At 36.1% G+C, this 144179-nt stretch overlaps 9 protein-coding genes across 13 annotated transcripts; 4 read left to right on the plus strand and 5 right to left on the minus strand.

The window, feature by feature from the left end:
- Window positions 1-12789: 12789 nt before the first annotated feature.
- Window positions 12790-16060, minus strand: LOC137729989 (uncharacterized). Its single transcript, XM_068469054.1, has 2 exons — window positions 15953-16060; window positions 12790-14032 (listed from the first exon to the last, which is right to left on the minus strand). The coding sequence occupies exon 2, from the start codon at window positions 13846-13848 to the stop codon at window positions 13033-13035; it is 816 nt and encodes a 271-aa protein (XP_068325155.1). The 5' UTR covers window positions 13849-14032; window positions 15953-16060; the 3' UTR covers window positions 12790-13032.
- Window positions 16061-19964: 3904 nt separating this feature from the next.
- On the minus strand, window positions 19965-21857 carry LOC137747244 (large ribosomal subunit protein eL30-like). The gene is made up of 4 exons (XM_068487319.1): window positions 21631-21857; window positions 21403-21504; window positions 20317-20385; window positions 19965-20223 (listed from the first exon to the last, which is right to left on the minus strand). The coding sequence occupies exons 1-4, from the start codon at window positions 21755-21757 to the stop codon at window positions 20183-20185; spliced, it is 339 nt and encodes a 112-aa protein (XP_068343420.1). The 5' UTR covers window positions 21758-21857; the 3' UTR covers window positions 19965-20182.
- Window positions 21858-31627: 9770 nt separating this feature from the next.
- On the plus strand, window positions 31628-36646 carry LOC137747253 (aspartic proteinase-like protein 1). Its single transcript, XM_068487330.1, has 10 exons — window positions 31628-32033; window positions 32168-32306; window positions 33167-33408; window positions 33565-33792; window positions 33912-34050; window positions 34141-34211; window positions 34303-34402; window positions 35260-35320; window positions 35408-35479; window positions 36210-36646. The coding sequence occupies exons 1-10, from the start codon at window positions 31732-31734 to the stop codon at window positions 36443-36445; spliced, it is 1590 nt and encodes a 529-aa protein (XP_068343431.1). The 5' UTR covers window positions 31628-31731; the 3' UTR covers window positions 36446-36646.
- Window positions 36647-47494: 10848 nt separating this feature from the next.
- Window positions 47495-48976, plus strand: LOC137716577 (heavy metal-associated isoprenylated plant protein 24-like). Its single transcript, XM_068456031.1, has 2 exons — window positions 47495-48106; window positions 48417-48976. The coding sequence occupies exons 1-2, from the start codon at window positions 47950-47952 to the stop codon at window positions 48713-48715; spliced, it is 456 nt and encodes a 151-aa protein (XP_068312132.1). The 5' UTR covers window positions 47495-47949; the 3' UTR covers window positions 48716-48976.
- Window positions 48977-64907: 15931 nt separating this feature from the next.
- LOC137716588 (agamous-like MADS-box protein AGL104) lies at window positions 64908-70779 on the plus strand. The gene is made up of 12 exons (XM_068456039.1): window positions 64908-65148; window positions 65965-66018; window positions 66436-66468; window positions 66642-66684; window positions 66787-66848; window positions 67053-67080; window positions 67228-67289; window positions 68905-69004; window positions 69095-69145; window positions 69275-69384; window positions 69765-69960; window positions 70609-70779. Exons 1-12 carry the CDS (start codon window positions 64964-64966, stop codon window positions 70750-70752), a joined length of 1068 nt encoding a protein of 355 aa, XP_068312140.1. The 5' UTR covers window positions 64908-64963; the 3' UTR covers window positions 70753-70779.
- Window positions 70780-73655: 2876 nt separating this feature from the next.
- On the minus strand, window positions 73656-74606 carry LOC137726576 (uncharacterized). The gene is made up of 2 exons (XM_068465514.1): window positions 74226-74606; window positions 73656-74177 (listed from the first exon to the last, which is right to left on the minus strand). Exons 1-2 carry the CDS (start codon window positions 74604-74606, stop codon window positions 73656-73658), a joined length of 903 nt encoding a protein of 300 aa, XP_068321615.1.
- An 8625-nt stretch (window positions 74607-83231) lies between these two features.
- On the minus strand, window positions 83232-87669 carry LOC137741255 (uncharacterized). Of its 4 annotated transcripts, none has more exons than XM_068481006.1 (3): window positions 87507-87664; window positions 86973-87108; window positions 83232-83573 (listed from the first exon to the last, which is right to left on the minus strand). In XM_068481006.1, exons 1-2 carry the CDS (start codon window positions 87585-87587, stop codon window positions 86974-86976), a joined length of 216 nt encoding a protein of 71 aa, XP_068337107.1. In that variant the 5' UTR covers window positions 87588-87664; the 3' UTR covers window positions 83232-83573; window position 86973. The 4 variants fall into 4 exon arrangements, with proteins under 4 accessions (XP_068337107.1, XP_068337109.1, XP_068337108.1 ...); XM_068481008.1 differs by lacking the exon at window positions 83232-83573 and adding an exon at window positions 84429-84667 and having other exon boundaries at window positions 87507-87669; XM_068481007.1 differs by lacking the exon at window positions 83232-83573 and adding an exon at window positions 85451-85770 and having other exon boundaries at window positions 87507-87668.
- Window positions 87670-103495: 15826 nt separating this feature from the next.
- LOC137742563 (4-hydroxybenzoate polyprenyltransferase, mitochondrial-like) lies at window positions 103496-107174 on the minus strand. Of its 2 annotated transcripts, none has more exons than XM_068482480.1 (9): window positions 106933-107174; window positions 106014-106555; window positions 105607-105742; window positions 105389-105510; window positions 105191-105260; window positions 104934-105083; window positions 104656-104791; window positions 104427-104523; window positions 103496-104159 (listed from the first exon to the last, which is right to left on the minus strand). In XM_068482480.1, the coding sequence occupies exons 2-9, from the start codon at window positions 106412-106414 to the stop codon at window positions 104090-104092; spliced, it is 1182 nt and encodes a 393-aa protein (XP_068338581.1). In that variant the 5' UTR covers window positions 106415-106555; window positions 106933-107174; the 3' UTR covers window positions 103496-104089. The 2 variants fall into 2 exon arrangements, with proteins under 2 accessions (XP_068338581.1, XP_068338573.1); XM_068482472.1 differs by having other exon boundaries at window positions 106014-106560.
- Window positions 107175-138209: 31035 nt separating this feature from the next.
- LOC137710465 (sulfate transporter 1.2-like) lies at window positions 138210-142056 on the plus strand. Its single transcript, XM_068449493.1, has 13 exons — window positions 138210-138680; window positions 138769-138817; window positions 138918-139125; window positions 139240-139414; window positions 139509-139574; window positions 139663-139776; window positions 139865-139981; window positions 140070-140196; window positions 140531-140817; window positions 140904-141094; window positions 141451-141536; window positions 141638-141714; window positions 141835-142056. The coding sequence occupies exons 1-13, from the start codon at window positions 138339-138341 to the stop codon at window positions 141976-141978; spliced, it is 1983 nt and encodes a 660-aa protein (XP_068305594.1). The 5' UTR covers window positions 138210-138338; the 3' UTR covers window positions 141979-142056.
- The last annotated feature ends 2123 nt before the right edge of the window (window positions 142057-144179 follow it).

Genomic DNA, 144179 nt, shown 5'->3' on the forward strand with positions numbered 1-144179 from the left:
CGATCAAAATGGTATTTATTCAAAACTGTCTCATCACTCCTCATCAAATCCTCACCCAAAAGGTAACTCCCAATTATTCTATTTAAATTGGGATTGATTACCAAGTTAATTGCAAGATATTATTTCACATGATATCTTGCAATTAATCTCATAAAACCACCATAAGAGGCCGGTCCCTATTCTCCAAATAGGGTCGGCCACACCCCTATAAATAGTCTCATTTTTCTCCAAAAAGCTAAGTTCATTCTCTCCGAAAAATTCCCAAACGCATTCTCTCTCAAATTCTAACTTTGGCATCGGAGATTCTTCGGCCAAACCCCCCCCCCCCCCAAATTCATCGTGGGCATGTGAGGCTCTTGGCCTTGATCTTAGGTGTTATTATTTTGCAAGTGCATTTTCGTCAAATGAGAAGACGGTGGAAATCTACATCCATAGTAATATTTGCATTTTTCTTTAGGAGAGTGGGTTTATATCTCCACTTTCAAATAGCTTATCTTGACCGTAGAAATTTCATAATCAGAATCCTTCAATTTTGAATCTTCATTTAAAGGTCATCCTACAAAAATCATGTGAAAAGGAGATCGTTTAGTCATCCAATGGCATCAAATAAATGGATGGTTCATCATTAATATGTTGGTACCTACCTACACTGTTAATTTATTTGATACATTTGAATGACTAAATAATATCCAATTAGATTTCCAATCAGATTTTTGTTTTTGTTTTTGTTTTTTTTTTTTTTTTTTTTTTTTTTTTTTTTTTTTTTTTTTTTTTTTTTGTAGAAATGATCTCAAATGAAGATTAAAAAATTGAGTGGTTTCGATTATGAAAATTCTACAGTACAATATGTTATTTATAAATTGGTGAATGAGCTATTTCCCCATGGAAGGAATGCAAGTATTGTCATTTCAGAGGACCACATTTTCATATTGGCGTATTGGTGAGTGACACTAGCTATGTGGTTCACTTATATGGAGTAGGATTCTCTCCCACCTATTTCCATCCCCTTCCCTCCCAACATATTCCTATCCTCTTCCCTCCCCTCCTCTTACATATTGTTTCTTGTCTTTTTTCATTTTTTTTTTTTTTTTGAACAAACAATATTATTCACACTAAAGGGAAGCGGGGTGGGCTTACTTTCACAATGGGCTAACAATAATGTGGTTCAAATTTTCCCTTGGTGAGAATCGAACCTAAGACCTCTCACTTACAAGTGAAGAGGGGTACCACTAGACCGTCGTACTAAGTGGCATTGCTTTTTGTCTTATTGTTTCTATAGGCTTAACCGTAACCGTTCAAATAGGAGGGGAGGGAAGGGGAGAGAGATTAGGAGGGGAGATAATCCTCTTCCCACTTATATATGTGTGGTAAAAAAATGTACAGTAAAAGCTCTATAAAGTCATAAAGTTCGGACTAAACCAATTTGATAATTTTAAAGAGGTTATTACTTAATAGAGGTGTAGTTGAAAAAAATTATTTGTTGACTTATTTATTCATAATGAATGTTGTGTTTCCTAATTAGGATTCATGAGGACAGTATGGAAATACCAAAAGTTTCATGCCAACAAGTTGGAAACATGCCTTAGAAGTTAGAAACATTATGGCTTCAACAAGAAACTGACCATGTTGACTATATATTAAGTACCGGCAAACTCAAAGACGTGACATCAACTTTAAAAACTAAAGGCTTGTTCCAAACAACTTTAGAGGAATATTTTAGTTCATCTTAAACGTTTAAATGTAATATTGCATACTCTCATGACAATTATTACCATATGGAAGTGTGTTTCCTTAAGATGGGAGCAAGAAAAATTATAACTTATTATAATGTGAAGTTTATTCTATATATAACTGGTCTCAGATTGGAATCGAAATTTTTTTAGGACTTTAAAGAGATTATTCCTTTATTCAGTATCATTTTAAAGAAGTTTTAACGTGCTATATTAAAATTACTGAACAGGGAGCTTATATTTGCAGTTTAAAATAGTCATCTGCCTCCTTTATCAAAAAAATAATAATAATAAATTAGAGAAAGCTAGACAACATTTAATCCATTTTTTTTAATTACCTGATAATTGCATGTGATTGGATATCCTAGTGGATACAGAGTTGGGTTTCTACTCATGCGTTCAGGGTTCGACACTCTCTTCTCCCCCAAATTAATGTAATAACTTTAAACTCTCCCCCTCTTCCCATGATGATAAAAAAAAAAATTAAAAAATTAAAAATTAAAAAAATTAAACAACAAGGGTTAATAACACTAACACCCCTCACATCTTAATTCACTCTCACATAATCCCTTCAGTCAAAATTCTGCTAATAAATTAAAAACTTTACCCTTAAAACTAATTAATTAAATAATAAAGAAAAAGTAAATATTAAAAGTAAATAAATTAAACATTAAAAAAATAAATTTAAAACTTCTAAACAAGGTTGCTGCGTCTTCCAACCGGGCAAGCCTTTTGCCCTAGATCGCAGCCATGTCTTCCAAGCGAGGTGGAATAGCAAAGCCCTTGGAGGCACCCGAGGCCAAGATGGAGTACGATGAGTCCGATTTGACCAACCTTCAGAAGGAAAATGATGACGAAAAGGCACTGAAGGAGCTGAAGAGGGTTTAGGGATGAAGGTGGTGATGTTGGGACGACGGGAGGAAGAACTGTGGGGTGTGGAACTGGGGAGGGTTTAGGGTTCTCTTCTTTCTGACATATCAATCTTTCTCCTGCAAAAAAAGTTTAAATTAAAAAAAAAAAAAAAAAAAAAATTCTCAAGGAAGAGCAATACGTTTTTTGCTTTCTTGGTTTTGTTTTTGTAGTGTTCCCGACCATGATTTCCCCCCTTTTGTTAAGATACTTCAAATTAGTTAAGACAAACAACAGGCTGATACAAAAGAATGAACCCCCTAAATCTGACCCACAAACAAAATAAGCAGAAAGGAACCCCCTAAAAAACCCGATTTCATCTTTTTCTGAATATATATATATAATTAGTACAAGTAAAGAGAAAAAAATGTCTTGAACAAATCAAAATGAAAGGGGAAAATCATGTATGGTTTTCTTGCCAGGTTCCTACAAAAGGCAAAATATTAGGAATGGCGGAGAGATGAACCATTTGTGTGGCACTCTATTAATTTTAGGGTTTGCAAGGGAGAATTTGAGCTCTTCCTTCATTCGACGACCTGCTGAATGATTATCGATCTACAATTTCTTTCTTCCTTTCACATCTGAGTACTTGAGTAAAATAGGTCAAAATGAAATGGGGATCTATTTTAAATTTCAATAGTTGCTGCCACCGAACTGCATGTGTCTCATATACATGACTTACACAAGAGAATGCACGTGTACCAATGAATTTCGTATATAATCCTTACCATTTATGGTATTTTGGTCATTAGATTGAAAATCCTTATTAAATTTCAAAATACTGATCATTCACATGATCGGTCTGTCTTCACTAATGTTTTTAAATATCGTTCAAATTTAAAAAACCAATAAATACAAATTTCGTTCAAACTACATCCAATTGGCCAGAGTGCCACTTCACCAATTGCCAAATATGACGATGAAGCACACCATAGTTGAAAGTTTGGCCACAAGTAAAAAGTAAAATGAGGATAATATGGAAAAGCAAAGAAAATTTTCACTCTGAGTTGGAAACGCGTTGCCAAGATTGAGTCTCACTCTATGGCAATGGTTTGCACGAATTTTTCACCACTCGGTCAACCTAAAGAATTGTTAAAAGTTACGAGTGCGTGGAATCATATTGCATGACCATCAGTCAAGGTTCAAAGGCTGGCTAAGTAAGTATAAGAGACATGTGCGTGGAATCATATGGCAGAGAATGTGTATTCTCTTGCAAGAAAGTACGCGAGACATGTGCTCAAGTTGGGACTATGAGGCGCTTAAGACCACTTTCACCGGTCCAAGAAAGGCAAAGTCAAGGGAAATTCTATTGCCCAAAATCCACTAAAGTGGCTTCAGCGGCCCAAATCTTGGAGGGCAGTTGCTGGGCTCCATCAAGTCCGTTGGAATGCCTGGCCTTTCTTTGCCAGGCATTTGAGCCAGCAAGCATAAGGCGACGTCATCATTATGTCAGCCATTTGATAGAGGGTTCCGCAAGTAAAAAGCAACTCAGAGCCGTGGAATTCGCCTAAATCAGTGGATTTCTAAAGATCTGATGCTTTAGACCATTGGACTTTTTGAGGTAAAAAAAAATATGAAAAGTAGACCGTTGTGCCACCTAACATAACATGATGCGAAAATTTTAAATGAGTGAGGAAACCAACGGCTAGGATTAATTCAACGATATATATTATAAAAAATAAAAAATAAGAAAAGAAATTTTTTATTCTATAAATACCGAACCATCTTCTTCAATTCTCATATTACAAATTAATATTTATTTTTACTACAATCTCCTATATTTGTTTTTAACTTTTCTAATCATTTGGTTAAAAAAAAAAAAAAAACCAAAAATGAGTGAGAAGGTAAATTGGTATGCCGGGTAAGACATTGCTTGTTTGAGGCTTGGGTGCGTGCTACTCATGACCTAGTCACGGGAAATGAGATGAAGGTGCAATAAATGTGGATGAGAATTTATGCACAAATTTGTCAAGAAGATTCAGGACACGTTCTGGACCGAGCAAATCTCTGTCAAGTTGGTACGAACATCTACGTAAAGATTTGAATGCTTGGCAAGAAGCCTTCACAAAAGCAGAAGAAATTTATGAAGTGGTGATAATCCAATGAGTGAGGTAATAATATTTTATTATTAATAAATTTAAAATGTAATTAACATGTTATTGTTTAGACCTTTAGGCAATTAAAGGTAATCATTTCATTATATTGTTCCACACTTTTTTTCAGCAATTACAAGCATAAATATGGTTCAATCTTGAAAACAAAAAAGCATTCATAAGGCACAAATGTTGGAATATTGTGAATCATACTCCGAAATGCAAAGTTCTACTTAGTGGTCCACAAGTTGTGTTGAAAAAGATTCTCCTACACGAATCAACTACTGAAGAGTTGTCATTGGAGACCCAACTGAATTAGTCGCATCGACCCAAGAAACCATGAGGCCTATTGGGAAGAAGGCTGCTAAAAAAAATAGTTTCAAAAAGGAATTGTTTGAATCATGCGTCACCCATTGGACCCAAAGTCGGTTAAAAATTAACCCCGTACCCAATGCAAATAAAAAATAAAATCAAAACGAAAAACTAAATTCACTTATGAAAATGATCTATAAAACCTTACAAGGTGTACAATAATAAATCAAATTCTTAAATCCCCCATCTAACACAACCTCAACTCTTCTAGCCTTTGTCTTGCCAAATAACTCATATGTAAAATACAAAGTGAAGGCTGAGCAATAGCCACCGTCGTGCAGTGAGTAAAATATACAATATGCCAGTCAATCAATATTGTTTTACTTGCACTGTAACATAGTATAATTATATCTCAATCTTTATGCCATATCTTGCCATATCATATCATCCCTTCACATGTTGGTTATCCTTCATAATATGTAACTCAGATGTGACCCCTTAATTGACCATTATGCCCTAATGTACCCGTGTGCGATACATTTATCCTTGGATAACCCAACACTAAAAGTTTTCATGCTTGATAAACACTCTTGAGTAACTCAACATAGAATGTGTATAAACTCATCGAAACATTTCCCGAAAACTATGATGCTTGACTTGAAATTAGATTGAAATTTGTAAACAGAGAAAATCTACAATAGCTCGTGATTTTCACATTTATCAAAAGACAAGAAGTTTTCCAACAAATTATATAAACTATCTCCACACCTCGAACGATAACCCCTAAACTCTCTTTTTTTCTTTCTCTTTACCCTCTGCCTTTTTAACTACATATAATCCTCGATGCATGCTGCCTTTTTTTTAATGCTCCAAAAACAATGGAGCAAAGCTCCTATTTATAGCTCACTAGGGCGGCTAAAAGCCTTGTTGCTTAAGTAAAACAATAATAAAATATAAAATAAGTTGTTGGGGCCCAAAATGTCACACACCAACCCAGCCAAGTCTCAAGGCACAATGGTCTTGGAAAGCCTACATTCAAGCCCAAACACATGCCAAGGCATAAGATCGATGAGGAATATATTTACAAACATGTCATGCTGATAAGAGCATATTTATGCACTTAGTTAGCTTGTTTTCTTGCATTTACATAGCTAATTTCTACTTGTTAGAGTGTTTTAAACTATTTTCGTGTGTTTTCAAGTTCAATTAACAAAGTTGGCAAGAAAGTGCAATTTGGAGCATTTTAGAGCAGTTTTGGGCTTGGAATGGATTGCACATGCATGGAGCAAAGTGGATGGACGAATTTGAAGATCAAGAGAGGCTAGGAATGCGATTAACATCTGGAAGAATTAAATTGAAGACTTGGAAGATAAGGAATCAGCTACAAAGAAGGATTATTATCCAAATTTCCTTATCTTATCCAAACCTTATCCAACCTTATCTTATCTTATCCTATCCTAATATTTTCCTACATTAATTCCAGCTTCAAAGAGGACTTATTTTCACATTAAATCACCTAAATATCATGTTCTAGAAGCCCTATTTCCGTGCCCTAAGTTTATGCTACATGGGTTAGTTCTAGAATCTGCCACAAGGACCATTCCTTGTCCTCCTTGGAATCTGATTGAAAGTGTCCTTGTTCTTTGGTGATTTGGAGTCCTAAGTCCTCTCCTTTTCAGCCCAAATTTGTGCCTTCCCTTCACCCTATAAATACATGATGCCGCAACACTCATAAACCACAATCCTCTACCATAATTTCACACCACACCATCCACCACACCTCAAGAGCCTAAATTCACACAAATCCCCATTGTGCGCAGCAAGGAAGGAAGGAGTAGCCACCTGGAGTGTTTCTAGGTGTATTCTATCTTTGTTTTTAATGTTTAAGTTTAATTATCTTTGTTTTGCGAACATGATGAGCTAAACTTGTTTTAGCTAGAGGAGACTTTGAAACCATGATTATATTTGCAATATGAATTGATTACTTTCAGTTGTGATTTCATAAATTGTGAATACAATTTGCTTAACTGTTTGATTAAGAACTTATTCTTGTGTGTTGATTAAGAAGGCCTGCTTAGTTTGCATGCATGAATTTGATGCTAAAATATAAGGGAGAGTTTCACCTAATCGTTATGAACTTATATTTATAAGTAGTAGAGGTTGCTAGTCACGATCATGTTAAGTAAATTCCTGGCAAGAGTATCATGATTTTCATAGTTACGAATGCCTTGTCAATGCTTATGATTTTCACAAAGCTTAATGATCTTTGATTGTATCTCTATTATGATATTCATGTAGGGAATTATTGAAGAATAATTTGTTTGCCAATCCGTATTCCATCCAATTCAATGACTTAAGGAAAATCTGAGGGTTAATTAGTGATGTTCACGGTTAATCTGGGATGTTGAAGTTCATGGTTTAAAGGAATAATAACTGGAAATCGATTTGTATGCATATGTGTCATGTGTAGAGAAGGACTCTCTAGCTAGCTGATCACCCATAGTTTTCCCTAATTTCGTCCAAGTTGTTTAGAGTCTTTACAATCTGTTTGTTTTTACCTTAATTTCGTCCAAAATCCAATCCCCCTTTACTTTGTTATGTCAAATTCTTAGAATCTGTCCAAATTGTGTTTTTAAGTGTTTTGAGTCAAGTTAAAAGTAATTTTCGTCCAAATCACCTTTAGAATCTAGTTTGAGTCTTTTTTATTGTTTTGTGCTGTTTTGAGTCTTTTTAGATTGGTTTGAGTCTTATAAGTCTAGTTAACTGTTTTTAAGTGTAGTTTTGTGTTTTTAAGTCAATTTAGAGTAGATTAGCATCTCTTCTAATCCCTGGCCTAAAATGATCCCTACTTTCATATACTACAATCATAGGGTTTTAATTTAAATGTTAGAATACTTCACATCAAATTTTGTCGTCGTTGCAGGGGATTAGTAAAATTGCTAATCCCTCTGTTTGTTTGTTTATTTTTTCTTTTGATATTTGATTTAGTTTTATTTCTTTGATTTCAGGTACTAAAGAAGCAAGACATGGCAATTGCTAATCTTCAAGCTCAAATAGCGAATCTTAATTCTCAGTTGTCACAGTATGCCGAAGAGTCCACAATGCAAAGTGTCCCTACATTTGGTGCTTCTTATAGGCAAGAATATCAAGCAAATCAATGTCCACAAAGAGGTTGGAAGAATGTCAATACCTGGGATTATCAAGATCATAATCAATCGAGGAACTATTTGTTTTCTAACATGTACAATTCAGATTGGAGTGATCATTCAAACTCTATGTGGTGGGAATCTCAACAAGTTCAACACAAAGGATATTGGCAGCCATATGAGGAGTTATATTCAACGCCTATGCAGCCACCATAACCTCATATACAATATGCCCAACCAAACTCAAGTTCGTCAATAGATTATGATCAAAGTCTTTATGAATTAATTTCTTTGGTGGGCTCACAAAACCAAGTCAAGGAGGCTCAACAATGAGAATATTGGCAGCCATATGAGGAGTTATATACAATGCCTATGCAGCCACCACAGCCTCCCCCACAACAATACCAACCAAATTCAGGTTCGTCATTGGATTATGATAAAATTCTTCCAATACTAACTTCTTTAACTCAGGATTTACAAAATCAAGCCCAAGTGATGAGCGAATTGAAGAATCAAATGGGAGAGATCGAGGAATTCATGGGGCAAATGCAAGAACAAAGTGAACTATCCGACTCAACTGTTGAAATTGCTGAAGTTATCACCTAGGAAAGTGGCATGGAGGTTGGAGATGAACCCAAGACGTCCAAACCAAGCCAAAAGATGAATGAACAGTTGCTACTCGATGAAGAGGAGGATAACAAGGCCACGACAAGGGAAGAACCACCCTTGCCGCAGCCACATATGCCCTCTATGCCATCCACTACAACAAAGGTAAGCCCAAATTCAATTCGTCTTGACCCTTTTCCACCAAATGTCCCTATTCCTTGCAAGATCATGCAATCTAAGGAAGAAGAGGGTGAGAAAGGCATCTTCAAAACCTTTCCAAATAATCAAGAGCAAGAAGTGGCTGGGAAATGTCTAGACTTCATCAAAGAGGACATACTTGAGACAACAATTCCCAAAGAAGTTGGATTTTATGACACAGGACAAGTCATAACTCTCAAAACATCACATGCCATGGTGATTAAATTGGATATTCACACCATGCTTCATCGGGGTCATGGAAGACTTTAGGCTACTTGGGAACCCAAAGATCCAAGCCCATACCCTTTGTATTTCATAGCAGGCATCATTGAGAGAGAATTAGCCTAGTTTACCCTTTTCCCTAGCAAGCCAACTCCCTTAGTTAGGATTAAACTAGATTTGTGCATTAAATGCATGCTTAGCCTAGCAAGTTAGGCATTTAATGTTGACTTTCCTTTCTCAGCCTACATAGACAACCAACACGCGAAAGCCATGAGGCGCGCTACTGGAAGTAGCCTATGCGGAAGGCTGCCCTGGGAAAGCTGCGTCTCGGAAAAAAAAAAAAAAGAGAAAAAAAAAAAAAGGCAAACTGCAGGTCTCATCAGTGCAGCTATCTTACACCAAAATGGGAATAACAGGAGGGTTAGGGAGAAAGGAGCATAAGACCAAGATACAAAGGGAGATTCCTTAAGTGTAGAGAAGAGCCCTTCACTTACATAAGAAGGAAGAAGCCATCACAGAAATGGGGGATGGGAAGAACATAGAAAAGGAGATAGAGAAAACGTAATGAGAGAGAACCACCCAGGAATAAGCCCAGAAAGTTTCACTTCGCCCAGAAGCATACTCCAAGCCCCAAGCATCACCATCCATGCAACCTTAGCAATTTCCGTAGCTTTGCATCAAATATCCCAGTCATTAGAAACCTTACTATCACCCTAGGAAAGCCTAGATTATCCAACAAAGAATGTCATGCAACCATGCAAATCCTTTCTTTCTCATGTAAAATGATAATCTTCTAGCTTCCACATCATGCTTCACTTGAGTAAGTCATTATCTTGATCATTCATGCTATCCTCAAGCCGTTGATGTTACCGGGATATTTCCTAAGACAAGCTAACTCTTTCGAGATATCTCGGGACTTGTTACGAATTCGTACCAAGAGAGAAAATAGGACGTTCTCAAAGCCCAAGTCCACCTCGACCTAAAAGTCCCCCAACATAAGTAATATAAAAATATGTAAGGACATGTGGCCAAAAGATAGGAAGGTAGAAACTAACTTCAACACATGTCCTATTCGGTGGCATCTAAGTGTTTGCTCACATCTAATAATGCAGAACATGGTGTTGTTGCATCAATATACTACTTTTTACCATATATTTGTATTATCTTTCTAATAGACTTGGAACTCATGTTGTTAGTAAATTCTTTCTCTATTGGAAAGATGGTATAAATAAGGGGGTTTTGAACTTTAATCCTTTAATAAGATTAAAATTTAATAAAAACCTGGTGTTAGATTGTATATTGATTTTAGTCCCTTAATGTGTATTTAATTCAAATTCATATTATATTTTTGTTTTGATATTTAATAGATATCTTATTTAATGTCATTACATTAAATTTTAAATTTATTATTTTACACATTTTAATTCAATAATTTTATTTAACTTCCTCTAATTAGTGTACCTAAACACCCATACCTAAATATATTGTAGTGAACTAGTAGCACATAAAAATTAAGCAAAACATAATTGTACCGAAAATTTCGTACCTAATTATATGATACTAAACTAGTATACCGAAATGTCGGTACTTAATAATATTATACTAAACTAGTGTACCGAAATGTCCGTACCTAAACATATTATACTAACATAATGTACCAAAATGTTCGTACCTAAATATATTGTAATGAATTAGTGGCGTATAAGAAAATATGCAAAAACATAAGTGTACCAAAAAATCACTACGAAAATAATTTCTTATATAAGATATTTACCATAATGATCTAGAGACTAAAATTAATTTTTAATCATACATAAGATATTTTTCTAAACTTCATCTTATTAAGAATTAAAATCTAGTTTTCTATATAAATAATAGTATAAATATGTAATTAGTATAACATTACTCCTTTGCATGCAAATCATGGCCACCTCCTGCTAAATATTCGAATGAAAAGACAACTCAAGTTAAAGATAGGAATAGGTTTGCTGACGTATGTTATATATGTACACATATAAAAATATTGATATATAATATAGATAATACGGGTTACCACATAATAATAATTCAAAATTAGTTCACAAATTGTCGGGATACCATGTTCCAACGCCTCGAATATATATCTCCTGATTTAAAACGTTTTTGGAGAAGCCAAAAAAAGGGCGTCATAAGAAGAAGGTTTTCTGCAAAAGATGAGGAAGTTCCATACATAGTAGGGAAGATCCATACATAGTAGGGAAGACAGACCTAGCCCCACTAATTTTATCCCCTAGATTATAGGCTACTAAGAATAATATTGTTTCAATATTCACTTTTTAATTTTTAATTAGTTATGCTTATTGGATAAGAACATGTGGCATTATGTGAATGATCGAGAATCTTATAAAAATTTGAGTAGATATTGTTAGCGAATAATAAAGCCATAATGACACGTGTAGAATAAAACCAACAAAGTATAAAAAAATATTTCTGAAAAGTAGTCATCGTTGCCCTTTGATGGAGTGCACGACAATAAATATAGTTCCTATGTTAAATTTGACTGTTTGTGGCTTCTCATCTTTCAAAGCTATGTTTTATTAGGTGCTTAGTATCTGTAGCATATGTATTTAGAGTGGAGTTATCCCTTCTCAAGCCAAAAATGCTCTTCCATTTGTCTCTAGAGGCCTCGGGTGCCCCAAAGCTTCTCTTTAAATTAATTTCTTTATTTTCTGAAAGGGAAATGTTATTGGCATTTTAAAAATCTCATTCTACACTCCTCACAAATGTATTTTTCTTTTCAAATATAAAAAATTTGAAGTGTAGAATGAGATTTTTGAAATGCCAAGAACGATTCTCTTCTAAAAAAATGTTATTTATCTTCTCTTTTTCTTGTATCATAAACGTAAAAAGAGAAGAGAAAGCGTACAGATACTTTTGTATATATGGACACTTTTGAGAATGCGTTATATTTTACAGAAGTGTTTGCCTTTGCCATCCTTATCCCTTGGGGAATGTATTGATGAAGTTTTCTACAATCAAATTAGTACCTCCATTATACATCGAAAGTTTTTTTTTGTTTTTTATTGTTTTTTTTTTTTTTTTTCCATAAATGATATTATCTACACTAAGGGGTAGAGAAGTGGACTAAGCCTTATACTGGACTAGCCATAATAATATGGTTCAAATTCACCTTTTGTAATAATCCAAGCTAACAATTATCGCTTACAAGTGAAGAAAAATATTATTAGACTGTAATACTAAATAGCTAAATCGAAAGTTTTATGAAATCGAATAAAGATACTGTTGAATAAAGTAAATATTTTAATTTATAAAAATATTACTGCTATGTAAAACAAACACTAAAATGTAAATAAAGTTTTTCCCCGATCGACTATCATTCTCCAAGTGTCAACATTTGCAAATCCATTTCTCATTCCTAAAATGGCCACAGAATACTGAAACAGAAAAAATTGGACGCATTTTTAACAGTTTTCTTATACCTAATCTGAATAATATACGAGTTGATTAGCAAACACATCTGGTTCCTGTGTTCATGGCATTTATGAAAAATAATACACGAAAACTGAAACATCCTCAACATAATCTCTCCAGACAAGAATTACTAACAAAACCAATAAAAAATGCGAAAAAATTTCCCTCCACATCAGTCCTACCTGCAATGAACCTACAGATCATGACAACCCATGAAAATTTCAAAAGACAAATAAAGATTTAATAAAGACTCTAGTAGTAACAACAATATTAAGCATGGACACATGAGTCACATGACATGATATAAAGACCTATAAAATTAAAGTGACGGTGTATCATCAAAATCTAACTGTGAACATGCCTGATGGTTGGCAGCACTGGCACTCCAAATATGCAGGGTGAACCTGTTCCCACGCTATTGAAACTAAAGCACTTCCCGGCAGAAGCTGCTGATGGCCCAGTCCCACTTTTTTTTTTATCTTCAACCACATCATCCTCGTCATCATCTTCACAACCATCGTTGTCGTCGCCACCACCATAACCAACATCATTATCATCATCATCATTCCCATTATGATTCTCGTTCTCATTCCCATTGCAAGCAAACGGGGAAATCAAAATCTCATCATCAAGCGGTATAAGCTGCAAAGTGAGCCTGCCATTTGACCTATGAGCCCTGAAGTACTCATGATGCCTAACCTTCTCCTCCGTGAGAACCAATCTCCCATCATCTGTGCAATGCCTCTTCAACACCCAAGGCATACGAGAAGGCAAGTTCTCAGTGCGTGCCAACAAAGGTATAGGAGGTGGAAACTCCTTCTTCAATGCCCATTTTTGCTCCCTCCTACTCCTTACCCTCTGACCAAAATTACCATCATGCCCATCACCACCGCTTCCGGTCACCTTCGGTAGCAGTTGATGATCCTCACCGTCCTTAAGCACGTCAGTCGAGCTCTCCATTCCAATGTAATCTCCACACAAAAGAGAAGAGGAAGTTGGGGATAGCAAGTCGGACAGCGTCATGGAGCAAGTTTTATGAGATGGGTTTTTTTTGGGGTCTAGGATTAAGGCCTTGAAACCAAATCCCAGGCGGGTTGGAGTTTGGTTTTGGCATGGGCGAGGCTCATTGGTGATCTGCATAGTGTTATTATACAAGTGCATTATGTGAGACAGATACAGACAGTGTGGCAGAGATCTCTCAGGCTGATTTGTTTAAATGATGGTTTGGAAATTACAGAGATGAGTGTATTGGATAGAGAGAGCCAGCTAATATTTGTGACATTAATATTTGGCTTTATTCAGGAAGCAAAATCTGATAAAATTGATGTGTTGCACTGTGACTTGCCTGGAAAATTTCAGAACAAGAAACCAAAAGAAAATTTGTTAAGCCTGCAAGTGTAAATATTTGGTAAATATTGCTAATAAGTAATAGTTGAAATAAGTAAAACCTAGAAATGATACAACAAAATAGAGGGTTGTCAAGAAAATTTTACAAATTGTATTGTATTGTATGAAAAGAAAAAAAAAAATTAATTGCCAAACTGTGAATTTGAACAAGGCACATTCGAATTTTGCTATTTATACTGTTAATATAGACCAAGTATTTAATTTTTTTGAAAGTTCAGTGCATAACACGTCAAATTGTTAATCTAAATTATACATTCAAATTCATCAAAAATGCATGCCATGTTAGATTGTTTATCAGACTGAAGATTCAAATTCATTTGAAATTCAATGCATGACACATTAGATTGTTAATTTATACCGTACATTCAAATTTATTTAAACATTCATATTCATTTGAAATTCAATGTATAACTCGTCATATTCTTATTCTAAAATGTACAATCAGATTCATTTGAACATTTATTGACAATTAATATTACACATTTTATTCTTAGTCTTAACTGCTCTTTTTACTCAAAAATAATAATAACTTTGAATTTAGTCTTACACATGGTCTGTGGATTGCAACACGTGCAATTTTCATGGCATATATGGCTATATGTATGAATTAGTAATACTAGGTAGATTAAATTTGTAAACTAAATTATGTGTCATCAATAAGAAATAAACACGTTAATCAACACTTTATCCCTAGCATAATCCATGTTATTTAGTTTGTAAAATTTAGTTTAAAATTTTGATCTTCCTAACATTATCTTGATTGAAATTACCTAATCACGTCGTGGCTCATGAATCATGGTCAACGACCCAAAATGCATGACTGTATGCCATCCAACGAGAACCGTATTATATAAAATTAGAAAACAAAACACTAAATTGGTTGTTCAAAAATAATAAAAATAATAAAAAATAAAAACTAAAACTAAATTGGGAGGGAATAGAATTCTCTTCCCTCTTATTTCCATCTCCCTCCCTCTCTTCCTCTAACACATTGCTTTTTGTCTTCTTTTGGCTATTAAAAATTAACACAAAACGTTGACGTGACTTAACCGTAACCGTTCAAAGAGGAGGAGAGAGAATCCTCCAATTGGTAGAAGCACAAAACACAAAAGGAAACGTATATGCGTCCGAAGAACTCGAGAGACAAATTATGCAGGTATACAAATCAGCATGCAAACCTGCAAACTAGCATCCCTACTTTCTGTTTTTTAATGTTATTGTTTGCTTCAACCATAATTTGCAAATAATTAAACATAATAAATAAATAAACTAATATCATATTAAATGTGAGACCATGATTTTGTGATGAAGGTGATGAATTTTGACAATTTTGTTTGTATTACCGATTAGCAACTAAAGGAGATGGTAATATTAAGAAGAAATAATTTCACTTTTAAACATTAAGAAGCAGATATTAATTCCAGGAAAAAAAACACTGAATTCAGGCAATGTGAAAGAATAAAAAATGACCCAGAAATGGAAATTAACCAACAGTGAAAGCCGATATTCAAAAGATTAATTACAAGGAAATCAATTAGTGAGCTGCCAATTCAACGAATTCATATCCAAATGCACATTTATAAGCTGAATGAAAAATTAATGTTGGCATGAACAAAGAACAAAATTAACATTCAAGAATAAGCACACAATGCAGCTCAAAAAAAAAAAAAAAAAAAAAAAAATTAAATAAGAATTCGGAGTTAACAATTTTGATAAATCAAGAGTTCGATTCCTTCGTATCACATTAAAAGATAAACATACAACTGTAGAAAAATGATTCTCAATTAATGATGACGATAAGTCAAGAGCTCGATTCCATCTAATCATAAGAGAACGATTACGAAAACGAAAAACTTACAGGATGAAAGAGGATTAAGATGTAGATGATAAGTAGGGTTGTTGTTTGTGTAGTCACAACAGGGATGTTGATAGAGGTGGTGGAGAAGAAGAGGGTACGAAGCCACACAACTCATAATGATCAAAGAAAGAGAGAGTGGCACCGTCACCAAGAGAAATTCTTTTGTTTGTGTATTGTTTTAATAGAGACTTTTACTTGAATTTGGGAGTCAAAAAACACAAAAACAAATAAAAGTGCCGTCGTTTTTGGATTTCTTTTTAAACGTAACGGGAGTGTGTGTTTGTTAGCCTTGCCTATCCTATCCGTCTCTGAGAGGGAGGATTTGTGTGATGAGTTCTAAAAATAGGCAATTGTGTTCTAGGGATTAGCGTGATAACCGAGTATGACTCTGCGTAGTACTTGAGATGTCCAGTCATTTTGGGAATTTTATTCCACACAAATTCATATGCTTTTTTTGTTCAACTTATGCCCTATCGGCTTTAGAGTCTTAAAAAGAGGTTTTTTTAGTATGCATCCATGTATAGTGCACATCGCTAGTTTTACTGGTTCGATTTTTTACCGTATATTTAATCATTCATTGATCCGTTGCATGTAATACATCAAAACCATACTACAGGTTTTGGATTTTAACATTAAAAATATTTCTAGAAATTACTAAAATGTTCCCTAAACTCATTTGTCTATGAAAAAATTGGCATTGGCAGCACCACTGTATTTTATGTGAACATGTCAAATTCGGAGATAATTATGACTTCAATATTCTTGGTTTTTCGACTAACTTTAATGTGTTGAGGATTAAATTTCAACTTCCATAAAAAATGATTAAATTTCGACTTTAATTATGTATTGGTTCTAGGGTTCAACTACTGTGTAGGTTAGATGCTGCGGGGAAAACCATGAATTTAAGTTGTAGATGGCTGGGGTACGTCTTTTGAGATTTTAGATATAGAACTGAAACAATATGGAGGAGATTGGCATTTAGATAATGTGATAAATCCAAGGAAAAAGCCATATTTTCCTTTTTTCTAAAAAGAGATGACAAAAAGAAATTTAAACACAATGGTATTGTCTCCTTTTTTTTATATATATATATATATATAAGATGAATGCTAAGAATGCTATTTCAAAAGTGAAACTATATAAATTTTCTATCATTTCATGTTTTTTACACAATTTTTTATAATATTGGTATGAAAATTATCTACATAGGATCACAATAATGCACCCTAAACTGTGAGGTAGCAAGTCCCGTTAGCATTTTTATTTTTATAAACAATTAAACATGATGACATATTGATAAATCAACTTTATCATATGATTTTGGTTGCCATCTACACGCAAATTAATGCAATGTTTTCTTATATTCAGGGGAGGATTGAGGAATTTGGTCCAAGGCAGGCGAGGTTAAAAAAGAGTTATTCTAGACAATGTTGAGACCCAAAAACGTTATATTCAAGTCCAATCAAGTCTCAAAACCCAATTGTCACACAAGTTCTAAGCCAAGCTTAAGCACATGCAAAGGTGTGGAATCGAAAAAGAAAGATAATCACAATCATGCCACGCTATACTAATTAAACCGGACATTTGGATAAATCATGTCATGTCCATGCAAATCCATGCATATTTATCACGCCACGCTTTATCACGCTAATTAGTGTTCACGCTAACGTAAATCCAAGTCACATGCATAGGGCTTGCCAAGTGAATTATGATGTGGATGGTTGAGGAAGTTTATTGGGCCTACGAGGAGTCAAAATTATGGAAGACTATGGCTACTTGTGCCCAAAGATCCAAGCCCATAATCTTTAAAGTCCACATGGGTGAGTTTGCGAGAGAACAAACTTAGTTTCCTTTTTTCCCTAGCAAGCCAACCAATCTAGTTAGGAAGAAACCAAACCCTAAGCCTTAACTTCACGTGAAAGCCTAGCAAAACATGCATTTAATGAAGAGAGAGGATGAACGTTGAGTGAAAGTCGCGAAATGGTTGTGGAAACTAACCTAAGAAAGCAGTGCTTTGGGAAGGAGGCGCAGCGCAGTCTTCACGAGCGCAGCAACACTCATTTGCATTATATCAATAAGGAAGGTCACAATTATGTCAGGAGAAAGAGGAATGTAGACCTAGCCCTAATTAGATATTCCGTAGGAAGTCTAGAAAAGCATCATTTACCTACAAAAAGGGAGAACTAAATACAAAAATAGGGAACAACAAAGAGGGAGAGAAATAGAACATAGAACGTTAGAGGGAGATTCAAGGTTGTACTTCACCAAACTAGGGAAATCACTCTCTAATTGCAAACATTCTTGGACCTTCGAGAAAACCATCTCCCTGCAACCTTAGGGTTTTCCCTAACCTTCCCTCAACCCTTTATGTTAACAGAAGCCCTTTTAGAACCTTAGAAAACCCAGTTTACCCAACCTAGAACACCAGGCAACTATGCAAACTCTCTATCTCCCATGCTAAACTGATAAGGTTCTAACTTCCACACCATGCCTCACTTGAGCAAGCCATTATTTGCTTAATTGTGATGTCTTTGATCTAACCAGGATATTTTCTAAGACTTGCTAATTCTTTCGAGATATTCCGGGACTTAGTATGAAAGCGAACCAAGGGAGGCAAAAGGATTCTTGCAAAGCCCAAGTTCATCTCGATCTAAAAGTCCTCCAAAAGACAACAAAAACCTTTAATATTAAACAACACTATTATCATTCATGAATTTGAATAAAACTCACTACATTTACAAGCTACAATTGTCTTCAACGAGATTTTATACCATCAAAACATTGCATTAAGATTTCTTTATCAATATGAGCATAACATTTTCTTCTCAATTTAAACAATCGAGATGTCACTCAAATATTATTAATCTCTTATTCTATTACGAAGTCAATTTTGATAGCTTGATTGTGGTGCTGGAAGATTGAAAAGAAGATTGAGATAGTAAGATTTGAGTGAAGCGAGTGAATTGTGTTTGAAATGGAAGATAAAAGCCAAAAATGTCTGCTAGTTTCAGGTACAAAAGGGATCTACAATCCGTAAATCATTTGATACTTCTAGATGCCAAAAAATCATCATCTTTCCCTAAACTTTTGTACAAACAGATTGAATATTTGAAAATGATGATGAATTGTTAATTCTGGATGTAACAAAGGTCCAAAGGGCCAACCCAGAAGCCTGATTCAGCCTCAAAAGCAAGATCCAGACTCCACTATTATACATAACGAGCCCAAGCTAGAACCAAGATGTAATGGACTTATGAGCAAGGCATTTGCTGGCCTGGTGTTAGGCCAACCAGGCCCGACTTTTTGTTGGATCACGTTGGAATCAAATTTTCCTATCCAAGTTGAAGAACTCGGTAATTCTTTTCAGCACATTATTTTTCACGGGTAAGCGGTTGAAATTTTATCAAATGAAATCCATTTAGTTAAATCTAACCCTTACTTTTTGTGTTTTGATGTGCAGGACAGCACTCACGGCCAACTATTGTCGCACTTATGGGTCTACTTGAGACAAAAATGTTCACCCACGACCCATCGCCATGCACTGTTTTGCACATAAACCACCATATTGATGATGTATCCCACCGTATTCTGTATAATAACTATACACTATCTATACCAATATGGTAAAAATACGTTTCCTAAATACTATGTACACCGTGCTCACAACCCAAGTGCACGGGTGAGCAAACCTCCTGCTTGGGATTGCTTTTGGAACGACTAAAAATGCTCTTTGATAATAATAAAAAAAACATTTGTATTTGGCATAAACACTTGCCAATAAAAATGATTTCTGAAAAAAAACCAGTAAAATGCTTCTTCAAGAGTAATCACCTGAATCTTAATCAATAGATTCAATAGCACTTGTGAACAAAAATGGTTTCTAAAGAAGCAAAATCCCACACCAAACTGAAACCTATCTTGTTATCCAGCATTTCATACTATGCTATTTTTTGCTTAACTACTTAGCGTAAGCATTTCAGTTCAAGGTTCGAATGAAAAACACCGAATGGGATATCTAATGTAACAAAATTAACTTTAATGAGTCTCAAGATGCCATGCATCAAGTCACAACGAAGATCACCTTACACATATAGTAGACCCTAAGCATTCGGAAACTTAGCAACACGACAGCATTGTCAAAGAAAATCGAGAATTTCATTCAAAGAAAAGAAAGGGCAAGTCTCAAAACAAAACACTACACTCAACATAGAGGTATCATCCTACTCTCCTTCACTGACCACCAGGCAGCGTCTTGATAATATCCGAATCACCTGAAGATAATACCAAATGACAAAGTTAGCCAAATCAGTTTTTCACAGGTCGGCAAACAAATCGCTTAGAATGATACGAAAACTATGGAGTACCTGCATCAATGATGCTAAGGCAAGACACCCGGAAATACTTTCCACATGCTGTGCCGAGCTCAACATTGTCTGAAAACAGAACAAATGGTAAGCCAGATGAAAAGATGCAAGTGTAGTAGGCAAACTAATTCTCATTTTATTAACATAAAATGAATAAAAGCATAAGACTCAGCATTCTGTAGTATATATGATCATACTTATGTTATACATGGGAGCATGAAGAAAGACCCGAAAAACAAATCAGTCAAGGGCATTCCTATTCCATACAGGATACAGCACTAGACGATAAATAAAAGGCATTTTATGCATGCGAGAATATCGAACATAATGAGATTATTGTGACCTAAGAGTAACTCAACTAGACTAAGCAACAACATTCTACCACAACAAACCAATATTTCAGGGAAGGAAGATATATGTTCCTAAATCACGCAAACACAGAATATGATGTGAATGGAGGAACTGATGAATACCCACAACAAAGTATACCGTCCAGTGAAAATCCAAGAGCCAATAGGGTAAGGTAAGATGACCAAGGCAATCATACACCATGGACTAATTGACACAGCGAGATAAGTTGCAACATCAATCAGCCAAGACATATCCCATTAATCTAAACCTTCTGCGTACCAGCAATCACAGTTTCAATGAGAGCCGGTGACACCAGAACCATCTCGATTCGTAATCAAGAGACAACAAGTCGACAAATGAGAACAAGAATCATATTCTATAATGCTTATCCATATTCTCTTTCTATCGTCAAAGTCAGCAATTGCTGGGATTGTCCTTCATTCTTCAATCAGTGAACCCTCATTTTCCATCACTAATCAAACACCTTATTACACACCTTGAATTTATCACAATTTTAACGTCTACTTTCGCTTCTTCAACACTTTCTAGTCGAGAAACAGCCATTTACTCTCATATAAACACTACCCATCTCAAACTAACACTAACAATAACACACAACAAAAACAAATAAAAAACCAAATGAATAAACAAAAAAGTAATTCCAAATATTACTTCAAATGTATGATAAATCTGATAAAAATAAAATCCCATATAAACCTTCAATGAATCACTTACTTCCATTGTAGTGGTGAACCCCAACCTTGGCGAGCATAGCATAGTACTCGATCTCTGACTTCCGCAGAGGTGGGCAGTTGTTGGAAATGATAATCAGCTTCCCTGCAATTTTCCAAAAAATCAAAACAAAATCCCAAATCGCAAAACTTGAAATTGAACACAAATCGAATCACAACAATTTAGCAAATAATCAAAAGGATTGGAGATTTCAAGAGATAAGAAATGTGCCTTTGGAGTTGCGAAGGGAATCGATGACGGTCTTGTAGCCGAGAGTGTACTTGCCACTCTTCATGACGAGAGCGAGCCTGGTGTTGATGCTCTCATGGGTCTTCTTCGACTTCTTAGGGGCCACCATTTTCGACGATTGAAGGTTCTTCGCTGCTGCTCGAAGGCTTTTTCTCTGTCTCTCTCTCGCTCTCTGCGGCCGAAGGTGAACAGGCTTGAAGAAGTGGGGAAGGGCTGGCTGCTAGGGTTTAGTATTTGATGCCAATGAGAGATGGGCTTGCACGTGCCAGTCGCGTGAGTTGCCTAGGCATATTAGGGTTTCAGTTTTTTCATAATTACATTATGCACCCTTGTTTTTAGGATACTTAACAGTTTGGTCCTTCCTAAACATTCACATATATAATATGGCAAGTTCATTGTAATACTTAACCTACTCTCTCACCTTTTTAGTGTAGAGATTATCGTTTATTCAAAAAAAAAAAAAAAAAAAAAAAAACATTTTTGAATATCAAAAATTTAGGGTCATGATATCGAATTGAAGAGAAGGAATCTTGTGTAGAAAGGAAGTGACTTGCTATATTGTAGCATTGGTTTGGTTGAGATATTTGTAAGGTTAAAGTGGGCATGATGGTGGCTGGGTTTTCCTATTTAGCATGGCAGCATCATCTATTCTTGCACACTTGAAACAATTGAACTACTGAGGTAGAAATTTTAATTATACTGCCATGGTGGTGGCTGAGAATAGGAACTCTTAAGATTGTGGAGGTGGTTGTAGGTGTTGTTTATTTTATTTTATTTTTTAATTTTAATTATGAATGTATGTATAAGATTGTGGGGGTGAAATAGGAAAGTACGTATGAAATTAAAAAAATGTGGAGTGCATTTATAAGATTGTGGGGTGTTAATAAAACAATTAGTGCATATCATGTGCTGACTTTTTGCTTGCACGTACAAACAGTTGTTATTGCGTAAATTTACATTCGTCATTTGATAACAAATAAGAACTTTCTTTTGAAGAAACTGTTAATCTCAATGCATCCCGCTCCGACTGCATCGAATGTTCTGTCACCTCAGAAAACCCTTGTCCTTTGCCTCTCATTCACCCTCTCATCTTCAGAATCATCAAGTACTTGAATAAAGTCCATACCTTTTCCTCTCTCGTCTATCTCATCCCTCTCCTTCTCTTTCTCTGCCTCAAACACTTTCACCTCAACAGACTTTGTTGGAATCAAATTTGCGCATCGTCGTCCCTGGAATAGTGTTTGATCGGTCATCATAAGAAAGAGCAAACAAATAATGAAATCCCAAAGGTACCGATGTGGTACCAGCCAAAGGTTCTCCGACGGTCAAGTTAGTTAGGGTTTATAGAACTCAAACAGTAGGCAGGAAAGCTAGGAGTAATATGAATGCATGTATCCAATATCAGAATACCTTAGATGAACCCTAAAATGGTGTATTTATATTAGTCGAGAGAAAGACCTTTAGGATAGTGAATTTGTCATAAACTATACTACTTCATTTTAGGATTGTAAACCCTAAAAATTTAAATATATGAATACGTAGAGAAAATTGAAAATAAATCAATTTATGGTTATGGAAATAGAATTGGGAAATTATTACAATTAACGTAATTGTAGTATTGAGCTTTTATTTGATTTTTCGAGAATTTATAATAATTGATGTGAGTTAATGTAACATCCCACATCGCCCAGGGGAGTGGATCATGTAAGCCTTATATTTATATTCTCATCTCTACCTAGCACAAGACCTTTTGGGAGCTCATTGGCTTCGGGTTCCGTAGGAACTCCAAAGTTAAGCGAGTACGAGACGAGAGCATTCCCAAGATGGGTGACCGACTAGGAAATTTTCGTATGTGTTCCCAGAAACAAAATTGTGAGGGCGTGGTCGGGGCCCAAAGCGGATAATATTGTGCTACGGTAGAGTCAAACCTGGGTTGTGGTGGGGGCCTAGGCCGGGATATGACAATTAAATTTTAAATTAAACTAGTTACAAGGTTTAAAGTTTGGAAATTAATTATTTAAAATTCCTAGACCCTTCGAGGTCACAATTTATATGCTTGAATATAGCTCGATCTCACGAATGCATAGGCGCAAACGAAGAAATTATTAACGTTTAAAGTCGGGGATAAATTGGTAATTTTAAGTATCTTTAGAAGGCTCCAGAAAATTTGGAGCCATGTGAAAAAGCCACTTGTGTGGCTGGTATGAAAGGAAGAAACAAAAAGGGATGGTTGTGATTAAAAGAAAAGAATAGAAAGGAGAAAAAGGAGGAAAAAGAATAAGGGAGGAGGACCAATGGGGGGGAGAAGAAGGGAGGAAAAATGAGAGAAGGGGGGCGGGGGATCCTGCAACCCGAGTATCAGACCTTACTCGATCGGCCCTCTTGTTCTTTTCTGGTGGGATTTCGCCCTTTTTCCTGCGAATTACATCAAATTAGCCATTGTTAAACCCTCCATAGCCTTCCTTCTTCCTACTACACCTCAAAAATCTTGGGATTTGAGCTTGAAATGGGTAGAAACCGCACGGTGGGTGCGGCGGCTTTGAGTTTGAATTACCCAAAATTTGAAACTACTTAAGTCCAATTCCACCACCATTAGACTCCCTTTGAGGTGTGGAACAAAGCCCATACAAGTTTAGGGGCGTCGGAGTTACTTTGAGGTCGAATTGAACACGCCTAAATTCAAGGGTTTCCGACAGTTCGTGGCCGATTCAAGGTGTTTCCCTACCAAATTGGGCTTGGTCGCAGGTATCAAAGTTGTTCCTTTCACTGAGATCTACTTTTCTATAAAATTTGGTAATTTTTTGAGATAGTTGATATTTTTCGGCGAATCAGGGCGGTTGATTGCCACCAGCAGCAACACGTGGCTAGGGAGTCGACGCTGCATTTTTAGGCTAATTTTGTTGTTTTGGAATTAAATTTATTAAGAATTTAATGTAATACACTTGTTTGAAGCTAGATGGTGATTGTTAGTAATGTGTAGAAATATCAAAGTTTAATTGAATTGGAATTTGTGAACTACGAATGGCTTGATCCCTGTTTAGGGTACGTAGGCAGTATAACGAGACGTTAGATGTAGCCATAATACCAGTAAGATTAAATATTCAGGAATTAATCTTTGAATTAGAGGTTGCTTGATAGAAGAATTTGGGGAATTAAGTTGATAACTTAATTGATTGTTATGGTAATTAAAAACACGGTTAATTTTATAGGAATTATATTGGTTGGAGAGTTAGAATTAAGACCCGAAATAAAGCAAATAATTATGGGCGGGGCATGACAAAATGGTATCAAAGCAAATGATCCTACTCTACGAGATGCACTATTCGTGAGTCTTGTTGGTGTGAATTATGACATGCATTGTGGTTGCATTAATTCATATTTTTAGGAATAAAGTGGCATTCATGTTTTATATGTGAAATACATATATAAATTGTATTATGATTGTGATGCAATTTCCTTGGTAAATATGAAAGTTTCGTTAATGGGAATTGTGATTTGCGTTTATATTGCATTGTTTCATAAGTTCTAGGAGTATGACGGAAATTATGTGGAATGCATATACTGTGAATTATGATGCTTTGAATTGAATGGGAGTAGGAAAATTTTAAAATATCGTATTCATGTTATAGCTTCGAAGATGAGCATTTGATTAAAGTTTTGGATTAACCTTGAATTGAATCGATATTAGGCTATGTATTATGAAAATGTTGAATGCTAATGTGATTGTGAAGTGGTGATAAGTATATGGAGAATTTGTATTATACCTGATACTTGAGAAATTGAATTGGGTAAAAAGGCCCGTGGATATAAGGGTGGATATGTGAATTGGGCAAAAAGGCACGTGAATGTGAAATTGGGCGGAAAAAGGCCCGTAGATGGGAAGAAAGAAAAAAAGAAGAAAAGAAAAAGAAAGTGTTATGTGTATTGGCCATGTATATTACAATTTTTTATAGCCTACTAGTCATTGTTGGAGATAAAAGAAAATGGTGGTGGAATCATTGTGTTGACAATGAGAAGTGTGGCTAGAAATTTAAAATGTTTGGCAATGATAATTGTGATTGGAAATTTGGTATTCATTAAAGTCATGACAATTTATCGAATGAAAATAAAAAGTATATGTTGTGGTTATGGATGAACATGAATGAAAATATGGAATGAGATCTTGAGTTCATTTAATATAAACGTTTTCCAGTGAGTTTTTGCGCTTGATGAGGAGAATTGACGAGAAAAGTTTATAATTATAAAATTGATTGGTTTGGTTTGCCATTAATGAATTATGGCGTGAAATTCTAGTATTTTGTTAGCCACGATAGTTATGGCTTGAAATTTGATATTTGATTGTGCCAATATCGTTTATGGTCATAATTTCTGGTATTCGTGTTGCCAAAAGTAATGGGAAGCGGGATTACCAATAATTACGATGTAAATTTCCAAATAGCAGGAATGGATTTTCGTATGAAAATTCATCGAGTGAGAATGGAATCATAAAATGAGGTTATGATTTGGTTAGTATAATTTAAAAAGGTGGAAAGACCGTGAAGTTTTCTTCATTTATTATTGGTGGATATGAGTAAAATTATGAAATGAAATTTTGAGTTCGTTTAATATGAACGGATTTTCAGTTGTATGAGACGTAAAATTTTATGAATTATGGAAAAAAATTGATGGAGAAAGGGTATAATTATAAATGTGTTGTTTTGGTTGCCATGGGTCATGAGTGGTCATTGTTGGAAATTGATATTGCGAACAAAACTCATGACGAACATATATTCTCTTGGCTATGTGATTAGTAAGGATTAATTCCGTTGACCGTTAGGGTTGTAAAATGTAAATTTCTCTTCTTTGGTTGGTGAAATTTAAATAGTACTCTGGAAGTGCAGCTCACTAATTTATTCGAGCTGTGGTTACATTTTGAAACAATTTAAAAGGGAACAAATTGACAGAAAGAAAAAAGATAAAGTATTTTAAATTTACTAAGGATAATTTAGTTAATTGTGGATATGAATAAAATCCTAGAATGAGAGTTTGAGTTCGTTTAGTATTGATGATTGACCAGTTGTATTTTACGTTCAATGAAAGGAATGGATGAGGAAAGCTTGTAATTACAAAAAAATTATTGCTTGGGTTGCCATATTCAAGAGTCATCGTTGTTGGATTCGATATCACGAACTGAACAAATGAAGAACACATGTTCTTATGGTTATGCGATTAATAAGGTTTAGTTGTGTTGGCCAATTGAGTTGTGTTATATATAAATTATCTTCTTTGGTTAATAGAATGTGAATGGTGCACCAGAAGTGCGAGTTGTTAAATTATGTCATTTGTGGCTGCACTTAAAATCAATTGGAAAGATGAACGATAAAAAGAAAGATTTAAAAGGCTTTAAAGTTACTATGTGTAACTTGGTTAATTGCGGACATAAAGAAAAATCTGAGATTTTGATTTCGTTCTATGCTAACGGTACTACGGATTTGGTTTTAAACTTATTTCCATTATCCAGTGAGTGTGATTGGAAATTTCCATGTTTTGGTTGGAATTCTTGATATGTGATTTGTCAATTCGATTGAGTTCGTTGAAATTTTGATAATTACTTAGCCACTGATGATTTTGGCTTGAGATTTTGATGTTTAAATTGGCTGAAGATGGTTATGGCTGAAATTTATTATATTGCGGTCATTAAGCTAGTATTTATCTAGCCGATGGTTGAAGGGGTTTGATATTCTAGTGTTTATCCAACCAACCAAAATTATGGCTGGAATTTATGATATTGGCTTTTGCTAATAATGAAAATTTCTAATGTTGGTATCGTCCGTGTGTGATTAAAAGTCTGGAAGAAAAATCGTAGTAACGGCTGGGTATAGCAAATGATGGTGAGTGATTTTACAAATGATTGTGATTATTATGTTAGTAATTATTTAGCTGGGTGGCAGCTTGATGTTTGATGTTTAATTTGCCAATGTGTATGGCCAAAATTTTGGATATTTTGTCCTGCTAGTGAATGTTGCTAAGAATATGTGTATATGGTGCGAATCATTATGATTTTATTCCATACGAATGGAACGGTGGGATTAGTTCTAAGTCCCTTTTCGTTATTCGATGGTTGAAATCTCGGGGACGAGATTTATTTTAACGGGGGGTGAATGTAATACCCTAAAAATTTTAATATATGAATTAAATATTCATAATTATGAATACGTAGAGAAAATTGAAAATAAATCGATTTATGGTTATAGAAATAGAATTGGGAAATTATTACAATTAACGTAATTGTAGTATTAAACTTTTATTTGATTTTTCGAGAATTTATAATAATTGATGTGAGTTAAGTTTTAAATTAAACCAGTTACGAGGTTTAAAGTTTGGAAATTAATTATTTAAAATTCCTAGACCCTTCGAGGTCACAATTTATATGCTTGAATAGAGCTTAATCTCACGAACACGTACGCACAAACTGTGACATCCCACATCGCCCAGGGGAGCGATCCTTAAATGTATATTCTCATCCCTACCTAGCACGAGGCCTTTTGGGAGCTCACTGGCTTTGGGTTCCATGGGAACTCCGAAGTTAAGCGAGTAGCGCGCAAGAGCATTCCCAGGATAGGTGACCCATTGGGAAGTTCTCGTGTGAGTTCCCAAAAACAAAACCGTGAGGGCGTGGTCGGGGCCCAAAGCGGACAATATCGTGCTACGGTGGTGGAGCGGGCCCCGGAAGTGATCCGCCCCGGGCCGGGATGTGACAATTTGGTATCAGAGCCTAACCCTGGCCGTGGTGTGCTGACGAGGACGTCGGGCCCCTAAGGGGGGTGGATTATGACATCCCACATCGCCCAAGGGAGCGATCCTTAAATGTATATTCTCATCCCTACCTAGCACGAGGCCTTTTGGGAGCTCACTGGCTTTGGGTTCCATGGGAACTCCGAAGTTAAGCGAGTAGCGCGCGAGAGCATTCCCAGGATGGGTGACCCATTGGGAAGTTCTCGTGTGAGTTCCCAAAAACAAAACCGTGAGGGCGTGGTCAGGGCCCAAAACGGACAATATCGTGCTACGGTGGTGGAGCGGGCCCGGGAAGTGATCCGTCCCGGACCGGGATGTGACACAAACAATTTGTGAAACGGTGTTTTAACGAAGAAGTTATTAACGTTTAAAGTCAGGGATAAATTGGTCATTTTAAATATCTTTAGAAGGCTCCAAAAAATCTGGAGCCATGTGAAAAAGCCACGTGTGTGGCTGGTATGAAAGGAAGAAACAAAAAAGGATGGTTGTGATTAAAAGAAAAGAATAGAAAGGAGAAAAATGAGGAAAAAGAATAGGGGAGAAGGACCAATTTTGGGGGGCCGGGGGGGGGGGGGGGGGAAGAAGGGAGGAAAAAGGAGAGAATGGGGGAGTGGGAGGAAAAAGCATTTAGCTAGGCTGCCGTCGAGGGCGAAAAATTCTTTTGAAGTAGTGACAAGGACTTAGACGATTGGAATTGTCTTGGCAAGGCCACAAGTTGCTTTTACTCTGTTAGTGGCTGTTCTAGTGGAAGGATTGATGCACCAAGAGTTTGCTCTTAGTAGAGCAACAAGTCTTGCTTTAGGAGCAAGTTTTTCAGCTAGTGTTGCTTTGACTTCTGTGGAGCAACTTATTATTATGATAAGGTCTATATGGGAGCAGCAGTCTTTGCCTTACGAACTCGAGGTTTGGAGAGTGGACTTTTCTTAAGCCATAGTTTGCCTATGCATTTCTTTGGCTAATATGGAGAAGGCAATAATGAATGAGATGTTGATCTAGACTTCATATCAACATCGATATGTTGTAAGTATCCTTCAACACTTGTGAAATTTCTAAGATTTTTTTAGTTTTCATTCCTCTGTGATAACTTGCTCATTTGGTTATGCCCATGTGTGCATTGAGGTTGTCATACTAGGCCAAATGGAGAAGATAAGGAGAATGGAGCAGGCCTGAAGAAGGATGGCACATCCTGAGGAGTCTTTGTGAAAATGATGCCAAGGCCTTCAAGGAGAAAGAGGTAGAGTTGGAAAAGGCAATAGAAGAGTGGAACGATGCAGAGAGCGGTTAAGAGATTGTGCAAAATGGTTATCTCAGCAAATTCTTAATTCAAAGGCAAATTACTAGATACTCAAGAAAGAGTTTGAGGCTTACCAAAACTTTTCTGAAATAAAGACGTCATCCCACCAAATCGTCATCGAATACGGATCAACTTGCTACTCTGCAAAGTAAAGCAAAAGGAGGATGAGCATTCCGCTTTTGCTTAACATATTAGGATGAGAGTGAGGCAGATGTGAGAGAGGCGTGGACATCCTTCGAGGAAAGAGGAATGCCCAAGTACAAGCAGGGTTACGAGGTAGATGATGCCCCTGATGCTGATCCGGATCAGGGTGATGACTATGAGGCTATACTGTCAAAAGAGGCAAATGATGCCCCTGATGTTGATGATGTTCATCTCGAAACCTCCATTATTCATTTTGATAGTGATGATGTCAATTTAATCCAATCCAAGTCAAGTGAAGAAGTTCTAATGTTCACTAGTAATGGTGTTTAAGTTTGAGTTCTGCTAAGCCCATCCCTTTGTCTTATTTCTCCACCCATTTTGAACTCATAATTTTATTGCCAAATTTATCCTTGTGTAAAATGACCTTCAAAGACCGAAAGACAAACCAATCATGTCTTGCCACATAATTATTAGTTATATAATTGAAAGTTTTAAAATCTAAAATATCAAAAACGTGAAAAAAGGAAATAAAATAAAATTCCCTATCCAATTAGAACCCCGATAATCCCCTCAACCTCCTTCCCTCACAACGATGTCGCCTGTCTCTCTTAGTACCCTCCATCGCCTCTACAACAATCAACCCAATAAGATCCCATTTCCTTGGATAATATGTTATTAGGGTTTAAAGATGCAATCTTTTTCCTCCCAAGTTATTCAAAATCTTGCCAAATATAGGTGTTCACATACATATCATATGGATGTTACTTGCATTAGTGGTTGGCAAAAACCAACTAAGAAGGGAGAGGCTTAGGAATAGACTAGTTCAGGGTTTAGGGGACTCATGGATATCGGAGCGGTTTTGGGGATGTGGTGGTGCTGCGAATGGTTGGTGACCAAGGCGGGGCACTGATTATTGGTGTTGTGTGGGATTGAGGGTGTTGGTACGTTTAAGATGGGGTTTTGAGAGGTGGTGGTGTGATTGGGCTGAGGATTTCAGGGTTTTGGTGGTGGCATGGTTGGGGTTTAGGGGGTTAGTGCGATTGTTCTGGGCATTTTTAGGGAGGGGCTGCTAGTGGTGATAATCATTGATTTAAGGGAACTTTAACGAAAAACTCCCGGTACTATTCACTTTAACAGAAAACCACATTTTTATACTGAAAAGTCAATCATGGTAGTATTCACTTTACCCTTTATTTTGTCCTTATCGTTAAAACTCAAAGTTTTCCAGCGCCTTTTATTAATTTTCCTTTGATTTAAAAGTAGTTCTTACGCTAAGGGCTTATAGAAAGAATTTACCTTGGGAGTTGTAGAATTTTGTTTAATGATAATGGTACTTTTTTAAACAAGGAAAAATTGAAGAAGAAAGATGTAGGGTTATTTTGGAAATAATGGTGGGTGAGGAAGGAGTTTATGTGTTTTTACACTCTTTAGGGAGGGTAAGAATATAACGTAGGTGAAGAGATAAGACAATGCGATGAGTATAGTAATACTCTTGCCTAAGGATTAAAGATGAAAAACAAAATAATATAATTTCGAAGGAATCCAATGTGTGACCGATTTTCCTTTTGTTTCATTTTTGATGGGCCGCAAATGGATAGAGCCCATTCACGGATAGAGCCCAAGAGTTATATCTTCAACAAAATGGATAGAGCCCATTCACCAAAAAGAAAAGATAAAGCCCACTACTAGTAGGTGCGTACTATTCACCAGCGCGTAATTTAGCAAACACCTATGAGCTCTTCGTCTCTCACTCACTGCTTCGAAATCTGTAAAAAAAGACTCACTCCTTTTCCGCTCCGAAGCCTCCTTCTTCTTCCTCAGACCGAATATCCACATTTCGAAAACCTTTAGGGTTTTCTCTTCGACTTCTCATGGAGAATCGAACTCTTATTTTACTACTATCCTTCTGCCTCTTCGCAGACGCTTCACTTTCCCTCACATTGTCGTCGAAGCTCGTCCACCGCTTCTCGGAGGAGGCCATGGCGGTTTGGGAGTCCAGAAGCGGCGGAAACGCGTCCCTGAAGCCATGGCCTAAGGGGAACAGCTTCAACTACTTTCAGCTTCTTCTGAAAAGCGATCTAAAGCGGCACAGACTGAAGCTGGGGTCGAAACGCGATCTTCTGATTCCTTCTCAAGGAAGCCAGACATTGTTCTTCGGAAACGAGCTTGATTGGTGAGTGTACTTCAGTTCCCTGTTTGGTTACTCAGGAAACGAAGCAAAAAATTTACTTTTTCTTGAAAAATTAGTTGAGTTTTAATGGTAGTTGTGTTAATTATTTGAATTTATTTATTTTTTTGGATTTTCAGGTTGCATTATGCTTGGATTGACATAGGGACACCGAATGTTTCGTTTATGGTTGCATTGGATGGTGGGAGCGATTTGCTTTGGGTCCCATGTGATTGCATACAATGTGCCCCTCTGTCTGCCTCCAATTATGATTCTTTGGTATACCTTTCCCTTCTCAAATTACTAATTATTTGGGTCGCATTTTGTAGCTTTTAATTTATTTTTGTCCAGTAAAGTTATTTTTCAAGTCTACTTGTCATTTGTAATTTTGTTTATTAATTATGATGATGTTTTTGTAATTTGTTTGGAAAATTGTCCTAACTGATCATTTTTGAAACCCCAATAGCTGAAGTGATCAATTTTTCAATATCATCGTTATTTGATTTTGATCAGTTTAGCAATTGAGATTGGATTTCTGATTATTTTAGCAATTTGAGAATTATGCTTTCTTGATTATTATTTGGTCTGTGAAATGTCTAGTTTGTTTCGTCTGTGTTCAAGTCTGGTAATTTCCTAAAAGATATAAAATCTAGACTTCTAGTAGTGTTTGACAGCTTAGCTTCCACCCCAAATTCAAAGATTTTGATTTGAAACTAGATAGTAACAAAAGAAGAAACAAGGTTATAATAAACTATGTAATAGCTAGAAACATGTGGATTAAAATTGTGGACACTTGGAGTGGGAAGAAAGTAGACTACTTTTGTAGTCCGATGACCAAACTCTGGGTTTCTTGGTTTTTTCTACCCACTCCTTGTGAGAGGACAGTAAGGTTACAAAATGATAATATCTCGACGGGTGAGACTTAATATGTAGTTCACCTCACTTAATCCTTCAACTCTTCCCATTTTTGAGCTTCCCGTGACCTCTTTGTACTGGAATACTTTCACTTGAAGCAATATACTATCTTTTGCTTGTCAAAAAAATTGTAGATACTAGCTAGTAACGGTAATGGTTTTAGCAGTTAATTCCAATGATTGATTGGCAGGTGCTCCCCAATATATGGAGCATCTATGGTGCAGGATAGGGATCTGAATCAGTATAGACCATCTTTATCAAGTACCAGCAAGCAACTGAGTTGCAGCCATCAGTTATGCAAATCGAGCACAAATTGCAAAGGTCCAGCAGAACCTTGCCCTTACATTGTTCAGTACAAGTCAGAAAATACTGCAAGCTCTGGATTTCTGATTGAGGATGTTTTACATTTGACATCTGCCAGCAAAAATACAGCACCTAGTTCTGTGCAGGCGCCAGTCATCTTTGGGTGTGTTTTCATTCAATGCTCTGCCTGTCTATTTTGTTTGTGACTGACTTGCTAGTTGGTATGCATGAATATCATAAGCGATGATTTGTTTGTTAGTTGTTACCAATGGTTGATTTTTTTTCTCTGTTTATATACTTTATTTTTCAAACAATGCAGCTGTGGTAGGAAACAAACTGGTGGCTATTTGGAAGGAGCTGCTCCTGATGGTGTCATGGGTTTGGGACCTGGGGAGATTTCGGTTCCGAGCGTACTTGCAAAAGCAGGAATGATCCAGAATTCATTTTCACTTTGTTTTGATGCCAATGGTTCGGGGAGAATTCTCTTTGGTGACCAAGGACATCTTGCCCAACAATCTACTCCTTTCTTGCCTATGGAAGAAAAGTAGTATGTGTCTCTTTAATTGATGTTGGTTTTATTAGCTTTGTGACTTCTAGAGCTGCTCATAAGTCATATTTAGATGCTCTAGCTTTAAAGGGTATAATTTCTTTGTTATCTTGCTTTAGTGTTGCGTATTCTGTTGGAGTAGAGCAATGTTGTGTTGCGAGTTCCTGTCTGAAGCAAACTGGATTCCAAGCTCTGGTTGACAGCGGCTCATCTTTTACTTATGTTCCAACTGAAGTTTATGAAAAAATTGTGTTTGAGGTGCTGCTTTTATTTTTATTTTTTTTTACTTATGTGGAATATGAATTTTATTTTAAAGGTTCCAAAACTTTGACCATTTGATGATAACAGTTTGACAAGCAAGTGAATGCTACTAGAATTGACCTCCAACAGTCCCCTTGGAAGTACTGCTATAATGTCAGGTTTGGATTTTACCCAAGGAGCTTTCTTAAAGCCTTTTTGCTTTATCTCATTTCTGTCAAACTGAATGTCTTGTTTTCTTGTGATGCAAAGTTCATTGGAGTTGCTTAACATTCCTACTATGAAACTCATGTTCCCTCTGAACCAAAGCTTTCTAGTCAATAAGCCAATATTTTCTGAGACTGTGGATCAGGTAAAGTAATTCTACTTCTTGAGGGCATAATACTTTCAAGGCATTTCATTTAGTTAAACTTGTTTAGATGAGAATCATTGAGCCTTGAGGCCAAAGAGATGCTTATCGACATGGTTAGCATTTATTCTTTTTACTTAGTAACTTGTGGCTATGTTTTCTATATTTTGAAAATTTATAGTTGTGTTCAATTCTTGGAGGAAAATATTTCTGCGAAACATATTCTTTCTTAATTGTCATAACCTGGGAAAAGATGTGAGATATTATCAGGCTTTTTGGAAAAATCTGTGCCTCGTGAATAGTTTTACCGCTGCTGTTTGAAAAATCGTTTTAACACTGCCTCCAGAATAGTTTTACCACTGCTTTTTGGAAAATTGTTTCCATAGTGCAGATCCAATTGGCCAAACTGTTCTAAATTTTGCTATATGTGTATGCTTCTGTATAGTATATAGGAGGGTAATTAACCTGGGTATGTTTGGATGAGGGTTTCACAAGACTCAAGGGATTGATGTCAAGCTACGAAGAAATGGACCATAAAATGTACCATGGAGGGGATTAGAGAAACCCATGTGGGAGGGATTTGCAAAACCCTACTTGGGAGGTGTCATCAACCAAACCCTCCCACATGCTTTTGTAATGCTCATGGAGGGTTTCTCTAATCGCCTCCATGTTACACTTTATGGTCCATTTCTTCATAGCTTGACATAAATCCTTTGGGTCTTGTAAAACCCTCATTTGAACATACCGAACTTCCGAAGTATATCTCAGCTTCATGCACTTGTAATTTATATCTTTTAGGATTTATTCTGTTCAAGGGCTTCAATATAAAATTTATAAATACATTGGAATTTTGGGTGCAGAAATATACGATATTCTGTTTAACTTTAATGCGGACAGATGATGAGTATGGCATCATTGGACGTGAGTAGACCTCTATGCCTGTTCCACTCTCTTGTTCTCGTTCATACACACTATATTTTTATGACCTGGATAGCATTTATGTAACAGAGAACTTCATGGTGGGTTATCGCCTGGTTTTTGACAGGGAAAATCTGAAGTTTGGTTGGTCCAATGCCAATTGTAAGTACCTAAAATTTACTGCTTATGCTGACTTGAAGTTTTAGTTCTTTCAGCTATACACTTTGCTTCTCATCGACTTGAACTGGTTTTGAGAACATGTAAAATCTTTTTTTTTTTCTTCATTCAACATGCAGAATCTGCGGACTTGTGTGAAGAATGGCTCTTTAGATATGATATTATACAGTCAAAAACTTAAAAGTAGAAAATTGTCAGAATTATGGGGATGATCCTGTATTGTTAGCTAGCTTATTGCATGTCACTCTGTCGAAACTGGTTAGGAGAAATTGATGTAGAGACCTCCGGCCTGACTTTTAAGTGCAAATTTGGGCAGGTTTTTCCCTCCGTTTCTGTTCAAAATTTATCGACCTGCAAGCAGGACTTTGGTCCAAAAAGTGGGGCAATACCCCGCCTCCAATTCACAATAAGTAAAATAACAGTCGGATTCTATTGACCTTTTTGTTACCTAATTTTGTGCAACAAATTCATTATGGTTATGTTAACTTGATTTCTATGTATACTGATTTCTCATTTTAATTAAGTTTTTACATTCGATTTTTGTTTGAAACAAAACCTTCGGATTGGGTTTTTCATGTTTGGATCGTGGATCACCTTATTTTAAATACTACATCGCTTGGATTACAGATAAATTTCTACTTAAGGTTCTTAATATCAATGGCCTCCAAACCCCCTCTTCTATGCATGTGGTAACACTAGCGCTTTTATTCTGCAGGTGAAAATAATATTCACGGTAAGAAAGTTAATCCCGCTCTATCGACTAATGGGTCAACAAGCCAGCTCCCAGTCCCAACCAGTGAGCAACAGAACATCTCCAACCCTCACACCATTGCACCGGCCATTGCCAGGAAGGCACCCTCCAAACCCTCTGCAGCAGCATCCAGGCAAATCCCTCTTCTGCTCTGCTTGACAAGTTCTTTACTATTGCTAATGTGTCTTTTAAATCATTAATCGTACCTAGTTGAACCCTTCGCACGTGTAAATAAATTTCTTTATACTATTATCGAGCTCTCCGAAATTCGAATGGCTTTTACTATTCCGGTTGGTTTTTGTATCGATGAGCACTGGGAAGATCTCCTTTTGTTGGTGTATCTACTTTGGGTTGGTAGTTACCTTTGTTTCTGTAGTGTTGTGCATTTTTTATGTTGCTAATGGAACACGTAACGTTGTTTATTAGCTCCCTAGATTTGATTTATCTTAATTTTTGTCATAATATTGACAAGTATCCCAACTAAATTTTGTGGTCGGCAGATTAGATTCATGGATTTAGAAAATATTTAGGAGATTCATAGATCTAATTTCCAATGAAAGTGACGGGTCCATTTAATGTTGTATTACGTATTCAGATAGGAACATTGACAGACATTATAGTTTTATTTTTTAATGTTGTATTATTAAATAAACACTCTGAAAGTCAAGAAAATCATCGTTCCAGGATCTGGTGACTGCTTAAATTATGAGGTAATTACACTAACTAGATTGAGCTGTGTCGGAATTTCAATCCCATGGTGGAATCTGGATTCCGATCTTGATACATTTATGGTTTGAGGATATGATTGTGATGGCTACGCGAGTTCTTTAAGAAAAAGATGATCAGATGGATGAGTTGTTCTTCTAGTCTCTTTCTTTGCTACTTGCTAGTTGATCATCACACACATAATTTAGCGACTGTGACACATTGGTTATATAAATCTCACATTCTAAACACGACACTTTTATTAGGAGATCTCATAAACTGAGACTCAAATCAATTAACCGTGATGATTGGTAAATCTCGTATGATGAGGCACGTGACGTGTAATTAATGAGTAATTGTGGCACATTCATAGATCTCATATTGAGAGGTTTGCTCCGATTTACGAATTTGCATTTGGATAGTTGAGGTTAAGATTTATATTTATTTATAGTTATACTATTATTTTTGTTACAAGATTTTTCATTTCTACCAAACCCGTTTTTGGCTAAGGCAAGTAGGTTGCCCCTCTTGCAAGAAGCCTACTCATATGTTTCTTGTAATCTTGTGGTCAAGTTATTTTTCTAAATATTGGCTACCAACTGCATCTAATGTCTTGTTCCCTTCACATATTTGTTTGTATAAATAAAAATACATTTTATTCTTTACGTTAATATGATTTAGGATTTGGAATATTCACTTTTGAGACACATTTTGACATCAGTTTTTGTGGGACTCACTTTGTAATATATTTCAATGATTCACCCGTCTATTTTTTATGTCTTATCTCAAAAATCATGCCTATAAAAAATCACCAAAATATGAAACTATTTGACCGTTGGATTAAGTTTAGTGTTTCTTTGTAGAACTGTATTCATCTTTTTTTTTTTTACTACAAATGAATATTTTAATAGTTTTGAATTTGTCTAATTTTTTGCAAAGATGATCTATGAATAATGTATTAAAATATAAACGATTTGAATTTTTGAATTACACTACAAGGTAAGCCCTACAAGACGTGTGTCAAAAATGTGTATTTCCGAAACCTATATATATATATATATATATATATATATTGTCAATGCCTCACCACTTTAATATTGGGAATCTTCCACAGTACCTAAAAACCATCCTCGAAATGAACTTTGCAGAAAGGGATAAGAAATAAACCCTAGACGACGGAGGTATATGTCATGACCCGTACGTGTGAAGCCATGCATGCATGCACCAATAATGAGGCCAACACTGAATAATGTGTGTTCCTTCGATATTTATATACCTACCAGAATAAAGGTGCCACCTGATGTTATAAAAGCTCATAATAATTGGTCGACAAAGTTTAATAATTGGTTGATAAAATTTGGTGACGAGGACACCAATTTATAGAGATATAGCACACAGTCCATTAGCCAGCTAGGCATGACGGTAAGGGACATAGTTATGGAAATTATATGAATATGGCACCATTCGACGCTTTCATTGGCAGGCCCCGATGTTTGCGGCTTTACACTTTCTTCCCTACTGATAAGTACTTATATGAGTTCGCGAAGGAGGAAGTGAATGGTTTTTCATTTCGACACGATTAGAAGAAGATTAGACTCTCCTATAATCCTACCATTTTAAGGAGGATTTGAATGGATAATTTTAACATTTGTCTCTTTAAGTGGTCATAATTTTATTATTTTTCTCTTTAATATATATTTATTTTAATATTATATATTTCGGTTTCACTATTAGAAATAAGGCGTTGTCCTACGAATTTTGTCTAATGAACCGCTTTTGATCAGGTAAAAGGACTTTACTCGACGATTTTTTCAGTTGGTAAGGCAAAGCTGGTCAACATTTAGTATTTACTCAAAATCTTTACGACCAAAGGCAGTCGTAAGGTAAGGTCAAATTCAATGGGCAACTTTTTGGTGCCCAACGGCCCAGCTCATGGGCACAAGTGTCAGGTCGTTAGGAAAAGACCTACAATGACGTGGAAAAAAAATCCACCAACACGAACTTTGCTTGACGATTTCTTTGTGGTTGCCGGACGGAATGGTTTGTCAGGCAAACCCTTATTTATCAAATTGGTATGTGCCTTCTTCTTTTTATTTGTTGAATAAAGTTTTATTGAATGTGTGATTAATTAATTTTAAATATTGTAGGTTTGTGATTGGATTGGAAAAAAAAAAAAAATTAAAGGAAAGGCATGTATTTGTCTCTTAACTATAAATTAGTAAGTTTGAGTTTGTTAATTGTGGGTTATGTGAAATTTTGAGTTTGCATGTTACTGAAAAATATGTAGCTTAGGCAATCATTAGTCTAGGAAATCATGGTGTGAAATTTGTTAAAATTGTGTTCGTTTATATAAAATTAATTATGTTCATTAACTTCGTATTATAAATTCAAAAAAATTTAGACTCGTTTGAGAGTCTGCTGGATGCGTGTGTAGATGGAATATGCGGCTTCGCGATCTAACTGATTCTTGAATTGTCCATTTCCGACAGTTCGGAAGTGCACTAGTATGTGTTTAGTGTTTGCAGTAAACATGGCTAAGTTTTGTTTGTCAAAAGTTCAGTTGTATCTCTTTAATGTTCTTCTAGTGCATACTATCCGAAACCTTTTCGAAGTACAAAGCAACCACATTGTTCACCTACCATTCAAGATGTCAGGTGTCTCCATGTCAAATTATCAAAGAGACGGGCCAAAGGCCGCTTCCAACAATATCGATATTGTCCCTAACTTATTAACTACCACCTGCACAGTTCGACAGGTGTAGGGTTTTATCAAAAGGCCTCAGAATTATTTGGAGAGGAGTTATGATATTTTAACTCTTTTTTTCTCAGAGATATGGTTGATATGGGATATTTCAACATGCCCTTTCACATAGGACCCATTTAGTGGGTCCCACGTGAGAGATCCACACATCGACAACCACGTGGAGCTAAGGGGACTAATCCTACACGCAGGGCCAAGAGACCCATCATCATCATGTGGGGCCAAGGGGACCCACCCATCACATGGCAGTACGGGCCTGCTACTTGGCTCTGATACCATGTTAAACTATCAGAGAGACGGGCCAAAAACCCATTTCTAACAACACCGATTTGTTCAAAATTTTTGTTTTAAGACCATTTAGCTCACCTCTCATATTACTAGCTCAATCATAGTCTTGTCTTCGTTACTAGGATATACTCAAGTTTGTTGTAACAAACAATCTCTCAATGACCTTTCCAAATTTGCTACTAGCTGTAGAGGAGACATATTGAGACTCAAAAAGCTTTAAATTATTTCTCCTCTTTTGTTCACATAACGCAATATCATGACTATTTGCTCTTTAGTTGAAATATCAAGTGATTCATCAACCAAAAGAGAAAAAAAAAATGCACCTTCAATATCTTTATTGATTGCATCAATTGTTTCTATGGCACAAGCATGGACAAGATCTTTTTGAATATCGGAAGAAATATACTTCAATATTTTTAGAGCATTCTCAAACACAACCTTCTTAACGATCATTAGTTTAAGATAATTCCCCCATTTCTTTATTTCAACGATTCATCATGGCTACAAAAGGAAGACCTTGTCGCAACAACCATCTAGTGCAATCAAGTGTGCCACTCAATAAAATGTGATAATTAATGTGAGCTTCATTGGTTTTCTTGATCAAAAAGGCAAAATGTAGCATCGCTTGTTGTACCATACTCCAATCACTCAGATAAATCAAACTAATAGGTGATAAAACATCGATTGTCCCTTCCTTATAACTTTTCTTTGCATTTTGTGGGTTTAGGTTAACAAGGACCCTTTTGTAGATAATGTCTACAGATTGCTTTGCGAAAATTAGGCTTATAATCAATCATTCGAGGTCTAAGTCTAGGTTCTACAAGAAGATTAGTCAATATTTCATCCAACTCAGTGACCTCACTTTGTTGTGAACTACTCAGAATATTTAAGGGAAGATTTTGGACTAACCGGATTTGAAGGAGGATTACCCAGAATATTCGAAGGAGGATTTAAGCATTGTTTCATATAGTATCGTTCCATCACGTAACTGTATATAAGAAAAAATAGTCTTAGACTCTTAGTCCTACAATCTAATATGACTAATAACTAATTAAACAACAATTCAATTAATCAATAATCATATCAAATAATCAATGACCATATTAAACTATATCAATTAGACAAAATTTCATATTAAATTATCAATTAGGGATTTAAATTTGAAAAAAAAAAAAATAGAGATTTACCTCAAAATTCGTGATTCTTGGTACTGGGATTGACAATTGACGACGACGTGGAGGGCGATGGCCTATGAAGAGGGAGTTGGCGCATGGCTAAGAGGTGGTGTCCTATTGCTTGGAAGTTGGGCCAATACTGCCAGAAGCTTTTGCCTTCTTTTTGTCTGGAGTCCATGTCCAACTCACTAATTGGTTGTATAAGAGCAAGCCCAGCGTGGGCTATAGCTCGGGGGACAGTGGGCAGAACAAGGGCCCCAAGGTCGGTGGGAGGGCTCCAGCGTGGGCTAGCCCGACCGAAGGTGGAGGCCTGAGCTTCGGGCCCATGGGGAATTGCCAGCCCGAGAGCCTGAGGGCCATGTGACGTCAGGCAATATTAATTTTTTTTTGTGTCAGGCGCGTGCACCCCACTCGCGCGTGGGGTGTCACATCCCGGCCTGGGGCGGGATATGACAATTGGTATCAGAGTCAATCCCTGGCCGGAAATGTGCCGACGAGGACGTCGGGCCCTTAAGGGGGGTGGATTGTGACATCCCACATCGCCCAGGGGAGTGATCCTTAAATGTATATTCCCATCCCTACCTAGCACGAGGCCTTTTGGGAGCTCACTGGCTTCGGGTTCCGTAGGAACTCCGAAGTTAAGCGAGAAGGGGGCTAGAGCAATCCCATAATGGGTGACCCACTGGGAAGTTGCTCGTGAGTTCCCAAAAACAAAACCGTGAGGGAATGGTAAGCCCAAAGCGGACAATATCGTGCTACGGTGGTGGAGCGGGCCCGGGAAGTGATCCGCCCCGGGCCGGGATGTGACATGGGGGCGGGTCGTTGACACAAAATCAGAAAAAAAAAAACCTTTGTCAGTTACCGTTGGGAAGCCACGTGGCTTCCCACGGTCCGTTAGATCTCAACAGTTATTTAATTTGGACCGTTCGATCTCAACGGTAAAAAAAAAAAATAAAAAAGTCTTATTTAATATCCACCGTTCGATCTGAGATCAACGGTGGATATTAAAATGCTTTATAAATAAAAAAATAAAAGAAAAAATAGTTTTAAAATTAAGAAAAGTTACCGTTGTGACACGTGGCACAATCTGGAGTGTTGGAATTCAAATTTTTTTTATATCCAACGGCAGAGATTAATTAATTGAATAAAAATTAAAAACAAATTCAAAAAAATTCAAAAAAAAATCTGAAAAATCTGAAAAAAAATTGTGAATAAGGAAGCAGAAACTATGAATAATGATAGAGATCTTGAGAAAATTGGTGTGAGATTTGTGAGGATGGATGGTGGATTATATAGAGGATTCATAAAGGATTAGGTTGTACATAATGCCACGTGGCATGCCGTCATTCGTTACAAATCTGATGGAAATCTATCCTCAAAGATTGTGAACAGATTATGACACGTGGCATGCCGTCATTCGTTAAAAATCTGATGGAAATCTATCCTCAAAGATTGTGAACAGATTATGACACGTGGTGCGACGTGATTGGTTAATAATCTTATCAGAAATCCATCACCAATAATTGTATTTTCAGATAATGACACGTGATTGGTTAATAATCTTATCCGAAATTACAAATAAAATTATTTTGTATTATTTAATAATACTTCGGATAATGACATGTGGCGCAACGAGAACGATTAAAAATCTTATCCGATATTACAATTAAAATTATTTTGTATTATTTTATAAATAAAAAAAATACTAATATTTTATTGCCTATTGCCAGGGCTATTGAAGTGTAACGGTGGAGATGCAAATTCTATTGCCAGGGCTATTTACTGTTCATTAAGGGCAGTTACTGTTCATTAGGTAGATTGAATAGTGCATTGCCTGGGGGGAGGGCTCCAACGTTGGAGTTGCTCTAATGGGGGACTAGTAGCTCCCCATTATGTTATATATATATATATATATATATATATATATATATCAAGTTTCTCATCTTTTTTTTTTCTTGAGTCTAACATGACGTTGCTTTGGCTTGGGTGTTAAAAAAAAAAAAAAAAAAAAGAACAGCAACAGGGAAGATTGCAGGTTTTTCGTGCAGCTTCAAAGGAATTAGAAGGCGGATTATTGCTTTTAGGGTAGATTTTCGACGACAGAAGGTGTAGCCGTACCTTCTTACGCCTCTATATAGTTTTGCCGATGGATGTAGTCAATCCAACTCTTTGATACCTAATTCTATGTAGCAGTTGACCCTAAAACCTACTTCGCCTACATGGCGCTCAGGCTGAGTAACTAATGAGCTAACTACGTCATTCGGTTGAATACGGGGCTTGCCAACTCGTCGGCCGAGTTCGACTGGGGAGAAAAATGAATGTTGATGTTATGGGCGCGCTGCTGACTTCTTGATCTCATGACTGCGGTCGAGGAAGGAACACGTCTTGGCCTTCGAGTTCTAAAGTATGAAGACAAGGCTGCTAGTTCTGCGAAGTTCAATATCAAATTCGACTTTCAGTGTGCCAAATGTAGTAACCTGGTAACACCTCACTTCGTCAAGAAGGCTGATGAGATGACCTCAAACAAGGACTTGGAAATCCTTGTCGACTGAGACTTGGATAAATAACCAGTCGGTCTCAAAGCAGTGCTGTTTATCCAAACTGAAGGTGCTTATCGGTCGGTTGGTTCTACGGCTCCAGTGTTGTTTATCCAAACTGATGATGTTGCTAGTTGCCTCCACAATGTTGTTTATCCAAACTGAAGATGTGTTGGTGGGGAAAAAGAAAATAAAAATCTCAAGATGTTTGACAGGTTTGCGTAGGGCAGTTGTGTGTTGAATTGGAGGGGCCTTGAATGATGCACCCCGCTCTCTATTTATAGTAGCGATTTCCAAATTCACTTGGACTGGAATTGCTCATCCCAATCCAACTTGGCCACGACCGATTCTAACCTCTATAGGACTCTAAACCAAGCTCTTTAATCATTCAAATTCATCCCTTGAATTTCGGTATCTTTTCTGATTCAGAAGCTTATAACCTCTAAAGAATCCCTCTTGCATTAGGATTCGACCATCTTACCTTTATCCAGGCGAAAATCATATTCTGATAGGACTTGGCCAAACTCTACTGGGCTCGGCCCATGTTAAGATATTCTCGATACTCCTTATTGGATCGAGAACTCCAGGCTCGGCCCAAAATATCATTTTGGGTCCAAACAGTAGTATATTCATTCAACAGAAAAGAAATCTTAAGATATACCTCTATCATCGATCTACTTAAGATATATTCATTCAATTTAAATAACTTCATATATCATGCACTATGTATACCTAATTAATTTGGCTTTTGATTACATAACCAAAATTGACTTCCATTGAAATAGGACGAGAAAATTCAACCATGCAATATTTTACTTTATCCAACCAAAAGGTTTTTCTTCTTCCCCTTATTTTCAAGGTAGCTAGATTTCTTAGAGCAAACCGACCAATTTAATTTAATCAGATATAAATCTAATCTAAAAAAATCCCAAACTGTTGGCGTGACTTAAGAGCAAACTCCTAATTAATTAAATTGTCAAGCCAATCCCTTCTCTCCTCCAAAGGGAACGGATTGATGGAGGAGCTTAATTAAACCTTACTTAGATTTAGTTTCATGGTGGTTTCAAAGGACAACGTTACAAAGATCTAATTTTTTAAAACCAAATTAGCAAATCAAATGATGTGGCTGTTGATAATTGAATTATTACTCAAGTGTTGATTAACGTACTTATTTACTATTGGTGACACATCATTTAGTTTGCAAATTTGATTTACTGGATAATGCTAAGAAGACTTGATTTTTAAATCAAATAATGTGTCACCAATAAGAAGTAAGCACATTAATTAACGCTTAAGTAATAATCTAATCATTATCTACCACATCATTTAATTTATAAATTTTGATCTTTCTAACATTATTTTAAAATTTTTAATTTCCCTTAACATTACTCTCTTTCAAATGCTCATAATCAGAGGACTCACAATCCTTGCTGCTACCTGCCAAAGCAGTCATGCACATTTGTAGCTTTAAATTTCATTTTTTTATTCTTTATCTACTCTCTCTGTTTTTTCAAACAGTCGCACCGCCCAATCACCAGTACACGTTCACAAGTGGACAGTTTGCTAGTGAACAAGTATATGAATGGTGTCACCACCAGCTCCATTTTGGAGGTGATTTGGCCACCTGGCTGATAGTCAACCGTTGATATCTGTGTGGACCACCAAGATCTCTAACGTGGTAGCCGATGATGCCTTTGATTATTTGTTAACGTGGTAGCCGTGATGCCTTTGATTATTTTGTGGAATATTTTTGTTATGAAATCATGCGTGTTACAGAGAGATTCAAAGTTTCGACAAAGCGTTACTCTCAAACTTTAAATGTGTTGTTTACCTTTTCTACTTTCGTGTACCTAAGCATTGAAAACTTTCAACACTCAAAAACATCTGGGTTTAATTTGCTGGAGAAACTAGATGGCTAGGGGCGGATCCATTCATGAATTCAGGTGGTCTGGGGATAACTAAGAAGTTCTGATATTTTTGTATGTTATATGTTAAATAATAAACCTAAATAAAATATAACCCAAATTCTCAATACAAATATAGTTTTATTTAGGGTAAGTTACATAAAACTATTTCAACTATTAGGTCATTAATAGTTTCATACCCCGTCTTTAAAAAATTTCAATGTCATACCTCATCTACGAATTTTTTACAATTTCTTACATTCCGTCAGTTTTCTGTCAATTCTTCAAATTAAAATATTAAAAAAATAATTAAATATTAAAAACTAAAAAATAAAATTATTTTCCTTCACCCCTTCTTCTTCTTCGGTTCTTCCCGTGTCCCCCCCTCCTCCCCAAGCTTCCTTCACCACCCCACCCTCCATCTCCACGCCTACAACCCACCCAAACAGTCCTTTAACTCCATCACCGCCGCCCTCTCTTCCTCATCCTTCAAATTCAACCCCACCATCGCCTTCCCTAACTCGCAGCTCGCCTACGCCAACACATTTGGGTCTCGATAAGGCAGAGGAGAGTGACTAGGATGAGTTTTCGAAGCGGAAATCGGTGGGGAGGGGAGGGCAGAGGAGCCAGGAATCGGACACCACTGAGGATGACGAAGCTAGGGATGGGGAGGAGGGGGAGAATCGACGCCGACGAGGGGGTTGATGCAGGAACATCGGAGAGGGGAGGTAGAGAGCCAGTGGCGCTTGAGAATAGGGGAGAAGGTGATAAAGGGGGTGGTGATGAGGAAGAAGCCGTCGGCGCCGAAGAAGGAGGAGGACTAAGGGGAAGTTGGGGGTGGGGTGGCGGAACCAGAGGTTGGAGATGGGGTCGAAGGCGAACGACTGGTTGAAGTTGGAGAAGGTATTGTAGGATCTGGGTTTGGGGAAGACTGGAGGGAGAAGAAAGGGTGAGGGGGATAAGGGGTGGATACCCTTTTAAAAAAATTATTAATTTTATTTTATTTTTAGTTTTTAATATTTAATATTTTTTTATATTTTAACGAAATAATTGACAGAAAACTAACGGAAGATATGAAATTGTAAAAAAATCATAGATGAGGTATGACATTGAAAGTTTTTAAAGACGAGGTATGAAACTGTTAATGACAACTTACTTAAATCCGCCTAGGCCCCATCTTGATGCTAGGCCTCATCTCGTTGCCCGATTAGCACATAGCATACCTTGATTGAGATTACTTGATGTTAGAATCCTGGATTCGCCATTGACAAGGTTTACTTAATTAATTCAAATATGCACCAATTTAGCCAAATTATACTCGAAGTACCTTTGTCCTTCATTGGTTATTTTAGGGGCTCACTGCGTTGTTATAGAAAATGACTTACATAAAATAAGTTCACTGTCAAATGACTTTCTATTCTAATAATGAATTGTTATGCATACACTTCTTTCTACATAACCATGCATTATTACAACAGAATATCACAATAACTCTGAATCTAGTTCATGTTAATTAGTCTCATTTTCACGGCCACATAATTAATTAAAAAATATTATTTTTACTATCTATTTATATCATCTCTCTAATATAAATGAGACATACATAATTTGGTGGATTCTATCTCAATTAGAAAGATTGTAAAAATAATGATACAAATAGATATTAAGTGTAATACTACTCTAATAAATTCCAATTTAAGAAGAGATCGATTAATTATAACGATAGGAGCAGAAGTGCCTTACTAATATAGCATCTTTAAAAGGAATATTTTCTTTTGAGTTCTCATCCTCTTTAGAGAAAGGGAATCCACATGGATTTTATGAAGGTCAGTTTCCTATAGTTTCTAGAGCAGCTAGCTAGGCTTGCTTTTTAAATTATTTACTTGTTTTTTTTTATTAATTTCTCTTGGATATTAATTTCTATCATCTGTTCAACTCACTATAAAATCCAAAGAATAGAAGCTAGCAAGAGCGCAATACCAAGTACCGGTGTCCTCCTCTTTCCAGTCACCCATTTACCTTTTCTATTGCCTCTATAGCTCTCCTCTTTCCTTTCATGCACTTATTGGAAAAGAATAAACTAGACACGATCTTGTGGTATATATATGTCGCACTCTTCTTTATCAACACCCATCTCTTGCTTTTCTCTAGTAAGTTAGCTCCTGGGTCCTTACATCTTCAAGTCTTCATCGTTCATTTTTTAGAGGAGGATTTCGAACTCTGGATCTTTAGCTATATATAAATATTTTCATCAGTAGCTAGCTAATATACATATATAAGCTTGTCCAAGACCAACAATCAACCATTCTAGCGTTTTGAACAATAAGCTGAAAAAATGGGAATTCAAGGAACTTTGGAGTACTTATCAGATGTACTAAGCAGTGCCAAAAAAGGCAAGAAGAAGAAGCAAATGCAAACGGTAGCCATAAAAATCAGGATGGACTGTGAAGGTTGTGCCCGCAAGGTCAAGAGTGTCCTCTCCGGCGTAAAAGGTGGGACTAATAAATTCATATTTTTGACAATGTTTGCTTATTAGACTGGTAATCTGAAACTTTAGACGAAAATTAATATGATCAATGATCTTATATAAGTTCTAATATATATATCACTATGATTAATAGGCTATCCTAGCCGCGTTTTAGGGAGCGTGTTGAGTGCTGTCCATGTCAAAAGAGCATCTTTGCCATAGTGATTTAAATAATTTTGGGCATCTCTCCTTCCTATTCACAATTAGTTCTAGCGTGGAAACTCAACTTCCTCAGGTTTTGGTGTGAATTAATTCACTTTGATGATTGTTTGTAGGTGCTAAATCTGTGGACATCGACTTGAAGCAGCAGAAGGCAACTGTGATTGGATATAACGTTGAGGCAAAGAAAGTGTTGAAGGCTGCTCAGTCAACAAAGAAGAAGTGTGAGTTGTGGCCTTATGTTCCGTACAATCTGGTTGCTCATCCTTATATTTCTCAGGCATATGACAAGAAGGCACCTCCTAATATGGTCAGGAAAGTTGCCGACACTTCAAACATCACTGAGACTGCCATGGACGACCGCTACACAGTCATGTTCAGCGATGACAATCCTAATGCCTGCTCTATCATGTAGCTAGATTATTAATATATATATATATATATATATATATATATATATATATATATATAAAATCAATATATCTAAAATAATCATATTTATAAATAGTGGATTAATTAACGAAATAGTGTGGTATGTGGGGTTGATATACGTGGGTTTTGTTCAGGGAGTTCGATTATTCTAGCTGTTGATTTATCTCTTTGGCTAAAGCTGTCATATTTGCGTGGAGCCTTTTGTGATTCAAGAGTAATATTACTAGCTCGTGTTTTTTTTTCATCTCTAGCAATATTGTAGAGATATCGAAAAGTGATTATAATTTAAGACATAAGCCCACATGTTGCTGGACTGAATATACAAAGAACCTGCCCCTTTCATCCTAAAACACAAAAAGACAAAAAAAAAAGAGGATAGTGTTACAGAAAAATGGTTTTTCACATAAATATAAATTAAATTATTTAATGCTGTTCAAATGAGTGATTCAAATTTATAATTTGACAATATAAAAATGTCTAACAAAATAAATCACTTTTTAGTTATGTGCTATAGATTAATTAATTTATTTGGTCATAGAGATTGAGCATGCAAGACGTTTATGATTTCTTTAGACGAATGTTCATATGTGAATGGAGCTTTCGATGATAGTTACTAGAATAATGCTATATACATCTATGAGAAATTTTTTATTGTGATTAGAATACTGATGATATACCACGTGTTTTCATATAAATGGTAAAAAATTATATTTTTTAAATTATTAACTTTTTAATATACATATCTCACAATTTATATAATAACACGTGATGTACCATAATCTCTCTACATTTATGATCTATTATCTATGCAAACGCGAATAATTTCTGAACTTTTGAATTTCAAAACAGTGTTTTATTTGTTTGTATTATGACACTTTGAAGTTTGAACCTTTCATTTTATTGTGAAGAACCTTTCTAACTAAAGAAAACAACATCATGTCATATTTGCATCCCCAGATTCTCTCGTGATTCTTTTGGTGATGATCTTGATGATTCGTGAATTATGTCCGTTCATCGTATATTATACAGTCAGTTTTTATCAAGTACCGTTTACTTTTATTTTTAAATAAAAATATTTAAAATAATTTCTGACCGCACAATTTACGATGAATGAACAAGATTCACGGATCTCTGGGATCCTCACAAGAAGGATTTGGCGAGGATCCGGACTCTATTTGCATCTCCAGATGAGCGTGCATGTTAGGATGTAAAACACATATACATCTCTTGTAGTAGAGATCTTGTGTTAAAAAACTAATAATTTAAAAAATAAAACTTCAATTTACTTATATAATAACACGTGAAGTATCAACCGTGGTCTGAACACGATGAAAAATGTTGGTCAAACAGTTCTTCGATGAATAATTTTAAGGAGAGTAAAATATGCATCATCTTGATCGAAAATTATAGATAATAACTACGTAAAAATTCAACTCCCTTGACACCTATTTTACAAATTCAAAAAGAAAAACACAATTTGCATTTCCCAAAATATAAATAAAAATTAAATGTGATTTTTACATCTGATTAGGGAGTTAGTGAGACTAAATTCAAGAATAAATTTAATTATTCAAATAGACGAGTTAGGGTGGATCGAATTGAGATCCAATGGTATTGGTTGGATGAATTAGTGTGGGTTGTTATGAGACAGCAACTCATATCTAATCTCAATTATTGTATGTTGGTATGTGGGGCTTTTCTTAAAGGCGCTCTTATTTGTACTGTGGCAAGGGATTTGAAATTTCCTATATAAATGTTTGGATAATGTTAAGGAGACTAAATTTATAAATTAAATTTCGTAAAGAGTAATGCTAGATAGACTAAATTTTTTAAACCAAATAATGTGTCACAAATAAGAAACAAGCACGTTAATCGATACTTAATTAATAATCTAATTATTTCCAACCACATCATTTAATTTGCAAATTTAGTTCAAAAGATTTAGTCTCCCTAGCATCACTCTTTTGTAAATTAAATGACATAGAAGTTGATGAATGGAGCAATGCTAAGTAGACTAAATTTGTAGGGGTAATGTTAGAAAAACTAAATTTGTAGACAAAATTTTAGAAACTAAAGAATATGAAAGTTGATGATTAGTTTATTACTTAAGCATTAATAAACATGCTCATTCATATTGATGACACATTATTTAGTTTGTAAATTTTATCTCCAGAATTAGTTTTCCTAACATTACCTAATTTGTAGACAAAATTTCTAAACTAAATGATGTGTCACCTAAGAAATTAGTATGTTAATCAACACTTAAATAATAATCTAATCATCAACTTCCATGTCATTTAGTTTACAAAATTTAATCTCTCTAGCATTACCCTTAGATTATTATTTAAGTGTTGATTAATATATTTTTTTCTTATTGGTTACATATAATTTAGTTTATAAATTTAGTCTACTTAGCATTACTCTAAATTCTTAATTCATATTTGGAGTTAATATTAATTAATAATTAAGTTTACGTGGTGTTGCAAGAAACAAATTATCGCTACTAATTTATCAAGGAAGATCTAAGAAAGTTTGGTAATTTGCGTATTTTAATTAGAAAGATATTATGAATAACTCATTAATATTAAGCGCGGTCAACTACTGTATGAATTTATGGGAACGTAACTTTGAAAAAAGTAGAATAACTCATGATAGCGATCCTGCTTTTAGGGTGTGTTTGTTGCATCAGATTATCTCGGACTGGACTAGTTTTAGAGACTAAGTTGGATTGGCTTAGACTAGACTAAACTGGACTGACTTAGTGAAGCGTTTGATGCAGTGTCGGACTAAACAACATGATAACAACAAATTCTAATATTATATTTTTTTCATTCATATTTTATTAATATTTTATATTATTTAATACATATTTAGTAATATTTTATTACTTCCATTGTCTATTTTTTTTTCATTCTGGAAACCTCCCATCTCCCATCCTAATTTTTTTTACCTCTTATCTTCCTTTTTCTTCCTAATTTTGCTCCGACCCTCTCCCTCTCTTCGTCTTTTTCTTTTCCTTTCCACTGTCTCCTCCCTCAAAACAGCGTCATTCATCATCCCCCTTTTGTTCTCTCTTTTTTTCCTTTTCCTTTTCTTTGATCTTGTGATTCCTCTCAATTATTTATGGCACCATAGATTCTGATTTCCCAACTTCATTTCCCACGGAAAATTGAAATCGTGTAGAGACTCCTCTTTGCAGCGCCATGGATTTCACAACTACTATGTTTCTCGCCCCTCGTTTGATTTTCTCAGAAAATCTCTTAATGTTCTGGGAAAAATGAAGAATTTTTCTATTGAGTTTGTTGTTGTTATCGAATTGATTTTTTTTTCCTTTTCAAATTTTGGTGGTTGTATGTTGAGAATTAGGCGGTGGGTGTGGTAGGTTTCAGATTTGGGTATAGGTGGCCAGAGTTGCAGAGAAGCATACGACTTGCAGCGTGCAGACTTCGTATGCAGAAGGCTTTCAGGTTTGGTGGTGTGATTTCAGAGTGAGGACATAAAGCTAGCAATGCAAGCAGTAGCAGAGAGAGGTCTTAGCAGTCCCATGGTTTTTTTTTTTTGGGGGGGGGGGGGGGGGGGGGGGGTCTCACTAAGACCTCTTAGCGAAGGGTTTTGTCCATGCAAGTCCCCTTTAGTCTCATTAATGTGAATCCTAGCATGAAACAAACAGGGTATTGGACTAACAGCTAGTCCAATCTAGTCTAGTCCCACTTAGTAAGGGTAAACAAACGCCCCCTTAGTCTTTGTTTGAGTACATGATTAAGACCATGTTGTTAAGAAATGAACCACAAAATTTTTGATAACGAGGAATAGATGCGAGAGAGATTTGCTTATCACTATTTAAAAGATGTTATTTGTAAATTTCTCTCGCTCGCATTATAATTTAGCATCAATCTCTTGGGACTTTTCTTTTTTCTTTTTGCCCAATCTTGGGACTTGAAAATCTCTTACTCGAATTGCAAATGTAAGGATAGTATAATAGCACAAGTAAGGGTGTCAAACCACAGAGACTGTTTAGACCTCTACAAATTACTAGCTTTATGTGAACCCTAACTAAACAATGAAAATGCAATTTGAATTTAGATTTTTCAATTGAAAACTAAAATAACTTAAAAATGCAAGAAAGATAAAGATAACTGATAGGTTGATTCATAAATAATGGGAATGGAACTAGGGATACCGATTTCACCATTACAAGCCAATTCCATGAAAATTAAGTCAAAATGCATTCATCTCTCCAATCTTCAACTGGGGTTTGTTTTACTCATTTATGATCATCCATTTGATGTGTGGTTGTGATCAAATACTGCTAATCTGCAACCTAGTTGTGATGTTCAACTTAGATTACCAAATAAGAATCCACTAAGAACAAGAGAACTTCAAAGAACCAAAGAAATCACATGGTAGGATGTATGCATAGCAGTTTCTTCATTGGTTTACATGTCCACCATGATTAAGCATGGTGTGTATTATAACCTTGGTCAAATAATCTGTAAGAAACCCTAATGGTGATCAAACGTTAAGATAAACAAACAAATTAAACTATAAAATAAGTGAATGAAACAAGAAAACAACTTGATGAATCGACTACTTTAACTTAATAACATAGAATAGTTTACAAGGCTACATCGAATTCTCTTGCTATAAACTTAATACATATCATGAAAACAAAAAAATATAAATAAAAAGCGTAACATGAGTGAAATTAAATTCATAGAAGAAATCCCTTGAAGCAATTCTAATGTGGAAATCTTTCAAGAATAGCACGGCTGCGTGGTTTCTTCGGTGGCAGAGGCTGGTGAAGGGAAATAGAGTTTAGTTTATGGAAGAAAGGCCAAAGAAAGAGAAGAGAGAGATCTTTGGGAGTCCCCTAAGGGGGGCTTGTGTAAAAGTGATCTGAAACTCTAGTATTTATATGCTAAATGGGGTTGCATCTAATTGCAAGGTGATCCCAACCATTAAGCCAAGGTGTTTAACGTTTTTCTTTATTTGGCTCCTCCAATTCAGACTAGATATTCTAATTCCTTTCCCATTCTACTTTTGATCTTCTAACCAGCCAGATTTGATTTGAATTCTTTATTTGGGCTTCAAAATAGGCCACTAAACTTCTTTCTACGTTTGAATAAGGGTCAATCCCAAAAATGGCATGTTTTCAGTTCTTTTGACTTCAAATTGATCCTAAAATACATGTTACTACACATTGATACAAAATAGGATTAAACGCAATCGGTTTTACTCTAAAACGTCACAAATAGATTAAAAATAAATAACATAAATGCATGAAAAATATGGGTTATCACGAAGGTAGCCAATCTTTTTCCTTTTTTCTTTATCAAATCCTGCCTTAGTCTAGGCATGATGAGAAAACACATAAATTGAACGTATGGTGGCACCTGGGTTGGCAACTTTCCTCGCAACAGAATACATAAATAATATCAAAACCTACTATTTTACCATATAATACATAGAGAATATCGAAACCTACTATTTTACCGTATAATTACAAATACCAAACCTGTACATGCACTATATTTATTTGTTAATTGTGGTCTTTGTAATTGCACATGCATTTTACCATATAATTACAAGGAACATACCTATACATGCACTATATTTATTGGTTAATTATGGTCATGGTAGTTTTTACATTACACTATTTATCCATGTGTTCATGTTATGAGAGTATTAATTAATTTCACATTAGGAAGACAATGGACATTGTATGTGCTTATAAGTAAGCTACTCTCTATATTGCCAAATAGTGATACTCAACTTTCTTCACCATGTACATATATATCATAATTATATAATTGAAGTTAAATGAGGTGATTTTTAAGACATTGCATGTGCTTATAAGTAATTGAGCTACTCTATATTGCCAAATGGTGGAACCTCAACTTTCTTCACCATGTACATATAAATCCTACTTATATAATTGAGGTTAGGTGAGGTGATTTTTAAGATCAGAGATTTTAGAGAGGTAGCAGTGGAGCAAAAAATAATCCAGAAAGTTCTGGAATTGGTACTTAGGATTTTGCCCACGAATGACTAGAATACCCTCACTAAATTGGCGAGACCCACATTCCCTTCACATGTAGTTCAACCACCAAAAAGACTTGAGCTATTAAGTAAGACTTCTCTAAGCTTCTCTGCTCATGGCAAGGAGATAAAGTAAGGGAATTAAAGTTGAATTAATAACTATTTCTTATCTTTAAGCTTTCCTAATTGAAGACTTATTCCTTTAATCAAGAAAGAACAATCACATCCAATTGAGGAGTCTCCAAAGATTAGTCTTAGATATTCCCATTTATTGAATAATATCGCCCCTAAGGATTATTCTCAAGCATCTTTAAGATAATTCAAGATCTTAACGATACTTTCTTACTGCATCCAATAGATGACACACTCTGGCCAACTGGACGCCGACAACATGGCATGATAATCTCTAAACATGTGGCAGGCTACATCTCTCTATAAATACCCCTTCGACACTAATTTTCCAGCAAGCTTTTGCTTCACAATTAAGCCCTAAACTCTCTCTTTTAAGAGAAGCTGACTTAGACATCAGAGATCCATCGGCCAAACACCCCCACCCCACTCCTTGGACATGTGGCTTCGATCCTTGATTTTATATGTTTAATTTGATTTGTAGGTATAAATTTATCAAGACTGAAGATAGATGATTTTTGCTACTACAAATAGGTGGTTTAATTGAGAGCTTGATTCAAATCTAAAAAAAGCTCTCGCAATTATTTTCTATATTTCCACCTTTTTTGAATTTTTCTAATGCATCAAATCTTCAAATTTTTTTAATTCTCTGATTCGTATGCCCTAGAGAAAGGAGTACATGGTTAGAAGTTTCGAAACCAAAACAAACGACAATACCTACGTGGTTGGGTTTTCACGCACTGATGACAACCGCAACGTGACCTTGACCTTGTCATGTGCCATCGCTGTTTGTGGTTGAGCACAGAGGCTGGGTGGCCTCTACTACCAGCATCAGCAACAACAAGTGCTACAACCCAAAAACAAACCTAGCCCGCGCCAGTGTCAGTTGCAATTAGACTTGGTGATCATGTTGTGTTTATCGTGTTCGTGTCGCTTTTGTGACGTACCCAATATCTTAATTGATTGTGTTGTTTTGAACCTGTTAAAATGAATGGGTAATATGACTCCACCCGAACTCGACTAGTTAAAATCAATGGGTAATGAGACTCAACCTGCTACCTGTTAAAGAAAATATATTTTACTTCAATAAGTAAACCTGACATTTATGTCGTGTTTATGTGTTCGTGTCGTTTTCTTGATATACCTGATATCTTAACGGTTCATGTCATGTAACATTTGTTAAAATAAACGGGTAATATGACCCAACTTGAAATCCACCCATTAATATTATCAGGTATATGACCCAACCCGTTACCAATTAAAGAAAATATATTTTAAATCAATGAATAATGAAAATATGAAAATTGAAATTCGATGAGGAGAATAAAACATAAACGACAATCGTGGGTTAAATTTAAATCTAAGGTTTATGAATTATGGTGTCGGATTTCGGAGTTGACCCCTTCAAAAAAGTTGTAAAGGTTGCCATTACGAGTGATTATATGTTTATTTTACATTTTTCACACTTCTACAATAATTATTATTAATTTTGCACTCAAATAAAAAACAATATTCATGAGATTTGGAGGGTTTTAAAAATCTAAATGACCATGTAACCATCATCTAAGCGTAGAGGATACAATCATGATTGTTTATATATGCTTTCACATTTTTCAGACTTATACATTAATAATTATGAATTTGATTTATTTTGAACTCCCTTAAAAATACTGTTCCTGAGGGGTTGTATAGTTTTAAAAATTCAAACAATAATGTGCCCATCCTCAAAGCGTAGAGAATGCGATCATGAGCATTTGCATATTTTTTCACATTTTTTGCACTTGTAAAGTAATTATTATAATTTTTAATGTGTTTGGTATTTTAAAATTATTTGATATTTTTATTTTATAATGTATTTTTAATTTTTTAATCTCACTCTTTGCCCCTAGTATAGTTTAAAAATAAATAAAACTTAAATTTTTTAATTTATATAGAATAATAATACAATAATACATATTTAATATACAATATATACCTTTTGTTCAAAAAAAAAAAAAAAAACAATATATACATTATACACTATGACTATTGTGTTTTATAGTAAGTTTTTTTAGTAGTTTAAAAAATTAAAATCATCAAAATAACTTTCTTCTTAATGTATCAAAATGGATTACCCGCATGTCACCTTTATGTAAACCTGTTCAGGACCCGTTATTAATGGTGTCTTATTGGGTGACTTGATAACGACCCAATTAGTTCGTGTGGACCTGAAACCTGTTATTTTCGTGTCGTTTACATGTCATGTCAACAGGTTGTGTAAGAAATTGCCAGGTTTATCAATAAGTAATCAAATGAAAAACGACATACTAAATTAGTATCTGCATGCCACATTGTCAAAATATTACTTCAAATCATAAAAACTTAAAAACACATTTGTCTTTCAAGTATTACAAACCCCAAAATAAGAGCCTAATGAAAAAATATTAGTACATTACTACAAAACATCAAATTTCCAAAGATGCAAAATGAAGGGAGTTTTTTTTTTAAGGTTGTGAAATCTTTCTCAAAAGTTAGAACCTTGCTAAGGAGACTCAAAGCTTGCATATTGTTGTTCAATTTTCACGAATCATCTAGGAAAATGGTATTGGAACTTGGGATTGATTTATTGTCTTAAAGAGTTAGATTCATGATGTTTTCAATAAGACTTTCCACATTAGCACTTTCTTCCACATAAACTAAGAATAGAAAAACCAAACATTATAAAGCATTAAAAATGTGAGTAGTTTACATAAATAGTTATGAAAATATGTAAAACAATAGTACTATATTATATAAAAGATGTAATACCTCATTTTCCAAAAAGTCAATCTTATGGCTATTGTAGTTAGGTTGTTTTAGTAGTTTAAAATTACAAAACTAACCTTTTTCTTAACGGGTTGAAATGGGTTACCCGTGGGTAGACCTTAAAGGGTTCTTAATGAGTAATTTGATAATGACCAAATTAGTTAATGTGTTGACTAGAACCCCTCATTTTTGTGTTGTTTCCTATCAGGTTAACGGGTCATGCAAGAAATTGTCAGGTCTAGATGTAGCCCAATCAGGCAACCCATAACCTTTAACACAGTAGCATATTCAACGTTGGCCCAAGCCTTCATGTGACCCAGTGCATTGTAACTTCTTAAGGCCTCGCGAGTTATCCCACTCTAATGACTCGTGTTTGCGCACTCGACCTGGAACCACTTCAGTTGAACTAATCACAAAAATGGTCTAACTAAACTAACTGGTGATCCTTAGACCAGGCCACCCAACTTAGACGGCGAACCAAAAATGAATTGGCAACTATTCCAACCCGTTTTTTGACGAATTTGACCCGCTCTAGCTAAAATTTTGTGCCCATTATACACTACACTTTAACCACTCACGAAGATTCCAATCAACCTAGCTCCTTCACCTAGAATGGCAATCCAAACCCATCCCAGCATATCCTAGATTTGATAATTGCCACCGCATAGTAGGCCAATTTCTTGAGTCAGCTCATCGAGCATATTGAAATGAAGCGCACTCTTGACCAAGTGTCTCGAAACAAGACATGAGCTGATGACGATATCTCTTTCCAAAGGCGACGGGATAAACAACCACTAAACTAGCCTTGAACTAGGCGTTTAGGCAGAGTGCATTCCCCCATTGGCTTATGCGGAAACACTTTCTCCCATCGTAGCGTGCTGAGAATTGTTCATTCTTGGCTTCGCCTGTAAACCATTATATTTTCATGGTTAGGTCCACGCTTTGTCAAACACTCAAGACCTGAGCCTAAGTTCATTGTCCACTTACGACATGGATCACATAGAATTTTTCCCATCTTACACTAGAGCGGGCAATAAAGAGAATAGGAAAAGACATGATAAATCTTAAATTGGCACTCAACTCCAAGTGCACGAGTCGTTCGCTCACCAGCCAAAAATGAACAACGAATTCCGCAGTTGTGAGACGAATGAGAAACCTATCGAAAAGAGTAAAACAAGCCTGTATACTACCTGAGGCATTACTGCCTCAGTTGAGGCAAATCCATAAAAAAGTAAAAATGTTCTTAACTAAGTGACTAACGATTTCGCCATTGAAACCGTGGACAAGTACTCTGAAGAGACGTGACTAATATAGGCCTGTCACTATTTAGTCTAGAGATTGAACAGACCCATCAGATACACAAGTTCACCATTCTATATGTCAAATTCCAAGAAGATGAGGATCTGAAGAGGCATCTCAAACATTATCACAGTGCTATGGGAAACCTTTCATTATTTCCTGAACTACAACCAGCCATAACCCAAAAAAATCAAAGTCTCAAGCAAATTGCTGAACAAGATCTCACAAGCAGATGATTATTTTAGTTGTTTTGCAGTCCCATTTCAACAAGTTGCACTCACAACAGCAGATTCCAAGCTCTTTAGTGCTAGACATTAACCTAATTCTCTAACATTTATATGGGTATGCTTTATAGTCCAAGAGGATAAACTAATTATTCACCACCCATTTGAGTATACTTTCCCCTTGGGAGAGGGTAAATTGCATAGATATCCAGATGTGGATGGTTTCCTCACTGTAACTAGATGCAAGACAACCTTCGACATCGTCTTCAGAAATAGCCACCATAGTCTCTTCATAGGATCTGCATACTAGACTTAGCTAACTGAACAATTCATGCCTCTAGCTGAATTCGCAGAAACCCGACTTCTTTACTAGAAGAAGCACAAGTGCAGTACATTTCCTGAATTACTGCCCACGAATTTCCACACAATTGCATATGTTTTCTATGACAAGTTAACGATTTTTGCGTTCACATGAAACTCTAACATGTTGTGTTACGAGATACGTAACTTAAGGGGTTCGTGGCCCCAAAAGTCCAATACATTCCTTGAATTGCTACCCATTTATACATGTTTGCTGTGACAAGTTACCAATTTTTGTGTCCACACTGAACTTTATCAAGCTATGCTATGGGCTACGCAGCTCAAGGGATTGGTGACATAACGTGCAACACAACTGCATGTTTGCTGTGACTAGTTAGTGATTTTCGTGTTTACGCACAGTCTTATCGTGTTGCGTATGAGATACGCAACTCAAATGATTGGTTACCTTATATTACAGGTGCAGTCCAACTTCCTAAGAAAGACTTCGTCTTATCACACGCTTCAGCCTTGTGAAGTACAAGATCTCATAAGCTCAAAGTCCACTGTCCATCGAACCTCGCCTCATACACACAAATAGGTTCTCATTTCAAATGACTTTCGTTCGAGTAATGAAGTCAAGGACCAGTTTAGTAGTACCAACATCAAATGGTTAGGGAGCAGCAGTGCACAGTGAACTCAGCAGTTTGACGCCCCAAAAATCCAAAACTTGTAGCCTAGATAAGCCTGCTAGGAGCGCCTACTTTTATCAAAGCTTCGCACTTCTATGGCTAAAGTTTTACAAGATGCTTCAAGTAAGCAAAGTTTTAAGAACATTCAAGTCAATTGAATAATGAAGATAAAGTAAAGTAAAGCAAAGCAAAGAAAGCAGTTTATTGAATTTCTAGCAAATTTATAAACTGGCACGAAGTCCACCAAAATTTGACACAAGCTAAGCAAAGGAGAAACAAAGTCTAGACGAAAAAGAAAAGAAATTTTCTAAAGTCTTCAAAGCAGACTACTCATCAAAAGCTTGGATGACCTTTGGCTCCTCAATAACCATCTTTGCTTCAACAGCTCGCACTTACACCTCTTCATCTTTAACAGTTCCAATCTCAGTAGCTTCACCCTCAACTGCTCCATCTACAACAGCAGAGAAGTTAAACTCAAGCAAATCCTCTCAGGAGATAGAAAAAGTCTTCAAACCTTCTCCAGAGAACTCATAATCAGGTGACCTTCCTTGAAAACGATCCACAAAGCCTAACTTGTAGAAATCGGCCTGAATCTTAGCAAGATCACTTTCATAAATTGCTTTCTTTCTATTTAATTGCTCATTTTCCTAGCTAGGTCCTTATTGATGCTTCGTAACTCATTGCAATCCTTATCCAAGAACTCATTGGCGAGTAGCACGCCTTTCAGCTCTTCATCTTTAGACGTAAACTCAAAAGCAATCTTTTAAAGACGGTTGATCTTTTTGGCAAAAGAAAAAATTTCCCGATTCTTGACAAAACAAGCAAAATGAAGCTCTGAGTTGACCTTCTCTACATCTTAGATTTTCAGCATGATCAGTTCCCTATCCCTTCTGAAGACGACATATTTTTCTACCAGAGCAGCACCCAACAATCTTCATAATATACTTGTGTTTAAACATAAGAACACATAGGAAGGTTTGGACAATCTCTCTTTTCCTCTCACTACTCTTTAGCTACCTTTTCAACCAAAAAAAAAAAAAAAAAAGAAGAAGATTTGAAACCCTCCTAGCCACCGCTTCTTGCTCCGGCTTGGGGTCGATGGCAGCCTGACTCCCACCTTTTTCGAGCCATCATTCTCTCTTTCCCTTCCTTCTCCACCCTCTGCATCTTCCCTCTTCTCTCATCATTTGCTCATCCTTCCCACCTTTTTCTAGCCCTCCTTCCCTCTTTTCCTTCCATCTCCACCCTCTGCATCTTCCCTGTTCCCCTTTTTTCCCCCATCATTCCACTCAAAAGGTTTTTTGATTTTTGAATAATTTTTTTTTTTTCTCTTTTGGTCTTTGTTTTGACTTCCCTTGAGATTTGTTCTTTGAACTTTGTCTCAATTCCTATGAGCTGGTTCAGATATGGACTTTCTTGGCCATTTCCTGCTCTGTTGCTACTTTTCGTTGCACGTCCTCAACCACCGACCTCTGCTACTTGGCTCGTGTGCTTCTCGTCGGGTGTTGGGTAGCTGTTAAAGTGCTTTTATCACTATTTGGTATGATTATGGGAGCTCTCATTGTGCGGGTGGCTCGCTCACCCCCATTTTCCGTTGTTCCATTGGTTCGTTCTCTTGGTGGTGGTGGTAGCCTTATGATGGAGGCGCACCTAGTCTCTGTTGGTTTCCATTCTAGTCTTACGGTTTTTTTGTTGTTGTTCAATTGGCCACTTTGGGTCTTATCTATTGTATTTTTTATTTGCTGTTTGACTTGTATTTAGTTTGTGAGCTACCTTTTGAACACTCTTGTCCTTGTACTTAACTTTTTATTTAAGGAATTGTTATTAGCACTTCAAAAATCTCATTTTGCACTCCAAACTTTCTATAATTAGAAAGAAAATTACACATGTGAGGAGTGTAAAATGAGATTTTTGGAGTGCTAATAACAATTCCCTTTATTTAATAGAAGTAATTTAGCCTGACCAAAAAAAAAAAAAAAAAAAAAAAACCATAAGAACACATAGGTACCCATTAATGGAGCTCTCTGGTACCACTTTTTTGTCCGAAATCACAATTATGGCAAGCACCACATGATCTTGCGTTCAAATTGACCAAGATGATAAAACAACGAAAACAGCAAACAAAGGCAAAAAAAAAAAAAAAAAAAAAAAAGAAAAGAAAAAGAAAGGATACTACGAGTAAAAAAAATCACACCATATGAATAAGAAAAATGTTAGGAAAATCATATTTTTGTACTATAATGGTGTACTATCTTATGTGGTAATTGATGTGTACATACCACCTCAATCAATAAATTTATCTCATTGAATGTTGGTTGTATATATCTTATGTCACATGAGATAGTACATTAATGTGGTATAAAGATGTAGTTTTCCTGATAGTACTCTGAAAAATTAAACAAGATTCAGCATGCTCACTCTAATCCACCATGTTGCTAGTGTTTGATTCACATCATTTTTTTTGTTACATAATACGTATACATAAAAATTGAAGGTAATATCTGTTAACATCTTATAATTATTTCAATAAATTCAATATATTGTGTGATGGTTATCACAACGTTTTACGGTTTTGGGTCCTATTGTGTTGTGTATTTTGAAAGGATTTGCATGGCACGGGTATATCGTCATGTGACACTTCTGTTAATAATATAAGGATATATATTATTTTTTTTACAGGTCTTTGAATTATTGGCACGGGACGCCATTATAGCGGTGAACTTGTGTCATGCAAGTTGTTATCGTATTTTGGACGTGTAGCTGCAAATTACAATAGAGTGCCAGGCCAGCTACCATAAGCATGTTTAAAAATTAAACTACAGGGAAAGTGTTAGCAACCTTTTTGGTGGACAAACTAAAATTTTAATGATATTAACAAAGGAAGGCAAATAGTGTAATCTTAATTTAAATAAAGTTCTAATATTTGAGTGCTGGTGGAATGTACGTGGTATGAAAATGTGTGGGAAGAATGAAATGAGAATGCAAGTTGCAATCATTTCTGGAACTTTATATAGCTTTATTCTACCAGTCCAGTGTACTCCAGTCCCAAATCCAGTTCCCTACAGCCTACTCTACTATCATCAAACGTTTGAATTAATGCACAGAAGAATACTTGTCCAGACAAAATAGTCATATGTGATGAAATAGGGTTAACACAATTCCTATTAAGTCAGAAAACCTACACTAATTACCATTAATCAATTTCATAATATACAATTGAAAACAATCATGAAGAAAAATCCGGAGTTAACAGTTCTATTCTAACATAAACGTAGATGAAGTGGTACACTACATATTACAATATACAAGTTGATATGTCTCAATTTTAGAATATATTTTCCAATCTCTCTACTTATATTATATACATGGCATACTCCTTGTATTCGGAATACACTGATTTTTTTTTTTTTTTGGGTAAAGATGCCCAATATATATAACTTGGTATTTATCTACAAAGGAATGTGGAAGGATATGCAGATACGGTACATGGAAACTCAAAAGGGTGTTTCATGGGAAAGCCAAATAGTTTTTAGGAGGCCAAGATACAAAAACAAAACACACAGAATTTGGAAATAGGTATATAGTTCCATGCGTAATAATTAAAACCACAGTGCATGGACAATGCAAATGACAATGTGCCATAGGAAAGTCAGAAAACTAGAAAATTACGTAACATGTAGCAATTGCATCTCGATGATTGCGGCTAGCCACAGCACCAAACATTGCACACAAATCGTTTTTTATTTTTATTTTTTAATATGTCAGTGAGAGAGTCTTGTATATGGAATATCTACACCGCTATACGTAGCGTTTTAGTCTAATAATGCACTATCATATATAAATTTTTTGTTCCTGTAACAATGTATTATTGGATGTAAAAACCATCACAATAAGTTGACGACAAAAAACTTAATTCATATAACTGGCTCTGTAGACGACGGCCAACCTTTTATCTAAAAATAGATCTCTCCATAAATCGATATTTATCCAAAAATAGATAAAAGTAAGCCTTTGGCAAATAGCCCAGGGGTCATTTGCGTTGTCTTATACGTAGACCCTTGGTTGGCCTTTCGGATCCGGTAGGAGCATATATTGGATTTAACCAAAGACTGTAAGTCACATTTAGCTTTGAAATTGTCAAAATTAGACATAACCAAAGGGCTAAAAGGAATCAGACTAAAAAAAATTAGGCTAAGTTTGGTCTTAGGGCATGCAATATGTAACTTTGAAAAGTTTAAGTTTAGCCCAAAAAAGTAATAAAATATAAATAAATAAAAAATATAGTCCTACAATGATTTAGGATGGAAAAGTTCAGTCTTGAAGTGATTATTTTTTATATGTTAATTTTTAGAGAACTAAAACATAATTAAGGGTTATGTTTAGTCATTCATGATGGTTATGGAAATCTCCGGGACCATTATATCCTATTGCAAAAAGTTATGCCCCAATATTCAACAGCAAGAAGGGCCCCAATTCGAAGAATTACAATTAACCAATGATCATTCCATTAGTCTAATGACCATCCACTCCTTTGATCTCTCTAAGTCCTCCCATCTCTCCTCCCATCCATTTATAACCATATTCCCCTCTCCCTCTCTCTCTCTCTCGTACCCAACCACCCTTCTTTTAAGCTGCTTCTTTTCCATGCATTGTTCATTTATAGGAATTAGAGGATACACTTCATAATTTTCCCTTCTTGAAACAACTTGTCTTAGATTTGTTTTCTTTTTTTGTTCCCTCATAGATTTAGACGCTTGCCAGATCAAGATGGGTCGTGTTAAGCTGGAGATAAAGAGAATAGAAAACAATACCAATCGACAAGTTACATTCTCAAAGCGTAGAAATGGACTCATTAAGAAAGCTTATGAGCTTTCCATCCTTTGCGACATTGACATTGCTCTTATTATGTTCTCTCCCTCCGGGCGCCTTAGCCATTTTTCTGGCAAAAGAAGGTTCTGTTATCCATGATTTCTCACTTTTTATATGTTCTTCACTCATTTAAGAATGATGTATGTGCTGCAGTTGTTTTAATTTGCATGTAACTTAACATGATTCATGTTCTTTAAAATAGAGAAACTGATGGATATATATGGGAAATTGTTGAGAGTTGTACACTTAAAATTGAACTCAATATGCTTTTTCGGATTTTCATAATCTTTACGATGTGACTAATGTTGGGATTGAAGTAAATAGTCTCCAAAATCATTCAAGGAAGTGGCATGGTTTATACGCATTCATATGTTTTTCTGGAATTTGCACTTGTATTAACATAAGCCTCTGGAATAGGATCTCTGACCAGCATGATTGAACATCATTTGCACCTCTTATTAGGGAGAAAGTAAATATAACTGACAATCGTCCACGCGTATTGAAATGGTTAATCTGTTATTATGCAAGTTTATAGCCACCCACTTGTATTTTATATTCAAATAAAGATGTTCATGTTTAGCAGATGGAAATTCTGTTCATATTAAGCTCTTAAAAAGTATTCAAATGAAATAATTCTTAAAAGGTAACAACCATTTTACATTTTTATTTTAATCATTCTATAAGTGTGATTATCCACACAACTTCCAGTTGACTAGTTCCAAAAGCACAGTAATGATTAGATGATTATGGTTTGATCATTTTTTATTGTTCATTTAATCATGTATTCTGTAAGCTTATGGGTTTATCATTTTATTTTCCCTTTTCCTATTGCTTTCGGTTTCTTAATTAAATTTCAATTCAAATAATCTGTTCTGATAAAAATTTTATTGTGAAATCAGGATCGAGGATGTGTTCACTCGCTACATTAATCTCCCCGACCAAGAAAGAGAGCAGTATGTGTGTTCTTAAAATACAACTTTTTTTTTTACTTTATATAATTAATAATAATGTACCAATTTTTCATAAAAATTTGTACGACTTTGTTATATGTATATTATACCCATATTTAAACATAAAAATAAAAATCAGATCAAGTTTCACGCAAGTAAAATTTGAGGAAAAAAAATAAAAAATTCCTATTTGGTATTAATCTTTGCTTGAGAATTTAATTGTCGTTATTAAATTTCTTAATTAACACGGAAATTCAATATTTTGTTGTTGAGTCAAAGTATTCAAATCAATAAAGTTTTAGTTTAACATTTTAGTCAACAAGGACTAGAACCAAAGTTAAACAAACGATTCTATGATTTAGAATTTTATTTATCCATCTGCTATTTATTTATACGTTGTTTTTTTTTCTTTTTTCGCAGTGCTATAATTTTTCCTGATCACAACAAACATCCGTATGCTCTTGGTCCCCTCTAAAAATTAATAGTCTCAAAGTTCATTTTATTAAACCTTAATTTTTTTTCTCGAACATGAATATGTCAAATAACTTGTTCATATTGATTATAAAAAATTAACTTGTTCATTGCTTTTTTCTTTTTTGTTTTTTTGTTTTTGATTTTTTTTGCAGTGATCTTCAAAACAAAGAGGTCAGACACATGACATCTAGCAATGTACTCTATTGTATTTTATCTTATGGTTTTTTATATCTATCTTTCAAGACATACTGTTAAATGAAAACATACATATACGACGTCTTTTTTTTTTCCTTGCAGTATTTGCTCAGGACCCTTCAGCAACTAAGAAGTGAAAATGATATTGCTCTACAACTTGCCAAGTTTGTTCTCCTCCTTTTCTTACATGTTAAAATTATTAGAACTTGATTAGTTCTCAACCTTCTAAAAGTAGTAAAGATAAAGAAAAACAGTTCTGAAACATTTCCTTATTCCTTCAAGTAATTTTGTTTGCTATATATAGTTTATTGATTTTGTTTGTTTTTTCCTTGTGTGATCTCAACTCTGAATGCTTCGAATGCAAGTAGTCCTACTGCCGTTAGCTCTGAAATTGAGGTACAAACTTTGTCACTTTTGTGATGTTTTGTAGTATGCTCTAGAGCATCGTATATACACAGAAGCATAATAACATTTTCACTTACGTTTACATGGTTATTATTTTCGTCGGGACCTTGACATGGTTAAATTTCACTTTCCTTGTAGGAACTTCAACAGGAAATTGGTGGGCTACAACAACAACTTCAAATGGCTGAGGAGCAGATAAGGTAAAAAAAAAAATAAAAAAAAAATGAAAACCTGCAAAGTATATATGATTCATGAATATGATAAATGTGTCATGGCCTTATCCTATTGTACCATCGCCACAAAAAAATTCTGATAATAATCATTAGTATTAGTTCTCCAAAGTGAGGTGGGTAAATCTTAATAGTAGCTAAGGGGATGGAGTGTTTGGGTTTCCACCCATGCGTACTGGGTTCGAATCTCCTCCATTCCTTGAATAAATTCAATAGTTTTGAACCCTCCCCCTTTGTTAATAATAATAAAATTTTAAAAATAAAATAAGGTCATGGATATGCCTTTACCCACCCCTTACCCACTGTTGAGTACTGACCCACCTTATTCTGTATAACTAATATTAATGATTATTTTTAGGAAAAATTAGTATCTAGTCTTTAGTTACTAATGTTCTTTAATTGAAATCTTATTAGTTTTCAGATTTTGATCAAGGTCCTAGCATTAATGTAATAATGAATTTACATTTCAATTATATAATTTTTAAAATAAAAAATTAATAATTGATTTAAGTTTTTAATACTCACACCTTTATTAAACTCCTAACTAATTTTCAATTCTAAACATTTCCACAAAAAAAAAAAAAAAAAAACATAGAATAAGTTTGTACCCCTTAATTTTTTATAAAAAGGTTTCCAATTTTTTAATCTTATGTACCCATTCATGTGATTTTTTAATTTTTCAATCTTAAAATATACCCATTCTTAAATATACCAATTTGTTGTAGTAAAATGTACCTTTTTTTTTTTTTTTTTTTTTTTTTTTTTTTTAAATATAAAATCTATTCAATTTTTTTTTTCTAATCCATTTTTAAACTTATATGGGTACATTCTTTTTCTTCATTTGAGAATGTATCCATGTCAAGTTTAATCAAAGAAATTTACTAATGTTATTAAGCCTAATATCTATTATTTTTTCGTGTGGTTTTGAAGAATGTACCTATATTTTGGTACAATCATTTTTTTTTTGTTAATTTTGATGAATGTACCCATGTTTACACACACACACACACAATATATTGGAGAGTATAATTTATATTTTAATAATTTTAACTCACAACTTATGGATTTTTTTATATTTAAAATCTCATTAATACAAACAACTATAAATTTCAATTTTTAATTTAAAAAATATAGTAACCTACATAGAAATACATTATCACATTAATTTCAGGGATTTCGATCAAAAATTGAAAACCAACAAGGTTTCAATCAAAGAATATTGATAGTTAAGGACCGTATCCAAAGTATCCCTTATTTTTAACTTTTCTTATAGCGCATGACTAAATATGGAGAAAAAAATGACGATGTTATTCACGTTCTTATTCTGTCATTATGTATTTATTTTGTGAATGCAATTAAATTCAAGATAGAGAAGAAAACAACCATTAACTATGAGAGTTTTTTCACGATCCTTATTTGTCAGTAAGAGGCCATAGTATGATAATATATTCATATATTAAAATATTCATTTAGGGGGCGGTTTAAATTTAATTTACATTCTATTTTCATTTGCCTATATATTGAGCTTCGTTTTCTTTTTTAAGCTATATAAATTTATATTTTCCTGGCTGATAAATGTTTATAGGATATATGAGCCTGACCCTTTAAAAATCACATCTACGGTGGAGCTTGAATCCTGCGAGAAAAGCCTAATGGACACATTGACGCGTGTTATGCAGAGAAAGGTTTGAGACACTCCTCAATTAATTTTTATTTTTATCTGGTTTCTTATGAGTAAGAGAACATGAAGTATGATCTGTATTTTCAATTTTCAGGAATATTTGTTGAGTAATCATCTATCTTCCTATGATTCCTCAGGAATACAGGTGACAAAGAAAGAAAAAAAAATTCTTTAAGCATGTACTTTGATACATTAAAATTAAATATAGAAAAGAAGTCAGATTTTTAATTGTGAGATTAGCATAATCTTGATAATTTTATGGATGCATGTACAGCAAGTGTTGCCAGGCTCCTTCGAGAATGAGGTGGCAGGTTGGTTGTCTAGCGCTGGTCACAACCAAGCCCAAATTTACGATGCATCCGCTCCCTTAGAGCATCAACTTAGGTAGCTAGTTAACTACAAGCTAATTATATTTTACAGGGTTCAAGTTTTAGGTGGTTTCAAAATGGGTCATGAAGATTTAACTCTCACATTGCAACTTGAGATTTTAAAATTATATTGACTTAAACACTCTGTATATCTGATAGTCTAATCCTTCATTAAATTAATGACTTTTTTTTTTTTTTTTGTCAATATACAAATGTGGATTACATGTCAAACGAATTACAATGTAATATGAGAGACTAAAGTTTTGTGTTTAATTTTGAAAATCAGCCCCGAACTTAAAAGGTGTAAAATGTAGTTATCCATTTTATTCTTTTTTTTTTTTTTTGTCAAATTGTTAATTAATTGAAACTTTTAATGCTATTTTCTTTGAAATATAGGAATTTGTCATCGACATTGTATGATCCGTTTTCACAAGGACAGAGCTCGAATGCAGATCCTAGTACCATGGGACAGTGTCATGTGAGCGTCACAAATGACAGTGATGGAGAGCTTCCACTTTGGCATCAGGCTTACACTACTTCCTCAGGACACCACTCCACCCTCATTCCTCCAACCTTGTTGCCACAATATCAGGTTTAGTTCACCCTTTTACATATATATGCATGCTATGTATTCATCTTTCAATCTCAATAGTTGTGCCAGGTACGGTTAATCACCTTACTAGATAGTATCAAACATGATTTTTGTTTAATCAAATCTTCACATTCACAATCTGGCAACTTCAACATATATACTAGATTATTTAACAAAAGTTTCTTTTTAACCAAAATGTGAATCATGATTATATATTTAAGGTTTGGACATAATTTGAGCTAATCAATGATTCTGATTCACAAATTATATTTTAACATATTCGACAGCTGCCAAGTAAGAAAAAAGTTCCTACCAGAAATAATTTATATGACGATGAATTTATGTGCATGTTAACAAACTGTGAATCATGATTTCACATTCAAATATGATTATAATCATCATCAATATAAGGTTATGATCTACTTTAACATTTAATAATCAGATTGTCCACCAACAGAACTTTTTAGTACACTGTGAATCATGACAACTTAACTTATTTGATTGTTTGATATGTTGGAAATTTCCAGCCCAAGTTCTGCCTTTTATGATTTTTGCAACCCATGAGTTGATATTTGTGACTGTGAGTTGGGATTATAGAATTCAAATGCTAATTAAGTAACGTAAATCTAATGTGATGCAATTAAGCAGAATTCGGTGGTAGGCTCCAACATGCCAGAAATAATGCCACATGAGCAGGTGGAGATCCCAGTTGGCAACTCCAGTTTACAACCTTACAACGAAGTTGCAGATTATAATCACGAAAACAAAGTTCCTCAGCTTAATGGACATTGACAATACCAAAGCAAAGAATGGGCAGAGTTCATGACCGTTGCTCCAGATATATTAACTTTAATTAGCTGATGTTGTAATTTGTAGCAAAACATGTAAGTAGGATAATTTAGCAGCTCGCGAACTGCCAATAAAAACTTGTTAAAACAACCAACAAATTTTGCATTTTATACCTTTTTTTATTTTTTATCAACAATTATCGTTTCACTAAATCTCCTCCAACTGACACTGGCGGAGCCAAGTACAAGGCTCCCCTAGCAAATGCAAATTTGAATCTTAAGGCTGATTTTAAGGAAAATAAGAGCTAATAAATGTTAAATAAACTCTTCACTTTAACCAATATTATAATTTAATAGTAATAAATTTAAACTTCCATACCATAAATGGTTCCTTATGTTATTCCCTTAAAATTTTTGAAGGTTAGAAGCTTGGAAAACATAGTATAAATTTTTTGCTTTAAATTATTACTTTCAGGTTTACTATTATATAACTTTAAGTAGGCAACAAAAGATTAAAAATTTGATTTCGTAGTAATAAGTTTAGGTTAGCCCACCCACTGAAAAATTCTTGGCTACGCCAACAGAATGGAGATTGAATGTTACTAGACCAAATGATCAAGCACTTCATATAATTTTTTCACTTTCTTCTTGTTGCTTGGCAAAAGCTTTTGTGCTACATATAGGAATACTTTGTGTTGGTGAAATAGTTGGTAGAGATATTCTGCTTAAACGATATCCTATAGTTTGTGTGACATTCTATTTTGGTTCACATAGTTTCAAATAATCAAACTTTCTTATTCATTACATCAAGACTTGAACTTGAGATGAGCTCCAATTTCACACTTGAACAAAGAATAAACATTCAGACGGTAATGTTACATATACACCACTAGAAATTACAATTTGTCCTACAAAAGTTTGTCCGACTAACCAAAATTAGTCGAGTTAAATGCTTTTGCCCAACGACTTTTCAAGTTGGTCAGGTCAAAGTGGTTAGCGTTGTTGACTTGTATAGTTTCCTATAGGTTAGAGTTTCCTAATTTATGTGTAATCTAGGCAAATTCCTTGTAATCTCCTGTGATATCCTGTAATCATCCATTCCTTATTGTGTTAGGATTAGGATTGTATATTATACCTATTTTTTAGAAGAAACATAACAGGAAAGCATTCTTTCTTCTTGGCACCAGAGCCGAGTCGGAAAAAAGAAAAAAATCGAATCCTAACTGGGTTGGTATTGCCTTGCCGTGCCCACCATTGTTGCTGCGCCTCTGTCTTGTTGAAAACAGCGAGCAATTCAACGTCATTGCTATCTTCCGTTTCTGATCAATTGTAGTGAGCGACGTGTGTCGTTGCTGCCAGAACTTTATTCAGATTTTTTTTTGGTGTTTCATAGATCCCTACCTGTTGCTCAAGGTTTTGCAAGATATCACCGGAGTCTTTGTTAAGGTCTGTCGTTAAAGCTGCTGCTCTGTTCCAGTTTTGTTGTATATTGACAACAAGTTGATGGCTAACGAAGAGATGAAGGTGGTTCCGGCTACTGCTTTAGTTATGGTGCAGTCAGATAATTCAAGTTTCAACATTGGTATGGTTTTGGATGAGAACAGTTGAATTCCTAGGTAGAAGTATGAGACGAGATCGTCTTTCCTCACTTCATATTCAGTCAAGAGTTGATTGATTATGAGTTTGAAGTCACCATACACTTTTTGCGTTGTGATTTCCATGTCAATTGCCATTTGGAGTCCAATGATCAGTGCTTGGTATTCAGCAACGTTGTTAGAGCATAGCTCGCTTAATCAGAAAGAATAGGGTAATACTTGTCTTTGTGGTGACATGAATACTACTGATAGGAGCATATTTAGGCGACTTAGCTAGCTTATTCTTGTGCATTTGTGTTATTATTTTTTAGTTAATGTAGTATTTCAACTCATTTTCGTGTGTTTGTAGGTCCAAAGGGTTAAAGTACCAAGAAAGTGCATTTTGGTGCATTTTGGAGCAATTTTGGGCACTAAATGGATAGCTTGTATATGGGCCAACATGGATGGACGAATTTGGAGTTCAAAAGGCTAGAAATCTGATAAGAAGATGAAGAAATTAAACTCAAGACAAAGTGGATAAGGAATTAGCTCAAAAGAAGAAACATTATCCAAAACCTTATCCAACATTATCCAACATTATCCAAAACCTTATCTTATGTTATCATATCCTAACCTAATCTTGTTGCACCTTAATCCTAGCTGCAAGTGGACCTAAAAACATGATTTCTAGAAGCCTTATCTAACCCTAAAAGGGTGATGCACCCTTCCCCCTTTTATCTCTTCTAGAAAACTCAAAATCAGCCACAAAACACCTAGTTTCTAGAAGGCGGAGGTAGAGTCATCTTTCTACACTTCAGCTGCTACTGCAGAGGCAAAAGATTTCTTCTTCGATTATTTGAGAACTTGTACAATGCATCGCCTGGACATGGCCTGGTCACTTTTGATATCTCCGACTTCTCCTCCCGGGATGCGAAATCGGATTTTCTGATACTTGATCGATGTCATAGCTTCAATCTTTATTAGCTAGGGACGGCCAATATCCCTTTGTGCGAAGATGGGTCACTGACAATCATGAAGGTGTGATGAAACAATCGGTGGGTTGGTTACGTCAAGTGTGATAGTGCCAATAACAGTTGAGGTGAGTCCGTTAAATCCGATCAAGACCTCTGTTTTACGTTTGATCGTGCTTTCCAGGCCCATCTTTTGGATGACCGATAGTTGTAGGAGGTTGACTGAGCTATCATTGTCCACCATGACTCTGTCAACGATAGCATGAACCAGTTGTATAGAAACCACCAAGTGTCGTCATGGGGAAAGTTTACTCCTTCAGTGTCCTACTCGGTAAAGCTAACGATTGGTCTAGGTACAGCATCTACGGCTTGAACCTAATTAACAGATCTCGTTTGCTAGATCTTCTTCTTCTTAGAGTTATTGGTGGCCCCCAGATACTCAGATTCGATAAAGATTCTGTTGATTCAGATTGTCTTGGTTGGGGGTTCGACACTGGCATCTGCTTCTCACCTTGGCGGGCAACTGGTATGTCGACATACTGGTCGCACTTGCCTTCATTCACGAATTTCTTAAGGTACCTTTTCCATATGGTGCAATCATTGGATGTGTACCCAGGTCCTCTATGGAATGCGTAATATTTGGTCTGGTCCATCTTAGAGGTGTCGCCCCTTAAAGGTGGCGGGGGCTTGAACCATGGCTTGTCCTTGAGGTCGCGAAGTATTTGGCTGATCGGGACTAAGAACTTGGTGTACGTCTTGGGCGATGTGCCTCCCTTTGCTAGAGACCGGTCCCTGCGTTTATCTCCTGGCTTGCTTTTGATGTTGAGCGGTTTATCATTCACCTTCTTCTGAGTCGATTCCGCGGCTCTGCATAGCTGCTCATGCTACTTTTGGGAGAACTTTTCCTTATCCCAGAGGGAGTGCTTTTCTACCAAAGCATAAAAGTTTGCCAAAGACAGGTTCTCGCCTATAATCAACTCTCCAAAAAGCTGGTGATCTGCCGGGAGCCCATTTCGAAAAGCTGAGCATGCGATGTTGTCATCGCATCTGACAATCTTTGCCTTCTCCACCTTGAATCTTTTGACGAAAATGCGAAGTGACTTCTTCAAGTCCTTCTTGATATTGAAGAGGTGATCAAACTTCTTTTTGATCAAGCGGTATGACAAATATTCCTTAGTGAAAACCAAGGAAAGCTCGCTGAAGTTCTGGATTAAGCATGGCGGTAGGGTATGGAACCAGCCTTGCACCTTACCTTGGAGCATCATGGCAAAAATCTTGCACATGAGAGCATCATTGTTGGCGTGGAGGGTCATGGCACTTCGGTAATGCATCAAATGCCTGTCCGGATCTTCATCTCCTTAAAATAAAGTGAAATGTGGCAGGTTGAACTTCCGTGGTGGCTCCGCCTACTTAATCTCGTCTGTAAAGGGTGACCTGCTTAGGTTAGGCACATCTCTACGAAGGGCATCATCGGTAGTGTTAATGCACTGGAATCTGCGCAATTGCTCTGCTACAAGTCTTTGTACTTCCTCCTGGATTTGCGCCTGGTGAGGCAGTGGAGCCTCTAGCTGCATTGGGTGTTGACCTGCTGGTCTATGTTGCTCTTTGACATGCCCTGCTCGTCTGTGCCACGATTGATGTGCACATGGTTCATGTTGTGCTGCTCGCCGCTCTTAGCGGGGGCTCCAAATGGAACTTGAGCTGGACTGCTCACGTGCTCTTCTTTGGGTGTCATGTTGCTGCCTACTCCGCTACCTCGTAGAATGATCTCTTTATGGGCCTAGCCTCGTGTGGACGTTTCGCCTAGAACGTCCTGAGTGCTCATCGAAGTGTGGACCCAACCTCGAATGCACACTGACTTGTGAGCCGAGTCAGGAATGAATGCTTCTTTGCGCATCTAGGCGGGAGAAGACGTTTCTCCAAGGGCCCAAACTAGAGTGCACACTACCCGAATGCACGATTTATGGTGAGCTGAGTGGCTCTCTTTGCCGAGACATTGCTAGAATGAGTCACGTTCTTCCGCCCTTTTCCTGCTTTAAGACACCTTATTTGGGGTGCGCTACATCTCGATACGCTCAAAAAGCTGGTTCACCAAGGTGGTTTGCTACACGAAGGTGTTCGTCAAATTGGTGACCTATTAGGGCAAGTGGTGCTCACCATTTAAATTGGAATAACTTATATGATAGGCGTCTCTATGTGTGGTGGAAGTATAGTGGACTGCAGGTACAAAACTTGAGCCCAAAGCGGGGGTGTAAGTAACCCTGAATTAATCGCATGACCGGTGGTCAGAATCTGGATCGCTGGAGATGGCCTTGGAATGGATTGGGCCACGTATCGGATCGTCGGAACGGGTCGCAAGGCATGTTAGACCGGCTCTTGCTCGCATTGGGCTGGCCGTTGGGTTGCCACATCATGGCTTATTGGCTAGGTGGCTTGGGGTTGGGCCCGTTGAGCTGCCCAGCTGCCAACAACTGTTGAATTCTAGGCTCGGGTTTAGGCCTGCTGTGTAACAAGGCCTGCTGCTGCATTGGGCTAGGCCTCTTGTCCAGAGCTTGATGTGGCAGCTGCAAAGTTCTGGGCCTCCTGCTTAAGGTTTAGTGTGAGTGGCCTTATCGTGGTTGTTGGGTCACGGTGGTGATAGGGGTGGCGCGGCTCCGTAACGATGGGGCTCCTCCTGTTGTCACATTGAGCCTTGAAGATCTCTGTCGTGGGGCTATTTCCTCGTCTTCATTCTCTAGTCTAAATCCTTCCACATATGGGGTGTTGTTCGTCGTAGTTTCTGAATTTCCTACCATTGTATCCTTTCTCCAGGGATTGATTAAGAAACTTTTCTACGAAAAATTAATTGATACGACATGTGAGAAATTCAACATAACAGAAAATTCAAGAAACTAATGCGATAGGCTTCTTCGAGTATTTTGAATCAGCTCTCAATGAAAGCACCAATTTGTCGATGCAAATTTCCGCCGTCTTCAGTCTTGACAAAAATGCACATGTTAAACAATCAACACCTTTGATCAAAGGCCTAAGCCTCATGGGCCCATGAGGTAGGGGGGTTAGGTCAACAGATCTCTGATACCTAAGTTAGTTTCTCTGAGAGAGTAAAGTGTTTAAGGCTTTTTTAGGGTTGCAAAAGCCCTGAAAATTTGGTAGAATATGGGGTATTTATAAGGCTAGGGCTGGCCATATAGTGTATAATGGAGAGACATTCTCTAAATATTCCCAAGATATTTAATAGGAAATAATATCTTGAGATAATTGAGTAATTATCCCTAATTGATTTAAATTAGGATTACTTACTTGATTGGAGTCAATCTTCAATTAGGAATGTATTAAAGATAGGATTTGGGTAATTAATCCTTATCTTTAATTCCTTGCCAAGGGCAGGTGAGCTATGGGTAGTCGTAATCAACTGCTGAGACCTCCAGGGGTGTGAGCTGCATGTGGGAGCATCTGAGAAGCCTGCCCATTTATTGAAGGCAATCTTGTCTTTCTTGAATAAAAGTCCACGTGTTGCCTCTAGAATACTTGGGATTATTTTAGGCTCCACAAAACGCTCAATTTTTCGTGCTCCTGCTACAGTTAGGCGATCTTCTTCGATCAATTCATCCAACCCAAAAATAGCTATAATGTCTTGAAGTTCAAATATCAATAATTTTTTCCTATTGAAACTTATTATGAACTATTAGTAATTATTGACATTGTAAGAACCAAATGAAGAATAGAGAAAAATATAGAAACCAAGCATAGTTACCATTTGTGACAAACCTCATTTATAACGGACGATTTGTGTTGGACAGAATGGATGGTAGAAAAGAACAAGCTTGCATGGTTAGCATTTGTGATAGACTCCGTTCAGGATGGATGAGGTGTGTTGCATAAAATAGATGGTTGAAAAAAACAAGCTTGCATGGTTACCATTTGTGCCTCAATTAAAGTATCAATACTTAATTAAGAAATCTTATTTAGGGCACTAAATCTAATGAACATCCTGTTAGATTTTGTATACCGTCTTTCTTTATTTACTTTTCCATCTAATTATTATTTTTCCTTCTACGGATATGGTTGTACGTATTATTGCTTCCCAAATCACAATCCCTTTTTATTTATTTCAAAAAATTCCAAAAATCCACAAATCCGACATTAACTCATCCTTATCTTTTGCGAACAACCTTCACTTCTGGGCCAATGAACTAAAGTTGACTGGAAAAGGCACATTTTTATCAACAAGAATTTGTTGACAAATGTAAAAAAGGGACCAATTAGAGACAAATCTCGCATGCATGCATATTTAAGGAAAGGGTGATGCATATTTAAGGAAAAGCTACGAGGCCTATGGCGTGGCAAAAGAGTCTGAGTGCTTTCAGTTACAGAATCTGGCCATTTTAATTTCCTTCAAATTTAATAATAAGGGAAGGTGTGAAGAAACTCGTGTGGATCACTTTCGTCCCTTGGCTTAAGACCACTGAAACCCAGGTTACACTTGTACATGCATGCAAACGCCCGGATTGGCCAATGTTTTTGTACTCATGTCTTACTTTGTACTACCACACAAAGTTGCAAAGTTAGCTTTGTGCTTTTTACTCATTTACCAACGGTGAATTATAAAATCACATTTGTGGAAAATATGTTAAGCATCAATGAATTAATCCCATAGGAATTTAGGTTATGTGAATTAACAAATGAGACTTTCCATACAAAACTCAAGCATACTAACGAAATGTGGATGAGGTTGAGGAAACAAAATGTTAATTGACACGCGTAAGTATCGAGAGTACCTGATCAACGTGACATATTGATGGGCTAACGAAACTAATGTTTATGGACACGCGTAAGTATTGGAAGTTAATCAATCATTTGAATTGATAGTTACGTACACGTTTAAAAAAGAGAAGCGCTATTCCCGCTCCGTTTATATTGCACTCCCTATTGCCAACAAATTTTGCGCATAGTGTATATATAAGCAATAGAAAGCGCGCGAAATACACCATTTTGAAAATAAAAAAATTTTGTACTCATAGTAATATATTAAAACCCTTTTATCTTATTCAACCCTAAAGAAAGTGTGTTCTCTATAACCTTTTTGGTTCTTAAAAATAAGCCTCTCACTAACTTCCAGATTAGAAAAAGAAAAAATGTTACACTTTGGTTTATTTTCCGAGTTCAAACGTTAAAATTTTTAACAGCTGACCTCGTTTACTTTTGTGACACATATTGGTTTTTTTGGCTATAAATAAGCTATATCTCTCATCCATCTGAAGATACAAACAACTAGTTAATTTTATCTTGAGAGTGTCTTCCTGTTCACAACTAGCCAGAGGTATTCACTTTCCCTTTCACTCCTTTATCAGTCACCATCTCCATCCTTCTCTCCTTTCTCCTATAGCTAGAAGGTTACCGCGTGCCCTAGACCAAAGTAGCACCCCTACACCTATTTTATCTTTGTGTAATTTTTTCAATAAAATTTTTCATGTTTAATTTCACAGTTTAGAATATACGTCATAAAATTGAAATGGTCATATACTGATTCAAGTTGTCTATTTTATTATATAGGAAGTTGTCTATTTTATTATATAGGAATTTGTGGAGTGTGAAGCGTGTATTCTGAGGTAATTCACAAGAATTTCGTAAAAATTAAATAATAAAAAAAGAAGTACGAATTTGAAATTTTTTTTACTTTTTGGTTTGGTTTCTTTGCAAGATTGATTCAATTTATTTGTTTGTTGGCCTTGGATCTCCTTTATATAATTTTTTTTTCTTTTTGTTGTCCATTTCAAGGATTTCATATAGCAGGTAGCTGCAGGTGTGATCCTTGCTGATGTCCAAAAGTAAAGTTTTATGGGAAAGGTATCCTCTCCATATCCCTTTTACCAAATTCACAAAGTCTACTTATCCGAGCTATTGAAATTTGATCAAATGGTTACAAACAGGGGGTCATTTTAAAAGTTATAATAACTTTAACTGTTACATCAAATTTCAATAGACCGGATGGATGAACTTGATAGACTTGGTGGAAGGGATGATCCTTTTCTAGTTTTACGAGAGAGAGAGAGAGAGAGAGAGAGAGAGAGAGAGAGAGAGAGAGAGAGAGAGAGAGAGAGAGAGAGTGTTTCTCTGCCCAAACAGTCACATAACCACATTTTTTTTTTTCAAATTTGGGCACTCTTTGCAAGAGAGAGAGAGAGAGAGAGAGAGTTCGTGTGTTTCTCTGCCCAAACAATCACATAACCACATATTTTTTTTTTCAAATTTGGGCACTCTTTGCATTGACTATTTAATTTCTAGTTTTTTACTAATTGATTTGTATTTTGCATGAGTTCTGGTTCAATTAGCAAATGATTTTTTTTGGAAGATTTTGCTAAATTATGAAAAGTGTCGCAGAAAATCCTTCTGATTTCCTTTGGGCTTTTTGTCGAAAGTAACTTCTTTGGTTATATCGGTTTAAGTGGCTGGCCCTTAATTTGCCTCCATCTGAGCAAAGTCAAAAGTATTCCTTCTATCAAATAATGTGCCAGATGTATTTCATGGGCCCCTGTCTCTAGTTTAAATATTTTTTTCATTAAATAAAGAGAAAATTAAATTCTAAAAAAAAAAATTTCTCAGCCAACCTTTATATTGGGTGATGTGGTTTGAAACATTTTGCATCATATAAATTTTTGTTACAATTATTAATTAAATTGTAATTTGAATTAAAGTACTAATTTGATAGTAGCACGTTATTTGGTGCAAAAATTTAATATGGCTAACATTATTCTTTATAAATTTCCCTTTCTTTTGTTTTCTTTCATTTTGTTTTTGTTTTTGTTTTTTTTTTTTTTTTTTTTTTTGTGTTTTCCCTTCGAAAAGATTCAACCCCATGAGAGGGATGAGCTCGGTCAAATAATATCCTACCTCAAAAAAGACTCAGCTCTCACTAAATAATTTTGTATATAAGTTATATGTTTATCATATATATATATATATTAATTTTAGGCGAGATCGTTTGGTTTTAAAACTTTTGTAATTTTATTGTTCGATGGGCTTTTTTTATTATTTTTTTTAATACTTTTAGTGAATATATTTAATCGCATAAATGCCATGTAATTTGAATGGATGACTTGTCTTTAGTCTTTACTGCCAAATCCAATGTACATAATGTAACTATAAAAGAATTTCTATATTTTTCGAAGTATTAGGTTTTGGTTCTGTCCGATTAATTTTAACTCACTCTCCCAGTAAGAAATGTAGACTCTGCAAATCTAGTATTTTATCAACAATTTTGTGTTGGTTTTTTTTATGTGGCATTTAAGGAATAATATGGTTATCTATAAACACCACTTACTTTATATAACAAGACATTTATGATTGTTTTTTATCCCAAAAAGAATGCATTTTCCTAATGAAAGAAAATGTATATGAGCCGGTTAGGCTATGTTTGGGTAAGATATTTATAATCTCCTCTATCCAATTTTTTGGGGTCTATTTTTTTACTAGCTTGGTTTTAAACGGGACATGGAAATCTCTCATCCAAACATGGCCTTAATCTATATAACAAAAATATAATGTGGAAAATCATTTTAATGAATAATTCTCTTCAGTGTAACCAAACAGATTTTGACCTACGTACACACATGCAATATTTGTAGTGATATCAATTTAAATACAAAGCTGACTTCTTGTTTGAAACTGTGATCAGAAGAATCAGATGGAAGGTGATCAGTCGGCTAGCATTGGACGTGATCCATTCGATCCCCTTGCTAACAATCACAGCATGCAAATACCGTCAATGGAGAACAATGCTGCGGTGAAACTCTTACTCGTGTTCTTTTCTCTTTTTGTTAAATTTGTAACACTTTCTGTTTCACTAGTTTAGTTAACCAGTTTACGAGATACGATATTTGTCACACGTAAATAATTCTACGTAAACTATTAGTAAATGTGAAGTAGTTGTATATTTCTAATTATTTTGCGACGGAATGTGATGGTGTAGCAGGAACACATTGTTGACTTGGAATCATCAACCGATAGCCCTCAGCCTATGGATCCGATAAGGTCGACGGAGACCCTCACAGAGACGGAATTCAACTTTTTAAACCCTTCCCCTGAACAACCTGCAAACTTGGCTCCAAATGAGATTTCATTTTCTGCTCTATTTGCTGAGGCAATGGGGAATAACCCGCAAATAATAATAGTATGTTTCGTTTACTCATTTTGAATTATATGCCTCTAAGTAAAGATTATCGACTGTGTTGGAATTCATTGGTATGTGACGGATCTCACATGATTGTAGTAGACCTCACGTAGTGTTAGAGTCCAATGCAATGCGTTCAACCAATCTAAAAGTTGTTCTAAGGAAATAAAGTTTTAGAAGTGGAGATGACTCTGGCCTAGTGAAGGAACAAAATCATGATGATTCCATAATTGTATAGACTTCGGGTATAATAAAATGGTTTTGGATTTAGTTGTCTTTGATTAACAGAAAGCAAAGATATACTCCAAACCCTAATCAACTAATGTGGGACATTTGGAATAAATTGTTGTCCTAACCTTTGAGAATATTACAAGTTTCATTATAAGTGCATTAGTAGTATAAGCATTGTTATTCAAATTAATTTGAATGGGAGCAATAACTTGTTTTCTTTTTTCATTGATGTTTATTAGGCTCAACCAAATTCAGAAGAGTTAATCCCTCCGATTTCTAATGCTCCGAACTTGTCATTGCCGCCGCTGCCGGAAGTTACATTTAATCATCTACTTAGAGGAGCATCCCAACCCTACCCTCCATACATGGTAAGACACTAAAACGTAATTTGACTTGAAAGGTAATTTGAAAGATAATCTGATACGTTTGCTTAAAATAATCAATTTTAACCCATATTTACTTGGATTCGCATTTGAATGCGTGACCTGGACTAACAATCTAGCAATGTAACATGCTGAAGTTTGAAATTTATAAACCATCTCTCAACCCCATTTCAAGTTGTGACTTCATATTGTAATAGTATTAACCCCTAGAAGATACGGTTTAGCGTCACCTACCTATGAAGAAGGTTCAATTCTATGTATTCCAAGATTAAAAATGGTTTTGTGATGTATTTCCGGTTTGCTTATTTGCTATTGATGGTAATCTTTTTATATTTATTTTATAATTTTTTTGCATCTTTACATATAGGAGGAGCTGGAGCTCGGTTCATCAGCTGGAAATAACTGGTCCGGTCTGAATCCAGCAAATTCAACCCAAAACTTCATGCCTGGAGCTGCTGTATTTCTAAGCTATCAGTCCTCTAACCCTCTTTTTCTATATCCTCAAAACCAGAGTGAAAGAACACGGTCCTTCAATCCTCCCATGCCAAACAGTGCACCGGAGTATCGTCCGGTGAGTCTAATACCTCAATCATATTATTGTCCTTCCATTTAAAACTAACATTAATGTTATTATTATGCTATTCTATCAAGCACAAAAAAATAATAAATAAATAAAATAAAATGACACGTGATTCTCACGCATCAACAATTATCAATCGCGATGCTAGACGGAAATTGGGTTATTTCACCTCCCAATTTCCGTCCTACATCAAGTCGTCTACGAACTATGATATGCCTTGATAATTAGATCACCATTGACTATCTATTGACGTTTTGATGAACAGATGTATATCGGTAATGTTATGGCGGAGCCATTTCATCAAGAAACCAATCCAGTTGTTCACCCCTATCCCCAACAGGAGCAATTGCTTCTGTATGTCAATCACACATTCTTTTCAACAAAAATTCATTGGAATAACTCTCTAAGCATAATTTATTGGAATAACTTTCTAAGCATAATTTCTGATTGTATGAAAAATTGATTGATGCTTAGGTCTCTAACTTTGGGGCCCAATCAATGTGGAACAAGAACAGTGAGCTGTGTTTAAACCCTTCAAACACTAGTGTAAATGAGAAGTGATTTCCACACTCGATTCCCCCTGAACACACTACTCTGTTTATTTCTGGTCATTAGATTGAATAAATCAAAATAGAAGGTATAGACAGAAACGAACAGGAGTGTGTAGAAAGAGAAAATGGATGTGCGGAAATCAGTTCCCAAACAATTTCAGTTTCATTTTACTTCACCAAGAAATTTGATAAAATTGATACTACTGTTGTATACAACTTGTTTTTTGTGAGCAGATGATGGCAGGCCTAGGTGGTGAGAACCAGAGGCCATCCTACCTCAACCAGCAACCAGCTGTTCTCTTCTATCCCCAGAGTGTCAATTCTGCTACACAGCTCTCGACTCCATTGGGGTTTTGGTACATGACCTGACATAATCACAATCTTGGTTTAGTTCTCTTGTAACATTGACGTATGGTTAATTCGATATGATGATTGAATTTAGGCCCCAACATAATCAAGTTATACAAGGTAATGGAGCTTTTAACCCACAAGGGAACAACTTCGTACCCTTTGGAGCTGCACAAATAAGGTACAAATAAATCTAATATTGCAATGTGAACACGGAAACATAATGTTTAGGGGTACTTTGTTAACTTGCTTAAGTATGCATCTGATTTAGGCCCCAAGCCACCCTACAGTTACTGAATCCGACACAGCGGGAAAATCAGCCACAACAATTGAATAGGCCCCAAGGCACCCAACAGTCATTGAATTGGGCGCAGCCGGAAAATCAACGAGAACAATTGAACAAAATCCCACAAAATCCTTTCCCGGCAGGGGAATTTAGGTACCTGATCTAACTTTGTTCTTTCCTAATTTATGTATCAAAATAGTTTTATCACGGAAATTAACAATCAATCATGGACATAAACCTTATAGTATATATTATGCATTTAGGCCCTGGATACTGGAATCATCTCTGGCAAGGTAATGCAACATTACCAATTATATTTTCTCCTATATCAAAGATGGTGCTTTCTGTAATGGATATTCAGTAACCATAATGGTAAAATGATGAAAAGCATATCGTAATACAGTTCAATCTTAATTTTGAAATGCAGGGCCCCGCCTCAACAACAAGAACAAACTAACAAAGGGAAGGCCGTCCTTGTGCACGAGCCACATAATTCTAATTCTAATCCTCTCATGCAGTCTGGGTGAGCAATCAAATGTTTAATTCTTCTATGAATCTATATATGAAAGTGTATACTGCAAAAAAAGTTGGGGGAAATTGGTAAACAGAATGATTATCAATAGTCGAAAATGTGAATAGTAACTAGGTTTTATCGTGTTCAAATTAAGGTTCTTCCTATACGTCTTCCTTAGGCCTCATAAAGTAGCTAAGTCACTACCTACTCTCCCTATCCCTGTAAGGCCGAGGCCGTCTGTGCTACCTACCATAGCTGATCCTCCGCATCACAGCTCTGCACCTTCCAAAGCTCAGATGCCTTTTAGGTACCTGCATGATCCTCAATTGCTTATATCATCTATTCTTACAAGGAAAATAGACAGAGAAGCACGGAAAATATCATTTATTTTATTTTAATCATAAGTATCTCCTGGGCAAAATACTCTTATCTTCATGCTCTTATTGAATTCTTTTTTGTAGGCCTTCTCCCATCCAACTTGAAGAAACAATGAATCAATCTAATGTTACAAGTGATTGCAGTTCTCAGAGGAGCAGTCAACTACGGAGCTCCCCAACTGAGAAAGTACAAGCCTTCTTCACTCATAACTTAAATAAGTTTCTTCTGAATCGATAATCAAATATCCTACATTCTTTCATTGTATAACTATCACACTGGTTTCGAGTTTCCAACCAACATGAATCTTCACCAAGCAATTTCATAGTAGTATAATTGTAAGAACTCTACTTTTGTGAGTGAAGGGGGTTTTCCTATCGACATAAGCAGTCTTGGATGCACATTAGAGAAAGATTCTCTTGATAGGTGGTTTCTTTTCTTGAGTATATTTTGTAAACAAGAGCAATTTCTGAAAAAGAACATGTTTTAGGAAGAGACACCAGAACAGCTGGGATTTTCTGAAAAACGTGGCAAACAACCAGTAGGAGAGTCATCCCCAGCCAAACGCTCCAAGGTATCAACTTTTCAGTACTGCAGTGTATTAGATTTAGCAAGGGTTTAACTGTGGAAAAGGGTTTCAGAATCAATATTGTATTATCACTGATGAAACCATCTTTTCACGATATGGTCAAATGCAGAGGAATTCAGCAGCTTCTAGTCGTAGTAGAGTCAACAGGAGTACTTTTGAACCGCAAGAAAAAAAATTGGATCTATTCTCCAATTTTTTCATTCCTACTAATCCAAGGTATTTGAAGTTTTATTGAATGATGATCATTCTGTTCTTGGTAAACTTCAAACTTATTACAGTTTTTATGGTTGCCTTTCAGACCAATGAAGAATAGTCATTATGATCCAGCATTTGAGGCAATGGGACTGCCTATTGACCCTCATATTCGAATGTTTCTAGCAAGCCAACAAAATCCTCCTGCAAAGAAATAATTGGCTTGGTCACCTTCAACTTGTCCGGCAAGAGTTTGTCCTGCCATGATTTATGGTTTAATGTCAATTAATAAAATGCCAGTGTAATTCTGACATAATAGTCCTTGATAACTATTTAAGGTCTTTCCTTAAGAATTTCTTAAAGGTTCTTAAATATTTTATTTAAAGTTTTTACCAAAAAAAAAAAATTCTATGTAGTTGCAGTTTTCATGTATGCAGATGCTTTAAATCTATATACAGTGATGATTTTTAAATTTTATGGCTGGGGAAAGAAATGAATAAGAACACATCATCCCCTTAGTTTTAAGGACAAGGTAGTGCAATAGGTCAAATGCCAATAAGTACGGAAAATTGGCAGAACATTCTTTGTTACGAAATAGGAAAACCAGTATGCTACTGTTTCTTGGCATAATATTTGATTAACTGGAAGGGAAGTGTACCATGACTAAGAAAACTCAAGGTCGTACTAGGTAACCAGTGCTGTAGCCACAAAGAATATATTTGGTAGAGATAGAATAGACATGAAACCACAGATACTTTTGAAAGGAAAGCATACTAGGCATAAATCGATTCGTACAAACAATCGTCCAAATAATCCTTAAGCATTGAGCTTGTCTAGGGAGGTTTAATTACCATTGTAGTAACAAAGAAATAATAGGATCGCCTGGAAGTGATGCAAAATAGAAGAGCAGGTGTTTTCTTCTATTGAGGAGGTTGTTAGGGGTTTGTAGTCCGATTCTTGTCAGGGATACTCATACTCGCGTATTCCTGAATCTATGTTCAGGATTCAAATAGAGTTCGGTTCTGGTTTTCCCAGGTATTTTGCTGCAGAGGTGGTAAATTTGGTTGATGTACTATGTTTTTCTCGGCTTTTAACCCCTTAGCCTGCTGTTGTACTTCTGAACTAAGAGTCCTCAAATAAGATTAGAGTTTTTTCTCTTTCCTAAAGCTGGTTCAGATTTTGCCATATTATTGTGTGGTACACAAATCAATGATATACATAGTTTACTAATAATTTCTGGTACGTCCAGTCCTTTCGAGAGTTAAAATCAAGGAAAGGAGATGCATGGAGAGAAAGCGTGATATTATCTCAACTAGGTTCTGATTACTCACTCTACTTTCATTTCAGAAACACCCAGTAACATAATCCAGATCAGATAATAATATATTCTAAAATCTATCCACCAGTTTAACTAATTCAACAAAAATGAAAACAGAATCTCTCTCTTGACAAAAACTAACCTCAATAAATAGTGTTATCAAAAACCCAAGGTTCGTGCACGAAAAGCTCTCGGCCATTCATTGGCACTGTCCCTGCAGCAATGTCCTCTGCGCGTTTCCTCTCTGCTTCAGCTCTTCTGGCAGATGCATCATCATCCTACCAAAAACAACAAAAAAACAAAACAAAACAATTCAACATTTTACTACACCAACCCCATTATTAGTTCCACCAACATCAACCATAAACAATTATAAACACCCCGAAAACAAGAACTCGAATCATATTCGACATTGCAATTCCAAACAAAAATCAGACACACACAAACACACAATACACATTAAAAAAGAAATCAAATGTTCACAAACATTTGCATATCAAACCAACCTCTGTTAAAGTTAAATTAACATATTCTAAACAATCTAATCCATAATATGTAAAGTATATTATCACCATATGGCATATAATACCAAAAATATAAAAACTAATGGGAGAAAGCAAAACCCTAGCCCCTACAAATCCAAAGCGAGAAAATAAAATAAAAAGAGGAGAGGGACCTTCTGGCGTTTCCAGGAGAGGAACTGGTCCTTCGTCATCGACCTCGGATTCTCAACTTCCTTAATTTCTTCTTCTCCCATTGTCGTTGATGTTTTTTTTTTCCTTTCGTTTTCTCGGATTTTACTTTCTGTTCCAAACTGAGGTCCGAGGGTCTCTCGTCGGCCATGGCAGTTTTATTAGTATTCTTTGACGCGGTGAATTTGTTGAGACGTCGGGGCTGGGGTCAACTTACTACCAACGACGTGTCGTTTTTTAAGGCAAGATCGAAACCCACAAGAGCCAGACTTGTAGCTAAAAGGCATAAATAAAGAGAAGACTGCTATTTTGATAAGGAATCGGATCTCCTCCGGCTCAAAGGAATTGAGCTCAATGATCAAATGATTTGGGTCATTCAAATTTGATACAACGGCTATAATTATTATAATTTTTAAAGGGCCCTCTGTTTGTAACCGTTGGATCAAATTTCAATGATACAGATCATTTGATGAGTGGGCTCAGTTCCTTTGGATCCGGAAGGGATCCGGTTCCTTTTGATAAAACCACCGCATCAATTGCCATCATAAATTTGTATGCATACTACTTGTTATAGTCAACTCAATAGAGCAACTCCACCTCTGAAAACTCATAGTCAAGAGTCAATTGCATCCACTCAAATGAATATTAATTGACTGTAATAAATAGTAATTGCCCAAGTGCATATCCACTCTTAAACTGAATTGCAAGGTCAATTTGTATTAAAATATTATTTTTTAATAAAATAAAAAATAATAAGATTTTGAATAAGATTTTGAACCAATCTCATCACACCACGTGTTACTATCTATTTAGAATCCTTTGGAATAGATTTTAATAAGATTTTCAACCAATCACACCGTGCCACGTGACATTATCTACAACCTCATCCTTTCTTTTTGTCCATATAAACCCCACATTTATCCTAATTCATACACCAAACTCAAACTAACTCAGAATCTTATAGTTTATAAATCTTGAGTTTTTACAATGTCTTCTTCAAAGAGATTGTATGGAATCGATGAGCAAGAGAAAAAATTATTTGAGGAACAAGAAGAATTGTTCAATCTCGAGAATGGTGCAGATGAGATGTTCATAATGGAAGAGGAAAATGATGATGAACTTAGAAGGCAGAAAGCCCCACATTCCCGTCGTGTCATGCAAGTTGTGGGTCAGATCTCCAAACTCAGGCGTTCCGCAAACTTGGATAGAAAGAGGGAAAGACGAGGTAAGGATCTTTGGGAAGATTATTTTATCCCCAATAGTGTATTCCCTACTGATGTTTTTAGAAGTCGTTTTAGAATGCAACAAAGTTTGTTTAACAAAATCATGATTGCTGTTTGCAACCAAGATCCATACTTTGTGCAAAAAAAAAAAAAAAAAATGATGCTTTTCATGTTATAGGCCTCCTTCTTAAGCAAAAAATTATTGTTGCCTTGCTGATACTTGCATATGGAGTATCTGCAAACCAAGTGGATGATATTACGAGAATGGGAAAATCAACTGTTCTAGAGTCCCTGATGAGGTTTTGCTCTGCAATCAAAACTATCCACATAAATGAGTACTAAAAATAAATAAATAAACTACATAAAGTACTAAAAATAAATAAGAAATTACATAAAGTCTATTTAGCTAGGATATGTGGTGCTAGGATAGCAACCCCATCCCCACTTGTCCCCTCATTTCTTGCACATCTCGTTCCCACCACGTCCACTTTTTTCGATGTCCAAAAATATTTAGAATTCGGAGACATTCATTCTAGAGGCTTGTTCATAGTGTCACAATCTTGTTGAGCCATCCTTTCTTCTTTAAGCATCTCATTTTCTTGATTAAGCAGTTCTCTTTGTCTCTCATTAGCCGCATCACGTCTCTCAGTAGTTGTTAAGATTGCTTGCATAGTCGCAGCTTTTGACTCATCACTAGCTATGTCCCACGCCAAGTTCAGTTCACCTTGACGAGTAAGTTCGTGCATATATTTTGTATACTCGCTCTTGGAAGAACTCTTTTTTTTCTTGGCAACCATTTTACCTTGAGGCCTTAAGGACTAACGAGTCGGCTCCGACACTCCTTCAGGCGTCCCTTCCGGCACTTCAAATGAGTCGCCTTAATGTTGGTGCGAGTCTGCTTCTAGCCGAGAGTGTAGAAGGATGTTGTGCATGACAACTTCTAGACTAGCTGGCACAACTTTGTATCTAGTACAATCTTTGACAACATTCCAACATTCCCAGTGGTTGAATGATTTGTTTTTGTTTTTTTTTTTTTGCATGGTACCAAGCTTGTACTTGAAGTGTCTAAAAAATGCGAGAGAAGACAATATTATAAAATGCAGGAGTAATACAAATAAATAAATAAAAATATTGTCGCCTGATCCACTAAACTTTCGCCACTACTCTGATTAGTGGCAACTTTAAAGAGGTCGTTTTTCCAACAAGTAAGTGATTGGTTGAGGTTTTTCCAATGACCTTGAAGACCTCGATTCGTTCTTGTGGCGCCAAACTTCTCGCAAAATAAGGTATGAATCATATTCCAAACTTCTCGCAATTGCATTTCATTACCCGTAATCGGGTCATGAGTAACTTGAACCCACCATTTACACAATGTAACATATCCGATTACTGTCCAATTAGCCATTTTTTTGCACACAAAAGTATATGAAAACTTTGAAAATATTGAAATGTGGTGTAAGGTGGAAGATGAGGGTTAGGTATTTATATAAAAAATAAATAAATAAATAATAACTATTTTATTTTTTCTGTATTCTTAAACAATTTTTTATATTTTTTTTTTTACACTTTTTATTAAGTTAATTAATCTGAACCATTGGATTTCAAAAAGATTGAAATCCAATAGCCCAAAATTGGGCACATGGCCAACGGTAAAATTTTTGACATTTTTTTTATTTTTTGGCTGAAAAACCTATATCGTTGACCTGAAAATCAAACGGTCCAGATTTTGCCACGTCACTAGCTGTTGGGTTTGAAAATTTTTAGACTGTTCCAATGGTCTAGAAAACTAGTTGTTGGAAATCCAACGGTCACGGACGCACCACGTAGTCCCATGTCCTGCTTTCGTTAGTGCACCTACAACGCAGGTTCACCCCTCTAGCATTGTCGAGAAGGCACGCCCACGCGCCTAGCGCAAAAGAAATTGGTTTCACATGGATGACATCAAGTAGGCCAAGTATTGGGTTAGCTGATTTTCTGCTAGGCATGTGGCTGGCCTCCCTCGGAGCCCAGCTGATTGGATGGGGTGGACTGGATTTTTGAAGGGGAGGGAGGAAAAAGGGATGTTGCCCTACTAACCGATGGAGGGCTGGAGTTGCTCTTATGATTATGAGGTTGGACTTCATGCAAGCAACTTGAAGTTGGTATACGAGATTTAGGGGTAGGTTCAAAAATAGAAACGGTTTCGATTTTGGAGGTTCGGAAACCTAATCGGACCAAACCGAATCCCTTTACACTTTATGAATGTATGCCCATGATTATTTTTTTGTGAAACTTTGTTGCCAAATTTGAAACTTCTAGTAAGAAAAAAGATCAAGCGCATGCCTAAGTAAAAGACTAGTGATAGTAACTTAGTAAGCACAAAGCTAGCTCGAGCACTGATGAGCAGCCGCATTCGCCCTTCTGAGGAAGATTTGCTTTCAGCTGGTTGATTTTGCGGTGCTCCCTCAGCACTCAGTTGGTAAAACCAACACTGTTAATCAAATTTTATCTTATACTAATTATATTCACTCGCTGTGCCACAAGCTAGGTATATAGAATAACACTGCATGGTTTGGAGACTAAGCCTAGGGATTCCATTGGTTATAGAAACTTTTTTTGTGAAATTTTGTTGCCAATTAGGGAGCATAATCCATTGGTTATAAAAGAAAGTTTTGGAAGGCTTTGGAACTTGGAAGAGTTTCTCTATTTTTTTGCATTTGAAATGGATACCGGGATCATTTTTGTTTCAAATTAAGGTTGTTGATAGAATATGTTTGATTTATATGATCTTGTATATGTACAATTACCTTTCAAATTTCCCAATGTTCGTATTATTAGTCTACCAATGCAAGCCCTTCTTTTTTTTTTTTTTTTTAAATTCCATATTAAAAAAAGATCAAGTTTTATAAAATAATTAAAAAAAAAAAAAACCGAAACTGAACGAACAAAACCAAACCAGAAAAAAAAAACTGAACTAAAAAAAAAAAAGAAAATTTAACCAAACCGACCGAATGAAACCGAACCCACCCTTAATGAGATTTGACGAAGTAATATGGGTCGTATGAGTAATGTCCAAACTATGTAGGTGCAAAAAGGTGCGACCGTACCTCTGGAAGTCAGAAATCTCCATTGAGATTGAGGAACCATCATTATGGATCTTTGAAATGACATCATTTTGGACATGGAATATAAAAACTAAGGGTAAATTACATAAAACTACCTCAACTATGGGTCGAACGGCACTTTCATACCTCATGTTTTAAAAATGAAATGTCAGACCTCTATCAGTTTTTCTGTTAATTTCTCTGTTAAGTGTTGACATTGCTAGAGACGGGCCCACTCACTAATCCAACTGGATTAAAAAATAATTAAATATTATAAAACTAAAATGATTTTTTATATAAAATTAAAATATTAAGAAATTGTGGGACCCATCCCCATCCCCCACCTCTTCCCGTCCCCTACCTTTTCCCGTCCCTTTCGAACCCAAACCCAAACCCTAATTCCCCATTTTCAAACAGAAAACCCCAGCCTTCCTCACTCGTCTCCCCAACCTTCCCCACCCGTCCACCCGTCCCCCCAACCTTCCTCCACCACCCTCTCTCTCTCTCCTCTCTCTCTTTAGCCTACATGCAGCTCTTCCCCCATCCCCCTCTCTACAACCTACAATTCTATCTTACTTTCTCCTCCTTCATCTTCAACAAGATCGGCGACGTCTCGACCAATTTGGCATCACCCACCACTTGCCGGATCGAGTTTCCCAACAGCAAGCTTGGCATCGATGATGGAATTCTACTCAGGTCGAGGGTCGATTTTGGCTCCAGTGTCATCTTCAACGTGTTCTCCATCACCCACCACGATGGGTTATGCGCCACCAACAACGTCGCCGTGGCGGACGACATTGCACATGAGAAAGAGGAGAGAGAAGGTGGTGGAGGAAGGTTGGGGGGGACGGATGGGAAGGGTTTCTGGGTTTTGGGGATGCAGGTGTCCAAAGAGAGAGAAAAGAGATAGAGGCGAGAGAAAGCGGAGAGAGAGAGAGAGAAAGAGAGGGTGGTGGAGGAAGGTTGGGGGGTGGGTGGGAAAGGTTTCTGGGTTTTGGGGATGCAGGTGTTTAGATAGGGAGAGAAAAAGAAGAGGTGAGAAAGAGAGAGGAGAGAGATGGGGGATCCCACAATTTTATATAAAAAATAATTTTATAATACTTAATTATTAAAAATATATTTAATTATTTTTTAATCCAGTTGGATTAGTGTGTGGGTCCCGTCTCTGTCCACGTCAGCACTTAACAGAAAAAATGGTTATTGATTAATAATTTTTGTTTAATATATGATTGTTGATCAATTGAATTGTTGTTAAACTAGACATTAGTTATTGTAGAGCACTTAAGGACTAAGGAGGCGTTTGTTTAGCCTTGTTAGCTTTCACTATACTAGATTGGATTACTTCTTAGTCTAGTCCAGCATTTATTATGTGCATGTGCTAAGTTTAATAGTACTAAACGGGACTCGTGTGGACTAAGTAGCTCGCTAAGAGGTCTTAGCAAGTCCCCCCGAAAACGTCGGTACTACTAAGACCTTCTCTTTCACTCCTTCACATCCCAACACCTGCTTCATTTCTTTCCTAATAACGAGTCAGTTTTTTCCCTAATTCCCCCGCCAACGTTCAAACTATGTGATTACACCTGCGTATAGAAAATCAGGAAAATGAAAATCATGGCCTTGCTAGTCCTTAAGTGAAATCCAGACGAATCTGACCTGATCACCAACGCCTCTAATAGCAGCCACTTCGGCTACTTCCAAAAGTCTAGGGTTCAGGAGTTCATCGCCTTTATTGGTCGCACTGCCACCAGACGCAACCCGCCCCCAACGCCAGTCCATCAAGCACGAAAGGTCTTTTGGTATCTAACATGAATATGAAGAATGGTTTGTGGATAGGACTGAAGGGATCGAAACAGTTGGAATTTTTGTCAAACCAAGAGATATTGAAGGAGGAAAATGATGGCGGAGCGGGGATTGACGCTTGTCGAAGAAGAGAAAAGAAAGGAATTCTCTGGAAGTGAAGAAGATAAACAAAGGGAAAAGGAAAGTAAAGAGAGGGGAAGAGAGTAGTCAGCGAAAAAACAGTGACATTAATAATAATAAAATACTAATAAATTAATTAGAAAATAATAAAAGGATTATTTGTATATGAAAATAATTTAGTCCGTAGGTTAGTTCGACACTGTACCAAACGGTTCATTATTCTTATACTACTTAGTCCATGCCAAGCCAATCCAGCTTAGTCCCTAAAGTTAGTCCAGTCCGACTTAGTCCAGTGCAACAAATGGAGTCTAATACCCTTTTTATTTTCCTTCTTCGTATATTTGGGGTGGTCTTCCTTTGGTAGTTCACAGCAAATTTTGGTCACTGAGTTGAATGAAATATTGGCTAATCTTCCTGCAGACCCTTGTTGATTGCATTTAGTAAACTCATTCTCTATTGAGCACCTACATACCTGCTTTAATGTCTTTCAAACTGATGACTTGAGACCAAACACTCTTTAAAGGAAGAAGACATTGTATATACTGATCTTATCGGATTGTCAATACTGAATTAACAATCCTATAATCAGAATGTTTAGAATATGTGTATGAGAAAGAAAGGTTTAATCAATCTAACTTCCTCATACATTCTCTCATTTAGATATTCCTTGGACTTGTTATTTAAGTGTATAACATTTAATGAGATGACTTTAAACAACAATATTCCTTAGATTAAACTAAATTAGTTTAATATGTGAAATATCTATAAAGTATCATCTCATAATTGGCTTTTAAGGTATATTTCTAACACCATATCATGCTCATACTCTTAATCACACAACGGGCCACAACTTGGTATCCTTTTATACATTCCCTTTCATTCTTCCTCTCTTCTTTGTTCTCCTTTCTCTCCTGTCTTTGCCTACGCCACTGCTTTCACTATACCAAACTCTATACCACCTAAGCCCAACGCTCCGTCATAGAGACATATACTCTCACGTGTGCTTGTGAGCATGCTAATCATCTTCCACGTACGCATTCAAAGAATCAAATAAAATCGAAAAACAAAGCACGACAGTGTAAGCAAGAGAAGACATTAGAAAAATTAATATATAAACATTTAAACCATGTTCAATAGTTAAAGCCACAATGCAATCTCCCAAAAGAGTAAATCAATCTAACTTCGATCCCTCCAGTACTGCCTAATACCTGTTCAAACACCTTTGACATATTCCAAGACTTAACTAGACTCCATACACAAGAAATGACACAAAATTCATATATACAAGAGAAAAATACTATAACCTTGGAGGCAGCTATTTTAACATCCTCAAGAGTTTAAAACCAAGAAGTTAAGTTGCTTATCCATTAAAAAGGTGAAAGTGATTGTGTAAAATCACCAACCTCATCAATCCGCAGAGAAAAGTCTTTCCAATAAGTAAGAGAAAACATTTGTAGTGCCTTCGAGCACATTCTTTCTTGTGTCACTTTCTTGACTTCCAAGATTTCTCTTCATTCTACCAATAAATATTGAAAGATTGTTTGTAATCATGAATTATTTGTTTCACTACTAGTAATATAACTACAATGAAGAAAAGATGGTAGAAAAGGAATATAAACAAAAACCAACATGTCAGGGTACAGGCTCCGACTTAAGCATCAAGTCAATATCAAGTAATGGTTGCGCATCACTATCAACTTCAACAGATAGGTCTTGACTGGTTACATCCAATTTAACAGACTTAACCTCACTACCAACTCAGTTTGCTGAAAGGAATTTATGGGAAGAAGAAAAAAGAGAAATGTGGAGAAATGTGGGTACCTGAAGCAAGCAAGTCCTTCCATCAATAAGAAGTCAAGTTCTAGATGCTTCTTCTGCATATATAATGTGATTGTTTGGATCCAACTGTAACAAAATAGAAGTTATTAGTCAGAAACTGTATGCAAGAAATATAAGAAAGACCAATCTTGTCTGCATGTTCTATCATGGTACACCTCCTTCTGGTATTGTGCGCATTTGTAATGTGCTTATAAGACAAATAACCATTTAATCAATAATCCAAGATTAAATTATGAGCAAGAGCAATTCATTTGTGAAGTTACAATAATGAAAACAATAAAGAGATGATTTGTACTTGCCGCATCAATAAACCCCCATCCCGTAAAGTATGTATCTCTGCTTCATTCATCCTCACTTTGTTGCTTACTTGGTTCTGATTAGTGGCTAACTGTAGTTTTATTACTAACATTTTTACAGTACAAAACAACAATACTTCCAAATGAGTGGTCAGTGAAGTACTATTTCGGGGGCTTTTTGTTCTTCAAACCCCATTGACCTATTGAATTGTCTTTGTAATTTTGTTGTTAACTGCTAATCTATTTAATTTTCTTTTGATACAGTGATTTGGAGATTCTGAAAATCTGACACAAGCTCTCTTTAAACCACCGCTTCCATTAAACCTCCAGCATCACTGACACTTCTCATCATCTAATCCATGTTCCTTTAACCTAAGGCAGTGGTTAGAAGCTCAAAGATCTAGACATGATGAATATCAAATCTTTAAAAGCATGCTCAAACATTTGTTAAACAAACTCATATTAATTGCAAGGAAGCTAAGGAGTAATGCTTCAGTAAGAATCAGTATTGATTTCATCATCTGCGAGAATGGAAAGTTTATCATTCCTTACACGTATGATGAAGTTGAAAATGGAAATATATTTGTCGCCGTCATTGAGGAGATGATTATGTGGATCGTAAACAGCAACATCAATAAAAGAGCAAATGAGAAATATGAGCATGCTTGGATTTGGAGAGCCTTATGAACCCTCTCTGTTATGGGTTCTACTATTCCATTTGAGCATTTCATTTTCTAAGGTTAGGAATTGTTCGGGCGAAAATTTCTCCAGAGAGGGTTCCTCGACTCTTAGCATAGCTCCCCAAGGGATTGGCACTTTGGATGTGTATCGGGCTCTTCCTTGCTAATGTGATACAAGAAGAGGATAGAGTTAGTTTTGAAAGGTGCCTTTGTAGGGCCTTAAGTGTAGGCCTTGAGATTCGCTATCAAAACTAACTAAGTGCTAGGCGTACCACTGCTACCTCAATATAGCAGATGTAGAACAAGTGTGTTTTAGTCGATTACTTGCATCCCAAGTTACTCGGACTTCTTGTTATCAAAGGATTGTTGTGGATGGGTTAAGTCCACATTAAGTTCTTTTTCTTGCCTTGTTACCAATGACTTTCAGTTCATAATCTTGTATGTTCAAGTGAGGGGAGTCCAGATCCCCTTAAGTCATCTACTCGGTCATAGATTGGTTTTAAATAAAGGCATATTCATTTAGGCGACCAGATCTAGGCACAAATAAGACTCTTAAAGTAGGAAAACAGATTAATATGACTTGAATAAATGCTGGAGAATACATTAAGTAGTATATCTATTAACTTATAAAACAAACAAAGAGCTTTGAGTAAGATTTCACCTTGTTGGGCAAGGTTGAACTTCTTGCAATCACTTATTTTTTGAGTTTACAGGGTTTATATGCTAAGAAGGGATGGATGGTAAATAAGTTTACACGAGGGAATCAATACTACGCCACTAGGGGTGATAATAGAGTTTTTAAACTAGACAAAAGATGGCTTTTGTGGGGAATGATCCTTAAAAGGATTGAGATATGGGCTGATTACAGCTTTTAGATGCAAATCTGGCTTAAGAGCAGAATTTGTATGTTTGTTTGTTTGATTAGTTGAGTATCCTTGTCTTTGGGGAATCTTCCTCCTTTTATAGGCAGAGTAGCTGACTTATGTAGCTTTATTCATGCCTGACAACAATTGAAGGGTAGTGAGTCATCAACTTTTTATTTGTATTGCCACCAAAAAGTGTTTTTTAGCTGATTGTGAGTTAATCCCCATCACTTGACACTTAAATCATAGGCACATGGCCTATGCATTAATGAGAATGCGACAATTTGTCTATGGGCTTGATGCTAGGCTTCGGGCAAGTCTTCCTTTAATTAGTGTTTTTGGGCTCCCACAACTTGCAGCCCAAAATTCAAATATTAACCCAAACAGGAGTCATCTACGTCAATAGACGTACTCGAAGTTTACCGAGAATGGCCCCTTAAACGACAAGGGTGAGCATAAGTTGTGCGAGAACCTGATGAAACAGAAAATGGATGATAAGTGCAAGGCTCAGGGAATTTTAAAGACTACCCTCAACTGGAAATAAAGCTTAAAAGAGTTACTTGGAGACACCAAATTCCAAGAGTGGACTGGGGTAGTAAGAATGGCAATTTCAAAGACTACATAGCATGGGATTTCTTCCTCTTCAGCCGATTAACGATTGTCCATTATCAGGATGGGGTAATTAATTTACTTGTTTTATATGGGTTTAAAGTAAACACTTAACACGATTTAAAAACTTTAAACCCATCTAAAACAAGTAAATAAAATACCTCATCCTAATAATGGAATTGCCAAACTTTCTTACTACCCCAGTCCACCCTTGGAACTTGTCGTTTAAGGGTCATTCCTGGTAAACTTCGAGTACGTCCATTGGCGTAGACGATTCCCAACCTTAGAAAATGAAATACCCTGGTGGAATAGTAGAACCCATAACAGAGAGGGTTCATGAGGTTCCCCAAATCAAACATTCTCGTATTTCTCATTTGCTCTCTCATCGATGTTGCTATTTACACTCCACATAATCATCTCCTCAATGGCGGCAACAAATATATTACTATTTTCAACTTCACCATACGTGTAAAGGATGATAAACTCTACATTCTCGTAGATGATGGAATCAATATTAATTCTTACTGAAGCATTACTCCCTAGGTTCCTTTCAATTAATCTGAGTTTCTTCATCAAATGTTTGAACATGCTTCTAAATATTTGATATTCATCATGTCTAGATCTTGGAGCTTTTAACCACTGCCTTAGGTTAGAGGAACTTGGATTAGATGATGAGAAGTGTCGGTGATGCTGGAGGTTCAGTGAAAGCGGCGGTTTGAAGAGAGCTTTGGTCAGGTTTTCAGAATCTCCAAACCGCTGCATCAAAAGAAAATTACAAATATTAGCATTTAACAACAAATAGAGATCCAACAAAAAGGAGTCCTTAACACTCTCTTTCTCCTTTGACCCGGATTCAACTTTGTTTTGCCCGCAAGTCAAAACCAGAGGACCTGATAACTCTTCAAAAACTTGTTGCACCTTAGCGACAAACTCCTTCCGATCTGACTTGGGAACTGCTTGGGAACTGCCCTAAATATCCATTGAGAAGACTCAGAAGAGTCTAGAAAAGAGACAACAAGAGGTTACTTGGCATGCAATAACTGCAAGCAATGAAAATCCATATAAAGTTTATAGATGGAAAACCTCATGCATCAGAAGACAAATTTCTTATCTTTTGGTATTGTGTGCCACACCTCACATAGGGCCTCCATTACAATATAACAATCCCCAGTCTACGGGTCAGGAATATGTTCAGTTTCCTTAGCTGTATAAAAAGGAAATCTGTCATTGTGTGACTAGAAGAACCACTACCAAAACTTCCATCAACATCTATATCAAACTAAAACTAAATCCAATTGTGTAGAGAACCGAAGATACAATCTCTTTATCCATAAGATTCAAACCCACGATGACAAGCCACCTGCTATTCAATCCAGTGCATCCTTTTCTTTCAATGTCATTATCCAAAGTATCTATATTACCGGAATTTATCATCACCGATGAAACTCACAATTAAACAATACGATTCAAGAATACAAAAACATTAGGTGTACAATAGGATAAAAAGAAGATAATAGGAACAGCCTGAGTATGAGAGTACTAACATTATGCAAGCCTGAAATTATAACCATTGAACGATGAATCCCTACACTTGTATTAAATTGCTTATATTACATTAGTCTAAAAGATAATGATGACATACATTGATCTAATAGACCATATGCATAACTAAATAGTCTGTAAAAATTGATGGAAGTCTTGAACAAAGGAAATTAGAGCATAAAGTAATCTCCCGAGTCTAGGAACAAAAATGAACAAAACATTAAAAAAATCGACATTACCAAGTATCCGATAAACTGGTGGATGTGCAGGCTGCTCTGCGTCTTTCTCCTCTCTGTCCACTTCAGTTCCTGTCATCTGTTTAACATCCAAAAGAACAGCAACCCGATCTCCACTCACCTCATATACCTCCCCACGTTGACCCTTTGGTAAAGGCCTGCACAGATTTCAAATTCATCAGGAAAAAAAAAAAAAAAAAAAAAGTAACACGATTTCAGAATAAGGGATGTACATCGATTGCAGACAAGCATTAATTAACTACACTACTGGAACCACTATGAGTATTTTGAATTTTCTAATAGCAGAACAGAAGTGATACAACAAGGAAAGAGACTACATGAAAAACAGTTGTGTAGCTTCCAAAATCAGGATCTACAAAATCATATTCTGGGCAGCATGCTTGTAAGTTTTCAAACAAGACCTATAAAAATCAGTGATTCAACAGTGTCTCGTCCACAGATTGTGGCAAAAAATCCTTGGCCAGTATGAGACAAACTCATGGGAACTTAACTCAAAAACTATGCTAGCTCATTAAATTCCCCCCCAAGAAACAGAATTGGAATCATAAAATATTGTTTAGAGGATTGACAAAATTGCATAAAAGACTAAAACGAACAAAATCCCTTGAAGCTTCAACGCCACGTAAAAAATGAATTCCATAGTGCAGGAAACGTCCAAGATACTGTGAGATCTTATCATGGAATGGAGCAAACAAATGAAAGAAATAATTTAGGACCTATTATCAGCTTCAAAATGTATAGAAGGCCAAATGTACTTCACTCGATCTCCTGTAAAAATGCAGAAGCAAGAATACTGATTTCCTGAGAACAAACAACAAAAAGTTCTCACATAAAGTTGAACACGACATTTGCACTAGTAGTTCGACCAAAAATAACAGTTGAATAAATAATAAGAAAACATGGGCCCATTTGGGAGTGATTATGGGAGGGACAACGTTACTCCTAGATTGTTGGACAAAACCTTAAAGTGCTTTAGTGAGAACAAAATCACTTTAAGAGGTTTTATGGTGAAACATGTGGGAAGTGCTTATCCTTAAAAGTGATTGTCTTGAAAAACGCAAAAATCACTTGCAGCCTTCGATGAAACTTTCAAAATACCAAAATAACTAACAAGTAAAATCACTTCTATATAAACTCTCTCAAATAAGCCCAAAGAAATAGCTTCCTATCAACTCACAAAACATATAAGATTTGCAGTATAACATATGGTAGGAATCTATATATGGACCCTTTCTTTAGCGTTCGTTTGCATTTATCAGAAGACTCAGGTGTTTCTAATTTTGAGGACTCGGACGAACTCTCAGTTTCCCCAGATACCATCTGCCACATATGAACCATAGATCATATATCATGGTTAAAAAAAAAAAAAAAAAAAAGAAGAATATAAAGACTTCCAATATATCAATAAGATCACCATTTAATTTTCTCAATGACTGAAATATGTTGCGGGTAGACAGACAAAGAATACAAAACCCCTGATGCTCCAAAATAAAAATATCATACCTTTGCAAAGTCTTCAATAGGAACAAGCTTCTTGAGGGCTGCTTCAGCCCTCGCATGCGCATCATCTTCATCTTTATCACTAGAATCTGATTTTGCCTTGTCACTACTAGTCCAATCTTCTTCGTTACTCGCATCATTCTCATCCTCAATCTCTGAACCAGAAGTACTCTCCTCCATACCATCATCATCAAATTATAACAGAAAGTAACTACTAAAACTATACTGTGTGAGTACCAGGAGAAGAGGGGGGAGGGGGTTTGACAATATAAGAGTTTTCCTTAATTATTTCAATCTTACATAAGGAGCAAGTACGCTGCCGTCTAGCACCAATAGGGGAATTTCGAGATCTTGTGCAAGTGCTGCACTCTGAAGCAGTATTCTCCCATTTGAAGATGTCAAACGAGAACCATAAGTGGACGGAAACTTTTTGTTTCAAATGGGAAGCAGCAGATTCCACCAGAAGGTTTTTGGTAGGTTCACTACAAAAAATGAAAAACAAATGTATGAATCTTCTGATAAGTGATAAGCGAGAGAAAAGAAAGAAGCAATCAAAAACATTAGAGAGACGCTATTACTGGAAGTAGTAAGGAAACGTATCCCATGACACAGTTATCTTCTCCCACGGAACAATCCTCCTCAAAAACTCATTCTGGAACTTCTCTCGTTTAGTTGAGAAGGTCGACTCTTTCTTTGTAATCTCAATGGTAATCTTTTGACTATTAAGGCATTCCTTTTGATCTTGTTCCCCAAGCAGAGCATGCGCATCAAAATTTCTCCCATCTTCCTTAGCCTTTTCTTGAGAAGTATTCCCTTTATCAAGGTCGGCATCACCTTTTACTGGTGTTCGACTATCTTCACCTACATTCCTTCTGTCACCTTCAGAACTGTAGGCACATAACTGGCTACTCTTCAAACATGGATTTGACCTTACATGCAAATCAGTGCGGCTATAACCAGGAGCAACACTATGAATCTATGAGACGGCTTCTAATAATACTACCATGAACGCCTTGGCTTCCCGAGACTGTTTTATGACCCAAAGATTGAGAAGAACAATGAACAATGTAGGTAGGCCTTGCTGAAATTTGGACATTTGAAGCACCCATCTCTGATTTTTAAACTTTATTCTTCTTGCATGCATCATCACTTGTGATTTTCCAAATTTTACTGTGCTGCAAAGTATGCTCCGATCAGTTTACAGCAGTAATTACAAACTTGTGAGTGAATCAAATATAAAATGTGCAATATAAGAACCATTTATTGCATGACGTTTTTAGGATATTCAAACATTGCTGCATTGCATGCTATAAAATATTCTTTCAAAAATTGTTTTCCTGGGAAAGCAAGATTAAATCAAGCCTGAGAATATAATATTGACATATAAATAATAATCAATGTTTTAATAAATTAAGTTATTTTTCTATTTACTTCCCAAAACCCTAAAAACAGGAGTAACAGGGGAGATCACACTGCCATGGAAGGGTATATTTTGCTGGGTTTAGGTATTAGGTTTGTCGGGATTAGGGGTTGTGGGTATTAACAATTGTTATTGCTGATATGTTGATATGTTGTTCGTGTGATTGCAGATACTCTTAAGGAGAAGGAGCAGTGGACCGAAAAAACTGCTGCCTCAAAGAATTTGGAGGGTAATTTCCTATTCGCTTGCAAATATTGTACTTGACAAGGCATGTAATGCTAATGATATGTTTTAGGGTACTTTAACGAAAAACTCCTCGTACTGTTCACTTTAACGAAAAACCATATTTTCACACTAAAAGTCAATCATGATACTATTCATTTTACCCTTTATTTTAAATTTATCGTTAAAACTCAGTTTTCAAACTTTTTTCATTAGTTTTCCTTATATTTTACTGCAAGGCAGGAAGTTGAGCAAATCGGCACTCTAGTTTCTCTGTAGCTTTTAAAACCTAACTATACTCAGTTGACATGTTGAATCCTCCTCGATTTTGGACGTCTCCTTGAAAGTATGATCCACTAGAAAGACCTTAGAGGTCTTCAAGGATATTGCCTCCTGTTTATCCACAACGATCACCTGTTGCGCCTCGATATTGCCTCCTGTTTATCCACAACGATCACCTGTTGCGCCTCGTGCGTGAGAGCGACTGAAGCAGCAAACCGCAAACCGAGACACCATATCTTCAAAGTTCAATCCTATTTAGTTTCACATACAAAATTTAGAGTACAATTTATGTGATCCGCCGCTGCGGCTGCCAGAACAGATCTCCACAGACGAACTCATACAGGAAACAAAAAAGTATCCACAAAGAAATAACCTCTCATATGACTCCCTTGATCGATGTTTAACTCGAAACAGTGACCTTACAATTATATCCTCATGTACCAAAAAGAATGATGTTACAACAAAATTGCCACTTAGGAAATGGATATTACTACGTTAGTTGCAAATGCATTGACTGCCAAAATCGTTCTGCCCTTAGAATTGAACAAACCCCAAGAACAGGGTCTGGTGTATAGTTATGCAACCACAAAAGCAAATATCTTGCAGTGGGAGACCTCTAGTGTAGACGCGACATGCATAATAGCCTCCACTTATTCAATCCGGGAGCTTTCTAGCAAATTTAACAAGCAGGTCACCATAAATCATTTAAACTTCGACCGTATCAGTATGCAATTCTGTTGCAGTCAGAAGGTGAAGACATGCATTTGTAAAAGAGACCCATATTAGAATTAATTGTAGTTCCCCGAGGTTGCATCCAACCATTCTTTACCCCTATGATGAAAGTCTTCCAAACAGGATTCCACTGAAAATAATAGCACCAAACCATTTGTTGGACACAAATCTGAAACCAAGACAAGGGCAAGCTCAGCAATCGATTATGTTCAAAGCAAAACGAAGTAAAAAGTTCTTACACCTAAACGATGTTTTTCTTTTCATAGACCGACCAACACACACTACACTATTCAAAAACCAATTCCAACCTCCACCTTTCCTTTTTTGTTCATCATTGATTGGACAAATATGCAAGAAGCCAAAAATAATATTGATGCAATACACATATTTAACCTATATGAATACTTGAAAGCAAAATCATGACTGTAATACGCACTTTCTATTGCAATCAGCCCGGGATGAAAGGTCAGCTGTCCATATCTGCCAAGCTAATTGTCCAGAAGCAGCCGACAAAAATGCATAATAAGGCCAACCTGCTCCAAAGTTTAACGATTTGGGTGTGAGGATGTGGCAGAAACAAAAAGAAAATTTAGATTGAAGTTCCAACAATGATAAAGGGAAAAAAAAACGAACAGAGATACACATAAAGGAAGAAAGAAGAAAACCAATTTCAGCATTATATCCACTGAGGGCAAGACTACTCATGCACAAAATTCCAAAGCCAGTAATCCACTCCTTAGTTGAATCGCCAAATCTCAAAGCCGTAGACTTAACACCTACTTTCAAATCATCTTCCTTGTCCTGCAAGCATGGTCAGAAACATCTTTGGTTGGATTACATTTGAAAAGTTCTCTTAATCCTCGATAATCCATTTCATCACAATCAAATATTGGAAACCACAGCTTCTGACCGCATGAGCAATATAGTGACTAGTTTGTTGTACCTGATGTGCATATATCGTATCATACACAAGTGTCCAGCATACTCCAGAAAAGTACAATGGGAGCACTACAGCTGGATCAATGCTTCCTTTAACTGCAGCCCATCCTAACAAAGCTCCCCAATTGAAGGTTAACCCTAGATAGGCTTGAGGCTGCACCAAGCATGAAAGCATTACCAAATTATCAGTCCACTGTTATGAAACAGCACGTCTAAGTTAAAGAATAAAACTTCAGGATAAGAAACAAAAGCTTTAATTACCCAGAATGTGAACCTCTTCATGAGAGGATAGGAGAAAACTAGCAACAAAGATGAAGCCCCTAAAACACGGCTGAAAATTCCAACGAATTAAATAAGTTTCATATGCTTGCAGATAATATTGGTTTAACACGATTTATATACTAAAAGAGAACAATTAAAAAATCCATGGGTTTAAGGGCAGATACAAAAAATACCAACCTATAATTATTCAGTTGGAGGAGAATCCCAAGACCCAAAAGCAATTGAAATCCAAGAAAGCAAAGCCCCTGAAAGGGTGTCAAAACACCACTTGCAACTGGCCGCAACTTTGTGCGTGCGACCTGAAACAATAATGCATACTCATCATCACATGATCAAAAACCAAACCAAAACAAGCATCATAGTCCAACTGAAAATGCAATGGCTGTGGACGTTACCATGGTATCAATATCCCGGTCAAGGAGATCGTTTATGGTGCATCCAGCACCCCTCAAAAGCAGAGCACCACATCCGAATAGTGTCATCATCTTAAAATCAGGAAGGTGGCCTGGGCTTGCTGCCAATGTTATTGACCTGCACCAACAATCATATGTATTTCAGACAACTTCAACTAAACAAATAAATATACTGTTGCCAATGTTACACAACACTCTTGTTTTTACTTCAACAAGTAAATGTGCGCCCCTCTATGCACCAGAGTTCTATTAGATTAGTTTAAGCGAATATCGCTTATACAGAAAAACAAAACAAGTAAATTCAGCTTAATCCAAATTGTTATCAGTGAATTTTACAAAACAATGAACTGGAGAAACCAAGTTCAAAAATTGAAGTAAAAATCCCTTACCACATACAAGGCCAAGCGAGCAACCAGGTGCCAATGGGCCTGTCGAGGCGAGCGAGCTTAGCATAAGGCCGAGCTTGCCTCGGCAAATACAAGTCGATCCAAGAAGCCTCAGCCTTCGTGCCATGGCCGCCCTGATTTCCGTCGTTCTTCTCACCGGTTGACGAAGGCGAGCTGGAGAGGTGCGCTAAGAGTCTGAGATCAAATTCAACGGAGCCTGGAGTCCAACGGTGCCTTTGATTGAATGGGCCCAACGGGCTTGCGTTCTGATAAGGGTTAGGGTTAGGATTGGCGGTGGTGGTAGTTGGGTGATAAGAAGAGACTGCGAATAGGGTGCGGGAGAGGGGCACTGAAGGTTTCAGAAACCTACGTGAAGAGCGAGAGGCCAGCCAAAACGAAGCCATTTTCGTTATTCATTCAAATGCATCTCTCAGAAGGGCTAGGTAAGATACACTTCGGGGTTTCGGTTTTTTTTTTTTTTTTTTTTTTCTGGGTTTTGTTTATTGCTGCTGTGTTATGACTTATGAGGCAGCTCTCTGTATGCTCTGCACTGTGGAAGTGGAAATGCACAGAGAGCAATGGCATTCAAGAACCAAAATCAAAAGTCTCCAATTCTCCAACCAACATAACAAAATGTCAAAAAATCAAAATGCTTTAAGGGATTAGTACAACCCAAAGTTCTAAGTATTAGCAACATAATTAAAAATGCCTTACCTAATATCATTGAGGCCATAAGTTGGAAGAGATGAATAAAAACCAGGAGGAAAAAGTACAAGAGAGGAAGGATACCCAAAACCCATCACAAATCATACTCAAAATTAGTGTTATTGCAAACCCTAAATTCAAAAGATTTCTCTAGTTTTCCATATTTTCTCATCAAACAAACAAACAAATTCGTATAAAATCAGAAAAGTAAAATCACCAGCAGCAGCGTGCTCCGTGGCTCCTATGACGGCTTTCCTCCGCCCGCAACGGCGTCGACGTTGCTTTCGGCGGTGATGAAAGGCGGACACGGGGTGAAGTGTCGGGTCTGAGAGGATCGGCTGTTCCTAATTCGCAGGTGATATCGCCGACGAAAGAGTTTGAGAGAGAGGCTGAGAGAAGAGACAACAGAGAGAGGCTGCGTGAGGAGAGTCAGCAGACCGAGAGAAGAATAGAGTTATGGTGTGGACAAGTCCAGGGAACTTTGTATAAGCTCTCCAACAACTTATAGAATGCAAATGAGGATCCTCTCCGGATCCTCTTTTTAAGGATCCTAAAGATTCTCAAATTATGTCTGTTCATCGTACGTAAATTATTTTAAATATTTTTATTTAAAATTAAATATAAACAGTATCTGACGAAAATTGATCATACGATGCACGATGAACAAACATGAGAGAATCCTCATTCATAGAATCTGACATGTGGTTTTAAAAAATATGAAAATAAGGAGTTTTAACGAAAAGCTCACGGTACTGTTTACTTTAACGAAAAACCACATTTTTACACTAAAAAGTCAATCCTGGTACTAGTCACTTTACCCTTTATTTTGTCTTTATCATTAAAACTCAAAGTTTTCAAGCCTTTTTCATTAGTTTTCCTATGGTTAGGCATGGTTTGAAAATAGAGAAACCGAAACCGAAACTTTGGTTTAGAAAGTTGTACGATTTTGTACCAAAATTGAAAAAACCGAACCAGTAGGTATGGTACGAACTTGGTCGGTTTCAGTTTCCCCCTTTTCTCCCACCCTTACTCTCAGTCTCGAGTCTCGGCCAAAACGATACCTAGGGCTGGTTCGGTATGGGATACCGAACCGAAACCCTTGTCCCAATTCCCAAACCAATGCTTTCGAGAATCCCAAATTCAAGACCGATCCCAAACCAAATTTTCAGAAATCCCAATTTTCGGGAATCTCAAAATAGTTTTGGGATTTCAACTCCATTCAAAATCCCATCGATTCAAAATCCCTAATTCATAAACCCTAATTTCAGAAATTCCTAATTCCAAAAGCCTTAATTTAGAAACCCTAATTTCAGAAATTGCTAATTCAGAAACCCAAATTCAAAATCCCTAATCAAATTTGGAATCAAACAATTTGCATGAACTTTGGTTGAGTTTATTGCAGGAATTTCTTACCTTGTGCAGTGAGGAAGAGTGCGGACTGAGACCGAGAGCTCGATTCAGGAGGTATGGACAGTGGGTGAAGTCACGATTCAGGTGAGGAGTGAGACTGACGACCGAGGACTGAGGACTGGTGTGGGTAGATTCGAGATTCAGGCGACGGATGTGGAAGGAGAGACAAATCGGCAAGGATGGTGGTGAGGTTCCGTTCAGGTATTGAGGTGAGGTAAGGTTGGAGTCTGAGGGGAGAGAGAGTGAGTGTGACTATGAGTGTTGAGAGACGGAGAGAGAGAAAGAGAGTTAGAGACTAGGTTTAATTTATATTCAACGGTTGAGATTAAATCTGTCACATCCCCGCCCAGGGCGGACCACTTTCCGGGCCTGCTCCACCACCGTAGCACGATATTGTCCGCTTTGGGCTTACTATTCCCTCACGGTTTTGTTTTTGGGAACTCACGAGCAACTTCCCAGTGGGTTACCCATCATGGGATTGCTCTAGCCCCCTTCTCACTTAACTTCGGAGTTCCCGTGGAACCCGAAGCCAGTGAGCTCCCAAAAGGCCTTGTGCTAAGTGGGGATGGGAATATACATATAAGGATCACTCCCCTGGGTGTTGTGGGATGTTACAATCCACCCCCCTTAAGGGCCCGACGTCCTCATCGGCACACACGCGGCCAAGGTTAGGCTCTGATACCAAATTGTCACATCCCGGCCCGGGATGGATCATTTCTCGGGCCCGTTCCACCACCGTAACATGATATTGTCCACTTTGGGCTTACCATTCCCTCACGGTTTTGTCTTTGGGAACTCACGAGCAACTTTCCAGTGGGTCACCATCATGGGATTGCACTAGCCCTCTTCTCGCTTAACTTCGGAGTTCCTACGGAACCCGAAGCCAATGAGCTCCCAAAAGGCCTCGTGCTAGGTAGGGATGTGAATATACATTTAAGGATTACTCCCCTGGGCGATGTGGGATATCACAATCCACCCCCCTTAGGGGCCCGACGTCCTCGTCGGCACACTCGCGGCCAGGGTTAGGCTCTGATACCAAATTGTCACATCCCAGCCCGGGGCGGATCACTTCCCAGGCCCGCTCCACTACCGTAGCACGATATTGTCCGCTTTGGGCTTACCATTCCCTCACGGTTTTGTTTTTGGGAACTCACGAGCAACTTCCCAGTGGGTTACCCATCATGGGATTGCTCTAGCCCCCTTCTCGCTTAACTTCGGAGTTCCCGTGGAACCCGAAGCCAGTGAGCTCCCAAAAGGCCTCGTGCTAAGTAGGGATGAGAATATACATATAAGGATCACTCCCCTAGGCGTTGTGGGATGTTACAAAATCTCAACTGAATCCGACGGTTGTTACAATTCCAAATATATATAAAAATTAAATATATTTTATTTCGGTTCGGTTCGGTTCGGTTCGATTTGGGATTACCGAATGAACAAAAACTAGATACCGATTCCCATACTGAAATTTCGGGATTGGTTCGATATTGGGTACCGAAATTTTCGAGATTTTCGGTTTGGTATTTTTTTTATTCGGTTTCGGGAAATTTTCGGTATGATTTGGAATTTTCGGTTTTTTTTTCCACCCACCACAGAGGGGTGGGGGTGTACGGGCAACACTACAAAAAGACTTACTTTTTACCCCTTTTTACCCTGCCAAAATCTCAACTTAATCTTTATATTTTTATTTCGTCTCACTTTACTTTTTGTTCTTGTCATTTGTATCCATATAATCATTCAATGTTTTGAGGTTGGTGTTGTATTAGTACAAATAATGTTCTATATAAAAGCAAGGGAGAAAAGTTTGAACTTGTGACGCATATGGTTGAAGAAGAAAACCCTGACCATTAAAGTGATCTACTACTTACGTCTTAAGATTGCCGTTAGTTTTGTGATGTGAGTTTTACTAATGATCTTTGAAAAATTAAGCAATTTAAGGGGAGCATATTCAATTTGAGATTCTTAAGGAATTTAGGTTGTCATGAATGAATTTGGATAACTTTGGTAGGGAGTTTGGTGTTTTCTTTTATGTGCCATGATGATTTATCCGTTTTCAGACGTTTCAGATGTAAAAATGAGTTGTCATTTAGTACTACGGTCTAGCGGTAGTCTTCTTCACTTGTAAGTGAGAGGTCTTAGGTTCGATTCTTGCCAAAGGCGAATTTGAACCACACTATTGCTAACTCATTGTGAAGCTAAGCTCACTACCTCCCTCTTAGTGTAGATAATATCATTTGTTTAAAGCACACAAAAAAAATGTAAAAATGAGCTAAGAATCAAACCTAAGACTTATTTCTTACAAGTGATGAAGAATAAACTTTTTAGCCAAAATGGTCTCTAAGATTTGCATAACACATCACTTTGGTCCATGAGATTTGATATTAATAGAAGTGGTCCCTGAGATTGTTCATCATCAATCATTTTGATCATTCCGTGCAAAATTATGTTAAATAAGGATCAAAATGACAAATATATTCTCAATTTAATACACAATGAGCCAAAATGATTTGACAAAAATTAAGGGTATTTTGGTCATTCTATTGTTATTTAATGGAGATTTTTCAAGAAATGACCAAAATGATTGGTGATGGACAAACTTAGGGACCAAGTCTATTGATTTCAAATTTTAGGGACCAAAGTGAGGAGTTATGCAAATCTCATAGACCATTTTGGCTAAAAAGCCTGAAGAATATTATTAAGTAGTAGACTAGTAGTTACAATGCTAATTGCAATTTTATAATAGATTTTAAAATTAAGAAGAATATGACAATAGTCATTTAGTGCTACAACGTAGTGGTATCCCTTCTCATTGATAAGTGAGAGGTTTTATGTTCAATTCTGGTCAAAAGTGATTTCAAACCAAATTATTATGGCTAGCTCACTCTGAGGCTTAACCCACTTTCTCACTCCATATTGTAAATAATATCGTATATATTGAAAAATAAAAAAATTGATCATAGAATTTGTTAAAAATGCATACCATGTTGCTAGAGAGTGCGTTCAACCAAGCACAAATGGAGCCATAGAATTTGATTTGTATAATTTTGAAGTTAATGAAGCGCATGATTTAATTATGATAAATTTTGAAGTAAATATAACTCATTGTTGAATTCATGTTTGACAACTTTATGTTGGTTTTGATATTTATTGTATTACGTTTAAAACAGTAAGCAACTATATTTAGGTAAAGGTGTTCAGCCTGATTCCACCCTCAAATTGGAACCAGGAAAATATCAACGGTTTGGGTCAGTATGGTTTCGCTTAAATTTGTTACTAAAATAGTACGGTTCGCTTCATGATGGTTCTTATTCAGTTCATACCGATTTACGGTTTTGAATACTAAATCATTTGAATCTTGCAAACATATATTTAGAGTACATAAAAAGGTCAAAGGATTTTTATAGTAAAAGATAGTAATTGGATCACACAACAAAGAACATGCATGACTAATCATAAAGAATGATAAACTACAATATATAGAAGAAGATTTAAAAAGTTAAGTGGCACCAAAACTTTACAAAGTTAATGAATATTATTCATATCAACAATTCACAAAACATAACACACATAACTAACAAATTTAGTTTATCAGATCCATTCTGGTTACTAATTTAACAATCTAGAAACAAAAGACCGAAGCATTCTTATTAAGAAACATGATAAAACGGTTGAAATTCACAAAATTTTCAAAACCCAATTAATTATTTATATTCACGGTTTGGTTCTTTTCTAAGCGGTTCCGCCAACATAAAAACCGGAACCGGTATGAACGGTTCGGTCTGATTGTTGAACCTCTATTAACATTTTTTTTTTTGTCAACACGATTTTTTACGGTTTATTTTATTGTGGTTCGATTCAATTTCGCTATTTGCCCACCCCTATATTTAGGTACATTCTTTGAAAGAACACATTAATGAGTATTTGCCCAAGTGAGAGAATAAAAGAAAATCTGAGCTTCACAATCATTAACTTGTTTGAAATAAGTTATTGAATTCTAATCATACTAGTTTTGCGTTGAAGAGTGACATAAACGTATCTATTATTCCATCTTTCATGAATTATGTTACTAAGTATTGCTTGTTGACGAAATTAAATTGAATCATGACTAAAAGGATAACAACATGTTTAGATTGCACGAATATGTACCTGGTGAAAATCTTTATGTACCCATGTGTATGTATTTGTTAATCTTTCTTGTTGCCTATACTCAATTCCAAATGCTTTAATTGGTCAGCTGTTAGTCCTTTTAACAGGATTTCGAGGCTAATAGCACTTAGAGTTAATTTGCTAGGTTAGTGGGAGCATTCAAATGTTAAATACGACCCATGATTGCTATCTAATGTTAATTAATTACAATTATGCTTATGCATATGCCTGATGGCTTAGTGTCACTATGTCATACACTGCCATATTATCTGTCATATTATTGTAAAAGCAAGAGACCAAGCAACTAATGAAAGCAATTGGCAAGTAATCCAATTTTCGAGCTTTACTTCTTTGGCTTTTGTAGAAGCTAGCCATGTCCTCCCCTCCCCTACTCTCTCAGAATGCCACCCTAGCATCCCAAACCAATTGGTCCGGTGGCATTCTGAGTGCAGGAAAGTCTCTCGCTCCAACTCTATTGCCTTTAAATAAGAAAACATATACACACATTTTGGAGTAACTAGCAGCTCGGCTCTACGAATTAACTAAGCACCAAATCGCTTGCAACAATAAAACTGTTCTACGAATTAACTAAGCACCAAATCGCTTGCAACAACAAAACTGTTCTACGAATTAACTAAGCACCAAATCGCTTGCAACAACAAAGCTGTTTGTCACAACTCCAAGAGAATAATTCTATTACTTAAGTCTTAATTTATCCTCGAGCTCTTCCGCCTTCCCCGTCAATTCTTTGTAACCCGGTCAGCTCTACCTCCCCTATTCATTTCCAGTCTTATGCAGAATCACCTTTGTCTCCCTTAGTCTTGCTTGTCGCATGAAATGACTGAATTTAACCGCGGCGGTACTTGTGCCAACCAAACTAGCTAGCTCATTATCTAAGCCTAAAGCAGTGCGTGCTAGTTCAATGTAGCCACTCCATTATGGACCCAATTGAGTAAACCTGTAAACGGGTCGGTTTAAGTGTGACCCGTTAAGTCAACGGATTATTCAAATCCAATCAATTAATCTAATTAATCATCCAAATTTAACCCGTTAAACTAATATGTCATCCGTTTCATCCATTAACACTCATTAGCAATTTTTTATTTTTTTTATTTTGCATTTTGTTGCAAAATACGTTCTAACCCGATGCTCATATTAGAACACGAATAGCCTTTTACCAGGTGCCAAATAGGCTTTAGCGTTATGGTTAGTTCCATGCAACACCGTACCAGGTAGTTTGATGTCATCTTCAATTTGATAAAAAAAACTGTAAAAAGCAAGAAATTTGAGGTGATTTATTGCCTAATGTGTCGGCCAGATGATAAGGTAAATAATTTAGATTTTATTCCAAGAAAATAATTCTCTTTTTTATACTTCTTGTTTACTTCAAATCCTTTCATGGTGCTTTGTTTACAGCATCATACGTTATGGAAATGGAAGGAACACATGGATTAAAATTTTATTTTAATAAAATTACAGAAATATTTTCAACGCGTTCGGGGTAGACCCAAAATGACCCGTAAAATAACAAATTATTAACAGAGTTTTCCGTTAACAATCCGAACTATTAAGCATCCACCAAATGTTAACTTTAACGAGTGCATTGGGTTGGGTTAACGGATTGGTTCTAAAATGCCACCCCTACAATCGAGGCTGATAACCACACAACACATCCATAAATGGACTTCGCGTCATCCATCCGATGACCATCTCCACTGTGACTTTCACCCACTGGAACAAAGTCGAGCCAAGCTAATGCATAAGCACTTCTTGGGTTAAGCTGCGACAGCGATTGGACTATCACAAGCTTCGTCAAAATTGAACTTGAAAATTGACGCTTGTGGAGGTCGTACAACCATATATGTTACGTTAATTAATTAATTTCTTTTATGTGATATTGCGTTGCAGACAAAGGTGATGTAGTTTTAGAATAAGCACGATCAACTACCCAAAGAGGCAGCAGCCTGCAATTCCATTCATTTAGGAGTCGCTCGAATTGTTGTCACAAGAAATTTGCTTAAGGAGTTTGTCAACAAAGCACTAGAAACGCAAAGAAAGTTTCTTAAATGGCAGCCTGCCTACTCTTTTGATCATGACAGTAGAAAAATACCAGCAGCAGTGTATGAGTTGGAAGACCAGAAAGGATGCTCCCAAAATTCCAAGAGAAATTCCTCCAAGTTGTTCACTTCCGGCTGCTCAAGATCTGTTCGTGAAGGAATTTTCAATCACCATGGACCTACGAGTGACTTGATCCCTCACAAGGGATACCTAGGCAATTTAAGTCTTTACCTAAATGCAGGCGTATAACTAAACAAATACAACAATCCTCATATTCCATTTTTTTTTTTCATGTTAGAATCAAAGGGGTTTCTTGTGACAAAAGATTGTAATTAATAAGAAGCGTTAGTCTTGAATGGGTCATACTCAAAATAATAAAACCCTCCACCACGAGAAATAAAGGGTGAAATTGTGTTGGATTTATTTCGTTACATTATGTACAAATTTTTTTAACACTCACTTAGAGAAGTGAGTTACCAAACTTGTCCACCATTAGAGCAATCCATTATTGTTTCGTAACGTTTTCCACATCTATGACAACCATCATGAGGCGAAAAATTTCGCTTGGATTGGAGACGTTCGTAGCGCAAGGTAATATTTGGTGACAAGCTTTCCACAAATGAGAAATAACAGGAGCATTGGGAGAAACTTTGACACCAGGCTGCCTGATGTGACGGTTCAAAACCTTTGTAAATCCCACCTAGCTCAATGAAATTTCATTTTTATCAACCCACCAAAATACCTTTCACCTAGCTCAAGTGATTTGGAGCATGTTTAATATTCTTTTTTATTCAATATTTAGTTTTTGAAAACGATAAATGCATCTAAATTACTATATTCTTATTAGTTTTAAAAACAAATAATGGATTCAATATTTAGTTTTTGAAAACGATGAATGCATCTAAATTACTATTAGCTAAAGATCAAAATGCTTTCTAACCCAAAATAGGTAATTTATTTGTAATGATTTGTCTCCATCACGATATGAAAAGAAACTTGAGCTATGACTAAGTACTCTAAACAAGAGTCCACGTCGCTAGCCTAAGAAAGAAAATGTAAAATGCCACACACAGGTAGCCTAGGTTCTTTGTGAGATTCAAACATTGAAATCTAACTACCCTAAACAAGAATCAACACATAGCTAGTCTTTGTTCCCTTCCCACTGTGAGAGTCAATCCATAAACATATAGCAATACATCAAGAGGCATTAGCTAGGCAGTCTCGGAGATCGTTATTTTCTTATACAAGCGATAATGGAGAAGAGAATAATCGAACCTAAAACCTAAATGATCTGAATATCGTTGTACGCAATAACATATAGTTGATCTTCTCAATATACGTGGAAGGTGACCAGTCCAAAACTATCCACCCATATTTTTCAACATTTTGTTAATAACTTGACATCTTGTTCCTTGATTCGAAAGAAGTACATAGAAGTACGTCGCAATCGAACATTTTGAACTTATCAATTGGAAAGAATCATAAAAATATTGATACAGGACAAGTAGCTGAGAGCAAGAAAATACATACAAGTGGTAAAGTGATGCGTGAGTAGTGGACTTGATTTACACAAAGTCATGCTACATGAAATTGAACCCTCTCTGGACCGACCATTGGCATATTGATCTCTTTTTAGACTAGTCAAGAACACCGACAAATGCGAATGAACGACGCACAAAAAGGGAAAAATTTCATGATATCAAACGTGGTTGTTTTTTGTTTTTTCAACCATCAGCAATATTACTAGTCTAAACTACACGCTAAAGAGGAACAAAGGTTTGAATTCGAGAAATAATTGGTTGGCGCGAATGCGCTATCAATCAAAGCTACCCACCACTGCATTTTTGTTTAATAATAATGGGAATTCATAATTGCATTTGTGATATGTCAATGTGTGGCTGTGATAAGAGGATTTCATTGATATTATTTTTTATGAGAATTCATTTATAATGAATTCAGATCCTCTCTAGATTTGTTTCTGGATCCTCGAGATTAAAAATCTTGTGTCCAGGAATTGAGTTTAATTTCTTTTACTTATTTCACGCAAACAACATATTTCTTCCTCTCTTCCTTCGTCCTTCATAATCACGCCTCCGCCTGTTCTGTCTATCTCAATTCTGAATCCTTTCTCCCAAATCTCATGACACCGTCCACTATTGGCGGCGAAAGAGCTGGAAACCAATGGGCAACACCGAGTTTGTGGCTCTGGTTCTCGCCAATATTAAACAACCAATAAAGAATCTGCATTTCGTTGATTTTTGAGATGCAAATTCTTCTATCTTCTCCCTCCCTCTCTCTGCTCCCTCTCTTCAAATTTGTACGTTGTAACCAGCCCAATCAACAAGTACTAAATAGGGTTTGGGGACAATTAAAAGAAAAAATATATATAAAAAAAAAAAAAAACAGTATTAAAGTTCAGTCGGCTTATTGTATGTGAAATCATAATTTCTCCATTGAAAGCATTAGGCATCAGAGAGGAAGAAAAGAGAATGATATGAACGGAAAGAGGAGGAAGACAAAAAGGTGTCTGCTACATCTGACAAACGAAAACAAAATACAAAAATTTACGTGAACAGCTAGAATTAAACGGTCAACGGCCTCTAAGGATCCGAAGAGGATCCGACTCCATTCATATTCTGCAAATTCTAAGTTATCCATATCTGGCTAATAAAATACTTTTAAGTACCAACGAAGGTATAATATTTTGTATTTAAGTAGGTGTCTCGAGCTCCTTAGTATTACGGTATAATGATATTTCTCTTCATTTATAAGAGATTTTAGGTTTGATTCTCATAAAAAACAAGTTTGAATTACATTATTGTTTACTTACGAGGAGACGTTGAATTTTCAAAACTCACCATTTTGAACTTACATGAGGCATGGACCATAAGTAAAAGGCTAGTATATTTTGAGTCCCTGTTTTTTTTTTTTTTTTTTTTTTTTTTGGGAAAGTATTTTAAGTTCCTGTTTAGAAATATTAAACAATGATGAGTTTTCTTTGCCATTTGGTGTAAACGTACACGTTAGCTTATTTAAAGGTCTAACGCTTACTACATTTTTAATTTAATGAAAGATCAAACAATCAATTCAACTAAAAGCATAAATTATTTCAATTTTTTTTTTTTTTTGTCAAACGATATATTTTGTTGGATTAGATGTTAAATAAGCCACCGATGAGATTTGAACATACGTCTTCATGCAAGAGCTCAACATTTTTCTACCAATGTGGTAAATGACTCAATTTCAAGGTGAGATGATTAACAAGACTTTAGTCACCAATTTATGTTGCATGTTGTAATCTTTAATGATTATTGTTAAATTCTTTTAGTTTTGTGGATCCCTACCCTTCTTAATGTCAATATGGAGTAGGTAGAAGTGTAGGGTGGATTATCTTTCTTTTTAATCTCTTCTCATTTCCTTTCCTTCTCTCACACTTTTCTTTTTGTCTTCATCTATCTATAAAAAAATCAATACAAAATGTTGAGATGACTTAACCGTTTAAATAAGAGGAGAGAGAAGGAAAAAGAAATTAAGAAATAAGAGAATTCTACTCCCTAACGTAGAGATCTGAAGGTACTTATGCTTAGGAAACGTGCATATCACAAATATAAATACAGTAAAATGTTATTAAACTTTCAGTTTCATTGCTTTTCTTGCATCCAGAAAATTTGCTATTGGATACATATATATAGGAACCTTGAAGTTTTTTATTTCTTTTTGAGTGTACTTTCCCAACAAGTTTGGGTATAAATGATATTAGTTCATCTGGACAACACTGGAAACGGATCCTCTTCTTGAGGATCCGGAGGATCCCGTGATCATGGCCGTTCATCGTACATCGTACGGTCAATTTTCGTTAGGTATTATTTATATTTAATTTTAAATTTTAAATTTCAAATAATTTCTAACCACACGATATACAATGAACGGACATGATCACGGGATCTCTCAGATCCACAGGAAAAGGATCCGACGACTTCACTTTCATCGTTCGCATGTGTTGAATATTTTAAGAATATATATAGGGATAAGATCAAGCGACAAATATTTTTACAAATACTTTTACACTCTTTTTAAGTCTTTTGATTACATAATATTCAATGGTTATTATTCATTCATTAAATGACATGGATACTTATGTGGATTTAACTAATATTAAAGATAAAATAAAAACGTAAAATATAAAATCTAGAAAATTAAAAATATAATTAAAAAAGAAAGAGAATTTAACTGAAATTGGTTTTCTCATTCCCTTTTCGATCAAGACTTGAACCCTAATAAAAAAATCATGAAACTTCTTCTTTGCGATGAGGAAGCTTGATGTCATCACCATCACAATCATAAAATTGGGTGTAGTCAAAGTTAAGAAGTGGATTTTGATCCTTAATGTTGATTTGATGATTCTGATCAAGATTGGATGGACTGGCTGGTGAAGAAGCCGCGGTGGGATCGGCTACAAAGTAGTCTGGCTGGTGGTCTTGTGGAACAAAGTAGTGTGCCTGATCAGCGAAACCAGTAGTACCAGTCTGCAGCGGATCATATTGAGAGGAATCAGTACCACTACTTGGCTCTTGTGTACTGGAGTAGTATTATTGTGGCATGTCCGTCGAAGCTTTGTTCACAAAACCATTGTGCTGAAGGTAGTCTTCTTGTCTAGCCATGCCTAGTGAAGATGCCATAATTGGGTCTGCAATAGAATTTGGTTGGGAAAGACATGCTGCTTCTGCAATGAAATCATATGGCCTCGCCATAGCCGTCATTGGTATCATTGGTTCTTGGGTATCATGGTAGTATTGTGGCAAGTGCATCTGCTGCTGTTGATTGTCTGGCATAGCTAGTGATGAAGAACCCACGGTTCGGTCTTGTGTAACAAAGTTTAGGGTCAACACTACTACAATATCGGCTATCACCGGCGGACCAAAAACCGACAAGAAACCCCGATTTCTGTCGGAAATTTGGCAAAAATCCGACATAAAACACTGCAATGTCGGATTGGAATAGCGACGCCATTGCTACCGTCACTAAAGGGCTTCAGCGTCGCTTTGTTCGCTTAATCCGCCACTACGCAGCGTCGGTTTAAAGCGACGCTGATGTTAACGTCGGTTTAAAGCGACGCTAGTCAACAATTAACTAAATAAAATATGCAAACTAGTGACGGTTTAAAGCGACGTTAGAAAACAATTAAATAAATAAAATATGCAAACTAGTGACGATTTAAAGCGACACCACCTTTGATAATAATAATTTAAAAAAAAGTCGAAATCTGTTTCTGTATTCGTTCTCAAATAATTATAACTCAAAAAAAATTATATAATCGAAATAATAAATTTCAATTTTAGGCCAAAACAAACAATAATAAAAATAATTCAAAAGAAAAATAGTGCCATAATATACAAATGTTTTACATCTAACATTCCATATACTTTACAAAAATTCATCCTCCATGCTTTCCTGTGCTTGCCTTTGTCGAAGACCACATATTTTGTAGCTCCATAGTGCCATATATAATACTAGCAACTCCATGCTGCCATGCTTGCCATCAGATCAGTGCTCCAATACTTTACTACTTCAACATTAAGGCTCTAATCTCTATAGATTAAACTCAGGTTTTATACCTTTAAAAAATTATGGATCTGCGATTTCCAGTGTCCTTGCTCTTCAGATCCAACATGCATAAATACAAAAAAAACAATTAAAAACCAAGAAACAAAAATAAATTTTCAATTTAAGCATAAAACTATTTAGAATACAAAATAGAAACTAAAATTAATAATCATAATAATTTAAAAATGAACCACCTTCAAGCTCTTCCTCCTCGAATTGGAGTTCTTCAGAATGTTGATCTTCAAACTGGTGATCCAAAGCAAACGGGGAAGGAGTTGAGGAAAAAATGAAAAGGAGGAAGAAGGGGACGCACAGATGAAATGGGGAAGGAGAAGAAGAAAGTCTGAAATTGGGGGAGAAATGAAAGCACGGTTGAAATGGGAAAGAGAGGGGTTTAAATATGGGTACTTAGTTTGCGTCCGTTAAAACCGACGCAAACGTCTGACACTTTTTTTGAAATTCACATAGCGTCGCTTTAATGAAACTCGCGTCGCTTTAATGAATCTAGCGTCGCTTTAAACCGACACAAACTTCTGACACTTTTTGAAATTCACATAGCGTCGCTTTAATGAAACTTGCGTCGCTTTAATGAAACTAGCGTCGCTTTAATGAAACTAGCGTCGCTTTTAACCGACGCCAACTTCTGACACACTTTTTGAAATTCACATAGCGTCGCTTTAATGAAACTTGCGTCGCTTTAATGAAACTAGCGTCGCTTTTAACCGACGCCAACTTCTGACACACTTTTTGAAATTCACATAGCGTCGCTTTAATGACACTAGCGTCGGTTAAAACCGACACTAAGTCTCTCCATCCATTCAAACAAGCGGGAAATTTCCCGCCTAATATTTCAAATACTATAATTTTATATATATTAATTTTATAACCCTAAAAAATACTATAATAATTATATATATATTAATGTAACAATTTTATACCCCTAAAAACTATAATAATTATATATATATATATATATATATATTAAATTAAATTTTAAAAATTGGTGACCGTTGGATCAGTTTCAATATACATACTATTCAATTTCTTTAAGTGTTATACATACAAAATAAATAAATTTAAATCTACTTAATAAATATATATATATATACACACACCATTGAACTTGATGGGATACAAATTCTATGGAACTTTTCAATGGTTATAAAACGAAAAACTAATTTAAATCAATATGTCGCTTAAAAGCGACACTGGGTTTCAAAATATTTAAAAAAACTAATTTAAAGCGACATTGGATTTCAAAATATTTAAAAAAATAATTTAGTGTCGGTTATAAGCGACACTCATATAAGGGTAGGTTTTTGGGTGTGCAAAGCACCATTTTTGCACAAGTCAAACCACCTGGTTTTTTCTTCTAAAAAAGAAAACATATATTCCGTATAATACCTCCTGGTCCCAAAATAAGATCTCTTCAATTAATTGGAAGGATACTTCTGAGAATTTGTATTACACAAGAGCAAAAAAATAATAAAAGTTGAGGGCCATATTTGTGCGCTATATAGCACACACACTCCACACTCTGTCCATCAATTGATAGTGAAATTAGTTTGACGGTTGAGATCGTTGAAATTAGTTTCGGAGAATTCATATCCCATCAAAACAATAGATTGACTAACACTTAGAGTTTATTTATACTTTCATTAAGTATAACATAAGATTTTGTGGTATCCACTTGTGTAAATATTTTAATTTGAAGATCGAATTCATTCATTCTATTCATAAAGGGTCAATGAGTGTAGCTGTAAAAAATCATCAAAATCGGAGTTAAAATAACCGTTAAATCGTGATTTTTCGTTTATAACCGTCGAAAAGCTTTGTCCCGTTACTTGATATCTGAATGTTTGTTTTTTGTGATTTTTTGCTGATGTGATCTCGAAGCATATGCAAACAAGTTTGACGGTTGGGATCGTTGAAATTAGTTTCGGAGAATTCGTATCCCATCAAAACAATAGATTGACTAACACTTAGAGTTTATTTATACTTTCATTAAGTATAACATAAGATTTTGTGGTATCCACTTGTGTAAATATTTTAAATTGAAGATCGAATTCATTCATTCTATTCATATAGGGTCAAGGAATGTAGCTGTAAAAAATCATCAAAATCGGAGTTAAAATAACCGTTAAATCGTGATTTTTCGTTTATAACCGTCGAAAAGCTTTGTCTCGTTACTTGATCTCTGAATGTTTGTTTTTTGTGATTTTTTGCTGATGTGATCTTGAAGCATATGCAAACAAGTTTGACGGTTGGGATCGTTGAAATTAGTTTTGGAGAATTCGTATCCCATCAAAACAATAGATTGACTAATACTTAGAGTTTATTTATACTTTCATTAAGTATAACATAAGATTTTGTGGTATCTACTTGTGTAAATATTTTAATTTGAAGATCGAATTCATTCATTGTATTCATATAGGGTCAAGGAGTGTAGCTGTAAAAAATCATCAAAATCATAGTTAAAATAACCGTAAAATCGTGATTTTTCGTTTATAACCGTCGAAAAGCTTTGTCCCGTTACTTGATCTCTGAATGTTTGTTTTTTGTGATTTTTTGCTGACGTGATCTCGAAGCATATGCAAACAAGTTTGACGGTTGGGATCGTTGAAATTAGTTTCGGAGAATTCGTATCCCATCAAAACAATAGATTGACTAACACTTAGAGTTTATTTATACTTTCATTAAGTATAACATAAGATTTTGTGGTATCCACTTGTGTAAATATTTTAAATTGAAGATCGAATTCATTCATTCTATTCATATAGGGTCAAGGAATGTAGCTGTAAAAAATCATCAAAATCGGAGTTAAAATAACCGTTAAATCGTGATTTTTCGTTTATAACCGTCGAAAAGCTTTGTCCCGTTACTTGATCTCTGAATGTTTGTTTTTTGTGATTTTTTGCTGATGTGATCTCGAAGCATATGCAAACAAGTTTGACGGTTGGGATCGTTGAAATTAGTTTCGGAGAATTTGTATCTCATCAAAACAATAGATTGACTAACACTTAGAGTTTATTTATACTTTCATTAAGTATAACATAAGATTTTGTGGTATCCACTTGTGTAAATATTTTAATTTGAAGATCGAATCCATTCATGGTATTCATATAGGGTCAGGAGTGTAGCTGTAAAAAATCATCAAAATCGGAGTTAAAATAACCGTTAAATCGTGATTTTTCGTTTATAACTGTCGAAATTAGTTTCATAGAATTCGTATCCAATCAAGTTCAATGGTGTGTGTGTATATATATATATATATATATATTAAGTAGATTTAAATTTATTTATTTTGTATGTATAACACTTAAGAAATTGAATCGTATGTATATTTAAGCCAATCCAATGATCACCAATTTTTTAAAATTTAATTTAATATATATATATATATAATTATTATAGTTTTTAGGGATATAAAATTTAATTTAATATATATATATATATATATATATATATAATTTAATATATATATATATATATACACTTTATGTCGCTTAAAAAGCGACACTAGTATTTAAAAATTATTAAAATAATGTTTACGTCGGTTTAAAAGCGACACTAGTATTTAAAAATTATTAAAATATATGTTTACGTCGGTTTAAAAGCGACATAAACATTTAATAACGCTTATAAGCGACAGTAAATCCGACGTCATGTTCAGTTAGTGTCGCAACTGCCTAATCCGCTACTATATTAGATTAAAGCGACACCACCCTCGGACACTATAACCCCCTTTTGTAGTAGTGCAAGGCTAAACTCGTGCATAATCCAGCAACCGCTTTCTGCAAATACTTTTACAAATACTGGAGCAGTAATATTAAATCAAGGGACAAAGCTCGAGTTTATATTTACAAGAAGAAGTTTCATGATTTTTTTATTAGGGTTCAAGTCTTGATCGAAAAGGGAATGAGAGAACCAATTTCATTTAAATTATCTTTCTTTTTTAATTTTCCAAATTTTATGTTTTTTTCAGTTTTATTTTATCTTTAATATTAGTTAAATCTACATGAGTATCCATGTTATTTAATGAATAAATAAAAATCATTAGATCTCATGTAATCAAAAAGCTTAAAAAAAATGTAAAAATATTTGTCCCTTGATTATATCTCACACATACATACATACATAGATATATATGTGTGTGTGGGTGTGTGTGAGTGTGTGTGTGTGTGTGGGGCTGCTTGAACAGAGGATGGGAAGTTGGGTTATTGACCCAACAATCACATTCTTTGAAATTAAACATTCACCTTTTTCTAGTTGGCGAAAAGACATGATGTATTTTGTACAGATGTATTCCTTTACAAACAGACATGATCATTGGTAATTGGTCTTTCGTATCAAGCATACCCATTAGAAATAATGATGTAATGTTCAGTTGTATCTCATGGTTAGAGGACACACCCAAAACCAAAGGATATGTCTAAAAGGTGCAATTCTCTTTATATATATTGGTAACATTAGTAGAAGAAAAATCATTCATAAATTTGTTGTCTACATAATTTCTTTGCTCTTTCTTCTTTTTCCATCACATTCATACAATTTCTTTCTAATTATTTTTAAGGTAATATAATTTAGTTTTACTAATCGAATATTCCATACTTTGTTGTATTTTGGAAGTGATTTGTCAATAACCCCTTAGCAAACTCATTCGAGTGGGGGCAAATAACAGTTTAAGGAAACGAGTCAAGTCGTACCTCAAAATCATCCTTTTGTTTATTCTCTATATTTCTACATTTATTCTAATAATATGTAATGTGACTATTTATTTATCTTATGGTGTTAGTTTTATTATTTGGATGGTCGACATGAATATCTTAAGTAACTATTTACAAATGCACGTGTCACATTTCTAAAAATCATTAAAGGTTTACAATAAACATTCATGTTTGTTATTTAATTTATTTTAAAACAAAAAAAAATGTGGGTGTCTCCGCACAAAACTTGATCCTTTCAAATTTCAATCATTTAATTTAGTTTTCAATTTTTCTAAGTCGAATTTTTCGTTTATCTTGGCAGGTAATAGTCCAGTGGATACGAAGAATAAGCAAAGGAAGACACCTGTCGTCAGTTGAATATGAAGCTATATATATATATATATATATATATATATATATATATATATAGATAAAACTAATATAAATCATCTTAAACGATATTGCGTGGGCATTTTTGCTAGTTTACTTGAGAAATAGCTGTAGCTGCATGCATGATCCATCAAAGAATGCTAATTTATTATTTGTTTTTATTGTTATTATTATTTTCTTGGGTGAGATTTGAATTTCTAATAAAAGTAACAGAGTTAGAGAGGCAGGATGTTTTGCTTGTATTTGGTGCTATTCTTTCACTTCTTCCCTACTCATCTCCATTACAGACCATATGTCAGACCAATGGATGTTACGATACACAAGTGTAACTTGCACTTTAGTCAACATACTTCAAATGTCAACGCAGTTTGGCAGCTAATGGACCTCTGGTATAATTCACTAAGGCGTCGTCTAAAAAAAAAAAAATTCAGATTAATCAGAATTAACATCTGAAAACTACTTAGTATTATGGTCTAGTGGTATTTCTTTTCACTTATAAGTGAGATATCTTAGGTTTAATTATTGCCAAAGGCGAATTCGAACCACATTATTGCTATGAGAATAAGCACACTCCCTCCCTTTTAGTGTAAATAATATAGTTTATTTAAAAAAAAAAAAAAAACTGAAATCGTACCAAAAAGGGAAAGAAGGATGTTGCCATCTGAAATTAATGTCTATAGCTACTAACGTAGTGTAATTAGATAAAAACAAAACAAATGCAGTATCACACCCTCATTATAAATCGATATAGTACATCATAAATCATGCATGCAGGCAATTCGAACTACAACAACAACACACACACACACACACACACACACACACACACACACACATAATTGAAAACGATGAGTTGCACCACTAACTTGACAGCATACATGAGTAACACAATCATCAGCACGTAATAGCACACCCTCATTATAATCGGAATAGTATATTATAAATCATACATATAGTTGCAGGCTCTTCGGAACGACGGTTGTTCCAATAAAAAAACATTAACTTGATTGCGAACATGAATTACACAACCTTCAGCGACCTATTTTAACACAAAACAAATTTCAAAGGTTAATTATGATATTCATTTTTTTAATATTGTGTGACCACGATATAGGATGGTGATATTCTTTTTTTTTCAGATCCAATAACCCTTCTTTCTGACGCTCAGGCGATTATTCGAATGATTAATCGACGGACGAGGGTAAATGTGAATCTCGAAGGTTTACTACATGATATATGGTACTTGGTGGGTTGCATGGAATTTGTGGAGTTTGTGTTTTCGAACCGTGAAACTAACAAAGCGGTGCATGCCGTAACAGCTTTCATTCAATCGGCATGAAGGTCTTATAGTTGGGATTGTATTGGTCATGACTTTCTTTTTAATATTGGATGATGTAAACTTATTTGAAACCCTTTTTATTAATTTTCTTTAAAATCTATCCTTTGCCAAAAAATAATAATAATAAATAACCCTTCTTTCTTTATCTCTATTTATCTCTATTAATTAATGAAACCTTTTTTGTAAACCAAAAGAGAGTGAAAAAACTACTTAGTTTTCTATCACACAAAAAAAATGATGGGCAATAATGTAACTTTATAGATCTAAATTTTTTTTATTTTTATTGATGTCTCACCTACAGGTGATGTTAAAATATCTCTAATATATATATTTAAAAAAAATCCTAAAAACAAAAACTTCCCACTCCCCCCATGTTCTCTCTCTCTCCCTCTTCCTCTCTTCTCATTTTCTAAAAAAATATATTCATACACACAAGGTGTGTAGGCAAATTCTAGTTCAATTTTGAAGGAAAGCCAAAAGCCACGCGATTTTTTCCTACTAATCAAATAGTTTAGTCATTTTTTAGACAAAAAAAAAAAAGAGAAAAGTTTAGTCATTTAATCATGATTAGCCCAAATCCCCATGGTTCATCGTCAACCATTGGCAAAGTCCACGTTCGCACATCTTGAACCTGGCCCTGGACACGTCTCTGTTCATTTTCCGTGGACCCCTCCCCCCCATCTTCAACGTAAAAAAAAAGTCGCAGGGTATTGGACGGATCGCAACGAAAAGGCGAAAAAGTCAATGCCCAGAAACCACAGATGGAGAAAATTTTCAGTGAAAACACAGTTTAATATATTAAGTATGATAATAAAAATGTTGAAATTATTTTTAAATATCTAACGATTTATATCATGAACCAAACTATATTTTTGATACACCGAAAAATCTTTCAGCCAAACATGTTGCTTTTTCACAATTTTGCACTTCGAATAACTAACGTTGGAAGCGGGCATTTCCGTAAATACCTATAGCCGTTGACTCCCCAACATGAATTTATTTAGTTTTATAGATAATATTTTTTAGAACTTCGATGTGACCTAACTTGTCGCTAGACAATACGGAGTATGATAAATTATATGTAAACGGTGTGAAGTTTGAACAAACTAAATCAACTTTATGAAACAATTTAAAACGTCTATGAACTGTGTATACAACGTGTATTTTCTTATTTTATTATTTACAGTGTATTGACGATTTAGATGGTATACAAGCATGCCAAAGAGACATGACATGAATGCCAGTGTCACTCACAAGTTAAGCTTTATTTATGTTTTTCTTGGACGATGAGCCCGGACAAAATGATAAATCAAATACTTTAATATTAATTTTAATAATGTTTTAAGGTTATAAATGTTAAGAGTATATAGAATTTGTAGTATGATTTTTTTTTTTTTTTTAGTCGAGCAATAGCGTATAGTAAGTTGGATGTTAAATTAGACACCGACGGGATTTGAATTTACGTCATCATGCAATAGCACAATACATTTTCATCATTGTGAAAAAAGATCACTTGCAGAATTTGTAGTATTATAATGCAGAAGCGTATTTCACAAAGATCAAACATGTAGAGTCAGCCAATAGGAAGCTTATCTCACTAACGGTTACTTGAGAGCAATTCCACCCCTAAAGACTTTGCGCCAGCACCTAGTGCCTTTATCTACTCAAGTGAACAGTAATAGACCTCAATGAATAGTAATAGGCCAAAACATCTCCACCTCTAAAACAAAAAATAGGCTAGTAAATTTTATTAAAATATGATTATTTTTTATTATAAAATACTAAAAATTAATTATTTTATTTTTAATTTCAAACTTAAATTTTTTTTTGGAGAAAAAACTTGGACCGTTGATATGTGATCGGACGGTCCAGTTTAAAAGTGAAATTCAAATTTTTTATACCATTGGAAATCCAATGGCAAAAATTGGGCCACGTCGCCCACCCGGGGAAGATGTTAGTGCGCCTGCGCCGTTGGGCCCCGCCTTTGATTTTGTTGTCTGCTACTCGCAGCCATGCATCAGGCACCAAGCGCAACAACACAAATGGCCCGGTCCCAAGGTTTGTAAAAAATGGGCTGGTCTGGAGACCAGCTTGGGCAGGGTGCCAGGCAAACACACGGGCTGGAATGAATTGACAGGGTGCCAGCCTGGTTTTTTGACTGGGTGCTAGGCTATTCCACCTTCGGTGGAATTGCTAAGGAGAGAGAGTCTGAATTACAACTTGTAATCCTAGCCATGCATCTAATCTAGCCTATGAGCTTTAGACAAGTGGCAATTCCTTGTAACAAACTGAATAATAACAACTCTTTTCTACTACCTTGCATGTGAGCTTAAGGTAAATTAACATGTAAATCAAATTAACCATTTATAATTCAACAATAAATCTGCAACCATATTTACTTGTACGTTGATAGAACCTAATTCTCAACCCTAACTCAACCTTAACTATTGCACTCAAGGTTCTAAAAGACGCTAGGTGCTAGTCGGGCGGCAGACTGTGTCACATCCCAGCCCGGGGTCCACCACATCCCAGGCCCTCTCCACCACCGTAGCATGATATTTCCGCTTTAGGCCCCGATCACGCCCTCACGATTTTGTTTCTAGGAACTCAGAGGAGAACTTCTCATTGGGTCACCCATCATGGGATTGCTCTCGCGTGTTACTTGCTTAACTTCGGAGTTCTGATGGAACCCGAAACCAGTGAACTCCCAAAAGGCCTTGGCTAGGTAGGGATGAGAATATACATATAAGGATCACTTCCTTGGGTGATGCGGGATTTTACAATCCACCCCCTTTAGGGGCCAACGTTCTCGTCGGCACACCACGGCCAGGGTTAGGCTTTGATACCAAATTGTAACATCCCGGCCCGAGGCCCACCATAGCCCCGCCTCGACTCCACCGTAGCATGATATTGTTCGCTTTGGGCCCCGACCATGCCCTCACGGTTTTGTTTCTGGGAACTCACACGAGAACTTCCCAGTGGGTCACCCATCATGGGATTGCTTTCACGCGCTACCGCTTAACTTCGGAGTTCCGATGGAACCCGAAGCCAGTGAACTCCCAAAAGGCCTCGTGCTAGGTAGAGATGAGAATATAGATATAAGGATCACTCCCTTGAGTGATGCGGGATTTTACAGGCTGGGGCCTAGCGCCTAGGCGGTTAGGCGGATTAGGCAGATTTAAGTAAATCTATTATATTTCGTGTAAATAAGTGTCTGTTTATGCTTAAAATATATATAATTTCATCATAAACTACAAAATAAAATGACATATATATTGTGAGTATTGGAACATAATGAAAATATGGGGAACAAGCATATAATGTATGTTCATTTAGGTATTCAACAAGTCTCTTACAATTTATTGAAAAAATGAAATGCAAAATGAAAGTTATTTGTTTTATGTCTGAGTGAGTCGCAACTTAGGCAGGTGGATAGAGGAATTTGGCCGGACTAGGCAGGTGCCTAGGCGGTCTAGTTAGGCGCCTTAACAAATCTAGGCGCCCTTTCTTAATTTTCAAATGCCTAAGCATTAATCGGGGCGATGGCCAGCCGCCGAATGCCTAGGTGGCGCTAGGCAGGGATTTTTAGAACAGTGATTGCACTTAGAAGAAGAGCGAAGGAAGGAAGGAAGAAGGAGCAAGCTCTCCAATATAATTTTTAAGGTGAATTGTCAATTTAGTCCTTGAATTATCACTTAAGTGAAAATTAGGTTCCTAAACAATTTTTTTTTCTTCAGAAAAATAAGTTATTGAATTATAAAAATCTGCCAATTACATCCATAATATTAGATTTGAAGCTATTATTTTCAATTTTATGTCAATTTAAGTCACGTTACTTGCATGTGATACACATTGGAGGGTAGATTGGTAATTTAACAAAAGAAATAGTGTATGGAGTTAAATTAGACATTACATTCACAATCTATATGAAATGTTAAGGGTTTATAGGCGAGAAAAAGCCAATATTACATTCTAAAGTGTGTCAAGTGACTTAAGTTAACGAAAAATTGGATAAAATAGTTTTGAATATAATAGTAGGGATGAAATTAGCAATTTTTAATGAATTTAAAGACTTATTTTACTAAAAAAAATAATTCGAAGACCTAATTTCACTGAGGTGATAATTCAGTGACAAATTTTCGCTTAGGTGTAAACAATGATCTCCTTTCATTTATGGGAGCTGGGCTCCTTTTATACAGACTCCACACATTAAAATGCCAGCTGGCATATTTAACAGTCCTTAATAGTAAAACTAAAGCATAAAACCTTCAATTAACTCTGTAAATCACCGATTAAGGCAATCACAAATGAGTCGTCTTTGGGTTCCTCAACGTGACCTACTATAACAGTGAGTCCTTGACAAGTTATGTTTCCCCAAAATTCAACAAAACCATTCCATCACAAGATAAAAGGAGAAAATTCCAACAAGTTGAATTTCTAAATTTTCTAAAATCTTTAATAACAATGCTATAAAAGAATAAGCGAACGTGAACTGGGTTTCGAGATTTCTTTGAAAACATAATAAGATTCATGCTGTCGTGCTGCCTACCTGTTTAATGTTACTTTAGTTACACGGGGAGATGGTTATGTAATTTTCTCAGTAGCCAAACAGGTCTCCTTTTTTATTGGGTTTTTATTTTCATTTTTGGGGGGCTTTTTCTTCTAGTAAAACAAATGCCAGAACACTAAACAGGCGGTATATAAGGGAGTTTGAGAATCGGTTTGGTTTTTTTTTTTGGGTTCATTGAACCTAGACAAAAATTTAGGCTTTTTCATCTACCTTAATCTTCCTCTCTGTGCCCCTTCAAAGATTGCCCCTTCTTTTATAAATTGAATATTTTATTTTCTCAGAAACGTGACGACCATTGAGTGTGGGAAAGAGAAGGTGCAAACTCTTTGCTTGCGTTTTGCCTTCTCGTGCATATTTTATCTAGTTTTTATTCCTTTTTCCCCAATTTTCTGCATTATTTTGTTAATTTGTTTGGTTCTTTTTGCCCTTTCGGAGCTTAAGTGGATTTTTATATTTTCAGAAAGGAAGAACTTTTAGGTTAGGTGTAAATTGTTCCTCCCACTATCAGTGGCTTGCATGAGAAGCGTTTGTAGGAGGTAAGGTAGTCTTCGGTTCATATTTATCAACCCCTGGTTCTGATTTTTATTATTCCTCAATTGGTTAAGCATGCTTTTTCTTAGAGCAATGGTGGTGTAACCATGTATAAGATTGTAAAATGCGCATAAATAAAATCGGTTACAAATCTAATTTGACATTAAAGACTAAACCGTGGTTTAGTACCTTTTGCTGACGTGCTAGTGTTACTCGGATTCTATTTTTTATTAAAAGTTTATAACTAGTTTCATTTGCATGTATTTCCAGTAAGATTCTAGTAATGAGATTGTTTAATTGGGGTGATGTTATTATTAAAACCAAATGGTTTAAAGATTATGCAGTTCAATCGAATTGGTCCGTGGAATTTTAAGGAATTCTATTGTTTAATTGGGGTGATGTTATTATTAAAACCAAATAGTTTAAAGATTATGCAGTTCAATCGAATTGGTCCGTGGAATTTTAAGGAATTCTAAAGTGGCATAATTGATTTTTGAACTTTTGTGCAGGAATTAGAAATAAATTAAGTAGGGAAGTAGGGTTTCAACTTTTAATCCCGCTTTTTTTTGGTTTGGAACAGTATCATATTTCTCTTGCGACACTAGTTTTTAAAAAGTTTAAAAGCACTGGATGCTTCTGCTTCTGTTGTTTGTTTCATATCAGCATCAATCAACATTGTAATTTCAACTTACTGTGAAGAAGAAGATTAGGTATTTAGCCATCTGTAACACAAGACGTATGCTTACATCGATCGACAACTTCACCTCTTGTTTCAACCCCTCTTTTTTTCGCTCCCTCCCTCCATCCCTTTTTACATTCTTGTTCACTTGGAGTCAATGGCTCGAATCAAATCCCATTGTGGTCCTAACAAAATTCTCAAATAGTAGTTGAAAAGCAACTTAGACAACAAGGGTTTGCTTCCAATGGGACCATAATCAAGAATTTGATTCCAAATGCTTTTTTTTTCATCTAAGACACCAGCTAAAATCATGGAACTTCTACTTCCATACTTTTAGTTGCTGTTTGTGAGGGACTTAGGGTTGAAAAATAAGGCCTAATTAATATTTAAAGTTGGTTTATGCTTCTGGTTTTCTAGTTGCTAACCATCTGTCCTCCTAAGTCAAACACCATTTTTTAATACATTTTATACATCTAAGCTATACAATTATGGAACGGATGATGATTGCTTAGCTTATTTAATAATCAATTCGTGGGCGGGTTCAGATTATTTTTTGTTTTGTTAAACTTTGTTAACTTATTACTAGTCATGTATTTGACAGGTAAGATATCCACTTTTTGTACAGTTTGAAAAGTCTGACCACAAGTACTTTTTAAGTGCTTATATAAGGAAGAGTTTCTCGGCTTTCCTTCAGCATTCACGTAAGCCCTGCCTACTCCAAAAACAACTTCTGCGAAGTGCCTGTTGAATTGTAATCTTGTCTTGGCCCAAAGATAATTGATCCGGCCCATACACAAAGAAAGATCCATGCACATGCTAGAGAATTCTAGCAAAGTTCAAGTTGGTGGAAGAGTCTAGAAGAATGGTGAGGATTCCACCAACATACAAGATTAGTGTAGATAATTCTAGCTTAGGAAGGTAGTGGAATTATCTAGATATCTCTAGCATGATGTTTTCATGCTTCTCCAAGGTTCCATCCATGCCTATAAAAGGAGAAGGCATCCACACCATTTGTAACAACCAAGAGAGCAAGTAGTAAGAAGTGAGAGTGTCAAGTAAGAAGTAAGAAGAAGCAACAAAGCTTCTAAGAGTGCTTGAGTGTTTCCTTTTGTACTAAGTTTGTGAGTGAATAAAAACCTTGTGTAATACTTTGAGAATTCTTTCTTTCTCTTGCCTATCAATTCCGCTGCGTTACATTTTTCTTTGTGAGATAAACCTCTCCAAGTAGTGAAGCATTTTTAAACCCCAACAAAGTGGTACCAGAGCTATGGCTAGCAATGCTATGGCAGCCTTCCAAGTTCCAGTGCTCGACAGCAACAACTTCGATAATTGGAGTATCAAAATGAAGGCCCTTTTGGGTGCACACGATGTTTGGGAAGTCGTGGAGAAAGGCTACACTGAGCCAGAAGATGAAGCTACTCTGTCTCAACCCCAGAAGGAGAGTTTGAAAGATTCAAGAAAGAGAGACAAGAAGGCTCTCTACCTTATCTACCAAGCATTAGATGACAATGGCTTTGAGAAGGTCTCGAGTGCAACCTCTGCCAAGCAAGCATGGGAGAAGCTTCAAACCTCTTACAAAGGAGCCGAACAAGTGAAAAAGGTTCGTCTTCAAGTATTAAGAGGTGAGTTCGAATCTCTACAAATGAAAGGGTCTGAATCAATCTCTGATTATTTCTCAAGAGTCTTAGCCGTTTCCAATCAATTAAAAAGAAACGGAGAAAAGTTAGAAGATGTTAGAATTATGGAGAAGATACTACGCTCGTTGGACCCCAAGTTCGAGCACATTGTCGTGACGATTGAAGAAACTAAAAACTTGGAAGAAATTAGTATAGAGCAATTAATGGGTTCACTACAAGCATATGAAGAGAAACATAAGAAGAGGCAAGGGAATGATGAGCAGCTCCTTAAGACGCATGTTCAGCCAAAGAAGAAAGAAGAAAGCTTCGACAACGAGAGAAGCCGATACGGAAGAAGTCGTGGTCGAGGTCGCGGACGTGGACATGGGCGTGGATGTGGTTGGAACTTAAACAACCATAGCAACTACGAAAGAGGAGAAAACTCAACAAAAGGTCGCGGAAGAGGACGCTCAAACTCAAGGTATGAAAAATCTCAAGTTCAATGCTATAATTGTCAAAAGTTTGGGCATTATGCTTGGGAATGTAGAGCTCCAAACAACAGACTTGATGAGAAGGTCAATTATGTGAAAGAAGAGAAAGAAGAGAATGGTGTTGTGCTACTAGCATGCAAGAACAATGATGGAGACCAAGACTATACATGGTACCTTGACACTGGCGCTAGCAACCACATGTGCGGAAGAAGAAGCATCTTCGTAGAGCTCAATGAATCAGTGAGTGGCAACGTTTCTTTTGGAGATGAATCCAAAATACCCGTAAAAGGAAAAGGTAACATCCTTATTCCCCTGGAAAATGGGGGTCACCAATTAATTTCGAATGTCTACTACGTGCCCAATATGAAAAGCAACATTTTGAGTTTGGGTCAACTCTTAGAAAAAGGTTATGATTTTCATACGAAAAATTATATCCTTTTTCTTAGAGATGACAAAGGAAGATTAATTGCCAAGGCGAAAATGTCAAAGAATAGGATGTTTCCCATGAACATTCAAAACGATGTTGCAAAGTGTCTCAAGATATGTTACAAAGACATATCTTGGCTTTGGCATCTTCGTTTTGGGCATCTTAACTTTGGGGGATTGGAGTTATTATCCAAGAAGGAGATGGTGAGAGGCTTACCGTGTATCAGCCACCCTGATCAAGTTTGTGAAGGATGTTTACTTGGGAAACAGTTCAGGAAAAGCTTTCCAAAGGAGTCGACCACAAGAGCCCAGAAGCCACTCGAGCTCATTCACACCGATGTGTGCGGTCCAATAAAACCAAGCTCTTTGGGTAAAAATAATTATTTCCTTCTCTTCATTGATGATTTTTCAAGAAAAACCTGGGTGTATTTCTTGAAGCAGAAATCAGAAGTCTTTGGAGCATTCAAGAAGTTCAAAGTCGCTGTAGAAAAGGAGAGTGGTTGCAAGATCAAAGCCATGAGATCTGATCGAGGAGGAGAGTTCACTTCGAAGGAATTTCAAGAGTTTTGTGAAGCAAATGGAATTCGTCGACCTTTGACAGTTCCAAGATCCCCTCAACAAAATGGAGTGGCAGAAAGAAAAAATCGAACCATCCTCGACATGGCTCGAAGCATGCTCAAAAGCAAGAAATTGCCTAAGGAATTGTGGGCAGAAGCTGTAGCATGTGCTGTCTACCTATCCAATCGGTCTCCAACAAGGAGTGTGTGGGGAAAAACTCCGCAAGAAGCATGGAGTGGAAGAAAACCAGGTATTTCTCATCTAAGAGTTTTTGGAAGCATAGCCCATGTACATGTACCAGACGAGAGGAGAACCAAACTCGACGACAAAAGTGAGAAGTTCATCTTCATCGGCTATGACACCAATTCAAAAGGCTATAAGCTGTATAATCCAAACAATGGGAAGACGGTGATCAGTCGAGACGTGATGTTCGATGAAGAAGGAGAATGGGATTTTGGCCCGCATGCAGGTGATCTTCACTTCTTTCCTCAATTTGAAGAAGAGAATGAACAAGGGATGATGGAGCAAGCAAGAGAGGTTCAACAAGAATCCACTACTCCACCTACTTCACCAACATCAACCAATCATGGTAATTCATCAGCATCAGCATTGTCAAGTGGGAGTCTAAATGAAAGAGAAGTACCACGCACAAGAAGTATACGAGATCTTTATGAGGTAACTGAAAGACTTGATAATCCTACACTTTTCTGTCTCTTTGCTGATTGTGAACCAGTCGACTTCCAAGAAGCAGTGCAAGATACTAAGTGGAGGAAAGCAATGGATGAAGAAATTGAAGCAATCCAGAAGAATGATACATGGGAACTCGCTATTCTTCCGAAAGGACACAAAGCAATCGGAGTCAAGTGGGTGTACAAGACAAAGAAAAATGCCAATGGAGAGGTCGAAAGATACAAGGCAAGACTAGTGGCAAAAGGCTATAGTCAAAGAGCCGGAATCGACTATGATGAGGTATTCGCACCCGTTGCTCGGTTGGAAACTATACGATTACTAATTTCTTTGGCAGCTCAAAACAGTTGGAAGATTCAACAAATGGATGTGAAGTCCGCCTTCCTAAATGGAGTCCTTGAAGAAGAAGTCTACATTCAGCAACCGTCAGGCTATGAGATCAAAGGGCATGAAGACAAAGTTCTGAAGCTGAAGAAAGCCCTATATGGGTTAAAACAAGCGCCACGAGCATGGAATAGTCGCATCGACAAGTACTTTCAAGAAAACAACTTCATCAAGTGCCCTCATGAACATGCTCTCTACGTCAAAGTCAAAGATGGAGATATTTTGATTGTGTGCTTATATGTGGATGATCTAATCTTCACCGGGAGTAATCCAAGCATGTTTGAAGAGTTCAAGAGAGTGATGACCAAAGAATTTGAGATGACCGACATCGGGTTGATGGCATATTACCTAGGCATTGAAGTCAAGCAGAACGAAGAAGGAATTTTCATCTCCCAAGAAAGCTACACAAAGGAGATACTGAAAAAGTTCAAAATGGACGACTGCAAGCCCGTGAGCACGCCAATGGAGTGCGGAGTCAAACTAACCAAGTATGACAAAGGAGAAAGCGTAGATCCAACATTTTTCAAGAGTCTAGTTGGAAGCTTGCGCTACTTGACTTGCACAAGACCAGATATTCTCTATGCTGTCGGATTAATCAGTCGCCACATGGAGAATCCCACAACAACACATTTGAAAACGGCCAAAAGAATTCTTCGATACCTCAAAAGTACTGTTAACTTTGGCTTGTTTTATTCAAGTTCTGATAACTACAAACTTGTTGGATATAGCGACAGTGATTGGGCAGGAGATTCCGACGATAGAAAAAGCACTACTGGATTTGTGTTCTTCATGGGAGACACTGCATTCACATGGATGTCGAAGAAGCAACCAATTGTCACTCTCTCTACCTGCGAAGCTGAATATGTAGCTGCTACTTCATGTGTCTGCCATGCAATCTGGCTGAGAAACTTGCTGAAAGAATTGAGAATGCGACAAGAAGAGCCAACAAAGATCTACGTCGACAACAAGTCTGCAATAGCTTTAGCAAAGAATCCAGTATTCCATGACAGGAGCAAACACATAGATACCCGTTATCATTTCTTAAGAGAGTGCATTGCAAGAAAGGATGTGCAAGTGGAATACGTGAAGTCTCAAGACCAAGTTGCCGACATATTCACCAAGCCACTCAAACAAGAAGACTTTGTCAGACTAAGAAACTCAATTGGCGTCACAAGACAAGATTAAGGGGGGATGTTGAATTGTAATCTTGTCTTGGCCCAAAGATAATTGATCCGGCCCATACACAAAGAAAGATCCATGCACATGCTAGAGAATTCTATCAAAGTTCAAGTTGGTGGAAGAGTCTAGAAGAATGGTGAGGATTCCACCAACATACAAGATTAGTGTAGATAATTCTAGCTTAGGAAGGTAGTGGAATTATCTAGATATCTCTAGCATGATGTTTTCATGCTTCTCCAAGGTTCCATCCATGCCTATAAAAGGAGAAGGCATCCACACCATTTGTAACAACCAAGAGAGCAAGTAGTAAGAAGTGAGAGTGTCAAGTAAGAAGTAAGAAGAAGCAACAAAGCTTCTAAGAGTGCTTGAGTGTTTCCTTTTGTACTAAGTTTGTGAGTGAATAAAAACCTTGTGTAATACTTTGAGAATTCTTTCTTTCTCTTGCCTATCAATTCCGCTGCGTTACATTTTTCTTTGTGAGATAAACCTCTCCAAGTAGTGAAGCATTTTTAAACCCCAACAGTGCCTTCTCCCGCACCCTCCTTTCATTTGGTTAGATTCAGTCTCTTCTGTAGCTATCACGCCTAACAAGTTATATTTCTTGAGTGTAGTTATTTTAGTCTTCGGTTTTTAAGATATGTGCATGAACTGAATAAGTCCATCAAACCTATATTCCCTTGGACTAGTTGAAAAAACACATTCTGCATGCAACTATAAACTGCTTCTAGTGGTCTATTGTACTCCTTCACACTTTTTCGCTATCACTTTGTTCGGAATATGAGAATTGCTATTCTGATCTGCCTGTTCATCATTTCTTTTTCTGTTTCTTGCATTACAGTGAACTGATTATCCATGGCTTCAATTCATTCAAGCAACGAGGACATCGAAGCCAAAGAATTGGACACCAGAAGCGTATCATCTTCGCGCAATCATTCGCAGGGTGCACCATACATTCACAAAGTGGGAGTTCCTCCAAAGCAGAACCTTTTCAAGGAATTCTCGAACACTGTGAAAGAAACCTTCTTTTCAGATGATCCTCTACGGCCCTTCAAGCACCAACCTAAGTCGCGAAAGTTCATCCTTGGCGTGCAGGCTATTTTCCCCATATTCGAATGGGGGAGAGGCTATAATCTATTGAAGTTCCGGGGTGATCTAATTGCTGGACTGACTATTGCTAGTCTCTGCATTCCTCAGGTAAATTGGCAGCTTAATCTATTGAAAATCAGCTTATGTCATTTTTCCGGTTCCATAGTTCTAATGATTTTCTCAACTGGAAAATCAGGACATTGGATATGCAAAACTTGCATACTTGGCTCCCCAGTATGGATTGTGTAAGTATATCTATGCTACTCAAGAACACACCTTTATTGTTACCTGATTTCCTTGGATGTTGTTCTGAGACTTCTCTTTTGTTTTTCAAAACCTTTACAGACTCGAGCTTTGTTCCACCTTTGATCTATGCAATCATGGGCAGCTCAAGAGATATTGCCATCGGACCAGTGGCTGTGGTGTCTCTCCTGCTGGGTACACTTCTTCAGAATGAGATTGACCCCGTTAAGAACCCAGATGATTACCGGCGCCTGGCCTTTACGGCTACCTTCTTTGCAGGCATCACCCAAGCCACCCTTGGGATTTTGAGGTAATTGCTTTAGCTTTATTTTACATCTTACATTTTTTTTTTTTACCTTAATGAAGGCCTCTTAGCTTTTGATTCTCAGTCGTAATACTATCCTGGTTTTGTTTTTGTTATCAGGATGGGGTTCTTGATTGATTTCTTATCTCATGCTGCCATTGTTGGGTTTATGGGTGGAGCTGCCATCACAATTGCTCTCCAACAGCTTAAGGGTTTTCTCGGAATACAAAAGTTCACAAAGAAAACTGATATTGTTTCTGTAATGCAATCTGTATTTCACTCGGCTCATCATGGGGTAAGCTTTATCTAGGGTTAAAATCCGAATCATCTTTTTTCTTTGACTAACTGAAACATCAAGTTACTGATCCCCATATTACACAATTTTGCAGTGGAACTGGCAGACAATAGTTATCGGAGTATCATTTTTATCGTTCCTCTTGCTTGCCAAATATATTGTAAGAATCCCCAAACTTTGCTGCTACTCACCTAATACAATTCAAGCTTGTTAGTTCTTGTCTGATTTTCACAAGTTCTCGGGAGCAGGGAAAGAAGAAGAAGAATCTCTTCTGGGTTCCAGCAATCGCCCCGCTAATATCTGTTATCCTGTCCACATTTTTTGTGTACATAACTCATGCAGAAAAGGATGGGGTTGCAATTGTAAGTCCCGTGTGTTATAAATAGTACTTCAGAAGAATGTTAATTTCAGTTGCAAGAAGCAGTACTTACGGTTTCTCCATGTATGTAGGTGAATCATATCGAAAAAGGAATCAATCCTCCATCTGTGAATGAAATATTTTTTACTGGTGACTATCTTGCGAAGGGTTTCAAGATTGGGGTTGTAGCTGGAATGGTAGCATTGACGGTGAGCATCTCAGAGCTCATTTCCTCTAACCAAGAAGAAAATTTGATATCATTTCTTGTATCTTTTTCTTATTGGTGTGAATTATCAGGAAGCTATAGCAATTGGAAGAACTTTTGCTTCCATGAAGGACTACCAGTTAGACGGAAACAAAGAAATGGTGGCTCTAGGAACCATGAATATTGTCGGTTCAATGACTTCCTGCTATGTCGCGACAGGTGAGAAAGAAAGTACCATTTAAATTATGAATTACAGACTAATAGTTGCGAATGCATATTTGTGCATGATAAGGGTTCAGGAGCTGTAGTCTATTGGTTTAGGCTTCTAGCAGGCGCAGACCATGTTTTCAATGCAAAAATTTGACTAGTAAAACCGTTGAAGATGAATTATAGTTAATGCATAACAAATTCTCAAAATAATACAAATCTAGCAAACGTAGTTAGTTGATACTCTAAGGTTAAGCAATAAGCATACTTAAAACCCTTGAACCTTGTATCTAGAGGGATGCGTGAATAAGGACATGGAACTGATTGAACGCTCTTATACTTGCAGGTTCCTTCTCACGCTCGGCAGTGAATTACTTTGCCGGATGCCAAACTGCAGTCTCTAATATTGTCATGTCCGTTGTTGTTTTCCTAACCTTGCAATTCATTACACCTCTTTTTAAGTACACCCCGAATGCCATTCTTGCTGCCATCATTATATCCGCTGTGATCAACCTAGTCGACTTCCAAGCAGCAATCCTTATATGGAAGATTGACAAATTCGACTTTGTCGCTTGCATGGGAGCCTTCTTTGGTGTTATCTTTGCATCTGTTGAGATCGGCCTCTTAATTGCGGTACATATCTTTATTGTTAACTGCCTTGTATTCGAAAACTATCTTATAGAGATCAGCAATCTAAATTAACATTTGTTTCTATCCAGGTCTCAATATCCTTTGCTAAAATCCTCTTACAAGTTACCAGACCACGGACTGCAATACTCGGGAAGATTCCAAGGACAAATGTATACAGAAACATCCAGCAGTATCCAGAAGCAACTAAGGTTCCAGGGGTTATGATTGTGAGAATTGACTCAGCAGTTTACTTCTCCAACTCCAATTACATTAAGGAGAGGTACATATAGTCTCTCGTATATGCTCAGTTCACTTAAATCTTCGTGGTAATTCTTAAAGCTGCAATGAAAAAGGGGTAACCTAGGACTAAAAAATCTATAAAAAGAGAACTTGTGGTTGCCTTACATTGGCTGTAAAACTTTGGTTTAACTGCCAAACTAAGCTGTTTCTTTCTACTTATTAAAGCTTTCGTACTTGAAATGGGCAGCATAGGCTATATAAGTCACATGTTAGTTCTAGTAGTTTATATGCCCTATCATGGAAAGAACCTAGAAATAGGTTGATTTTCATGTTTCACAATTTTCCTAGTCATACTATCTGTAGTTTTTGCGGTCCTCAATTTCAACTTCCTAGCAGGATATTAAGATGGTTGGTAGACGAAGAAGAACAGTTGAAAGAAGCCTACCTACCAAGCATTCAGTTTTTGATCGTTGAAATGTCACGTAAGCAGTTTTCTAATCTTTAAAACCAAATGCTGATACGCTGATTCATTACTCCCGGTTTATCTAAACTCATTTCTCATGGTGTCTTGTGTTCGTTGCAGCCGTGACTGACATTGACACCAGTGGTATTCATGCTTTGGAAGAGTTGCATAGGAGTCTCCAAAAGAGAGATATTCAGGTAAATTATATGCATGCGAAATCATCCTGTCATTTTCTACTTCAGTGAACAAAAATTACACTGACATTCTATGTGATATGAACTTGTTCAAGTTGTCTTATCCCCAATCTTGTTGTGCAGCTTGTTCTTGCGAACCCCGGACCGGTGGTGATTGATAAGATTCACGCATCCCACGTTTCAACTTTGATAGGCGAAGACAGAATCTTTCTCACGGTGGCTGATGCCGTCTCATCCTGTTCTCTGAAATTGGTGGAAGAAGCTTAGTGTAAATGGAATGTGATTATTGTTTGAGAGAGTAATCACAAACAAATTATTGAAATGGAGAGAGGCTTACCAGGTTCTTCAGTTGAAAAGTGGATGGCCGGGAAGCAAACGTGAAAGTGGTAAAAGCTGAAGTGTTTGAGTCCAATGCAAGTAAAAAGTAAAAAAGATATGTAACAACATAAAGAGGTGCAAATTGGTAAATGGGTGTTCAAATTACAGGAAAAATGTGTGTAGAATGAGAATCGAACTATTGGTTTTCTTTCTACATATAGATTTGTATGCTTTTGGATCTGTATGTGCAAGTTTGGTATTCCACTTTTATTTATCAGTATATAAGAGTTTTTGAGTTTGAGGGCATGGATCTTTCTATTTCCTATTGCAACAAACACCAATGTTTTAGTATTAACGACGTGGGTGGAATGCTTATGATTGTTTGAGATTCAACTCTATATCGCTTTGATTAATAAATCCTTTTCAAAAAAGAAAAGAGTCGCAGTAATTCTGTATAATGGTCAAACAAAAGGGTGGTGTAATTAGCACTCCAAAAAAATCATTGTGCACTATTTATAAGTGTATTTTTCTTTCTAAATATAAAAAGTGCGGAGTGCATAATAATTTTTATTGAGTGTAAATAATATCACCCTTCAACAAATATAAACCATCTATTAGAACAGTACACAATATGTGATGTAACCTTGCTAGAAGCAATAAGACTATGGATTTAGGAATCATTTGGTACGTAAAGAGATTGGATTGGAATAAATAGCTGTTTAACATATTGAAGGTAGAAGAGAATAATTTTTCATTTTGAGGAGGATTAAAAGGAATTAGACATAAAGGAAATTTCTCCATTCTAAACCTATCATTTTGGGGATAATTGGATTGGAATGGATAAGTTTTCTTTCTTAAGTAATCTATCACTTACATCCACGTTGGTCACACTTTTTTCATCTCTTCCTTCAAAATAGCGTTTTATCCGTTCCAATCCGATCTTGCAATAGTACTCATGGCCTAAAGACAGTCTTACAGAAGCCCACAATGAAACGGCAATCCCAACTCAGTCCCCATATCAATACTTGGAGCCAATAAACTGCCAGAGATTTTATGTTTGGAGATCAAGGTACTCAAGAATGAAAAACGTCTCATTAGATAGGTAGGTCTTGCTATAACTTACAGGAAAGTTAAAAAAACCAACCTCGTAGAGGGCTTTGCTACCCAAGCTAGAGGAAGGCATACTCTATATGAAATAGAGCAATATAAATATCAAAAACAATATACGCAACGTCTTTTATGGTAAGAATATATAGACCCATGATTAGATGGCTCGAATAAACTTTTTGAAATGACAATAACACCACCTTAAAAAGTTAGTATGAAACTTGGCCCAAGTTATTGGTAGAAAAGCGTAAATCTGTATATTAGTTTATGTATGTGGTACAGTCACAGAGGGCTTGGGGGTTGGGTACATCGACATCAAGAAATACAGTAGTATATATAGTGTAGTGCAAGATATACGTAGCAATATTCCATTGTTTGATAGTTAGTGTTCAGGGTGGATCTATCTGAAACCTAAATCATATCTAATCTCAAAATACTTCAGTCTAGTGTCACCTGAACCCTTAATCAGCCAATGGGCAAGGACTTGAAGGTTTCAGATAATTTGTTAGGTGGCCAGACAATGAATAACATAAAACTCGAATGATATAAAAAAAAGGTAAAGAAAACATTACATAATCTTCATTGTCCAACTTTATGTTTTATGAAAAATATATTTAAGAGTATGCATATATAGGCTAGTGCTGAAGTGGATTGATCTAACCCATACATACCTTACATGTCAAATTCACACTAAATTTGAAGTCTATAAAATGATTTGCAATTAAACTAAACAAATTGGCTTACCTGCAGAGTCTTTTTTTTTTTTGTCCAAATTTTGCGAAAATCTGCTTGCAGGCCATGGATATTATTTCTTCTCATGTTTGTAGAAAGCTGGCTAACTAGTTACTTGTTCTCTCATCCTATTTAACGAATAAGTTTTGATGAAATTAGAAATTGGATATTCTGATGAGAGAAAATAACAAGATATGGAAGAAGAGAATACTAGTGTGGGATGAGAGAGAGAGAGAGAGGTAGCAGTAGTAGTAGGGGAAGAGGAGCAGGAGGAGATTTTGAGGAATAAGAGAGGAAGAATTACGCATAGG

The sequence above is a fragment of the Pyrus communis genome, chromosome 1 (genome assembly GCF_963583255.1).
Source record: "Pyrus communis chromosome 1, drPyrComm1.1, whole genome shotgun sequence".
Taxonomy (NCBI): domain Eukaryota; kingdom Viridiplantae; phylum Streptophyta; class Magnoliopsida; order Rosales; family Rosaceae; genus Pyrus; species Pyrus communis.

Bases quoted from the DNA above. Each gene is read 5' to 3' on its own strand.
- LOC137729989 (XM_068469054.1), bottom strand. From the start codon at position 13,848: ATGCACTTGTATAATAACACTATGCAGATCACCAATGAGCCTCGCCCA.
- LOC137747244 (XM_068487319.1), bottom strand. From the start codon at position 21,757: ATGGTGGCCCCTAAGAAGTCGAAGAAGACCCATGAGAGCATCAACACC. The intron at 21,505-21,630 runs GCACATTTCTTA...GGAAAATTGCAG, and splicing joins TTCCCTTCGCAACTCCAAAG to GGAAGCTGATTATCATTTCC. The intron at 20,224-20,316 runs GTACTCCATAGT...TATTATCTTCAG, and splicing joins CCTTAGCATCATTGATGCAG to GTGATTCGGATATTATCAAG.
- LOC137747253 (XM_068487330.1), top strand. From the start codon at position 31,732: ATGGAGAATCGAACTCTTATTTTACTACTATCCTTCTGCCTCTTCGCA. The intron at 32,307-33,166 runs GTATACCTTTCC...TCTATGGTGCAG, and splicing joins CCTCCAATTATGATTCTTTG to GATAGGGATCTGAATCAGTA. The intron at 35,321-35,407 runs GTGAGTAGACCT...TTTATGTAACAG, and splicing joins TGAGTATGGCATCATTGGAC to AGAACTTCATGGTGGGTTAT.
- LOC137716577 (XM_068456031.1), top strand. From the start codon at position 47,950: ATGGGAATTCAAGGAACTTTGGAGTACTTATCAGATGTACTAAGCAGT. The intron at 48,107-48,416 runs GTGGGACTAATA...GATTGTTTGTAG, and splicing joins TGTCCTCTCCGGCGTAAAAG to GTGCTAAATCTGTGGACATC.
- LOC137716588 (XM_068456039.1), top strand. From the start codon at position 64,964: ATGGGTCGTGTTAAGCTGGAGATAAAGAGAATAGAAAACAATACCAAT. The intron at 65,149-65,964 runs GTTCTGTTATCC...TTGTGAAATCAG, and splicing joins CATTTTTCTGGCAAAAGAAG to GATCGAGGATGTGTTCACTC. The intron at 69,005-69,094 runs GTTTGAGACACT...TTCAATTTTCAG, and splicing joins CGCGTGTTATGCAGAGAAAG to GAATATTTGTTGAGTAATCA.
- LOC137726576 (XM_068465514.1), bottom strand. From the start codon at position 74,606: ATGACCCTCCACGCCAACAATGATGCTCTCATGTGCAAGATTTTTGCC. The intron at 74,178-74,225 runs GTAGAAAAGCAC...TCCCAAAAGTAG, and splicing joins TGGCAAACTTTTATGCTTTG to CATGAGCAGCTATGCAGAGC.
- LOC137741255 (XM_068481006.1), bottom strand. From the start codon at position 87,587: ATGGGAGAAGAAGAAATTAAGGAAGTTGAGAATCCGAGGTCGATGACG. The intron at 87,109-87,506 runs GTCCCTCTCCTC...TGTTTTTGGTAG, and splicing joins TCTCCTGGAAACGCCAGAAG to GATGATGATGCATCTGCCAG.
- LOC137742563 (XM_068482480.1), bottom strand. From the start codon at position 106,414: ATGGCTTCGTTTTGGCTGGCCTCTCGCTCTTCACGTAGGTTTCTGAAA. The intron at 105,084-105,190 runs GTAATTAAAGCT...TGCTTGGTGCAG, and splicing joins TGAAGAGGTTCACATTCTGG to CCTCAAGCCTATCTAGGGTT. The intron at 104,160-104,426 runs GTGCGTATTACA...TCTTGGTTTCAG, and splicing joins CGGGCTGATTGCAATAGAAA to ATTTGTGTCCAACAAATGGT.
- LOC137710465 (XM_068449493.1), top strand. From the start codon at position 138,339: ATGGCTTCAATTCATTCAAGCAACGAGGACATCGAAGCCAAAGAATTG. The intron at 138,818-138,917 runs GTAAGTATATCT...AAACCTTTACAG, and splicing joins GGCTCCCCAGTATGGATTGT to ACTCGAGCTTTGTTCCACCT. The intron at 139,982-140,069 runs GTGAGCATCTCA...GTGAATTATCAG, and splicing joins CTGGAATGGTAGCATTGACG to GAAGCTATAGCAATTGGAAG.